This window comes from Mugil cephalus, chromosome 3, assembly GCF_022458985.1.
Source record: "Mugil cephalus isolate CIBA_MC_2020 chromosome 3, CIBA_Mcephalus_1.1, whole genome shotgun sequence".
NCBI lineage: Eukaryota > Metazoa > Chordata > Actinopteri > Mugiliformes > Mugilidae > Mugil > Mugil cephalus.
The window spans coordinates 16,478,172-16,600,067 of record NC_061772.1 but is presented as its reverse complement, the minus strand read 5'-3'; the positions used below and the strand labels follow the sequence as shown (position 1 = coordinate 16,600,067).

The window sequence follows — 121,896 nt, the reverse complement described above, 5'->3', positions numbered from 1 at the left end:
GAACGTCAGCGTATACTGTACATTACGGTTTTTGTTTTTTAATTCTCAGTGCTGATAATTGTTTTTTTTTCTGTTTGTTTTAGTTTGTTCTTTTAATGCTTACCAGCACCTCTGTGAAAGTTCATCTCAGTCCTCCAGGTGTTACACTGTCTCCCAAATATTGAATTTAAAACAAACTTCCAAGCAGCGTTTCAGCGTAGTGGATAAGTTGAACCCAAACATCTAAACATGTGGTACAAGAGGTATGACAGAACGCTGTGTTGCTTTTTGGAGCAGCTGTCCCCTGAAGAGCTCGTGTAAAGGCCTTGTGTTCCACGTTGACAGGAAGCCCCTCCGTGTAAATGTCTGCCATCAGAAAAATACAGCTAGCTCGGATAAACAACATTGCTTTGTGCTGACACATTTTGTCATTTTATGGAACTGAGGTTGTCAACATTGTGAGAGAAGTTGAGTCCCGAGGGACTGACAGAACTACATGAGAAGTGACAGCATGCAGACACGGTGACAGAGAGTGGGAACAATGCCTCATCACTGAAAACGCGTTTAGAAGCCCAGACAGTGCAGTATATCCTGAGGTCCACAAAGTAAAGACAGCTCAGCACGGGAATAACATGACGTCCATACGTCCTGGTGAGTAGAGTTAAAAGTCCATCACGGGGCCATGTAGCATATCATTTATTTAAGGCTTACAGCAATGAACATCAACATCTGCAACATCTTTTTGTTTTCTGAGCTATTGCCAAAAAACATAACAACACTGTCTCTAGCCGAGCGTCCTACTAATGATATTTCAAATAGTTGGTGTGTTCTGCATAACTTGGATGCAGGATTCATCTGGTCATACTGTTTAATTATAATAACTGACATACTGCAGAAACGAGGGAATGAATTGTGAGATGTTAATCTCATTTTCCTGATTATCAAAATGACTATTATTTAAGTTTGCAAAATGAACTCTTGGCTCACAGTTGAAAGTGATGTGGTAAATCAAAGCGGTGTTTTCTTCTGGACCAGCAACAGCATCTCAGGTAATGAAAATCAAAATGGTGAAGACATATTCAGAAGACCGTGAAGAAACTATACTTTGAAGGCAATATTCATAAAAAGTATATTTCATTCGGCCTCTAGTTCCTCTACTTCTGTTAGTCAGCATTTCCCAGGGTGCTGTTTGGCCCTGGGCTGCACGCCTGAACTCTCGGCTGTAACCGTTACACTTTTAATAGCGTAATTTTTTAACCATATTTCTTTCCAGAGTGGCGGATGTTAAACAAAGCCGAAACGAGTGGACCTGCTCACTAGGGCCGTGCAATATTATCTACATAATCTGTGTTTGGGTGAACGGCAAGCAATCTGACCTAAGTGCTGGTTTGGAAGGTGCAGTGTTGACGTGCTCGACCCTCTGATAGACGTCTGTGTGGTCTGGAGACATGGCTTCCAATTCGTTCCACTTCACAGGACCAGCTATTAGTTTCTCTTGGAATGAACCAAGTGTATTGTTTATTGTGCGCCTTGCACTGTAAAAGGTAATCATCTGAAACACTGATTCCACTTCCTAGTAAATCAACCAAATCAAATCATATTACAGTGAATCAGATTACGGTATCTCAATCACTGATGCTAATATTTTTGAATAAATATCGCAAATAAATTAACACTTTTATATTTCTTGCCAAATGTCCATGATAAAGTATTTTACGTTATTGTACTAGAGTAACATTTAGATATTTTTTCCAGTGTAAAGTACGTCCAGAGGCAAGTCATTGCACATTTTCATCCTGTAATATGCCAGCGACTGCTCTGTTCTCATCAGCGGGTCATCTGGAACAGTCATTCGTTAACAGCGCCTTAATTAGGGACTTGTTAGCCTGTGAAAGGTTTGGAAACACTGAGGTTAAGTCAAATTCCTGAGCAGCATCAACATCTATGCGCCAATGAAGAATGTCAGTGGGGCCAACGACCGGAGCAGCTCCCCTGCAGATAAATACCGTACAGTGTTATGGTGAGTTGATGAATATGCAGGTAGTGCAGACTATTTATGTATCGACATAGCGATAGATTTCACAGTGTTTGCTGTTTATGTTGCCCAGCATGTTTACGTGCAGCGGTCAGGAAGAGCTGCTGTGGCATAAACCACTTACTGTAACTATGCATAGCCCTGTTTTCTGCTGTGAAAATAAATAAAGGCTCAAACAAGAACAACTGAAAACAACACGCCAGGCCCGAGGTAAGAAATGTAAAAATGTCAGCTGCAGCGATTTCAACCTGGAGCAAAATACACACTACTACACTCTACAGCTGTGGGCTGCATATAAACCTTTGTGACAGTTCCCATAAATATAGCAGTCAGGACTGTTGGATATTCATTCTCATGCCGTTTTGTTTGTGTGACAGTTTAGGTGATAAAACAGATGTTTATATTTCTCGCAGTCTGACAAATATCGAGGAGGAAGAAGGAGTCCAGATCCGGCGGACACAGGTATCATCTTGAGTGATGGATTAAGTTCTGGGCCAGAAAACAATCTAATTGCCGTATTACTGGACTTTCAAAACTTTCCACGTCTGTGATTTGTTTTAAGAAACGTGTTTGTTGAGTGAATAGTAATTTCATGCTGCGTTGTTTCTGAGAACATCTCACATCAAGCAGTATATGAACCGCTGCAAATGTTCCTCCACCTGGGTAATAAATGAGAAAACAATACAGCTACTATATCAAGCTCAATGCGAAGACAAAGAGTGATTTTCACTGTACCAGAATGCTCACATGGTCCTTTTTCACAATCACTTATCATTTCATGTATAAAGGTAGCAACTTCATTGTATGTGGCCTAAATAAGGCAATGAGGGAAAAAGATATAGAACACCTATACTGTGCGTAATTGTGTGCAAAAAAAAACCTCAAACTGGGATTACTGAGTTCTTACTGAGTGCAGAGCGCTAATGTCATGTAAAGAGTCAAAGGTAACGAGAGCAGCTCTGAGATCTGGCTTCCACTAAGATGATAAATGAGATCGTTGCTCCAATGTGGAAATGTCACGCTGGGAGAGGCGAGAGGCTCTGGGGCTAAACATTTAACATACCCCAGCGCGCCACCACCGCTCACCGACTTGGAATAGGAGGAGACTCCCACCTCCATATTTACATGAGACATAAACCAAACCCACTCACGAAGTGCTAGTAGCGGCAGGGGGCGCAGCAGAGGGTGTTTTCCTTCTGCGGTGTAGTTTTCCAGCTTTCTGTCACCCCGTGCCTTCGCGCGTACCAGCAGATTCACCGGAGTCGCCAAGATGACCAGGGCGCGGAGATAATACAGCGCCAGGGTCTGATTTTTTCAACTCAGGGTGCGGATTAAGTAAAGTTCATGGCCCAAGTCCCTGGAGGGAAACCCTGCAGTTCTACCTGGATTAACGTTTCGAGCATGAGGATACCTGCGCTCGGGTAGGACACCGGTTAGAAAGTACTGCGAAGTAGCAAATACTTACTCGCATCCATAACCTGAAGGTACGTGATGATTTATGGAAGGTTCCTGGATGGTTTGACGTTTGATCTTCATAGAAAGTTTTTTGTTTGTCACCCCCTCTCTGCAATCAGTGACTTTTGTAGTTTTCTTAATTACTTTCAGACCTTATTGTTTGGTTTCATGGAATTTTGAACAGAAGAGGGACTTCTATGTTGAGAAGTGAAACTCCCAGACGTCAAACCTGCTGTCTAAAGGTCGAGCCGTTTTTCAGCATGTGGTTGTACCTCATTAAAAGCCAAGTCAGAGGTCAACTCACATGGCCAAGTGGCAGAGCTTGTTTTTAACAGAAAATAATTTACGATTTTTATATTTGTTGTTATTTGTGACACTGCAGGGCCAAACTGTCGGTAAAGTAGTATCATTTTCCTTTGGATACAGTGACACTAAAAAGTTGAGTTTGCTGTTTTCTGTGCTGGATAGTGATTAGATACCATACAACTACACAGAGAGCGATGTTAAAAAGGTCACCACATTCAGATTTATGCTATTGTAAACTTCTCTACTTACATTTAGGCGTCCAACACTAAGAAACCAGGGACTATGCAGGCAGCGTGTTACTGGATTGTCAGGTAATGTAATATTTTGTGAATGAATGTATTTTCAGGTTAAATGCAAATTAGTGTCCGTGTTCCAACTTTTGTGTCCCCGATTCTCTGAACTGAACATTTGTGTAATAGCTGAACAGCTACAATAAATTAAAATTTCTAAGTCAATTATTCCATTTAAGTTAAACCGTTAGTGTGACCAGTTTACACTTCTCTCTCTTGTCTGCAGAGTTCCTGTGCTGTTGTTGTTTTGGTTAGACCTCCTGGACAGCCAGCACACATTGGACCACAGGAAGGTGAGCATACAGTTGCATAGCAAATGGTGGTAGTAGAAGAAATGCATCTATGTTTTAACATGTGTGATCTGTTTGATATCCCCTGCTTCCATGGTGGTGGACCTCCATCCAATACTGCCAGGAAGTTTTCTGTTGCTTTATCTGTCAATCTAATTTTTTGGTTGGCACAAGGTGCATGCGTGATGCATGCAAGGACCTTGTGTCAACCATCTTCAAAGATGGCATGCATGATTGCGTCCTGCCTGCCTAAACAGCACACGTGATAGTCTGTGAACTTGTAGTGAGGGAAAGTGAAGACTTCTGTCAACTGCAGCAAAGCAGAGAGGGGCTGATGTCAGCTGTCAGCAAACCGCCTCTTGAACCCGGTTTCCACAGGAGCCACATGGAAGAAACTTGTGGTTGCACCAAGTGGATGGAGCAGACTGACAGACTGACAGTCCTGACAGTTAGTAGGGAGTCGTTGGAGGTTGTCTCCACGTGTTTCCAGTTGGAGTTCAGCTGCATGACCTGTTGCTGACCCGGAGATGACAGTGGCATTGAGTTAGAAAAGCTGAGGCAATAGAAGAGGCGGAGGGGAGGGCCAAGGTCTCTCTGAATAGCTGCACAGGCTGACTGACAGCACAAGAGCTCCCTGCCAACTCACCCTACTGCTTCTGTATTCTCTTTCCATCCGCTAAAAGTCAAAGGCATCTGAGCTTTTTACTACGGCCATGTGTTTGCCCAGAGAGGTTGCTGTGAATGGAGACAAAGTGCTCCTTAAAGAGCAGGATTTCCACGCGTCTCCACGGATAAAGCTGGCTTGGCACAGGGCTCCTTCTGGCAGGTTCCTCAAACAGAGAGTGTAGTGATCACGGCTAATACGTCTCTGGCACAGTTGTACAGCGGGATAGAGTCAACAGTGAGAAATGCAGGTAGCCAATAGCGGATAGGCCACTAACAGACACCCACTAATCAGGCAAATCAGAGCTTTATAGCCGTGAACAGAGGTCTGTTTCATGAACAGTGGTGGGGGGCGCAGGAGCAGGATAGTCATGGTGATGAGATGAGGTCACTGACTTGTGCTTTTATACAAGTCCATGATCTGCAGAGATTAAAGTGTTGTTGATGGAGGATTTCCATCAGTGCTTGGCCTTCACATCCTGTGGCACTATCTCTGGTTAATCTTGGCTGTTTTCTCCGTGTAGGTTCCTCAGAGGGCAGAGCCCCAACAGGAGTTCAGAGCAGAGCACGGAGAAATTCAGGGCTCCTGGGGCACTTGGGGCCCCTGGTCAACCTGCTCCCGGACATGTGGAAACGGGGTACAAGAACAGACCAGGCCCTGTCTGCCTGTGTACACTCCATCTCAGTACCCCTCCAGAGGAGCCGGTGTCCAGCCTCAGCAGCCAGGACATGTGATATCAGCCCTGCGGCCTACGGTTCCTCTGCACCGTGGCACCGCCAGACCCTCTAATTTCAGCGGCCGTGGGGAACCAAGGAGGGAGAAGGAGACCAGACCTGGTGGACACAGGTATCATCTTGCACAGAGTGATCGATTAAGTTCTGGGCCGCAAAACACTCTAATCGCTGTACTACTGGACTTTCAAAACTTTCCAAGACTGTGATTTGTTTTAGCACAGTGAAGGGTTTAGATAACAATGAGAAGAAAGAATGACACGGTTACAACAAGTCAATGAATGAATGGTTTGTATGAAAATGTGAATGAGTTTCTAAATTAGCCACTAAATTGGGTGATATGTTTTAGACTCTATGAGAATCTATGCAAAGGACTATTAAATACCAGAGTCAGACTACAGGGACTACAGACTCAACCGAATAACCATCCTGTCCAACAGATGTAGGTCGTCATAAATTAAAATAAGCTGGGACAATCAATTGCTTATCACATTCAGTGAAAGACAGCTGAGGCAGCATCTGGAAAACCTTCAGTCATTCTGACAAATATAAATTATTTATATAGTTTTACTATGAAATGTTCTGTGAGACTGATGAACAGGAACGCTAAGTGCTCTTTTGTGCACAACTGTAAACAACTGCAAACCCGTGAGATGTGTAAGCCATGAAAGGCAGTCCAAAATGATTTGTCTTATCCTGGTCTAAGCTGTTATGATGTCTGGTGGTAGACCAGTTTAAATATTTTTTTTTTCTTCATCTATATTTTGCGTGTATTCGCTGTTGACGCGATGATGTTTAGACCTTCAGTATTGCAGCAGTTGTCTTTGTTGAGATCTTCAAATCCTTAAAGAGCCCATACAACTGTGCTGCATGCTGAGCAGCCTGGTCCAAAAGTGACTCTTTGGAGCCATCACTGTGGGCCGTCTGACTGCCCTCCAGAGGAAGACTAGTCTTTTATCGTTTAAGTCAAAGGCTCGGCTTGTGCTTGGCAGCTTTGTGACCTCCTTCCTGTTGTGCTTGCCATTAAACCAATAGCACTGACAGCCGAGTAATGGGGGGCTGTTTGAGTTGGAATCTAAGGAGCCAAATAAAAACAAAAGCTCACAGGATTCAGCTACTGGGATCCTGGTGCTTCTCAAAAATAGTTGGATATATGACTAAAAGGGGCCATGAGAGTTTTCTCATTAAGAATGGCGTTTAGCTAAATGCAGGTGAATGGACACAGAAACTGATCCAAACATACAGACGACCTCAGTTGAACGAACCACGGCGGGTTTAGAAGGTATGGAGTTGGTAGGTGATTGGATTCACTTCAGTGACTGTTAGTAGGGGAATGTTTATCCAGAGATGGAAATGATAACTAGTATGTGCAAATTCTGATCTCCTCATCTTTGTATTTATCCTCAGGAGGGTCATTTTCCCAGGGAGATATGGCTACGGGAGAGCTCCTTACGTTGCTCCTCTGCAGACAGATACGAGCCAGGGCTCCGAGACACCTCACACCCACAGACAAAGACGCTCGGCAGCAGCTAAGTCCCACCAGCCCACTGCTAGAGGCCCCACTGGCCACAGGTCAAGCAACCTGGGCCGACCCAACAACCCCCACCTCTACAGTAGACCCCACGTGCACAACAGGGCGCCGAATCCCAGAAATAATCAGGTCTGGGCCCCGCTTTACCAGCCCAGCCCAGCCAACAAAGCCGAGGTCCAACAGGAGCAACAATCAAGCCGCCCAACATCCGGCCCTCAGCAGCACCAAGAGAGACCTTACAACCCCCTGCCTTCTTCCCTCTGCACAGGGGAACATGCTCACTACAGGATCTGCAACAGCAATGTATGCAAGGCTGCACTCCCTTCTTATCCTCAGTATGATTTGTTATTTATAGATAAATGTGAGCTGTGGCTCACCTGTCCGTGGGCGTCTCAGCTAATACAAATGTCCTGTAATAATTCCAAACCTTAATCCTCTTTGTATTCAGAGGGAAATATTTCATGCCAACTGTCCACCTTTCCTCGAGTGGAACAAAGACGCACATGGTCTGCAGCCACTTAAAAAGCACTGCATGTACCGAGAGGCTTGTTCGCATAGAGCACACACACAGCCCTGATCCTCATTCAAAAGTAACGATCTTGAACATCCACAGCGGGGTATAGTAAAGAAAAGCAATGAATATAAATATGATATGCCTCCCCACCCAAACTAGTCTGCAAATAAACATTATTAAAACCTAAAGCTATTTAATACTTACTTTAGATATTGTCTACCAGCAGAAACGTTGCTTTGTAGCTATCGTCAGACCCCAGCTTAAAGTGTGTGGATGAGCTTTAAATTCAAACAACGTCTGGTTCTGTATATTGTCTCTCTGGTATGCGATGACACAGATATTGAAGCAAAGTAAAGCAGACCAGAGGCTTGTTTGGACAAAGGATATACGGAGAGGCTTCGGGGGAGGTCGGGTTTCACTGGAGAGCCATCATAAATTGTGGAATCTCATTACTTTGGCCGAGGAGGGCCGAGCTACGAGTAAAAAGGACAGAAGCAGTGATTGCATTAAAAGGTCGACTGTAGCCATCAGTCGATGGGCATGGAGTACAACAGTGAAAGCCTGCTGTCATTGCAGAAGCATTTATGTAAAATAAATATACGTGTGTGTGTCTCTCCTATCCATCCTCAGGCCTGTCCTCCATCCAGCAGACACATCAGAGTCGTCCAGTGTTCCTCTTACAACAACCAGCCTTTCATGGGACGACTCTATGAGTGGGAACCGTTTAATGAGGGTAAGTTGTATGTACAGTATGCACATATGTGTGTATATAGATTTTTTTTCATTTCATTCAGATTAGATTAAAGCTTTTTGTGGGATTCAAATAAATTAAAGTCTATCTGCGTATAGCATGATTCCAATGAAAAGCATGCTAGCTTTATCAAATTAGCACAAAACACAGTTTAGCATTAATTCAGTCATAGACATACTATATATTTGCTACTGGAAACAATGAAATGTTGCCCTGATTATAACACTTCATTCTGACACTGATATGTCAAAGTCAGTATCGCAACGCTTAAAATTACTCTACATGACCTTAAGGTCACGTCCTCAGCTCCGTCTCCCATGATCTACGTGACCTAAGATGTGGTGTGAGGCATGGACTGCGGTATGTCACCTGCCTGTAGGCTACCTGATGAATGTTCATCCGTGACCTCGCTCACCTGCGGTATCCCGGCAACCGTCAAAACACATGATGAGCTGTCATTTATCTGAGAACACTAATGGGAGTAACAGGCTCTAAATTAATATCCCGTCAAACAGATTGCCTCTGTGCTGCGGCCTTGACAGACGGCTAATACAGATGTGAAGTTGAAATAACCCCAGGTAAACGTATGAGGTTGAGTCTGGATCATTTGACACCCATCTTGAACAGCGCTTAAACACTCTCTCTTACATCTGTTTAAGAAATGCCTGGCTTTTGGGCTCGTAGTCCATTTAATTGGTAAATCATGTGAACAAATTGGAAGGAAGGGATCCCTGTGCTCTGTGCTCTGCGCTCTGCTTACAGACTGCATCTTTTTTTTTCAGTATCAAAGAGTTTTTCAAGCGTTTTGAAGAAACAGATATACACATTTCTTGGTAACTTTTATTATAATTCCATCCAGTTTGAAAACAGCAGGTGAGGATCATCAAAAGCTGATTCAGGGCTTTGAAATGAACTAAAATTTACCAGAGGACACCTACGGTTTAAGACAGCAGACTTGCTCATTGATTGTATTAGTAATACGGCACAATAATAGTGTCGTCTTCTACTGCTGTTTCTAACTTTTGGGGCTCTGTGCTCCCTAAGTTGTACGCATTTGGCCACATTATGAAAGTGTGTACTCATTTTGTGCCAGGATTCAGTCAGATTACGTGACCTCCGTCCTCTGCCTGTCTTTTACTCACCTCTCTTGGCCTTTCACTCATTACTCCTCTCAGTTCCTGGGGACCAGCACTGTGAACTCAACTGCCGGGCCATAGGCTTCAGGTTCTACGTACGTCAGTCAGAGAAGGTGATCGATGGGACGCCGTGTGGGAAGAACGATACTTCTCTCTGCGTGGCAGGAAAGTGTACGGTAGGCCATAAAAACAGACTTCTATTTTATTTTTATTTTATTTTATTTTAATTGAGGAAAGAAAATTATCCATTGGTGGATTTGGTTTCAAAGGTGTAATCCTTCTCATAGATGTCATCACATGTTTCTACAGTGAGAACTTTTATCTATAGTGGAGTTGTTGTAGTGGAGTTTCTTTGACCCTTCTTTCCTCCTACAAAGATTGTGTATGTGTCAGTGTGCGTGCCTGAAAACGTTACACTATGGACTTCATTAAGCTTTATTTTTTCTCATGGTTGCATCCTTGAATGCCTCATAGTGGAGCAGTAATTTCCAGTGTATTCTCTGTTGTCATCGGACAATTTATTTGTGATATAAGCGACATTTTATGCACCTGAGGCTGAGGCTATTTTGTGATGTCTGTGAACAGCAGAGGGCAGCAGAGCACCAGAGTCCTGTGGCAAACTGAGGGTCTTACAATACCTCCAGGTTTTACACCCTTTGACCAAAGCAGTAGACTCTGTCGCTGCGTGAGCTGCCCCTGGTTGGCCATGACTTCAGTGCGCTTGACACACTTTAAGATTCTTTTGATCAGGGTTTAACTCAGAATTATGTTAGAGAAAAAGCTTATTTCCAGTTGGTCATACAGACCACAGCCCTGTTAACTTTGTGAGTTTCCCAGGCTCTGTAATCCAGCAACAATCTTTACAACATTAAGTTTTAATCAAGATCCCTCTGATCTCTGATTTTGGCCTTGATCACTCTTCCACTGTTAACACATGCGACACTGTGATCCTGCAAATGGGTCGGTGTGCGTTATCACCAGTATTGTAAACTAAATTGTGATTTATGAGTCTAAATCAAGTCAATCAACATTGGTTAAAAGGTATTAATCTGCATGTGCTAATAATTGATTTATTGATTTATTTATTTTTTTAAAGCACAGATTTTTCTTGCTCATTATTTGAAGATTCAAAATTCATGGGTTTCTCAGGAAAGGGGGATTTTTTTCTCATCTCTTTCCCCACTGAGATTTTCTCAGCTGGCCCAGCCATTTGAACAGGACATACGCTGCATGCTGCATACCAAGATATAATGTAAAAACATCTGGATAATTTAATTGAATCAGATCTATTCTCATGATTGGAATTAAACATTATTGTAGCAATTAATAAATGTTTGTACTGCAGGTTTTACTTTCCCCCCAGGGACTAAGTGGACCTTGCAGATATATACCATGACATGTGGAATATACATGATACTTAAAGCAAGAAATGTCATTGCACATATATTGATAAAAAAAAAAAAAAAAAGTGAGTGAGTGGTAGAGTGAGTATGCAGCGCAGCCATTCATCTGCAGCAACAGCGGCACCAAGGAGCAGGAAGCAGCTACAGGAAGAAATGAGGAGTTGGCAGCTCAAACAGATTGTTTGAAGTGCCAGTCATAATTGGTGCCTGTTTAGATCAGCTGAGAGTCAGCTGTTTTGGTGCACTCTGCTTGACCTTACGTGATACGTTATAGGCCCTGTCAAAACACACGCAGCAATATGTGACGGATCAACATTTTCGCTTTTGTCAGTGTAATGAAGTCGAGATTAAATTTGTAACCGCCAGATAATCGTGACTGAACGTCAGTCTGCCATGTTTGTTGTGATTAAAGTGTCTCAACAACAACAGGATGGATTAAATTTAAAGGACATATTCATAATGCACAGAGGGTGAATCTGCGAGGCTCATGTGTGTGTTTCAGAGACACTCATTGGGTAGATTGCTGTAACATCCTCCTTTGGCTTTTCTCTGTAACGCCAGCAGCATTGGTAAAAATACCAAATTTGCCAATGATTGAATTATACATGAATACATGCAACGCCGTCATCCTCCATGCATCCAGGTTTTTGTTTTAGTACTACTCAGTGATAGTTAGCCTGTTGGTGAGGTTGCTAAACGTAAATATGTAGCCGTTTTCATTAAATATGTTTGCATTTAGCTTAAAGCACTGCCACAAATGTCCGAGCTGCAATTGCTGTAAATGCAATCTATATTTTAGGGTATTTGTAGGATTATAAATTATAATACTGAAGCCATATTCACTCACAGAGTTTTTTGTATTTACAGGTTTGATCATATTTTCTACCCATTTTGAGTGGCATCATGTAATTTCATAATACAGTTAAACTGAAGGTAGCTCGTCAGTGGCTAACCAGTGGGCTGTAGTTTGAGAGGCTGCTGCAGGAGGCAGGTACCGCGATGAGCTGGTGTTCTGCTCTGATGTGCCCCTAAAGGCTGTCAGCTCTGCCCTGAAGTCAGCCAGCTGCTCTGAGTAGGAGGACGTAGTAGCCTACTTCAGCTGGTCTGGGTCTCAAATATGATAATATGTCATGTAATGATTCACCACTGTGTCTCTTTATAGGCATTTATTTTACAACAATGTTTCACATATGAATTTACATGCTGCTGTTTTCAGTTGCAAAAGTCCAATATAGACATTATATATTTTCAGCGGTGGCTTGTCATATATCATTCAAAGTCTATATTTTGCCTCAAACTATGTCTGTTGATTATGTTCCAGACCACAAACAGCAGTGAGGTCGGTACTAACGCGATGTAAAACTATAATGCAATGAGCTAAACTCTTCTATTAAAGTTCTATGAACTAAAACCGACCCACACCAGATGGATCAGCCGATACCTCACACACAGCTACCGAACAAACTGGTGCAGTGTCCCCAAGGCACTTCAAAGTGTTACTGATATAATCCTGGAACCGAACCAGGAACTCTGAGGCATTTGAATCAGAGCCAGATATACAATCATTTTTTTATTTTTTTTTTTCAACCAATTATTCCAGCGAAGGGAATCCAGCATGTGAGGGCCTGTCTTTACATAGCACAGAGCTGCTACTGTACGCCGTTTTTTCTAAAAGCCCAAAACACACGAACAACTTCGCTCGAGAATGTGCTATCTGTCCAACACTTCTTGGAAATAAAAATTCATGACGTAGTAAGCTAGTTATTTATTAATTACAAACATCTGTTTGATTTCTAAGGGAAATATTTGAGGCGTTCGTCATCTGAATAAGTGACACCGGCTGCTACACAATGATGGGCAACAAGTGATGGGAGAGCCATAAAAGTGATGACAACTCACAGCAGAAATATGCTACCACGAACTTTGCACTGGAAAAAAAACGGTCGATACCCTAGTCAGGACTAAGCGGTAGAAGATGAGATGGGACGGCACAGCGGCTCGGTGGTTAGCGCTGGTTCCTCCCAGGGAGAGGGTCTGGGTTTGAGACCAGCTCGGGTCTTTCTGGGTGGAATTTGTTCTCCTTGTGTCTCCGGCTTCCTCCTACCTCCAAAGACACACCTCTAATCGGTAACTCTAGGTGTGAGTGTGATCAGTTGTTTGTCATGAGATCAAACAGTTGATCACTATATTATTTATGCAGTTAATTAATTGATTTGGTGTTTAAATAAATTACAATTATTAAAAGGAAAAAAACAGCATGTTTACATTGGAACTGGAACCATGAATTGTTTAAAAATTACTTTCTATCAAAGCATCATATTTTATGACACTTCAATATCTTTAATCTGGAAAAAAAACATCTAAAAATATGTCATTTGTAATGTAACTAAGATCTACAAAATAACTGTAGTTCAGTAAAAGGTGCTACATTTTCCCCTGAATCACAGTGGACAAAAAGTATAAAGTGGCATGAAAAAAGTACTTCAAATTCATAGCGAAATAGATTATACATTATATGTACTTAATTTAATTGGCCCGGCCATAGGCAGAACTTGTAGTTTCTGCATAGTGTTGCACGTATACATTAATTTCCTCATACTGTGGAATTTTACAGTGCAGACATAGAGACTGTTGGGTTGTCATGTAGTTTTTATTTAACCACGCTCAGAGGCTATTTTCTGTCATGCTGACTCATTCTGTTGAAAAATGGCGCTTTGTTTTGGTGCCAGTGTGGGTGTGTGAGTGAGTGTGCGTCTGCACAGAAACTAAATCTTATGCAAATGGAGCATTTAATGCAGGGGCGTTGCTGTTTAGGAATATTATTTGACAGTGAACCAGCACGGCGCATAAGGCTAGATTCTGTTAAGTGCGCTGTTTGTGATGAGGTTTTTTGCATTAGTTACGGTCACGCACGACAGCAGCATTCTCACTCTTTGGTATTTGCATTGCGACTTATTTTACTTTCTCAGCACTGTTGTCTGGAGGTAATTTTAGGTGACGTTCACATTGATTCAGTCGTACTTCTCTACTGTGGCAGTGAACACATTAGTTGTTATTTAATCACAATGATTAAAACAGTAATGATCTAAACATTCAAACTGTGGTTTCGTGTTAGACGGAAACGTGTCTCAGTTATTCAGTCACTTTAATGTTCCGTGTTGAAACTGTTGATGTTGTGGGTTCGCTGCTGCTGCTGCTTATTACAGAGGATACGCTGCTTCCTAACACACGACCCTCCGTTTGTGTGGTCCTTGATATTTGCCCCAGACATCTTTCATCTTGCATGAATAATAGCCTACCTCCGTCCATTTGGCCTTTGGCATCTATTTCCAGTTCACATCTATGTTTTATTTCTGAATCTGACGCACTCTCTCTTTTTTTTTTTTGACACACTCTTCAATTGTCCTGTTAGAGAGACGCGTGTCGACATCGCGACGATACTTCAAAGTCAGTTAAGTCACTGTGTCAAGTTTTGTGTGCCTGAACAGATTTTTTGGGGTTTTATCTTCACTTCATGTAGCTGCCTTGACTGAAAATGTCTCTGCATTTTTCCACCTTCTGAACTTTACAAGAAATAACAGTGTAAAACAGTGCAGTGATGTATAGTTGCTAGCAGATTTAAGTGGGAGTAACAAAAGGCTGAGTTTTTAGAGATCAGAGGAACAAGGCATATTTTTTGTCTATGTCTGTTTTTATTTTGTCCTTTCACAATGCAATAATGTGCAAATGCTTTTTTATTCCTTAGTAGTGCGTACACCATAGGTCTTCTTTAAATACACATTAACATGAATCCAACATATTTTGGGATAAATGGAGGCAGAAGACTTTACCTTTCAGTCAGCAGTTCAGTCAGACCTGTCAATCTAAACAGTTGTGTCTCATCAGAGCCTGGACATGGTCCTTCTGAGGGTCCTGTCCTGTGGTGCCCCTCTTGTTAGTGGGCGTCTTCGGGTCCTATGGGATGAGGGGCTGGGCTTCTGTGGATCAGGCTTGTTCCAGTTCATCCCACATATACTTGATCAGTTTGGGATTTAGTGAATTTGGAGGTCAGGTCAACACCTTGTGCTGTTCTTCATGTTTTTTCAATTGTTCCTAAACTGTTTTTGTGTGTGTGTTTGCGTCAGGCTGCATCCTGCTGGGGATGGCTGCTGTCATCAAGGAGTGTCTTTGCTATGGGGTGGGGGTGTCTGGTCTGGTCTGGGCAGGTGGTACATGTCTATGTGACAACCACACGAATCCCAGGTCCAAAAGTTTCCCAGCAGAACATTGTTTTGTCACAAGGTTATTGATTTCTCCTGTCAGTGGTTTTAATGTTGCGGCTGATCAGGGTAGCACTGCGTTACATCAAGTATATTTGACATCCTGGTGCCTTTTGATCAGTTTTTTATTTTTTTTATAGGCTCACTGTTTGTGTTTTATAAGTGGGAACGTTTCTTATGACTCACGTGCATACACGTTAAAAAAAACAGCTCTGAGGCACAGAGGCTTGAATGTGGTTACTCATTTCAGATGAACAGCGAAAGAAAGATCCCTTTATGGTGGGAATTCCATTCAGCTGTGACTTCTCTCCTTTTATACCGAGGAAGTGCATTTGAGAAGGGTGTGTGTATTTTTAAAGGGCGAACACTGACCACACACTTCTCTGCTGGCCGCGGTGGGCCCAGCTGAGGGTAAAAACCTTATCTTGCCTGGGCTGTTACAGACCCATCGGTGGGTTTGCACTGCTACAACACAGTCGGGTTGGAGGCTGTGATGAAATAACAGGAAATCGAGTTATGAAGTTTAAATCTGCGTTGATCTATGAGGATGATAAACGTGCATATCAGGATTGATGCTCGCTGATAACTATTGCAACCTTTCCCTGTCATAATTCCTCATGGATATTGATTTATTTTTCTCCCCTAATGGCGATCGCAGATAGAATGAGGGTACGTCCGACTCAGCCGCAGCCTTCCTTTCCGACTGGCGTATTTCCCAGCACCCAGAGCTCAGGCCCAAACTCATCAAACAACAGCCTCGGCCACTCCTGACTTCTCTCCTCTGACAGCTGCATCTGTTTTATGCATTCCCTGCTGTGCTGGACAGGCAAACTTGTTAAAAGGGGGATGAGAGCTCTGATATACAGCCTGCCTGGCACAGGCCGGTGGAGATACCTCAGTCCCATTTCTGTCGTGACAAGCCCCAACTGCACACTCGGTGTTTCTCAGCGTTACCCAATGCAGATGGTTACGGGTTCATATCTGCAGAGCTTCAGTCAGATCAGATGGTAACAGATGCCGTATGATGTGTATTTTCTGAACTTGGGGCTGTCCTTTCAGCCGGGGACTCTGCTGTTTGTTCAGAAATATGAAGTCATATTGAGTTGTTAGCTCTTCTAGTGATATTTCAGGTGCACAGCTTCTGATGAGACTCTTGACTCTTGAAATTCATGTAGCTCCTCTGGTTGTGTTGTAAAAAGAACATAAACAATGAGGGAGGGAAATATCAGGCCTGATACGATATGTTTGTTTCATTTGTAAAAAAAAAAAAAAAACTCTGATTAGAACAATGCAAATGAGTTAATTATACAGAATAACTAATCAATTCATATAATGATAAAGGCAAGTACATGTAAAGCAAGCTGCTATTTTTAGTTTTCATGCAAATAAACTTTATTAGATTTTTTAAATAACAAAACACTGTATGTTGCTTGCATCATTGTCCTCGTGAGCATATTACAATAGCACAATGGCACTAGCATGTAATTCAAAATGCTGCTGTGTGTATGTGTAGTGTCACACAGCTACTATCATGACTGTATTTCAACTTAACCTTGACTGTAAAACACAGATTCGTATTTACTGAAACAAGTGCAAGCATTCCCTCTTATGTCCAAATAATAGACCGCACAACACAACATTTGGATTTGCACATAATGTAAACTAATAAAATCATAATTTACCAAATTAATAAACTTCTGTAGCGCTCAGTTAATAGCTGTAACAGGACCGCTGATTCTCTCAGAGTCAGCTACAGCGCGGCAGCCCTGGACCTGCTATGCTATAGATATACAGGCACTTGTCAGGGCACTTGACGCTGTCAAGGTTGATTGAATATGGGAATTCCAGTTGGAGGACAGCTAAGACAAATGGATTTGAAGACGTGAGGGAGATGGCAGATTGATGTCTTGGTTTGGCCTCAACTTCCTGGACCTAATGGGTCTTAGTGTCCCTCTGCTGACTGTCAATGGCCCACGTCGGTCGACGCTGTCTCCTTGTGACCTCCAGCTCCAGCTCCAGCTCCGGCTCCAGTTCCAGCTCCAGCAGGCTTGAGCGCTCCAGGTCTGGTGTTCAGACACTTGTTCTGCACCGTCACACCTCTGCTGGACTCCGCTACAGCTCATAAAGTCTCTCTTCAGGAGACAGGGGAGTGCTTAACCTTGTGCATGGGGCCTCCCTCAAGCTGTTAGAAAGCAAACTGTTTACATTTGGTGGGATCTGCATTTGGTCTGTTAATTATCTTTGAATACTTTTGTGGTATTTCCATGATGCATCATCTTAGTTTTGATTTCTTCTCGGTTAGTCCTTTTTGCAGTTGTACAAAACGATGGCGGCTAAACATTGTCTTAAGCTAATGGCGTAATGCAGTGTGTCATTATCTTTAACCATACACCTGTCAGTTCACCCTTGTGGTCCAGACTGGCCTAACTTCACAACTACGAGAGGAAGTGACACAGTAGAAAATCCCACTGGCTTTCGAAGTGTATTTTTCCTTTAGTGACACAATTTTTCTTTTTTAGCCAAATGTCCAAACACAATTATTTGATGAATTGTCATTTAATACACATTGGCCATTAACTTTGATGATCCCTTGTTGTTTTGTGCAACTATGAGGTTGACTCTTTTGATTCAGAGTGAAATGATCAGACAAGATCTTGGATTGTAATTAAATGTTGTGCAAACATTCATGCTCACTCAGGGTGACGTTAGTAACTCTAGTAGTAAGTTTTTGTGCAAATGAATGCATGTTAACACTTTAAACTTAACACCGTGCAGTTCTGCTGTTGCTGCGTTGTCTGGGTTCTTCTGGAACGGTACCACACGGGACTGCATGACCACAGGAAGAGCGTAAGTGTCTGCACGTCCATTTCCTGATCATATTCTGGCACCTCAGCTAAACAACAGCTGGACCGGCACATTGAAATTGTGGTGTCAGCAGAAATAAAGAAAGTGTTTGCACAAACAGATCCAACCACGTTTCCTCTTAAAATACCTCCCTCACCAGACTGTGAGCAGATGAAGGAACATTTCACCGCAAGAAATCCAAAAAAGAAAAAGTTGACTGTCATGTGGTCGGTATCTTTTACAGACCACCTAGACTCCGTTGGTGTTATTATCATATTGCACATATGTATTTGTAATTATAATCATTGCGTTTGACGGAACTGTAGGTCCCACATCTCTGATTCTGCGAAATTCCCCCATTGTCAGAGTTTGGCACGTTAGCCGTGCCCTGCCGCGATCATTATGCATCCCTTTCAGTGATCATCATGATATCATGATCGATTTAATACCGACCGAGTTGTGGACTGGGAAAGTTGTGTGGCCAAGCGGAACATTGGAGAGTATTCCCAGTTCCTCAACAGTTTTCCATAGTTTCGAAGAGTCTCCATGGAGACTGGTAGATAGGTGGATAGATGGCTGTTACGGTGGAGTGACGATACTAATAGGGGTACAGTCGGTGCATATAACATAAGGTGGTTGACACGGACCTGATTGAGATCCATAGCGGAGTGTGATTTGAGGGCAGAGAGCAGCGAGCCCCAGTCTGCCGGCGTCCCATTCAGATTTATGAGGGTGCACTGCACGGATAGAGGGCTGTATTTTTAGCACTTAGCGGTCACACAGGTCCCCCTCAGACAGACGGCTGTTGACAGTGATTGGCTGCTGTCTGGGTGGCTGTCAATTGAAGAGACAGTTGAGGACATTTTATGCCTCATCGGTTTGTTTGGAATGTCAGCGATCCGGAGCTCACAATGTGTGGTCGGCACTCGCAGGGCGTCTGGAATTTAGGGCCTCATTTGAGAATAAGATAAGAAGAAGATGCGAGTGTGTGTGAAGTTTCACCTACGGGTGTTTTTATTTGTGGGTGTTCAAGAATAGTTTTGGAAACTATATATATATATATGTGTGTGTGTGCGTTAGTATGTACAGTCTTGTCGTTCATTATAAATGTGCTCAGCTATTTTGCCGTGTGTGTGTGTGTGCAAATGTGTGACAAAGGAGGGTGTGTCAGCAGTTCCCTGCCACTCAGGGTCACCCCCCGTTGTAAATTAGACTCTTATCTGATGGTGTCTAACAGCTTTATTAACAGCAGGTGTATAAAGCCATTAAACACAAAAAAAAATAAAGTCTATTTATTCCTAATCTTGTCAGTCATTCACAGTTTTTCAGGCTTCACAAAAAGCCCCTTTGCTGAGAAAATGATATCTCAGCCCCGGTGGATTTGTAAATATTCATAAAACGGTAAAACAAAGTTGTACAAGTCTAAACATTTATAAAATGCCAATCAAAATGACACTTCTAATAAACATCCATTCAACTTTCACCCCACAGACTTTTACAGGGTGGGTTTTCTTTTTTCGGTGGCTGTGAGCAGAAATACAGATGTATAAGCTTTCTTCTGTCCCCACTGATATGTCTCAGGTTAGACGTGGAAATCGCTCATTCATTACAGAACTGCTCAGCCTGTGAAAACATTTGTATAATGTCTTCGGTGGCTACGGGGTGAATATTTTAAAGTCCCCGCGGAGTCTGAAAGATGTAGGCAGACGGGGTGTAATAAAGACTTAATCAAACTGAATTCGCTTCTGTTTTAACTTTTCTCATGTGTCCAAGGCAAATCCACCGACGTTGTTGAAGTGCAGTACTAAACATTGTGGTTAATCTCAGATTCTCATATAGCGGCTTCCTGATATTGTATATATATTTTGTATTTTTTTTATGCAATTTGGTTTTCCCATAGAGATACGGCACCATTAGAAATAAACCACCAGGAGACACATCTCAATTCAGGTCCTACCTCCGACCTTTTGTCCTGAGAGTAGATGAAGTATATGAAGCTACAGTGATTGGGTGAACAACACAGATGGACAGGCAGCTGCCGGAGTGATCGGTCCGGTGAAACCCGCCATGCTGTACCTGTGTACTTGGCTCGGGATGGCACATGGTAGGAGACAGTAGGAGAGTAGGAGATGCTGTTTTATGTCTTCCTCTGCAGAGTCTATCAATGACAGGTTATAGACAAATAGAAGCATCGGCTTCCCGCAGCCACACCTTTCCCCTCCCAACCCGAATCCCCTCTCGACCTGCTTTATTCATTAACCCGCCCTCCTCCACACAGCTCCTGCCTGCTACAGTCAAACACATTGCTTGAAGGGAACAATCATGGGACTTACATGTCTGGCCTTGCTGACTAATATGTATCCCAGATGCACAAAAAATCATGTGTTTCCTCTTCTTCCTACTTTCTGCCTTCACTTAACTCTTACCGATCAAGTTCACAGGACGGCAGGCTGCTTGGAAGAGGTGGGTTTTGAGATCTTTCTTACAGATTTTTGTATATGGCTGCTTAGATGTTAAAGCACCGCTTCTTTCATCCACTTTTCTTAACCTGTCAGTGTTAAAATATATGAGGCACGCTGTAATGTAGATGTCAGGAGGCGTTACAGCTGCCAGGTGGAGTGTTTCCCTCTGCCACGGGCTACACTTGTTAAAATGTTTGTGCTAATGGTTCTGCTAATGAGCTTTGGATTTAAACATCCAACACCGAACGGCGAGCGCCAAGAAAGGCCTGTGACATGACGGGGTAAGAACAGAAGCCGAGCGCCACTCATTTTGTACGAGCACGTGTCAGCCAGTCCCTGACAATGTACAGCAGTGTTGAGCCCACCTGCTGGAGAGCACGACTCTGGCGTGTGTGGGCCGGAGACTGGAGGAAATCAGGCGCCTGGAGCCAAGGTTGCTTTAGGACTGACCTCTTGAAGAGGGAGACAAAGACACCGGGGCGTACTGGAGAGTCTGTCTGGCCCCGCCCGACCTCTGGGTGCTATCCCTCCGTAATGAGATCTGTTCAGATCAGAGGCACATCAGGGGAGAAGGAGACGATGTTTGTATATTCGTCGTGACGGATGGGCTGCTGAAAAGGGCCCGGCTTCTCCTACACGTCTGCAGCTGTGTTCGAACTGGAGAAATTGCTGTCGCTTAGCTACACGCTGTTTATACTGTACACGCCGCTCCGTGGTGCCTCGGTGTGTGTGAGCGGGCTCGCTGACACTGACCCAGCCAAAGCCAAGCCAGTTGCAGGTGTGGAGATTTCCCCCTGCTCCTCCTCGCACTCAGTGCCTCTGCTTGATCTGTGAAACAGTTTTACAGGATATTAGGAAGAGGTGGAAGGGTGTGATTTATTATGAGCAGTGCCATCATCATTACCAAGCGGATATTTGGCAGTCGGTTCAGTTCACTTAAAACATGTGAATGCACACATAAATCTGAAGTCCCAGGCTCCACAGTTGCTAATATTTTCACTGGCAACATGTGAATTGTGAACTGGTGTTAAAAACTTACACCAGATAAAGGGAGTCAATTTATCTAACATGAGCCTTGTGGCTTTTCTGTATATCTATCCGTCCTTCTAATGAACTGTACAGCGTCCTATTTCCCTTTCATGTGTATACTGGAGGTAAATATGGTTTGTTTTATGTGTTATGATCTGTATCTGTATGATCGTCGATTTATTGCAAAATATGGAGTCAAATTAAAGTGAATTGGAAACTCTTGTAATCAAATCGTACTGGTGTTTGAATATTAATGAGTAATGCTAACCTGGAAGCTAGCCCGATGCCCCCCAGCCAACAAAATGTTTGTTCGGCTGTTCTGGAGTCACTGACTATGGTCCAGCGAACATCTTCCAGACCAATCAAATAATTTGGGCAGGATTTACGTGGTGATGGACAGAACCCACCCAGCTGAAAAGACATTCAAAAGACGTCACTCATGTGCGTCGAAACAACGTCTAAATTTGGTTGAAAAGTGAAAGATGTAAAGCCGTCACTTTCATGTCATTGAAAAGACGTCTTCAAAAAGTCACAACCCAATTTTTTGGACTAAATTTGGACAAAATCGGACAGGCTAAACACAACCCAATGTTCAGCGACTATTTCTGGGCTAAATCAAAGCTATGACAGATCGACAAGATTTAGCCCAAAATCCATTGTTGAAATGACATCTGGTGTTTGGTGGGAATAGTAACAGTGATGCAGTCGTACACATCATCTGAGCACCGTGGATGTTGAACAGAATTTGTTCACAGAAAAGTATCTCTTGATATTTCTTGTATAATATCTGTAGCTCTAGCTCCTCTAGAGTGTGCAGTAGACTGTCGTGGTCTCCGCGTGCCCCTTGAAAACAGAAAGGTTTTCAATTATCTTTTCCTTATTCCTGACGTGAACATTTAGAGCTATCTGTGCAGGAACAGGTCCAGATACCACGTCCCTGATGTGCTCTATTGCATTATGAGAAAACCAACTGTCAGATATGAGGATGAAGAGTGTACTCTTTGTGTCAGCATGTCCTGGTGAATTAGGATTTAATGTTGTGGAAACAATGGTGGTTCAAGAGGAAAGCCACATGATGAGCCCTTTGGCTGGAGCGTTATGCGGCTTGCCCCCTGAGAGGAAAAATTAATGTTATGTTTTTTTTTTTTTTGCCTTAGTTGTTCTTTGCAGACAGAGATTTCTCAAAAAAGTGTGTATTTTCACTTGGCTTCAGGAGCGATCATCGAGGTGATCGTTAGCTTAAACAAATCATTCTGTCATTCATATGTGTCGGCATCTCTAAAATATAGCAACCTCGCTCGCCGGTTAGTTCCATGCATTTTAAACCGTAGTGCTTTTCCTTTTACATTTGTTTCAGCTCCTCAAGAATTTCCTTTCTCCCCCCCCTTTTTTTTGTCTCATTGAAAACATTCTCCAAAACTTCCTCTCCGACGTCCAATTTACTGTCAGTAGTAGCTGCCACACTCTACTCCCTGCCTGCTTTCCCTCCCTCCTTTCTCCCCTCAATTCATTTTTTACCTCTCACTCTCCCTCCTCTAAAAAAAAAAAAAAAATCCCTCATCGCCCCACCGCCCCCCCAGCCTCCCCCAGCTGCACCTCCCCCAGCTCAGTTTACAAGGGGAGCTCATAGAGATCTGTGGAGTAGTGGAGAGGGTTCTTTTTTGGCATTCTCAGAGCAACAGAAGCGAGGACGAGGGCTGACGGTCACAGCCGCTGGACTCGTGTGGACGCCTGAGTGAAAAACATTTCCGTGCCCACATGAGAGAATGCTGGCAGGACCGGCTCTTCTGCTGCTCGCCTGCCTCCACATGCGTGTGCAGGGGAAGCCGCGGTCACAGGTAGGAGCAGCTTCACCTCCGCTGGGTCCTGGAGGAACCTGGGACACAGTGGGGATTCCCATTGATGCATTGAAGGCTCTGGCTGCAAGAGTTTGAAATGCTGCTTTCGGAAACCGGTGCTAGTTTCTGTCTTGGACTGACTTTACAGTGAGGTTTGGGAAGTTTTTTGATATGCTGCTGCATGCTTGTCACCATGAGAAATCGTATCTTATTTGTTGAACCTGATGGGTAAAGCTTGTCTGACTGAAACATTCACATCCATGGATGCAGATGCAAGTAAGATACGTAAGCCTGTGAGCAGGACTGGGCATCGCCTCTCCATAACTTGGACTCGTCGGTGCAGCCCTGCGATCATGTGGTCATTCTACTGAGTGGAAGTATTTACAGTATGGCTGTTTTCACTGTGGCTCTGCTCGCTCTCTGAGCTGTTTATTTTTCCACAGCACATTCGCTGGCTGCCAGTGGGATTAGATTTCTGTCCTAGTGGAAGACTCTGTGAGTCAAGTCCGTCCTGGGACTATAAAGACCCTGGAACTCTGTTGGGGAAGGACTGTAATCCTGAATTAGCCTGTCGCTGCTTGTAGGTCAGCTCAGTTAGTTTTAGATCAGCTGTGTTTATGAGGCTGCGGTGAGGCGCTTGAGGTTTTTAATGTTGTGAAGTGTCAAGGTCTTGATGAGGATGTCTGCGCTGGTTTTAAAACTTTAACCCACGTGGATACGTAAACACTGCCACCTGTCAGAACACAAAATGCAGGTTGGATATTAAAAGATCACACTGAATAAGAGTGTATCTTTGGGGAAATAAATGTGACCACGACCTAAGTCTAAAGACGGCTGGATAGGTCTGAGTGCATTACATCTGTTTTTATCTGCATTTTCACTTTTTTGATCCTCTGTAACTAAAGCAAAGTCAGGTACATGTTTTGTTATCTTTTCTGCTAAAAAAAAGTCCTTAACTTTGGGGGTCTTCAACGTTTTTCAGGCCAAGTACCCCCAAACTGATGGAGAGATTAAGTAGAGACCTAACGTGTTCCATATTAAACTCGGCCTAGTGCTATTTATAAATATACAGTATTATTATCACTTTGCATTTAATATTAAGCTATCCCTTATTCAGTCACTAAAATATGTTAATGTGCATTGAAAAAGAAATTAATTTGTGGGGGAAAATAAAAAAAAAAATACATAAAAATGTTTAATCAACCAAAGATTTTGTGACCCCCTTGCAGTGCCTCCGCGGCCCCAGTAGGGGTCACAGACCTATGCTTTACAGATACCTGTTAAGAAAAATATACAGTGTGATATCTGCTACCATGTTAGAGCAAAAAAATCTGTTATTTACAAGTAAAAATATGTATTTTAAGCAGATTTCATAAACATGTCATTCATTGTATTAAATGAGAGAGAGAGGCTGTGGAGTCCAGGGTTAACAGTATTCACAGCAACACTGTTCCCAGTAGAAATCAAACCTGTTGCCTCTCAGCGCTGAGACCCAGCAGACTCTGTCATTCTGTTCCCAAAACAGTCCATCCAAATCAGAGCGGTGATGTCAGGAGAAACCTTATGCGTTTTATTAGCCGTATATTCAGTGCGCTCAATGCTATTTCTGAGTGTTTTACAAGCACGGGAGCCTTCGCTGAAGACACTGTGCCCTTTGCCCCGAGCTGTGAGGGCACTTTGTGGTGTGGACGAGGCCTCTTTTTACTGTTGGGATCAAAGGTCTTGTCACTCTTGCCTACGTCTACGTCTTCACCACTTATAAAGCTGCAGATGCTTGTGTCCTATCGTCTAGATACACTCATTTAAGCTGAGCTGCGCCGCTAAAATAACATTTGGTAGCTGTCTTATTAGCCTGTTTGAAAAAAGCCCAAACACCGATATTGTTCAACCTCAACTGCCACCTCCTTTGTTGCTGTAAATAATCCCAGCTTGTCTGTGTTCCAGCTTTGGTTTGACACATGTTGCTATTGATTTCGAGAAATGCTGTGTTGTGGAGAGAGGAAAGCTGAGTGAATTCTATCCAAAACACCAGAGCTTGGGTTTGTATTTGTGGTTATAAAAGACGACTCTAGTCTTCTAGTGTTACGATTATACCGGAGCCAGAAGTGAAATCTGAGGGAAAGGAACAAATTGAATAAATCTGTGAGTTTGAACTGTTGACAAAGTCACATCTTCTACGCTTGTATGAATGTAACAATGTTTGATTCTTCTTGGAGCGTCCCGCTTTAAAGAGTTACATGTGCATCATTCTTTTCATATGATATTAGATGTGTGACGGTAAATTTCAAATATTCACTTAACCTCTTGTGAGGCTGACTGGTGCGTGTCGTCCTTACACCTAATAACGTGTCCCGGGAATGCCGCCATTGCCGCAATTTGATCATTTCTATATGTGGAAGACTTTATTTATTGAGTCAGTACAACGAGGTTACATGTTGCCTTATATGTTACTCTCTCAAACTCTGTTCACCCCACTCTCAAAAAAAAAACAAAAAAAAAGACAGAACTACTAAACTCTGACAGCATCCAGGAACAGCTGTCATGTGAAGGGAAAATAGCTTCACAGTTTATGAGGTATTAATGAGCGGAGCTTTGTTTAATGCAGCCCGTTGCTCTGTAAATGACTTCGTTAATGCCTCTTGGAAGTAGTGCCCTGTTGTTAAATAAGTAAGCCAAAGATTACAGCTTCCGATTAAGTCCATAAACTCATTGTTTAACCCGTTACATACTTTTTTTTTCACTCCGGTTTTGCTGGTTTGGTTTTTACAACGACTTAAAAAGATCCTCACGTCAGTTTGAGCTGTGACACGTGAAGCGATCGCTGTTCAGAAAAGGGGGCTGGGGAGGTGTCAGTGCCTTTCTTATACGTGACAACCCAAACCTCAGTCACATCAAATCCAAATCCAAACCTTTTTTTTTTTTTTATATAAGCTCAGACACTGTATGTAAAGTGTGTGTTTTGTACAGGGAGGACAGTAAACCAGGGGACAGGCAGCGTCTCAGTCTGCTCACTAAGACTGTCACATGTGAACTCGGTGGCAGAGCTCCCACAGATACAGATGTGTTTGAAGTGCTGACTGAAGTAAGAGCAGTGTCGCCTGGCCCCGCTCATTAAAACCAGTTACACAGTGTCTCAGCATGTGGGAGGCAGATGCTGGTAGCCGTGGCAACCACAACCTGCACTTATTACAGCGAGGCGAGGGGCTTTATTATGACATTATCTTATTTAAACCTAGTCTAAACCTACTCTTAAATCATTATTCAATCATGACCTTTTTTTTTTTTTTTTTTTGGTTTTCGTCTGTGTAGCATCTCAATAATGTCATTGCCAGATACAGCATCACGTCCTGAGGTTACTTCCACCGTAAATTCTTTGTCGTTGGGACGATGCTGCCTCTGCGTTCTCAGCCTGGAAGACAAGTTGGAGCTACATTGCATTTCCAGATGAGCTTTAGGGTCACAGCTGACCAAGTCATGATAACTTCAGTGGCATCTCCCTAAAGAACAGCCGTTCTACGTGTGAAGAACTGAAGAAATCCCCAGTTTGTGCACCAAACAGCCTCCTTTCTTTGCCCATAAATATATCTTGTGATACGCTACTTTTCACAGCAGATGACAATGCAGTATTTTTTACCACAAGAAGCTGTCTGGTCAGAAACACGCTGTCTGTTAACGTGAGATAAAACCCATCATTACTATAATGGAACATATTTGCTTACTGTATTTACAGGAGTGCCGTTGCTGTGGTAGAACTGATTATAATGCAACCGTGTTCTGGAGAAGGGGGAGGAGGAGGAGGAGGCAGCAGTCCGTGTCTCAGTTCTGTTTTTCCTTTTTTTTTCTTTTCGCGGTCAGTAGGAAAGCTGAGAGGGAAACGGCCAAGACTCAGGTTAGAAGGTTTCTGGTGGGAATCCAACGTGGATTTGTGTGGATTAAGACTTGGGGGGTGAGAGGGAGGCGCTCGGCCACTGCACCATCTCCAGACTAAGAAAACATCCTTTTATTCATAACCTTCTCCATTTCATTGTTTCTGCGCAGCGTTTGGCCCGGCAGCGTGTGGCCCTCTGAGTTATTCGGGGTGAGACAGTCGGGTCGGAGAGTTGTCATTTAAAACCCCGAACTACTGCAACTAGAGGAATATCCAAGCGACGCCTCAGTGCTTCGCAAGACTTGAAAGCTGGCTCGCTCCATCCTTTTTGTCCAATATCAATCTCCCATGGATCACCCAGTATCACATACTCCAGATGCATGTATGAATTCCTCTGATTACTTCTGCTTCTCTGTTGTCTTCTCTCTTTTTTTTCTTTTGTCTCTGCTCGGCAGGCCTCAAGCTGATAGCCCCCCCCCCATATGAGAAGTTTTTCCTTACCAGCGGTGCCTCGGTGCTTTGTGGTTTCAGACTTGGGGTTCTGGAGAAAGTGATTTCAATGTAAACAGTATGATTGAAGTTAGTATTTGATCATTAAAAACCTTGTATTTGTACGTTTTAATCGGTAGTTTCATCTGTCCAGTTAAACATCAGACGGTGAGGTGAATCCCAGAGGATGAGGGAGCTGTAGTGAATTTGGTGATGTTCGTGTTTCTGTCGTTGTGAGCCTTATCTGTATGTGGTCCGGAGCAGCTGCCCACATCTAGATGCTGCAGATGCTGTGGCTGTAGCGTGAACTGGTAATCTGGCTGTAAGCATCTGCTGCTGCAAATCAGTCCGACAGCTCGGGACCTGATCCGTCTGTCGGTGGCAGATTATTCTATTAAACGCTAGTGGACAGCGCACACGTGCAGAAACTGGTGCCTTTGCCTCCTAAACTGTCTTGATTTGCCGTTTTTAAATGCACCATGTGTCTCCTCCCATGACTCAGGTCTGAGTCTTTACTTAAGGCGCACTAATGAAACGTGAGCCCGACCAGATCTTATGAGTAAAACAGGGTGAATTATCATCTAACTAAAAGTATGATCTACATCACAGAACTAATTAAGTCAAGAAATCAAGTTCCTTGACTGAGACGAATGCCTGTGTGACAAAGAGCCGTGATCACTCAAAACCCAGTACCCCGCCTCGCACTCAGCAAACACACAAATAACGTCGCCTTGCAAATCCAGACAATAGATTGCGCTGCCCTAAAAGCAACAGCGACCGCACTTAGACAAATTCAAACAATCTTCAGCCTTGAGGAGTTGCAGCACAAACCACATCTCCAACATGATTTACTACAGTTGAGGGGAGTTAAAAGCATGTGGGCCGTGTCTGCCACTGCTGTTAATTTAGGCACGATGACCATTAACTTTTTGTTCATATTTGCGTTCCGAGCGCTGAGCTGCAAACCAAGGCCTCCTACGTGGATTAAAGCTTTATTATTGCAAGGCAACTGTAACATTAAACCAGAGCTGCTGGGGAGAAATGCATTCCCCTGGCAACTCTTTGTCTCGACGTCGCGCATGTTTAGCGCTAAGAAATGATGCACGTCAAATATTTGCCACTCTTTCCTTTTAATGCTTTAAACACTCCTTTGCTTCCTCTGGAAACGTTCAGCAATTGCAGTGAACAGACTGATGAACAGTCAGTGCAAATCATTATAACATGACTTATATTATTATGTTATTTTTGGTTGGATATACATATTTCTTATATGTTTATTGCGTTGAAAAGTTCACTCTACTAATCAATATTTTTCCAGTAGTTTCCACAGCGTGACTGCGCAGTTCCTTTTGGGTCCATCCACTACTTACTCTCTCAGCTTGTTTTCATTTCCTGGACCTAAACTTTACTGCTTTGGTTTACTGTCACATCTCATCAAACTTATTTCCAGGCAGCTGTTATTAACAAAAACATCTCTAGTAAATCCACCGTGCATTACCCGCCCCGTGCCAGATGATAGAAAAAGCAAAGTTGGCAGCCGTCTGGTGGACATAGTGGAGCGTCTAGCAGATAAAGAGACAAATGTTTCCATTAGCAGCTTGTTGGTTGAAACGAGACTCCAATTAAATGCTTTCGTGCCCCCCCCCCTGTGTTTGATGACCACGGAAACTTTATGGAGTGATAATAGCACCGCTTCACAGGACGCAAATACTGTTTTTAAATTCTGTTTTCATTTAAAACTGTAGCCAAATAAATAGCCTGGAAAGATGGAGCGGCCGTGCTGCTTCGAGGAAGTGAAGGAAAGCCGTGGGTTCACGAGGTTAAGCAAAGTAAGACTTGAAGTTCATTTGGTCTGTTTTTAAGGTCCACAGATTCACATGACCTTGCAAATTAGTTTTTAGAATTAATCTTAGCATCCAAGACGACATTAACATTTTGAGCTGCAGCCTACAGCGCACAGTTTACTCGCTAACAATGAGCAGCGGGGTTCCAGACTGTCATGGTCAAGATTAAACTAGTAAGAATTGGACGCGTTTCCATCGTTGAACTGAAGGACCCCGAGGACAAACTTCAGTTTAATGAGACTAAACCTCACCTCTCAAGTCGTCTGCATTTAATACCAAATGTGTTTTTGTGCGAGTAGAAGAAATCTCTACTGACAAGGGCCTTTGGCAAAACCGTTAAGAGTTAGATGAGTTCAACCAAGCTTCACTGAGTGAGGAAATACCATCAGGATTTACTTTAGGATGATGTTGTCTCTAGTGTTCGCGAGTTGACTGGGAGCCCGCTCCGCTGCCCCGACACATGCAACCATTTCCAGATGAAGGTGGGCTTCGGCGACATTTTAAAAATCCCGTTATAGCTCCGCCGAAGAAACGGGGTCGTTTCCCGTACCAGATGGCACGAGCCACCCACGGAGAGAAGGTGAAAAAAGTGTTGATGTGGTCTCCGAGTGGAGCCAAGTCTCCAGAGCTGCCTCCTTATTCATCAGCCGCGCTGAGATTGCTGCGGCGGGAAGAGCTAGAAAGGTTCTCTCTGAGTTGTAGCTGCGCTCATGTGTCCTGACACCAGCAACACCTCATTTTGACTGGCTCACAGTCGGGGTCACGTTTGTCAGAGACAGCCTGGAAGGAAGATACGACAATTTGCGGGATTAGGCAGAGACGGGCCTGCGATCTTAGTGCATTGTGCAGAATACGATTGCATGTCTGAGAAGCTTCTCCTCCTAGTTCGGTTAACTTTTTAATGCTTCCTGCCTTGCTGTCTTTTCCCAGAAAATCTGAAAATTCTGCATATTTTACGTCCACAGTGGAAAGATAATTCATTGAGAATTCAGATTTTGGGTCAATAAATGACACCGCCTGCTCTCCAAATCCTACATTAACATGTCCCGTTTCATTTTCCCACCCGAATGGCCACAGATGACCTCTCACCGTGTCAGCGTCTGTTTTACGAGAGGAATGTTTTATCCTTTTTCGGGCTTCCCACTTGCTATAATTCTGTTGTTTTAAGTCGAATTGATTTACGGTTAAAACGGAGATACGGAGGAGATACTCGTTCATTTGCAGTCGTGTCATCAGCCAGATCTACTTCGACTGCGTTTTTATTTGTTTTCCACGCAAGACGAGTTGTACTGTAGCCAGTTAAAATGTCCAGGGATGTGTTTTGCCGTGTGTTATGCATTCCTTTATATTCGCCGGTTCTGGAAAGCGAGATCACGAGACGCAGCAGTGCTCCTCTGAATGTTATTGTGTTGTGTTTAGGGATTTTGATCGGGGCTTCACCCCGCTCCATGCCGCACTGCAACATGACTCCGCGATGACCGCAGAAGAGTTTCATTTGTTTCAGCGCTGTTAGTTTGCTCCCCCCCCCTCCCGTCTCTTATTTCCTGTGTGGAAGAGGGCACTTCATGTTAGTTTTGGCCCTGGTGGTGTTTTGGCACAGAGCAGAGTAAACTCCTTCCTCACGAGTTCACCCCAACTGTCTTAGCGCACCCTCTTTTCCTTTCTCCCTGTTTTCATCCCCTTCCTATACCTTTCTCCGCCTGTTTATGCTCTTCTTGCTGCCTGCCCCTCCACTGGTCTGCGGCTGATTTATGGCTACTCTAGTTCTGCAAAATCCATACAGATGACCAGATTTTTTGTGACTTAGCACACGTTTCCTGTAAACTTGATCATGTCGTTTGTCTCGAGAGTTAAGTCTGGCACCTCGTGAGCGCGCCGTGAATCTTGGGATGCTTCGTTGAGTGAGTTATCTTTTTATATCCAGCACCAGCTCCAGAAAAATATGTTGTGCAACACATGATGAAAACGTCAGCGGCGATCAGCAGGTGAGAGCCGCAAACCAACCCGGAGGCTTGGAGATTGGCTGATGTCCAGTCGCCAGTGTAGGGTAGCTCTTCTCTGCCACCGGTTTTGGCTTCTGGGCCACCTGTTTGCACATGGAGCTGCTTTTACTGTGGGTTTGAGTGAATTTATGGACTGCTGATGTGAACTGTTCTATTTTTACTGTGTCCAGGTTGCCTGTAATTTATTACCGCCGATGCAACACAGAAAACTCACACCCTAGAGAAATGGCGAGGAAATCCTGGAATCGGTTCAAAGGCAGCCTCGTCAAAAAGATGCCTTCTGGAAAGTAACGAGAGCCCTGCGAATGACTATTTCTGCTCTTGTAATTCATGGTAGCAGGTGCAGCTTGGCTTAGGGGGTGGTACGGTGAGCTGGTGTGAGCAAAGGTGCCCCACAGCAAAAAAGGTTCAAACCTGACGGCCGGCTGGAGTCGAGACCCGAATATATGAATTAAATAAACTCGCCTTAGGTCTCTTGAAGTACAGCAACACACTCAAATCCGAAGCCCTCTATGTCTCTTTTTACGCGCGTAGAGCCACTCCACCCTTCACTCCTTCTTCATCGCTCTCCTCTCTGTCTCACAGAGTCCTGGCTGTGATGAGTATCTCGGGTCAGGAAAGGTGATGGACAAGTGCGGCGTGTGTGGAGGCGACAACACAACCTGCAGGCTGGTCTCGGGGGTCTTCAAACACAGCCTGTCCAAGATCGGCTACCACAAGATCGTGGAGATCCCGGAGGGAGCCACCAAGATCAACGTCACAGAGATGCTGAAGAGCAGAAATTACTTAGGTGTGTAAAAGTAAATAAATAAATAACACACTCGATAACACCCCGTGTGATTCACAATGGAGGGAAACCTTAGCTAAGTAGTGCAGTGATCCTCAGTGCTACTTAACCAAGACCGAGTTCCAGTGTTTATTCTTGCTACTGTTAACTAATAGTGCAACATGTAGCCTTAACATATTAACACCATATAACTTTAACACATGGGTAGGGCCATTACAGAGTTTCTTAGCAGTATGTACAACAATATTACTTGAGAACGTGGATGTTTATTTGTTGCTTAAGTTATACTTGAATATTTGCCAGATACTTAATGTAAATGCATATTTTGCAGTAATATTTCATTTCTTCTGTAATAGCTCATTTATCTCTGAGCATACAGAGTGCTGTAGTTTCCATCCTGCTTTCTTTAGTTTAAGCCTCCTCCAGAGCTCCGCTTTGATTCCAACGCAGAACAGAAACCGGAGTCTCCATCCATCACATGTCAGAGTTATGCTATAGATTAAATGTGTCACACCAGTGGAAAAAAAAAAAAAGGCGAAATCCCATGAGCGAACATAAAAGAAATAATTAAATGACGAATGTCATGTGACATCTGACAAATCTGCTAGATCCAGCTGTGCAGGCAGCAGCTGCCTGCAAAATGAATTACGTTTCTGTGATTAAAAAGCATCTCGACGACGGTGGTGGGGGGGGGGGGGGTGCTGTTCCATCAGGGTTTCTCCAGCCTGTGTCACCAGGCAGCGCTACGACGCAGCCAGTGGAGCTCTTCAGCCGAAACGCAGCGCACAGATAATTGGTGTCTTTATGGAGGTGCAGCGGTGGGACGCGGTGGAGGGTTGTTTTCAGGAGCCGCCGTTGGAATGTCAGACATTGTTTAATGAGAGCCGTTTCCCAACTCAGTGGTAGGTTCGGAGGAACAGGGGGAACGGCCCAGAACCATCCGACTCCACCCCACCCCCCCACAACGGGCGCTCCCTTTGAGAAAAGTGCATAAACAAGCTTTCATTAGGGGATCTCACCCTACAATACTCACCATCCTTTTCAATTAAGGTGAGGAATTCCACCGATCTGTTTAAAAAAAAAGAAGAAAAAAAAAGAACCAGGAACACACTCAGAGGATTGATTCAGTGACTGCTTCTCAAATCCCAGCTGCGCCCTGCCAAGTACGCTCTGCTCACTTTAATTTGAACGGACAGACTTGTGTACAGCCACACTTTTCGCTGCAACTTTCACTCTCTCAAAGAGAATCGGGAACTTTTTCGTGCCGTGAACCTCAAAGCGTCCCGGGGGATAAAACAAACAGGAGGTGTCTGTTGGAGGTGTAACAAAATTCCAGGCAGCAACAATTCAGAAATGTTTTCAAATGAGCACAAGTATAAGGGAGAAGGGCAGGAATCTAGCGGGAGTCGCAGACTGTGTCCTCAGCGCGTCCCTAATTTTCCCTCAATGGGCCTCTGTTCTACGCTGTGCATCTCTAATAGTGCTTTTAGTTGTCCAAACACTCTTTTACAAGCCTGTCTAATGTTACACCTCTAATGCTCTTCTAATGGCCTCTTGTATTTAATCCACCAAGTCAGTGGAAAACATCTTGGGAGATTTTGTTACGGGATTTACATGAAAGATTTGCCAGCACAAACAGATCGTCACGTTTGTAAAAGTCATTGTGCGTTTAATGTGCACGTGAGTGTGTTTATTTAGTTACCCATAAATGCTTTTATTTTGGTGAGTGCTTCGCAGCTGTTTTTTTTTTTTAAACTACAGATCTCATTAAGGTTTTAATACATGAACAGTAATTACGCGGAGGAGGCTGCTGCTTTGTTTCCCTTCTTGTCTGCGCTCAGGGCTGCGAGTGGTGATGGCGAGGTTGTTTTCTCTGCCTCTTGCAGCTCTGCGAAGCCGATCGGGGCGGTCCATCATTAATGGAAACTGGGCTATTGACCGACCGGGGAAGTACGAAGGTGGGGGGACCATGTTCACCTACCGCAGACCCAACGAAATCAGTAGCACAGCTGGGGAATCTTTTCTTGCTGAAGGGCCGACCAACGAAGCCCTCGACGTTTATGTGAGTAACGGAGATGCTTGTGGTAACGAGCCTCTTCTTTTGTTCGTTCCTAAAAGTTTGACCTTTCAAACCCCATATCACATTTTTTAAAGGGGAAAGGGAATAATTGTATTTTATTATTGCAGACTGAGTCTTCTCGTCTCCTTTCTCTCAGATGATCTTCCAGCAGCCAAATCCTGGTGTTCACTATGAATACATTCTCCCCTCTGAGAAACCGACTGGCCCTCAGCAACCAAACCACAGACCAGAGGGTAAACTGAACCCATTTTCTCCCTCCCCACGGTTTAATAACTCAGCTCTGTCTGATTGCTCAAACCTTTTCTAGAACTATTTTTTTTTTCTTCAGCAGCCAAAACAGTTCAGGGCCACAGATTTTAACAGCCACTGACAATAATAAGGAAAGCAACTAATGCAAAAGAATCCACGTTGACTTTTAGTGAAATGAAGCTCGGCGTGTTAGCACCAGCGAGAGCTCGTTTAGTTTGTGGTGGAAGTGGAAGTTCCTCAAAAATGTCCACTTCAGACTCGCTCTGCAAAACGTATCAGTCTTCACGGACCTGTTATTAAAGTGTTCCAGCCTTTTCACAGAAATAAACACGTTTACACCTGGGCCAAAAACTCGGTTTTTAGTTTTAAATAATGGCATGTGCATAATTAATCAATGCATAATCTCTGTTCCATTCACCCTCCACCTCTTTGCTCATTTTTATATTCACTCCAAGTTTCCCTACATGACATTCATTGAATCTAGTTTCACTCCATATTTCTCCCCTGCTCATCTACACCCCATCTGCAGTGGCTTTGTGCTTCCACAGGGGGGCGTGTGTCCCCCAGTTTCACAATACAGACAAATAAACAATGGAGCACACAATTGTCAGATGAATGAATACAGTAATAAAATTGAGCACTGGTTGCGGTCGTACATCCAACTGTTCAAACAATCATTTATTCATCTTCAGGCATCTAACTATCAGGGTATTTGTGTGCCTTAGGGAACGATGTGAACAGACAGGATGGATACGACCAGCACAGCAACACAGAGCAGGAAAACTTTAATTCAGCAGGAGGCGGAAGGTTTCCTCCTCGTCTCCCTGACAACCAGGTACCCAGACGTGAGAGAGAGTACAACTGGAAGCTGTCCGGTGCTACAGAGTGCAGCGCTTCATGTGGAAAAGGTTAGACAATACAGCGTCCATATTTGTTTTTGTTTGGTTGTAGCAAAAGTCATAATTAAAATTTCAGATAATTTTGTGAAACCTTTTAAAATATTTGCAGATTGTTTCAGGAGTTCGTTCCTGAAACTAATACCCGCCTGTCAGGTTTCAGATATCCCGTCTTTCACTGTGTCCACCGGCTGAACCACGTCCAGGTGTCAGACAGTCTGTGTGACAGCAGCAGTCGACCCACTCCACAGGAAGAGGCCTGCAACCTGCAGCCATGCCCGGCTTTGTGAGTCACACACAGCTTCAGTTCTCACACTTCTGATTAAAAGGCTTTCTATTCAAAATCCCCAAAAGCTGATTTAATATTATAAAGATTAGTATTATGCAATGATGACTGCATGTTTTGTCTTGAAAAAGGCAAATTTGATTCATTCAGTAAATCATTATCCAGCCATTGAAGCGGTCACTAAATGAACAATATTTTGAACTGATAGAGTTGATTATAACTTCTTCTGTCAAATAACACATACCCCCAACAATTTTGAAAGCAGCAGCAATTCAGTGTCTAAAAGAAACTGTGCATCTGCAGCATATCTAGCCACACGTTTTTTTGTTTATCACTGTCTCAACATGCCATTCTTGTGGGGGGCTACTATACAAAAGAACAAGTTCCAATAAAACCTACATCGATGCATGGAAACACTCCTAAACGCCGCGCTCTTGTTGTTTTCCCTCGAGCAGCTGGGACATCGGAGAGTGGTCAGAATGCAGCAAGACCTGCGGCCTGGGAAAGCAGCACCGGCAGGTCCTGTGTCGCCAGGTTTATGCCAACCGCACGCTCAACGTGCAAACGAGTCGCTGTCAGCACCTGGAGCGGCCAGAAACCACCAGTACCTGCCAGCTGAAGATCTGCAGCGAGTGGCAGATCCGCTCCGAGTGGACCGCAGTGAGTGGCAGCGCTCGGTCACAGTGTGCATCGTTTCACCAGATGGTGAACGGTGCTTTGTATGTGTTTACAGTGCGTCCCCGACGGTCGTATTGACACTGCGTTAATATTCTTTTTGTATTTAAATGTATTTACACTTGTTTTAGGTTGGTGAAAAAAAGAAAGGTCCATTTAGTTTTGCCACACGTTGAAGCGTTGCTGCATTAACCCTGCGTCTCCATAGTGCTCGGTGCCATGTGGGTTGGGTCAGAGGTCACGAGAGGTGCGCTGTGTCAGCAACGTGGGCGACTTTGTTCCCGATGAGGAGTGCAACATGAATCTGCGGCCCAACGATGTGGAGAACTGCGACATGGGAGCCTGTGCCAAGAGCTGGTTCTACACCGAGTGGGGCAACAAGGTAGGTGTCAGAGTCAGAGGGAGAGACAGTACCTTTCATTCATCTCTAATAACAGTGGTAGTATTGTATACAGTCTGCATTAAACATGTAGCTGGTAACCTGATGATATATAGGTCTTTTAAGGGGAGAAGCTAGAAAACAGTGAAGATCGGATAGAAGATTTAAAACCATTGCTGATAGAAAAGAGCAGAAAAAACTAAATTAGTAAAAAAAAAAAGTGCTGGAGTGTGGATTTGAAGGTTTAATTATCCAGATGTTTAATTGTTTTACTGTGACAACTCTACAGAATTAACAATACAACTTAGAGTGGAAGCAAGTGGCAGCAAAAGCACAACTGCTAATACTTAATAATGCAGTTTAAAATCAGGCTCAGATATGGATTGTTCAAAGTTCAGTCTTAAATGGAACTCTGCTGGTGAGAAGTAGTCAAATAAAAGCACCTATCCGTCGAACATCTTGAATGGTAACGTGTGTTTTCTCTCCCCAGTGCTCTGCTGAGTGCGGGATGGGCGTACGAACTCGGGGGGTTCTCTGTCTCACCAACCACATCAGCAGTCTCCCTCTGGAGGGATGTGGGAGCGAGCGGCCCGCCGACTCTCAGGTCTGCAACAACGGCCCCTGTGAGAATCGCATTGAGTGGTTCACGGGCCCTTGGAGCCAGGTATGAAGCCCACAAGGCTGGAGTGGTCTAACATGTGGGATTTTGAGTTTACATTAGAGTAAACGTGTTTTTTTGTTTTTGTTTTTTTGCCCCAGTGCTCTGCAGAGTGTGGCAGAGGCAGCCAGCAGAGGTCAGTGGTGTGTTTGATGAAGTCAGATGAAGGATTCGGTGTCGTGGCGCCGTACGAGTGCTCGTCCTTGGAGAGGCCTCTCGGCCAGCAGAGCTGCAACCTGAAGGCCTGTGGAGCAAAGTGGTACCACACCGACTGGAGTGCTGTGAGTTAAGACACGAAACCCTCTCCTCTGTCACAGTATAGACGACTGGAAAGCTCCCAGTGGCCAAAAAGGTGTTTTCTTAGTATCACAGTGTGTTCTGTAGGATGCTAATAAACACTGACTTAGGAGCTGGGTCTCATCAGGTAAACTAGACACGGACCAATCACAGTTAAGCTTCTTCATCCAGTAGTCCTTGGAGTTGTCATAACAGCATACAAGTTAAGTCTCTACTGTCTCAGAAAATTGAACTGTTATCTTAGTATCAACAAATACTAGGATAACATATATACATATTATTATACATATTATTGTGGGTTTATTTATTTTATTTTTTTTCTGTTTTTAGAGATTTAGCATTAGTGATGTCCAATTAATTTTGTTGCCAAATATATGGAAGAGTATTAAGGCCACCCATTAGAAAAAAAAAATTAGAGGAGGTAGATTTTTTTCAGAGAAAAATGTCGAAAGCAGAAAGTACACTTTTAAACCGGCAGTACCGTATGCATATGGTAGCGCCGTGTATATTTAATTTTTTCTCTTCTTTTTTCTCAAATTGCATGATTAAAAAAAAATCTACCTCCTCTAATTTTTTTTTCTCATGCGTGGCCCTTATAATGTTCCATAAAAAGACACCCAGTTCACGATGATGCATTCATTAGGTGTATTTTTCTAGTACCAGGTCAGACAGATGCTATGCTTCTGTTAGCATAGCATCACACAGGAGCTGCAGATTCTTCGGCTACAAATAGACCCGTGCTTTCATGCTGTTTAACTCTACTATCTAAACGCTGCAGCAGAACCCGAGACTCATCAGATGAGGAAACATTTTTCCAGTCTTCTATTGTCCAATTTGGTAGAGTCCTTGCAAATTGTGGCCTCAGTTTCCTGTTCTTAGATGAGACACAGGTGACACAAGTCACAGTAACAAGTGGTTACCTGAGCTCAAACCAGTCAAACTATTCTCTTCTGACTTCTACTCTCTGGATATTTTCTCTTTTTAAACCTCAGAGCCTCTTCTGTCTCGGTTTGTACTTGAACAGATCACCTCGATCTTGTCTACATGACTGAATGCACTGAATTGCTTCCATGCAGTTGGCTGATTTGATATTTGCATCAATGACATGTATAAACATACACAGTATTTTCTCTGGCACCGTTTTGTTGCATCGCTTCTCACTTGGTAAGAGGCTGACGGACAAATAGTTTTAAAAGCCTTCAGGCGTTCAGATCGTAGAGTTTCATTGAAGCATCTCTGGCCTCTTTCCAGTGTTCCAAAACATGCGAGGGAGGTTTCCGTGTGCGAGAAGTTCGCTGTCTGTCCGACGACATGTTGGCCAGCGAGGGCTGCGACGAGCAACTGAGACCAGCAGATAAGGAGAACTGCAGCCCAGAGCCCTGCATACCTCACATCGGTCAGTCAACCTCTATCATCTTGTTTGAAATCCCTCTGACCTGCGTGAATGGTTCTTGATGATTTTACCATCCTTAATGTCCTGTTTTTTTTACTCTGCAATGCTTTGGCTCCACTGGCGTGTGTCTCCACTTAGCTGTGCTGGTGTAATAATAAGTGTCGTACTGTATATGCTGGAACAACAACATAAAACCAACCTTTTCTTCTTCTTTAAGACGAGAACTGCAGAGACAAGTACTTCAACTGCAACGTGGTGGTCCAAGCTCGCCTCTGCGTGTACGATTACTACAAGACGACGTGCTGCGCCTCATGCTTACGGGTGGCTCACAAACATTCGATGCATCGCGGGCGAAGCTAGCACTTTCAGCTCCATGACGACTGTGGACGAATGGACTGGCTGGACCTCGCCTTGAATGGACACTTGTTTTCCAAGGAAGGAAATCGAAGAAGGAAACTACTTGTTTGTTCATTTGCTGTTGGCAGGAAAGACTCCAGTTACCGGACAAACAGAGCTCTGGTGTGGTGTGATTTCTTTTCTCCAACGGGAACAGTTTGCACCTGCTTTTTTACCTATAATGGCTCTTGTGGACTATTTATGAGGAGGAGAAAACCTGTAAACCATGTAATGTGGACTCTAAACAGAAGTGTGTGGTTCTTTACACTACAGATTTATGCCATGATACTCCGACTTCTTCATATCCACGGTCGACCAAAGATATGCAACAGTGATGGATTATTCCATATTACCCCAGAAAGCTAATGGTATCTCCTTTTGACGGCAACGATTCACAGAAAGTCACAGAATTTGGACTCTTTGTTTTAAATCATGTTTTCCTTCCTACGCAGCCATGAGGTGTAAAAGCAGCCTATATGTATGTATATATGTATGTATGACAGAGTGAATGATAAAGGTGGTTTTAGACAGTTCCCCAGCGCAACTGAAGAAAAAAGAAAAACTCCCACTTTATTTATTTCTGTGGCTCCCCACAGGGAGGACACTGGTTTATTGGCCACCAGTGGCCCCTTCACTGCGTCTAAGCCAATCACAGCCTCAGAGCTGGATGTAGGCGATCCACGGCCCGCGGGATGGTACAAGCAGATGGCCAGAAACCTGTAACGTGTTTTTTGAAAACAAACTGTACATATATATTTTATTTTATTTTTTTTCTGTGGAATATGATCATTCCACGATTGTACAATTCCCGATAATCAAAAACATGTTGAATTACTCATAAAATATTATTCATACTTTGATTGCTAAGATCAATAATTACAGTATTTCAAAACTTTTGATTCATGAACCGTTCTTTTCTGCCGTATAGCACAGTCGCCAGTTTCCATACAAAACTACACACAGTACCTCTTAAATGTTCAGCTCCTGTTGTAATATATCTTTTATCAGTTCCCTCCAAGCACTATAAACTTACCTCTGAGTTACCTCCGACCTTAAGTACTGTATATCAATGTTTAAGTTCTAAATGGCTCCATTATGCTATAAACTCAGCGACAAAGAACAGCTAGGGATGTGCCGCCATGGTGGCATTATTCTTATTTTTTACTCTAAAGTATCAGACTTCTTGAATATTTAATACATGATTTCAACTAATAAACATCTGTATTTGCTTCATCTTAGAATTCAACATGTTCCAACAATTGATTTTTGTGTTCTTGAGATTTTTTTTTTGCAATAAATAAAATTATTAATTGTTCACACTTTACAGAAGCTTGTTCTAGCCTGAGTCTGAAACTGATACAGATTTAGTTCATGTCATCCATCTAGAGGATGAAGAGGGTATTACACCAGATTCATAATATGCCATTTCTTGTGATAATTATATTAAATCCAAACATTCAATGAAAGTTTCATTTCAAGAAGGAACATTTAAATATGAGAGTATGTTTGAAAGTAAGTCGTCGGTGAAACACAGCGACAAATCCAGTCAACGGGAAACTGAAAGACAAGCATTTACACTTGTGTCGAATACAGATAATTTAGATGATGCACTCTTTTCTATTTCTGCTACAACACAATGCACCTTTAAAATAAAAGACCACTCCAAAGTTGTGGGAGTGTTGGTTTTTAGAAGATGGACTGGACAAAGTCAAATCACTCAAATCACTTGGACGGTCTTTGGGGAGTTATGCAGAGCAACAGATGACATTTCATTATGTGCCTTATTGTAAGTGAAACTCTCCATTAATATGGCTGATGTTTTCTGATCTGCCTGAGGCCTGGTACACAAAGTGTTTCCCATACCGTCTCTCTCAGCTGGTTCCAGAGGAGCTAATGTGGTTGAACTGCTTCCTGTCTCCATCTGTCAAAAGCAGGTAAATGTATAAAATCCTCCAGCACAGTGTGAAACTATCTGTGTTCAGAGTTCAAACAGCATTTCAGTTTCCCTTCTCTCCCGTCCTCATCCTGAACTTGTTACCCTGCTTGGCCTCGTCTTGTTTCCCTGTCATTCTTGCACTAACAGTCTCTGAATTATTGATGATGACACATTAATATTCCAGGAAAGTCTGCAGACTGTTTACAGCCCTATCTACTGACTACTGGTTTTGATGTGGGTTACACAATCGAAGTGTTCTGGGCAGTTCTCGCCTCACATCGAGCACATCAATGCTCAGCAGCTGTCCCCAGGCCGTGGGGCATGCCATGCAAGATGCCGGTCTTCACAAGCTCCTCCAGATGAACCCTGTCAGCCAGGCAGTGCACATTGGTCCACTTTACACTTTGAGCACAGACAGAGTTTGCATGGTGTCAGCTTTGAGTGTATCCGTTCTCCCTGCAGATTATGATCACAGGAGCAACATCATTGCGTAACGTATGCAGAATTCATATATAGACTAATAATAATTATCAGAGTATATGTAAAATTATATAATAATATTTTTTTATTGTTATAGTTACTGTTGTTGACAGTTGAGATAAGCGGATTAGATTATGTGGTTCTATAATCAAAGTAAGGTTGCAATAACAAGTTACAAGTCAAAAACTCATGATAAAAATCCCTTGTTACTAATCGACGACCTTGACTTGCTTATTGATATGTACACGACGTTGAATATACAGAGAGACCCTTAATACTTGTAGCTAAAAAATTGACTCATAGATTACAATCGAGACTTAAACAATATAGCTGTTTAATATTAACACCCAGTTTACACACTATTACTTAAATACATGTGGTCCCTGTGGGTCGTTGGTCTTGTAACAGGTCCACCAAAGGGGAGTGGAGGGCAGACGGGTGGTTGCAAAGGCACTCCAAGGACTTAGGGTGTGGAAGGGTAAGGTATGTCGCAGGCTGGTACCAATCTACCGGGACGTTTCAAACTGGCATAAGTACACACACGCGCCTACGAGTGTAATCACACGCATGTAAACACACACGCGCATACGCGTGTACACACACGCGCGCCCACGGGTGCAAACATACGCTCATTCAATCACTTCTAACCAAATGTTTACGAACCTGTCTAAACACCTGTCTTGGAATTCTGGGTAACTGCTTAAAAATACTGCGCTTGACTTTTTGTCTCTGTATAAAACATTCTACTAATTTTATAATTTTATTACACACTTTAATTACTTAAATGTGTAATATAAATCTATTAGATATTATTCAAAATGTCTATGTGGATTGAATTAATCCAGGTTATCACATTGAATAAAGTAGCTTCATGACGAAATAATGGAACTTTTTCCCAAAAGTTATTTTAACATACTATTTCCCAGCAGCAAATAGAGGAGATGTTCTTATTCCTGTTACCTATCCGGTACTGTTATTCCGACTTCTTGACAATACTAATCAACTATAGGCTATCCACCAGCGGCTCTGCACATAAATCTGGGATGAAGTTGAGAGCAAAGGTACGGTGGCCCTGAAGGTCAAAACAAAATGACATTACAGAAAACATAGTAACATTTCACAAAACTGGAAAATGAGAAAAAATAGTAACACTCAGTTACTTAGATAAGCCACTTTAGTCTGATTACAGTGTTTTGTGTAATGTCATTGTGTTTCTGTAATGTCGTGTTTTCTGAAATGTCGTTGTGTTTTGACCTTCAGGGCCACCGTATGAAGGTCTTCACATTAACCTGGACAGGTTGAAGAACGTTGACAAGGCCATTTACAAAGACATCCGGAAAACGTTTCACTGCTCCAAGGCAACTCTGTGGATCCGTATGGTTGCAGGGGATCCACAGATTGAAAACGTCATTGTGTCTTTGTTTAAAAAACAACTGAAGAAAAAGTCCCAGGAACCTGGTGCCATCAAAAAGTTCTTTGCGGCAATAGGCAGAATTTTCAAAAGCCCTACAGCCAGCCCCACAGTACTGGTGTTTTAAAGCTGAACATCTACATCATCATCGGTAAATAGTTTTTGTACATATTTACTGTTGTACATTATATTATGCAAAAACCTTTTTGGTGTTTCTGTTCTTTTACCTCTTATTTTCTGTATTTCATACTGCAACACCCTAATTTCCCCACAGGGGTAATTGAATCTTATCTTATCTTATCTTCCTAGACCGAGGCGAATCCACCACAGCGCTCAAGCGGGAGGTTACCCACTGACCCTCCCTTTCCCCTCCACTGATTGCTGCTAGTCAGAGAGCAGTGGAGGAGGGGGTCACCTAAATGTGGGGACACTTCCTGTTCCTGCCTGTTTGTGGGTTTAACTCAGCTGGAATCTGCTGGACAGAGACCAGTGGAGCAGGAGGACGCCTACAAACAGGTCAGGACTGAGCTCATATATTCATCTCGATGGACGACTGGTACCACCTGACATCTAGAGGGCCAGGGATCGATTCCCTGTTTTATCTGTTCTGCTGCTGCTTCTGAGGACTTCTCCTTCATCTGCTATCTGTTAGCAAAAAAAATAAATAAAAAATCTGTCTATCTAAAAGGGCCATATTATCAGCTGCACGGACATGGACAAATGTTCGGCTGCAGAACTATGCAGCTGACATGGCAACGACTCATACTTCTTTCCACAATGTGGACACGAGCACATGTTGTCTTGCTTTCGTAGCGCACATCACTGTGTCTACACTTCCACGTAGCCAATTCTCTAAGCCTCATTTCTTGGCTGGTAGCAAAACAACCAATCACATCAACTTGTGTTTTAGCACTGGTTCTGTCCAATTAGAAACAAGAAGTGTTGTTCCTACCCTGAAATGTTGTTGAGTTTTGTGAAATGTTGTTGTGTTTTGACCTTCAGGGCAACGGTACATTTCCCAGCAAAGGACATGTGTAATGCTGCTGTCTAGACGCTGCCACACGGCTGTCTAAACATCAGTCTAATTCCTACATAATAATAATCCATGAAGTAAAAACACCAGCTTAATAACTAGTAGGAGCAAAGGTCAGAGTGTAATTTTAATCAGCATCAGGACTCGGTGGCATTTAAAGTGTTTGTAGCATCAGGGAACCTAACACCTAGAATCATTGTTCATGCTTTGAATTTTCTAATTCTTTCCAGTCATTTTTAGTTATCTTGTATTTCATCCAGTTTACAGTTTAGCATTGCTACAGATGGTCTGTCTAACTGAAAAGGCTTTTACCATTTTGTGGGCTTCACTGGAAACCCTGTTAGTGTAGAGCAGGACTTCCAACTCCATATCAGTCTTGGTGAGACAACTTCAAACTAAAAGAGAGAGACAAGGAATGAGTAACAGTACAGAGTCGAAAGTCTTGTCAAAACTTTACTCCTTCGTCAAATATGTTCAAGTTGGACTTTGTTGCCAAGTTTCATTTCTTTGAGATGGCTGGACAACGGAATTTAAGACTTCTAAATGAATACATACAATAATTGAAACTAGGAAGAGGTAACCAATAGTAACTCTAACAAAGCTAGAAGCTACAGTGAGAAGAGCGAGCAGAGGGTTCAATCAAGTTCTTCTCTCCAGGAGGTGTGCCTGAAAAGCATTCCTCCTTATTTCAGAAAATGTCAATTCATCTAGAGGGTGCAAACTCTAATGCCAAGGACAACCAGGCAAGCACGAAGCCCATTACATCTGTGCAGGCTAACTTCTGGCTCTAACAAGGGAAAAAACAACCCTAAGAAAAGTCTCCCACGTTTCTGACTGCAGAAACACAATTGCCTGACTGAGCAGCTGCAATGGTAGAATGTGACTGAAGAAACTTCAAGGCAATGCAGTCTTTATTCTCATCTCAAGAGGACTTACCTCAACAATAATATACCGCAGGTTTTAATTACTCACCATTTCACAGTTGTTCACTTGGAAACTGAAAGAAGAAATGGTAAAAAGAAAATTCATACATCCGGTGCCACAGAAGAGCTCAGAAGTTTTTTGCATTTCTGCATAAAATTACTCAAAAAAAGTTTTTTTTACTGAAAGAGAACCTAATATAAAAAATGAAATCTTATATTTGTAATTCTAGAGGTGGACTTATGTTCATACCACACTGATATGTAATATTTATTCATTTTCAATTGCAAACAAATGTGCAAGTATAATATTTCAGTTTTATTTGTTTGTTGTGTTCTATTTGTCTACTTTCAGAAGTTGCATGAAAATCTGCTATGTTTCAAGTAATTGTTTTATGCAGAAATGTAAAATTCTTCTCAGGAATACTTTTACGTGGCACATTGCACATATTACATTTGAATGTTTTTTCAAATGAAGTTATGGTAAGAGTGAGTAAATAAAAATTGCAAATATACACACATAAGAAAATGAAAAGGTCAATTCCATTAATTGACCAAAGAAATATGAAAATGCTTGCTTAATTCGATTATATTTAATTATATTCAGTAGCATCAATGCATAAGAGTCTGTTGCATCCTTGGTTATAAGAGGAATAAAAACAACCTCCGCAAACAAAGTATAATTATGTTAATGCAAACGGATGCCAATTAAACATACCGACTGATTCCTTCAAAGGAGGCTTCACGGCAGATGCTCTCGCTATCTGTATTCTGTCCTCGCTGCAGAAAAGAAACAACACAAACACAAGTGATTACCTGACTACCGAGAGAATTCAAATGTTAATACAGTAAATTAAATGGATTACTGGTAGGAGTTCACATGCAATGTCACAATTAAATCTTAGCACTGGACCGACACAGAAATCACGTTTATAAAAGCTGACATTTATGAAGAGAAGATAGTCACCAGCAAACCGAAACGTTTAGAGATTTTATTTTCCACTCAGTGAAGAGAGTTGGCAGCTAATATGAAGAATTTGTCTGAAGCTGTTTCTCCATCAGCTGAAGAATTCTTCCTAAGATCAAAACTATACGCCACTAACTGGATTCTGGTAGGAGTGAGCGATGCGTACCAGGGTTAGGAGAACTGCTGGGTTCAGGTTGGACAGGACATTAACAATCTGCAGACAGAGAATAATGACAAGAGTCAGACACACAGTAGAAATGCAGAAACAACAAGCTCCAGGTCTTCTTCTTCTTCTTCTTCCAGGTTGCAGCGTAAAGGTCACTCTGGCAGGAACTGTCATGCCTCCGTGGCCTCTCCTGCACTCAGCAACACACTGAATGATAAAAACTCAAGAGACCTTATTACTCGTCTGCCAACAGTCTAAATGTCACATCACAGATCCCTGACTCGCAGGCAGTGTGGTGATATTTCAGCACTGCTATTAGCCTTAAATCAAGACTCAAAATTGGCTTGTCATTTCTCATGGTAATTACGTACACGATAAACAAAACTGTTTTCCTCACCAGCTCAGTGCCAGTGCAACAAACATTCACCTGCTCATAAATAAATACATAAAATAGAAACAATCATAATAAGCAGCTGATGGATTTTATAGGATATACAGGGGCTGAACCCGGAGGTGAGGCAGCAGATCTGCATGCTCTCAAACAAACCAGGTTAAATGAAGGCTAAAACAAAAGGTATCTTTATAGAAAGTGGTGAGGTGTGGGTTGGGGAAACCCCCTTTTTCTGAGTCTACAGAGGGAGTGGGGCCATTGTTAGGCTTTCTTGAAAAAGGCTGTGGTGTTGGTGGATGTGGTCAACTGTTATGTGAACGCCCATTCCACTTCCATCCTGTATGCAGACTTCTCATTGTCAGTGGTGAAACCCCCACCTCTGTAGTATCGTCAACAAATTTTATCATGTAGTTGGAATGGAGTCTGGCAGTACATGTTTGATCATGCTGAACAGTAAGGGCCTCAGGATGAGTCCTAAAGAGGTGCCTTGGCGCACGGTTTTGGTTTTTGTGTGTGTGCCAACCCTGGGTGTCAGTTCTGCTGAGGCCTACATCTAGTGACTTCAGCTGCTCTGTCAGCTGTTCTGCAGAACCAGGATGTTAAAACCTGGGCTGAAGTCGGTTTAGAACAACCTGGCAAACTGTAAGTGCCTTTTCCTTTCCAGATGTGACAGTGTGAGTTGGAGTTTGATGGAAATGGCCTCCTCTGTGGATTTGCTTGTTTGGTTTGGAAAAGATATCTTTTGGCTGCTTTGCACAGTTCATCTCATCTCATCTTCTACTACAGCTTCTCAGCTGTCATTGGGCGAGAGGCGGGGTACACCCTGGACAGGTCGCCAGTTCATCACATTGCTAACACAGAGACAAAACAGCAACCTGACTCAAACCTGGACCTTCTCACCATGAGGCATCGGTGCTAACCACCAAGCTGCTGTGCCGCCCCTTGCACAGTTCTTTATTGTTATCATTATTATTATTATTATTTGGCAGCTCAACTTTTCGTGGGTTGAGCTTTTTGGAACCGTTTTCCACTTGACAAATGGCCAGTGGTAGTGGCAGGTAGTCAATGAATGACTGACTGGTAGGTACCCATGCCTTGCAATATTGCCTCAAAACATACATAGAATACATGCAGTGTATCTGTTAGAGAGGGATTACTGTAGCATATCCATGGGAGGAGGGAGTTTTAGTCAGTAATGGTTTGAAAAATCCTTATTTAAAAGTGCATTGTACCAGTATTTAGACCTTCCAAAAAACACACACACATACAGTCATTAGGCATTTAAAGTGACGTATTAAGTCTCAGTATTGGAAAACACTGGCAAAACTTAAGTATCCCTCTCAAATTAGAATAACACAGTCCAGGGAAGCAATGAACAGGACTTAAATATATTTATTTGAACAGTTTACTCTGTCTGGTGTGTTAACTGGCAACAATATGGCAATCGGACAATCAATTACATCATTTGACAGTTTTGGATCTTTATTTGGAAAGGACAAATTATGTTAACTAGTTCAGCAGAATATTTCCTCTGTTCAGCACAGAGAGAAGACCAATAATCTTTTTAAATCTGCTTGGAGGTAATCTTCAGGATTTTATCAGTAGAGTTTAGCCTAAAGGGTTGAGTGAACAGCTCAGCCTCCTTTCAGAAACAGTTAAGATATAAGATATCTAGACAACCCTGTAACTATATAGATGTAAATCTAGGGTCTTTGGATGTGGCACGGCCGTGGCGACTTAGCGGGGAATTACCCCGGCCTGTGCCAAAGGTTAATACATAACCACAGTGAATTTTATGACTCACTGAATTCTCTATCATTCACTGTTGGCCGCTTTCAAAGGTCTAAACTACAGTTCAAACACACTACAGGAATAGTCCAGAATTCAGAAAAAAAACACTGAAAAGATGAAAGATGTGACAATGAGTTAATGCTTAGCAGCACACACACAAAAGTGGTGCATGTGTCTGTCTCAGGCTGCATCCTGCTGGGGACGGCTGCTACTCCATCCATTGCTATAGGGTGGGGCTGCCTGGTCTGGTCCAAGTGGGTGGTGCATGTCTAAGCAACATCCACACAAATAGTCTGTGAATGTTCTCAGTTATCCAGGTCATGGTAATCCAAAAGCCACACAAATAGACTACCAGGTCCAAAAATGTCCCGTCGGTGGTCATAATGTTGATTAGTTCATTGTATTTGAAACAGCAATTAAGGGTTTGCCCGAGCTGAAGAGGGGTTCAACCGTTGCCAACAGAGTTTGCCAACAGAGTCACTAATGTCACCAACGGTTCTTGAATTCACCGTCTCTGAGAGTCAGGAATGCTGAAGTAGAATCTGATGCTAGAAATCAAATGTAAACTGCATTTAGAGAAAGGATTAAAGTCAAGATCAAGTCAGCATTTGTGTAATTAATCTCTCTGCCAGAAGATGTGTTTTTCGGAGTAATTTTTTTTCTTCTCATACCCTATGATGCAAAGCCCCAATCTGATGAAAAAAATTAGTTCATAAAACAAAGCAGAAAATTATTCTGGAAAAAAAAAATTACTCAGAAAAACAAATCAAAGAACTATAAGAAAAACAAGAAAAAAACTACTCCGAAAAACAAACAAAACCAAATTACTCAAAAAAAAAAAAAAATCTGTTTTTAAGTAATTTAGTTTTTGGTTTGTTTTTCGGGCTAGTTATTTCTGTTTTTCTGAATAATAATTTCTTTGGTTTGTTTTTCGTAGTATATTTTTACCCCTTGATTTATCGAGATACTTCAAAGTCTCGCGAGAACCTCCAACTTGCAAGTGACTAAGGTGGTTCCCGCACAGACCGCGTCTTCAACTTTCTACCGTACCGGGTCAATAAAGGTGAGGCATCTAATGAGGTCCGCACAGCAGGGTGTGATATTCTTGCTATGTTTTACTTAATCCTTCTGTTGTAAGCCTGTTGCTAAATGTAGCAGTTAAGGAATAGACGAACATGTCTATGAGCTTGATTTGAGTTGTCAGGTAAGCTAACAGAAATAATTAGCCCGAAAAACAAACCAAAAAAATAATTTACTTTGAAAAAATAGGAAAAAAAACACTGACGGCACCTTCGATGAATGATTGACGAACAGACAACAGAGAATATTAATGTTTTTACAAAAACAGTAACACAGAAATAACAGCGGTGGCGGTAACGCATGGTTGCAGAATTGACGTCACCTGGTGTCCCTTGGCTTTGCACAAAATGAGATGCATGAAATGACTCTGCAGCTTGAGGGGGAAAATTACAGACGGTGATTTGTTAAGAAGTTCCATTAACTTAATTTGCTTGGTCTTTGACAGCACACATACATACTGTGCTGTATCTCAAACTATTGACAAGTGAGCAAAATAAATTATTGACTGCTCATAGGGTGCAAAAAGCTCTGACTTAAAGTGGAGCTATGTAACAAACAGCCGCCCCAATGTGTCACTGTGCAGGTGATAAATAACGCTCTCTGCTTCAAGCTCAAAGTTTGAAGGTTATGAACATGTCGTTCAGCTTCAAGTGATCATTTTTGGAATTCATGGCGGTATTTTCATGAAGGGCATGTTCACCTACACCACCGAGGACGGCGTCTCTTTGACTCAGAGGTGATTTGTCATAGCAAATTGAGTTTCAGCTGAGACTGCTGCCACTTCTTCAGTCCTCACAGCGCACCAGGAGAAAGATGTTCGTGAAGCAACTTCAGTTTCTGTTAAGGTATTTATCCGAGCCTTTAGTTAGGGTAGTGGGGTCAAGTGTTTGAACACATCCAGTCCAGTCCCAGAAATTCAAGACATGCATGCTTGTCTACGTTGCTTTTCTCAGATACCGTACCCCAACAATGCCCCTTTTTTTGTCAGTCTGTTCTTTAGTCAGTCTATTCTTTCTTAATACTGAATTATCTTGCAATAATTGTATTACAGAGCGCCACAGGAAGCTACTCCTGCCTGTGGCCATCAACCTGTACAACTCCTCCCTCTGAGTGTCAGACACTCATCAGTTGGTTGGATAAATTCCTTCTTGTGCAGTAACTCATGTTTTGCTGAGATGGCGCACTAACTCATTTTCACTTTCTTTTCATATACTTGTACATATTTCTTCATATATTTTTTGGACGCTGGACTCACCATGTGCAATAATTTCCCCCAGTGCAATACCCCATATTCAGTTTGATTGCCTACTTATTCTACATATAGTTATTGCCTACATTGCTCTTTCTTCTGAACACTGGTACACTTTGAGAAGGAGCAGCTGTAATGAAAAGTGATTTCCCCTTGGGATCAATAAAGTAATTCTGATTCTGATTAACCGTTTTATTTAGTTCCCAGCTACAAGCTTAGGCCAGTATTAACTGAATTAACCTTGTATATTGTCAGAAACAATTGAAACTTAATGGTAAAGTGTGCAAATACTTAGGTTTGCACGAGTGGCTGATGGGTGGAGCACACCTGGTGCATACACACCGGGGATTAAGTACACGAGAACAGCCCCAGTATTACAAGATAAGTTTAAAATTATGCCATTTACAAGCTTCCAAGCTTGTTTGCAAATTGCTGATCAATGATTTTGAGCTGTACCTTCCTCAATATCAGGGGAAGCTCTATGGCTGGGGCTTTTGATTATACAGATAGATTTCAAATAAAAAGCGTCTGCAGTAAAAAACAACAACAACAAAAAACAGATTGGGAGTGTGGGGACGATGAGTGATCAGGGGCTTATTTGATACCATTGTCAGCATTAGCTAGGATTATGGCTTAGGAGGCTACACCGTGAGTGCCTGAGTCACTGAAATCAATGTCAGTGTATAAAGATGATGACGATGCGCTATAACAATATGTTTGACATAATAATGGACTTATCCATGTAGATTTATCCATGAGCATGGACTTTTCAATTTAAAATTTCTTAGGATGCAAAAGTATTTTGTGTGCTAGTCATCATCACGTTATCACCTTGTACTGGCATTCTGCCTCGTGTCAGTTCTTTACATCCTCCTCTTCTACTCTCTGTGCTCACACAAGGTGTTAACTCAGCTGAATTAACAATGAATCTTTTCTCATTCACATATTTTTCCATTTTATTTCCGTTTATTGGCGTGGCTGCTGCGCTATTTCTATCAATTTGTCGAGATATGTTTATGATCACTTATGTGCAAAGATGCCCACATGCTGTTTTTTTTTCATCACCAGTGATGTTATGTATTTGCTTGGCTGTCGTGCCAGGCTAATGATTAGTGACTGGTGTGTGTCTACTTGCAGCGAGTTTTTGAGTAGACCTGCAAACAGCAGGTGTCCTTACATCCCTTAAATGTTTATTGTTAATGGTTTTTCTTGCTGTAGTTTCTTTTGATCTGCCTGTTTTTCTGTTATGCTTTATATTTATCTTATCCTTGTTGCCTCCATGCTATAATATCCATTATACAGTATTCATGCTAGTGACTTGTTTCTTTGCCCTTCATCTACACAATGTATGCTTATTAATGAGTATGTTTGTTGTTTCAGGGAGCTATGCAAATGTAAAATAATGCAATGCAATGCAAATTGTATCATTCTTACTTTCACTGACTTTGCAGCATTTCTGCTTATCCACCATGACATGATATCAATATTTATGTATATTTATTAGATTATATACTAGGTTTCATATGTGACCTAGTTTTACCAATGACTATGTTGACGTATGAAACAATATCCATATGCTTTATTTTTGCTTTGTGGTCCAGGGTATTGATCTGTATAGGATTTATGAATGAACTGGCTTTTAAATAAAGAAAGTACATTTGCTGCACACAGCTGCAGATCATATGTTTATTTCATTCAACAGAATTGTATTTGTCAATCAATGCTGACACACAAGAGCATATAAGAATAATAATTATCTTTGAAAAAAAATACAAAATTTATTTTCCTCAGAGGCATCAACATGTATTAAAGTACAGTTTCCCCAAATGCTGATCAACCATTATGATTAAGATGTATTAAATGTAGATGATAAGTTTAAGAAACGTTTTATGGATGAATACTGCTTAATAACAACGATAACTGTTTATCTGTTGTATAAATGAGGCAGGAAAGCGAGAGTCATTTCAACTTTACTGAAGAATACTGGTGATAATTCTTGACGCTGCAGCCTAAAAGCTCAGACTTCACCGACAGATGTCGCTCACAGCTTCTAACTGCTGACGACTGGGCTGAAGGTTTTCGCAGAGTCCGCCATGAAAGCCTCGATTTCCTCCACAGTGCGAGGGACGCAGGTCAGCAGCTCTATGCCATCCGCTGTCACTGCAATGTCATCTTCAATGCGAACCTGCACACAGTGTTCATGCTGTGGTCAGTGACACACTCACACTCAAATAGATGGAAGAATTGAAATGCTAATGAGCTGAATTATTAGTCGCTGAAACATATTGATCTGTTAGGCTGAAGTTTTAAGCTCATCATAATTTCTTATATATTTATTTTCCCATCTAATGAAGAATGAATGTATGTCATCTTCCTATCTTTATTTTTTTACTTAAAAAAAAAATAAATTGTGTGAGATCAGACCCAGTTAAGTGCAGTGGAGAAAAAAACATGAACATCATGACTGTTAATGACATTAACAGACCCCAGTAATTATGTTGGTGAGTTAACAGTAAACTCTACTAAACGCTACTTCAATATTTTTTTGTTCTTTTTAGGTTTTCTGTTCTGTCTGTTGGACTGTTTTTTGGAACAATATGGGTTCTATAATGACTTCACCTAAAAACCCCAAAAAAGGCATTTCCAAAAAATCATGACTTCTCTCATCTAAAATATACCAATATACGTATCAATGGAGTTCTATGAGATGGTTAAGATGAGACGTAGTTTAGAAGTCTTAGCTTATATACTGTAGTGCACATTTTCATGTTTAAAATGACTGTTTTATCTTTATAGCATTTACCTTTCAAGCTGTATACTTGACCTACTGTGAAGCACAAAATGATTAATGCTGTCACTATCTGTACCAAGTCAGTGTTGCACTGTAAACTCTCTAGTGAATTAAATTCTGTATAAGCTGGAGCATTAATATTTATAACCCAGTTAGTCCAGTCAAAGAGAATAAACGGAAGTAAAACAATCAAAGCACACTGACCCCTCCGAAGCCACGGAAGCGAGCCAGCACTGCGTTGTCGATGAAGCAGCTCTTGGTTGGGTCGGCCAGAGCCTGGTCCAGCAGGTGGTTGATGAAGTAGATGCCCGGCTCCACAGTGAGGACCATCCGCTCCTGCACCAGGCGGCCCATACGAAGACTCTTCAGTCCAGGCTCGTCGATGCGCTCCACCCCCTGAGCAACAGATGATAATAGTGTTGAGCTAATACTGTATTTCTGTGTAACCTGTAGTCCTTTGAGGTCTTTTGATGAAAAGGGCATTATAAATAAAAATGTATTATCACTTATTTCCTTTGACTGATTGCCTTTGACTAAACAGAACACCACATGCATAAACAGTTACATTTTACTTTATGTCATTGTTTCACGATTAAATATTTTAGTGAATGGGCTCTAGTCAGTAAAAAACCCCAGAGTTTAAAATATACTGTGACTGTTCATGTGAAATTATCAAGAAGACACTGAGGTAAAGAGTGATCAGGAACAAACGCTCTTCAGTCCATCTTTTGTAGGTTGTGCTTATTTAGTTTAATTACCATCAACATCTTGACTAATCACTGCATTGAACTGTGACATACTTCAATGTATGTTTCCTCGTGACAATATAGAGATCATATTGCGACACAGGTCAGCAGATTAACCGTCTTCTCCAATTACTTTTCAAAATTGCATAATGGCCCAAAATCCCCCACCACATCGTCTGTGTTCAGAGTTCAAAACACATTTCAACTTCTCAACAAAAGTCCTGAACTTGTTCCTGCTGTTGAGTCTTTTTTTGTCCCTATCTCATCCCTGCACCAACAGAGCCTGTTATATTGATGATGACGCATGAATATTGCACAAACACGAATGTCTGTTCGTCTTCTACTGTCTCCTATCTTAGAGCAGAAGTGTTCCTTTTTACCTCAGGGTACCCTCCCACATCGTGCACATCGATGCCAAGCAGGTGTCCCAGGCCGTGGGGCATGAAGACGGCGCCCATGTAGACCTTCATCATGTCCTCCACGCTGCCGCGCAGGATGCCGATCTTCACAAGCTCCTCCAGGTGAACCTTGTCAGCAAGGCGGTGCATGTCAGTCCACTTCACACCTAAAGCAGACAACTTGGTTAATGGAGGGTATTATTTGTTTTGGCATGATTCTAAAAGCAGGTTTTACTTACTTTACTTATTTTTTAATTTATAGAGATATTTTAAAGTACCTATGAACTGTCTTTCATTAGAATTACAGCCTCTGTGTTGTGTACCTTCATCAACCAGTAAAAGTTTACATATCTGTCTCTTCACACTCTTATAACTTTTATTAAGGTAATAAGTGAATTATTTCCATTACGAAACAGATCCTGAACCCTGTGCTGAACATTTCTTCCTAACAGTTTTTTTAGATTAGCAAAAACGTCCTTAGTTAAACTTGAAATGTGACGATAACCTGGTTTGATGGCAGCCATGACAGCGCGGGAGGCTTTTAGGACGGCCTCATAGATGGCCCTCTGGTCTGGAGTGAACTTGCCGTTGGCTGGGAAGGAGCAGGTGATGTCTGAGGAGTAGCAATAGTACTCTCCACCCATGTCAAACAGACTGCAGGGGAGAAAACAGCCAAACTGATTAGGTGAACTGTGCACGTACAGTTCCTTTTTTAAAGGGAAGGATTCAACCCCTAGGATGCATTTCCCTTTTAATTTTACTTCGGTTCTAGCTTGTACAGCTAAGACTCCCAAACGCTACTTACCACATGTCTCCATCCACAATTGTCTTGTCATTGGGAGCCCCAGCATGGCCGTAGTGCAGTACAGAAGAATTATGGCCCCTGGTGGTAATAACCAATAGATTAAAAAGACAAATAAGTGCACATGAGAAATTACTAAGCTACAAGGAGGGAATTACATTGAATCTACTTTTACGGCTCCAAAGGGGATCCAATCTTTTGTCTCAAGTTCTTAATTTCACTTTCACTGACCACTAATCACTATGGGGTACTCGACACACACAGGCTCTATCAGAAAAGGTCAGGGCATGATTATAATCAACATCTAAAGATTATTCATGCATAATGACGCAGTGGGTTGACTGTAGTGACTATAAAGGGGAGAATGTTAATGTGCTAACAGCGGGCATGGTTTAATTTAACGCACAGCCGAGCTACAGAGCGCTACTGTATCCTACGAATTTTGAGTTTGAATCCATGAAGGCGTTAGTACTGAGGAGTACCACAGAGTGTAGCTTTAGTTGTACTGTAGTTTTCCGGCTAACTGGAACATAGCATTTGATCCAGCAATATCTAAGATTTGCTCATTGATAACATCACTCAGGGCATATATATATGGCATATATCAGCACGGACAAGTGAGATATTTGGAAAGTAACCATGTGATGAGGTATGGAAAGTAAGTCAAGTACTTACGTTCCACAGATACAGGTGTACGAGGTGTGGCGCATCCCCCCTTTGGTGTAGCAGTAGTGCTGGAACAGACTGCGAGAGAAACACAAAGGGCTCAATTAAGAAAAATAAAAGAGCAATGTCAGCACAGCGGGCACCAGAGAAGACCTTAATTAAGGACCTTGCTGCCCTCTTCCTGACTTCATGTGTTCATAATTACTACTCCCTTAATGTCACACAGTCAAACACAAAGCTGTGCAGGACAGTGGGCTCTTGTTCCATCCAGCAAAGTCCTATGAACATGACGGACAGCTGCTCTGACACAGCGTTAGTGAAAGAGTCCAACTAAAATACAAATATGAACAAAATAGAAATGATTGTACGTGTTACGTTATTTTTGCGTAGCTCCAGGCTTTTTCAGCGTGACTTTAAAACTTACACTGAATTTGGATTAACACAATTGATTTGAGAGCCATACAAAGGTCCAATATCCAACAAAGTTCAATTTACATGTGCTTCGATTACATGGCACATTGCCATTTCTTGGCCCAGAGGAGCAATTGTAGTGCGTGTGTGGCGTGTGTTTGAAGATAATGTTCAGTATATTAATCTAGTGAGGGAGAAATTCCTTTAAACCAAATAAATTGATTTCTTCACGAATTTCAGGACAAAAAAGACGACTAGAACAAAGACATTTGGCCAAAAGGGGCAAAATGTGTTTCTGACAGAAAACGGAAACAACGTCATGATGTCAGACGCACAAAAACGAAACCTAAAGAAACTTAACTCACACACTTTGACTTGGATAAGAATAGTAGGTCAATCGAACAAAGTGTAATTTCAAGTTGATGTAATCCACAAAAGTAGACTGCCATGACTAAAGCAGCAATCTGAGACTCATGCAAAACATTACATTACTTCAACTACTACACAAATAAACTTTTTAGAGCGTACATGCATAATGAGTTAATTGCAGTAGCTTAAATAGGTCATTTAGATCAGAAAATGCAACTATTATTTCACCGTGTCAGACATGACCAAATTTAAAAGTGTGTACTTGAACGTTGTACAGGTAAAAAAAACCTAAATTTTATTTAGATGGCCTTGTCATAATCAGAGTCTGAAAACATAAATAAAACCTGTACTGTGTTACAAGCCTCGTGTATCTGCATAAACAGCATTAATCAGGGGGGAATGTACACTACACAGTATTGTCCTTTAGGAAATGGAAGATGGTTGTGAATGTGATTTTATAGAACCATCTAGTGGTGACACTGTGCATTCATCACCAGTCACTTCATTGGCTTTCCTGTTGACGTGTTGGTTACCATCAAACGTTTTGGAGGTTATGCCAGAAGAGTGCCTCATTTTCAATATATATTATAAACTTGATTATAAGCCCAAATCATCTAGCTTCCTGTTGTTTCAGTCTATATTTGGCAGACTTTTTTTAAAAGGCAGGCTATGAAGCACCCGGTGAACCTGACCGTCCCTAATCTATAAGTAGGTCTTTGAAGCTCATGCAGTTTAATACTACTTAAGGGAGAATCATTAGTCTCCGTTTACCTTTAATATCCTCTTTGAAAGCAAAGCTAAATGAAATAACGATGGCTTCACTTGGGCAAGAAACTCACACCAACAACTCAACACTTACCTCTCCATTTCATATTCTTTCTGTCCGGGCTTCACATGCTTCATGATCTACAAGAAAAAACAAAACAAAACAAAACAATAAATCATGAGCAAACTTAAAAAATTACTAATCTGTTTTTCAAATAAGTTACTTCCTCTCACATTTTATACAGTTGTCACATCATCTTCACATGGCAACACTGTGAGTTGTGTAAAAGATTACTGTGAACTGGGCGACAAACATATTTTACCGAAGACATTTTGGCTTTTAACAATAGGGAAAGTACCGGTGGAATAAATGATAGCACATTATCCGTTAAATGTTCCAGTAAGACTATAAAAGGAACTGGTGGCTCCTTTTCTGTAGCTGCCATGAAAACACCTGCGTGTCCCTTAGTGCTCCTCAACCCTTCAATATGTTACTCATGGTGACAAGGTGAAATCCTCTGCAGAAGTTATTATCACAAAATAGCATTTAAACTGTTCATAGCCTTAGTGAATCCTTTCACCTAGAATCATTAAGGTGGGGTTTTAACTTTAATAAAATTTTACATTTAAAGCATTGCCACAGATGGTCTGTCTAACTGAGAAGGACTTTTACCATTTTGTGGGCTTCACTGGAAACCCTGTTAGTGTAGCGCAGGACCTCCAACTCCATATCAGTCTTAGTGAGACGGCTGCAAACACAGGCAGAAAAGAGAAATGAGTAACACTATCCAGAGTTCATACAACTCTCGCATTAAATTAAAGACATATTATTATTTATTGAAATACTGACACTGGTGATTCATCTTTCTAGTGTACAACACTAACTAAATAACTGATGTAGAGACCATTATTAATTCTTACAATGTTAAATATAAATGAGATTTTTTTTTTTAATTAGTTGAAAGTCTTGTGGAAACTTTCCTCCTTCGTCAGAGCTGCTGAAAATGTTTCACACCAGAGGAAAAAAAAAACAGAGGTTGGATTTGGTTGCCTGCTGATTCATATCATTTATTTATTTGCTGATATGATATGGCCAGACACTGAAGAGAATTAAAGTCTTCTACATAAATAAATAAAATAAATGAAACCAGGAAGAGGTAACCAATAGTAACTCTAACAAAAGCTTTAAGAAAAAAAAATGAAAGGAGAGAAGCTGCAGTGAGAAGAGGGAGCAATCAAGTTCTTCTCTCCAGGAGGTGTGCCTGAAAAGCATTCCTCCTTATTTCAGAAAATGTCAATTCATCTAGAGGGTGCAAACTCTAATGCCAAGGACAACCAGGCAAGCACGAAGCCCATTACATCTGTGCAGGCTAACTTCTGGCTCTAACAAGGGAAAAAACAACCCTAAGAAAAGTCTCCCACGTTTCTGACTGCAGAAACACAATTGCCTGACTGGGCAGCTGCAATGGTAGAATGTGACTGAAGAAACTTCAAGGCAATGCAGTCTTTATTCTCATCTCAAGAGGACTTACCTCAACAATAATATACCGCAGGTTTTAATTACTTACCATTCCACAATGACTGGGTGTAAAAGAGTGTTGTTCACTTGGAAGCTGAAAGAAGAAATGGCAAAACGAAAATTCATACATTTGGTGCCACATAAGAGCACAGAAGTTTCTTGCGTTTCTGCATAAAATTACTGAAAAGTGTGTTTTACTGAAAGAGAACCTAATAAAACATGAAAATGAAATCTTATTATATTTGTAATCCTAGAGGTGGATTTATGTTTATACCACACTGATATGTAATATTCATTCATTTTCAATTGCAAACAAATGTGCAAGTATAATATTTCAGTTTTATTTGTTTGTTGGGTTCTATTTGTCTGCTTTCAGAAGTTGCATGAAGTTTTTAGTCATTCTTTATGCAGAAATGTAGAATTCTTTTGAGGAGTGCGAATTCTTTTAAGCAGCACATAGTATAAATGGCTATATTAAATTTAATAGTAAATACATATTTTTTTCGGTTATGGTAAGCGTGAGTAAATAAAAATTGCAAATATGTGCACATAAGATAATAAAAAAGGTCAATGCTATTAATTTTTTTTTTTAAAACAAGCACGACTGCTTGCTTAACTCAATTATATTTAATTATATTCAGTAGCATCAATGCATAAGAGTCTGTTGCATCCTTGGTTATAAGCGGAATAAAAACAACCTCCGCAAACAAAGTATAATTATGTTAATGCAAACGGATGCCAATTAAACATACCGACTGATTCCTTCAAAGGAGGCTTCACGGCAGATGCTCCCGCTATCTGTATTCTGTCCTCGCTGCAGAAAAGAAACAACACAAACACAAGTGATTACCTGACTACCGAGAGAATTCGAATGTTAATACAGTAAATTAAATGGATTACTGGTAGGAGTTCACAGGCAATGTCACAATTAAATCTTAGCACCGGACCGACACAGAAATCACGTTTATAAAAGCTGACATTTCTGAGGAGAAGATAGTCACCAGCTAAGCAAAACGTTTAGAGATTTTATTTTCCACTCAGTGAAGAGAGTTGGCAGCTAATATGAAGAACACGAAGTAGGATGATTTGGCTAAAGCTGTTTCTCCAGCGCCATCAGCTGAAGAATTCTTCCTAAGATCAGTCATGTGACAAAACTATACGCCACTAACTGGATTCTGGTAGGAATGAGCGATGCGTACCAGGGTTAGGAGAACTGCTGCTTTCAGGTTGGACAGGACATTAACAATCTGCAGACAGAGAATAATGACAAGAGTCAGACACACAGTAGAAAAGCAGAAACAACAAGCTCCAGGTTTCTTCTACTTCTTCTTCTTCTTCTTCCAGGCTGCAGTATAAAGGTCACTCTGGCAGGAACTGTCATGCCTCCGTGGCCTCTCCTGTACTCAGCAACACACTGAATGATAAAAACTCAAGAGACCTTATTACTCGTCTGCCAACAGTCTAAATGTCATATCACAGATCCCTGACTCACAGGCAGTGTGGTGATATTTCAGCACTGCTATTAGCCTTAAATCAACTAAAGTTCTTAAAACATTCAGTGCATTGTCTCTAAAAATCAGAGGTAGCACCTACAATCTCCATTGGATTTTTAGACCCTGGAATAACTACAGACTGAATAACTCTTCCAAAAGGTTATAATCCCATTGTGAGTACATCACTCCCCCATTAAACACCATCTTAAACAGTAACAGCTAAATGTGATTTTATGAGTGTTTCAGATGTTGGCAGTAGTTGTAAAATGCATGTGACTGTCAAGTAAAGCCAGAACTCTGAAGTTTGCAGAACAAAGAGAATTCGTCTGGCATTTTAAAAAAATAATGTGAGCATTAGTTTATTTAAGAGCACACTTGCAGGAGTACTAGGAGCGGAATAAAACATGAATTGACGATGACAGCATTAGAACCTTCTTAAAATAGCATCACAAATCCCCAACAATGTGACAACGGTGCAATTTAGTTAACAATAAATCCTGCAGTCAAACCCCAGTCAGATAACTTCCATGTAAAAATTCAACAGTTTATGGTTGAACTGTTGGCACATTAAGCAGCGTATAGTGCTGGAAAATGCACAAAAACACCTCCTGAGTCTTTGAAAAACAGTCTAAAATATTCACAACCTGCTTCCAAGAAATATTGTTGTTTTTGGGTTCTTCTGTAGGCAGCATTGCCGCCTGAATGCTGAACAGCAGCGATGGATTTCTTTAACTCACAACATGTCAGTGGTGCTTATTAGTATGCGGTAATACCATTCAGTGTTCCTAATTTTACGCTGTGGTGCTGAGCTGCTATTGCCTCATGGAAAAATAGCCTGATGATCTGCATCTTACCCCGTGACTAATTAGCAAATCTAACACCTCAAGCAGGTGCGGAGATGTAAAAATACATGAAATATCTTCAGCAGCGTGAGTCTACAATATGACAAAGTGTAAATCTGGAAATGAATGTAAAATTATATGTGATCTTTTCAGAGCCAAACTTGGCTGTGAAAGCCCTTATATTTTAGTCTGAATGCACTATTTGGATTTTTCCAACATGCGCGCCTCCAAAATAGCTCTGGAGCCGTCAACCCATCAATGCAGCTCCCCTGAGAACCTGCTGTCAACACCGATACACCTAACCGCCTTCTCCCATCTCTCAAAGCAGACAATTATGAACAACATGCACTGGGCCGTTAAAAATGAAGCAAATGAAGAAGGGGGTCACAAATTTAAAATTCAAATCAAAATGAAAGTCCAGTGGAATTTGGGGCGACTGAGCTTCGTACACTGTTGAACTGATCTACCGTGTTAATTATTGGCATGATTCTCCTCCACCTTTGTGTGAGCTCAAAATAGTGGTCCAATGGATATAAATCCCCGAAACATCATTCAGGTTTAACGAAAAGGGTTTCTGCATGTCACAGAGCAGAGAATATGCCAGAAATATATATATATATAAAAAAAAGGAGCCTCATCCCAACTTTATTGAACACACTTAATTCTTTCAACAGAAAAACATGACCAAGACAGACCCACGGTGTAAAGGGTGAGAGAAAACATGCAAAGAAATAATCCCCCCTTATTTGGATCAAGGTATTTCATGGCTCATAGTAGCTAATATTTTGTTACTGAACAATTATCAAAAGTTTACACTGAACTTCTCAGTACGATTGAATATTCCTGTGAGGTCTGAATAGGCCAGTCTGTTCTGATGGGTGGTTCCATGATGCTGTTATTTATTCTGACTATTAACTTTGTAAATGTAGCCAGTGATACGGAGAACCTCCAGCAAGTTTTACATCTTCTAGCACTTTTGTGCCGATTCTCTACTGTAGGCGTGCGTATTTCTGTCTTTTCTCTAAACCACTTGAATGATGTTTTTAGTAAAAAGACGTTGGCTTGACAAACAGTCACACCTTGTACTGTAGCAGGTTCAGTAAAGAGGGTTTCAGATACCAATCTTCACCAAGAATTGCAAAGTAAACCAACAGTCTACGGAGGCACCAATGTCCTATTATGTAACGCCATGGCTCTGCTACTTCATATCTATGTTCAATAAATGCACAATAAAAGGTCGTAAAGACCAACACAGACAGACAGACTTACGTCGCAGGTGTATTGCACCTCATCAACAGCATATTTCTCCTTAAAGTGCTCTTTAGGATATATCCTGTCAACAGAAACAAAACCGATAAAAGACAGATAAAAAGATTTTAAAAGATAAAAAACATCCACATACAGTCATTAGGAATGTTTAAAAGGCGCCTCTCTAAAAGCATGACAGATGGATTGTGTTAGAGTTTGTGAAAACACTAGCAGAGCTATTCATAAACAAAGGCAGCAGGACTTGTTGAGTATTTCTTAAAAACGTTACACCAGTAGCTTCAGAAGTAGCTTCTCCTGTTCCTGACCCCGCCTTCAAATGTTCCAAAAAAAAAAAAAAATCTGCACGAGTCATTGAGAACTGGAGAAGTGAGAGTAAAGTGCTGACCAAATACATCCTGAGTTAACTTTTTTCTTTCTTTCTTTTTTTTTATGAATCTCAGATGACAAAAGACACTTTGAGGTTTATAGATAAGGGAAGAGCAAACATGTGACACAGTCATGAGTCGACAGGTTGTTCAGAAATATTTCGGTCCTAAGGTTTCACTGATTATTTGACACACATGCATTTACTTAAATCAATGAACTGTTATCACAAATGAAATTAATACAGTCCAATAAAAGCAATGAGTGTACGCTTTGTTTGACCAATTTACTCCGTCTGATGTGTGAACTGGCAACAATGGCTTTTGTATCGGAGTAGCCAAGCATGTCGCTGCAGCATGGTTTGGGTGATGGCCAAAATATTAGGTCTTAAATGGCTCTTGGCTGAATTGACAATAAATGGAATACAAACAGGATCTAAAGGTTAAGGATATGACTGCCAGCTCTTTTTTGAAGTTACAGCTCACAGCTGTGGACTGATGATTGTTGGCGGCGTACGCAGCTCTTTGAGGATTAGTGTGACTCACTCTCCCATCCAAGTAGCATAGCTTTCAGGCAATTTAGGAACAAAAAGGATGGATTTCCCAGACTCCACCTCAATGGCTCCATAGCAGTCAGCCTCAGTCACTCCAAAAGCCCAGTGGAAGAAAGACTCCTGCAGAATCATAAGAGAAACACAAGAAATTAGAAATGTAAGAGGTTTCTTGCATTGGGTCAAGAAGAAACAGGAACCCAGAGCAAAACATCAAAACAACACCTTCAATGTGGTGACTGATTTTTTTTCAAAACCGATTACACAGGATGGTCACAGGTTTTTTATGTTTTGTTTCGTTGTTTTTTTTTTTTGTTTGTTTGTTTTGAGTGCACATGTGCGAACTTGCTTGCTGCCTGTTACGATCGCTTAATTCTGATTCTGAAACAACAACAACAACAAAAAAAAAAAATGATCATAGATTGACCATGACGTGAAGATTTTGTGCACCTGGACCAAATGTCCTTTGCCCATTTCTCCTGAGAGTGAGTTCACAGCCAGTCATAGACTATAAATAAACATAGACAGGAACTCCTCCTGAAAAGTGAAGCCAAAGCGAGTAGAGCTCCCCCTGGTGACTGGCTGCAGTATAGGTCATAAGTTCTCCCTCCTCCATGTTACTGGATGGGACTGGGCCAAATTAAAACACTAAAATACAAGTCAAATATTTCTTAAGGGATAGTTTCTGTCATGTTAGGTAGTTAATATAATACTGATGCATACTCAAGCTTAATTTTTTTATGATAAATTACCTTATTTAGTTATTTGGCACAAAAGAAGCTCTCTGTAAAGCCGACTTGTAGGACCGTGAGAATAGGAAAAAAAAACACAGTGTATAATCCAACATTGGGGATCACAGATGGATAAATAAATGCAAAACTACAGAGGACCTACCTGCCTGAAGAGGACGTCCGTGTCTGTGCAGTACCTCTGCTTCTGCTCTCCTCCCTGCAGCACCACAACTGATTTCGGCAGCAAACCGTCTGACGCTTTTAGTCCCTTGCACAGTCGTCTGCGGTTCTCAGCAAAAAGGGCAGCAGAAACCCTGAGGGTCTCATTACCCAGCCAGTAGACAGGTCTGAAAGGACGAGGAGACTGAATATTTGGTGGCTCAAGGTGGAGCAGCTGCTGAAGAGGACGACACTTAAGTGGAAGACTTTGGGTCAACATTAGAACTGGCCCATTATAAGGAGCAACGTGACCACAGCCATTCAGCCATTCAGTTATTCTGTGATATCCTAGAGCTAAAAAATATACCTAGCTTCTATGCTGTAGTGTACTGGGGAGACAGCGCTGAGGGGAAGGACACCTCGTGGCTGGACAAAGCCATACAGAAGGTGGGGTCTGTGGTGGGGGCAGAGCTGGAGTCCATGACATTGTGGCAGATGCTAGGACCTTGAACAAACCATGGGCCATCATAAGCAATATCTACCAACCTCTACATGACATCATAGTCAGGCAGAGACACTTGCAGAGTGACAGGCTGCTGTCTCTGTCCTGCTTCGTGGACAGGTTGAGGAGGTCGTTTGCTCCTCAGGTCATAAGACTCTCCCTGTGAGGAACCAACTGGACATATATTATATTCTATGTGATGAAGCAACTGGACACTGAATTTCCTACAGGATAAATAAAGTATCTATCTATCTATCTATCTATCTATCTATCTATTGCTACAGATGTTGTGGGTTCAGCTCATGGCAGACTTTGAAAAGGACAGCAAATTATGTTGCAGAATATTTCCCAGACATAAGACCGATCATGTTTTTAAATCTACCTGGAGGTAATCCTCAGCATTTTATCAGTAGATTTTAGCCTAAAGGGCAGAGTGAACCACAGCTCAGCCTCCCTGCAGAATCAGTTACGACATAAGATATGGACAGACAGACAACCTTGTAACTGATATAGATATAAATCTAGGGTCTTTGGCCGTAGCTTTGGAGATATAAAAAAAAGTGCAACGTATCAAATTCAACCCAACTTGTACTAAAGGTTAATCCATAACCTCAGTGAATTTTGTAGCTCAAGGAATTCTTTATCATTCACTGTTGGCTGCATCCAAAGGTCTACCAAAGGTGAATCTGTGAGGATATATCCACTCCTCGTGGCATCAATGATGCAGTCATTGAGAGAGGTTGACCCCCAGACTCTAGGGACTAGGGGTGATAAACTGAACACACTCCAGGAATAGTCCAGGAATAAAAAATAAAATACCACATGAAAGATGCAACTGTGACACCGAGTTAATGCTTAAACAATGTTAATTACATAGACAAAGACTGCAATGAAACAGTGGATTACATAACACTGACACGTGTACGTGTCATCTTTCATGCTGACTGGATATTTTTTTGCTTAGAACAACAGATTCTTCTCCTGCTATCTGATTATCTCAACCGGTCTGTATGAGGTGTGTGTGATATAATATGCTTCACATTATTACTGTTCCAGCTGTAAAAGCTGTAAAAAAATATATATATATATAAATAAATAAATAAATAACACAAAGATGTCAGTGCAGTTTTTGCCAAGTCACTCAAAGAAAAGAATCCCTCAAAATGTTTGTGCGAGCATGTCTGCTCAATAAAAGTTTTACTCTATTATTAGGTCTTGAAAAGTGAAAGTAATATTTGTATCGCCTTCAGGTGAACCCGTTGCGAAACTGTGCTTTTTAGTTTTTTTATAGAAGCATGTAATAACTTATGCACTGTGTCTCTAGTTTACAAAGTTCCTAACATCCAGAAGAAACTAATCAATCAGGCTGATTGACAGTTTATTAAAGCAGGATGTGCGGTAACCGTTCGCAAAGCTAAGCTAAGCTAAGTCTGTGAAATGCACGAGTTACACGATTCTCTCAACACTCTGACCTAAAATAAACACACACATGTATATTTTTTCTTAGTTAAAGCCCAGTGATAAAGCATGAAACCCGACTCACTGTTTTGCTGCAGCCATGTTGATGCCACGGTACCGAGTGTCACGTGCTGACGGGAGTCACGTGAGTTTTGTCTGTGCTGCTTTCAAGTGTATTGGAAATATCAGCATCATATAAAGACGCATTCAGAGACTCCGCTCATTAGGTTATTTTAAGTAATGGTGTTTGCCTCTACTCACTACAGACTTCCTGGAGAAAAGGAGAAAACAAACAAAGAAAAACAAAAAATAAATAGGACTCCTGTGCAGTAACTAGATACCATTTGCACTATTGTTTAATTGTTCACTGTTTCAAATTGCACCAATTTATTTTTAATTTCCGTGCTTCGATGCACTTTTATTGTATACATTGTCATTTATTGTGTATAGCTAGGAAAGTTTTTACTCGTCATGCTGCTGCAGTTTCAATCTTTTACTGCTTCCGACCCAAAGAGCTGCCAAATTGTATTTCGTTGTTTTTCACCAGGCAATGACAATACAAACTTCTTATTCTTAAAAATATCAGGAAATAATGACAATAATAGTGAAAACACTGGTGGTTCACAGTGGCTGCTCTGATGCATATATAATTTTTTCAAATAATGTGTATGCCATGTTTGTACATACCTGCAGTATTTGTACTTTTCATATATTTACTGTTAGAAATGCAGTTTCAGTCCTCTGTATGTCTTATGCATATAGCAGCATTGACAAAGACAAATGATCTGTCTGTCAGTGTCACAAATCTGGTGGTTGGCTCATTTCGCATTCAAGAAATAAAATGCAAATGATGAAGTGCGGAATCCCCTGTTATTACAATATATATATATATAAACTATAATGAAGAATGTCAAGAGCCACATATATATATATATAGACTTTATTAATAGTTTTTTAACACAATATTAGATTTTTTATTACATCATTAGGAAACGTGCTCAGAGTTTGAACTCCTTATTGTATAACAGTGGCTCTAACAATCACTCTTGTGTTCTTTTCTTTTTCTATATAGCTTTATATGGGTTATTATCACAGTTTTAAATACAGTCTCCATGCAGACACCGTCCAGCGCTCAGATCCATTTGTTGCTTCTGCAGCCACACATTAGAGACGCTTAATTAAAAAGAGGAATAATACAATTAAGACATACGACCTTGCAGAGCTACACTGACACTCTGCTTCTGGTTCTTCTTCTTCTTTCATTAACGTGCCATGTGCTGTGGAAGTGAACTCATCCTCTGTCACAAATGTAAATGAGTTCACCTAAGATAACGAGAATCTCCTGGGAAACACAAATGTGTCTTTCACATGGATACACAAAAGGAAGCTGTCATTCAGTTGTTTGTTCATAAATACTTTTCTGGTGCTTAGCCGAGAAAGGTGGCATCATACGAGCAGTGTAATATTTCACATATAATTGTTTACACGTTAGAACTTGACTAAGACGTATGTCAGTTTTAATCCACTCCTGCCCAGACGTCAGGAAATGACATGAGGCAGCAGGAAACTCCAAGATGATCACTTTCAGATGAAGGCAAATGTCAGGTTTGTTGTGTAAATTTTAATATCAGTGCACGGGATGAGGAAGTTGACTTACTACACATGAGCATCCTTATATCAAACACTTCTGAAAACAAGGAGAGATGTGACACTCTCATATCCACATATGCAAAGGTACAGTACTCCACCTTTTGATTTGATTCTGGAGTGACGCATTTAAAGGAAAAACAGCAGGGGGAGTTGCAACTCTCTTTTAACACAATGCAGAGTTGAGACATAATTCATTATTACGAGTGACCGCAGATACATGATCCAGATGACTCCGAACAGTGTTTCACGATAGACAGCATCCAGACCAGGGTGACGGACTGTCAAGACGGTTGTCCCAGTCAGCATGAAACATGAGCAGTTTTCTCTATGATGAAAGGCGGATGTCTGATGGTACATCAGGGTTATACGGTAACAAGTCATTGTGTCTCTTTTTGTCTCTGAATGTTTTAATAGTTTATTAAATACTTCCATGTAGATGGCGGGTTTTAACCTGTGTGGAGCTGGATGCAGGATTTAGTGTCAACCGCTGGAACTATTTGGAAATGCAATTTCTTCGTGCCCGAACTCATTTGAAAGAGTGCACAGATTGTGTCGACTCTGAAAAACGAACACGGAACACTTATTTAGATTTCTGGATATTATTAATAAGACTCGTAACCTTACCACTACCCTTTCTGCCAGTGCGGTCTCTCAACTAAATGAGGCCGTAGCTCTCAATAAGTTGAGCCTAATTCGGACTAGAGGCTGTTTTACTCAGCACTCATTTTATTTATGTGCATACATTTGGCACTTTCAAAAGGCCAAAGTATAATCCAATTATAGTCGTACTTGGTTTTCTTCAGAAATACAGGAAACTTACAGAAACAGGAAGATTAGTTCATAGACCAGTCATTTTTTTCCTGTCACACCACAAGAAGACTGTCCCCCCGTTACACACTCATAATTTTCTTCCCCTAAGTGGCCCCCTGGCAGAGTGTTTCTGCTGGTAGTACAAAGGAAGACTCTGGGACACCAGGCGTCAAGCCACCACTGTCACTGTAGACTGAGTGCCAATTCCCCTGCATCCTAAATTTTATCTGTAGTGCCAGCTGTAAGTTGTGCTGATACACTTCAGCCCCTCTGCTTTGAACTCAAAACCTTACTCCTCGCGGGCTTTGGACATTTGTAATGGAGGGGAAGATGTCTTCAAAGACACTAGGACTTTCAGGGCAAAATAAATAAATACAAGGGTAGCCCATCAAGGAAGTAGGACAGCTCATAAAGCACAGACTGTCACAAGAACATCTGCTGAAAGATGTGAAAAAGAGTTATTTTGTGAAGGTTCCCAACTAAAAAGGGTTTGAATAGACGGAACCCAAAGTTTTGTCAGGCCACTTTTAATCAATTTTGACACCTTGCAACTAATAGAATCCACTAAACCAATTAATCCAAGCAGACCAAACTCCTTTTATAGACACTTTTCAAGTTAATGGATGTTCAGAGTTTCATATTCCAGAGTTCTTCAAGTTTCCATCACTTATAAAAATGCTTCAGTCAATTAGGCAGATAGCAGAGTTGGGCGACAAGCTCTATTGACTAGATTATTTACTCACTTCAGATGACCAGGAGAGGGTTTAATTAAAAACACACGCTGCCTGCAGGCAGGTGGATTCTGCTGAGTCGCTTCTTGCTCGAATACTTGAACCAAGTCTCAAAACAGCACGTGCGGGTCATATCATGAACTTCTGCCACAAGGCATCACAGCAACACCACGGCGTATTTGATGTTGTTAAATGAGATTATCATGTCAATGGGATCATAACTTCCAATAGCACAGAAAGACAGATCACCACTTTTATGAACTTTATCTTTTTTGTTGAATTGCAAAAAAAGAAAACAAATACTGCAAATTAAGTTTCAAACTTTCTTTACATCATAATGCATCCCCCAGCCTCTCATAGACAAGAGCTGGACAAGGGAAATTAGTTTATAAACGGTGTCTCCCTCCCTTCTTAAACATCCATCAGCTGAGTAAGAGCTCTTCAGGACAGCGATACTGGGATTTATACAAAGCAAAAGCCAAAATAAGTACTTACCTAAACTGAGGTTGGATTGCCAGTCTTTGTACAATGAATAAATACTAGGGCTGTCAAAAGTAATGCAGTAACACAGTTTAATCATTGATGCAATTTAATCCATCTGCAGCGAAGAATGACTCTCAATGTCTCTGGCAAAGCATTTCAGGCAGTTTGTCCAAGTAGAGTAAGCGTTGTGCATGTGCAGATGAGCAGCTGATGCAGTAGTGACAGGTAGCACAACCAGCCGATAAAGATGGAAGACACTTTCCCATGGAGAGGGCACGAATCAATATAAGAAACACCAAGATGGAACGGTGAACCAACATACAGTATTTTGCACACTCTGTAGGAAGGAGTTTTCTTTTCACCGAAGCACTTTCAGCCTAAAATACCAGCTAGCACTTCAGCTAACGCGTTGCCCAGCTTGAGACAAACCAAGACCAACCCAGACAAAGACAAGGTGGCGACGCTGGCTTGCGAATATCCGGCCACGACCACCGTTCCATGTGAGAGACTCTTCTCTTAGTAGCTGCTGACTGAGGAGTAACAGGGCCACATTCACGTGGATAAATGTTACTTTAAAAAATCGTGTTTCATTTTGGATGAATAAACAGACTCATGCAAAATGAAATGTGATCAATTAAAAATGAATCGCGTTTCATTTCATGTTTAATCGTGATTAATCGAAATGAATGCACAGCAGCCCTGTGATTATTCTGATTAAAAATAATCGTTTAATCGTTTGACAGCACTAATAAATACGTAAGACTTATTGAACAGAATAGAAGTAAATGACCCAAGTCTCTTTCTTATTTTAGACTTCGTCTATCCATTGTGCAACCAATTTGCCTGAAGCAAACTTCATTTATCCTTTCATAAATTTAGTCATACTCCCAATCTCTCAGATTTAGTTAGTGCATGACCATCAGCCAGTTGGAAATATAAATTGCAAAGCAGAGGGCAAATTGTTTCCATGCTGCTGGATAACAGAGTAAAGATTTCGGAGAGCTCAGGTGTGAAAGTGAGCAGGAAAATGAATGTGAATGAGGGAGCTGCCAAGGAGGAAACAAATAAACAAAAGTTTACTTTAAAGCTAAATTAAAATAGCCTGTGGGCAGAGCTATGTCACTCCGCTGTTGAATAAATATAATAACAGTTTTGGTTGATTAAATGAACTGGAACAAGATTAAATATATATATCACTGTCTATAGGAGGAAACTTTGGAAACAGAATCAAATTGTTATTTGACTTGTATTTGGCATATTTAGAAACAGGTTAGGATTTGTGTTTTGCTTCCTTGCTCACAATATAATATAATTAATATAACATGTCCTCTAATCATTGCAATAATGCATAATTGCATTGTAGATCATTTTAAGTCATTATCAAACTGAATTGAATTGAATTGAATTGAATTGAATTGAATTGAATTGAATTGAATTGAATAGAATAGAAGAGAAGAGAAGAGAAGAGAAGAGAAGAGAAGAGAAGAGAAGAGAAGAGAATAGAATAGAATAGAATAGAATAGAATAGAAGAGAAGATTGAGTCGGCCTATCACACAAGTGACAGATGATGGATCCTGGACTGCATGTTGTAAAACACTGGACTTTAATGTGCTCCTATTTATGGACCTGTTTAAAAGCAGAAATTATCCTGATGTGACTCTTCCTGTGAAGCAGGACTTACACTGACTGAACAGGCGCTGATTTGATACGAACATTGCATTTTTAGATAATGCATAGAAATCTACCTGCATGCAAAAAAACCTCAAAACTAATTATTGTCTGAGCAATCGTCTAAGTTAATAGAAGAGTGAAAATTGTAGCTAAGGCTCCCTCAGTAGGGGGTCCATCTGAGGTAGAGCAGCTCTGATTAGTAGCTCCTGAGGCAGATGCGTAGTAGGCTAATTACTGCTACACCTCCACGACGGCAGGAAATAAAACCCAAGTTGTTTTGACAAAACCGGACATATGAAAACAGCATGAGCAAAATTACACTTTACCTCATGGAGAAGAGATGCAGCTTTGTGGTACTTTGTGGAATTCTCACAGTAATTTCACGGTTACAGTCTTGTGGATAATATTTGTATTTTGTGTTTCACCTTGAGGACCACTCTGTACTTAGGAGCATCTCGAAAATATGTTGGTGTCAGTGGTTTATTTTCTGTTTCATTATCCCTGGCATCCTGCTGTAGTCTGTGGTCGGGCCCTTTTGGTTTTGTAGAACATAGTCTTGAAAAAAAAAATACAACATTGGACTGTTAAGTTCAGCTTTTTAAATTTAAAGATTTATAAGCGGATGATCTACTCATGAGTCAAGTTTAGCTACAATTTCAGCTAAAGGTCCAAACAGTGGATTGAACATTGGAATCCGGTGGTTTTAAAGCGTACTGTATGTGGATATTTTAGCTGCTTCTTTCACGTGGTTGCCGGCTGTCTGTATGATGCGAAAGATTATTTGTTGCTGCTTGTGTGACAGTTCCAATCAATCTTGTTTTGGCAGGTGGAATTGATTTATTAAGACAACATGAATACGCTACCACAAGGTCAGTGTGTTTTTCACCACAATGCACCTGCACACGCTGTCCCATTCCGATGCATTATTTAATTAAATTGTGTCGATGTTTTACGATTGGTTTGGCAGCTGGAAGACATGCACACAGGCTAAAATACCAACAAAAAAAAAAACAATGGGTAACGTTACATATTGTTTTCTGAAATGTTAATTTAATCACTACAAAACTCTTCAGTTTGGTAAAAACCTGTGTACTCTCATCTTTGCTTTACAATAAAGCTTCTTTACTTCAAAGCAGGACTGTCACTTTTCCAACCCCGATGGAGCAATGTTGGTGGCACAAGTATAATGTGCAAATTTTTTCCATCTGCTGAGATGCCAGAACAAGAGATGAATGGTCCCGTGGAGTTGGCTCTCCTTGTTTTCATCTTGTTAATATGCCTCCGAGAGTCGTGCTGTAGTCAGGAGACTCACTAGAGGAGATTCTCCGGAGAGCTGAACAGGAGAAACATGGTTATAGAAGCCACTGGAGACCTTCAGAGTGGTGTAAATAACCCTGTATGTAGCAGACAACAAGTTGTGCTGAGGTGCTTTCTTTTATTATTAGCTGGCGCTACGTGTCGAGAAATTAGCAAAGCATGTTCAAACCAACATTAGGATTCATGAGGAAAGAAACTGTTCTCTCTCTGGCCATCTTTGAATCCTGTCTTGGCATAAATAGTATTTAGGATAATCTCCTAAATCCAGTTTTACAACAACCACTCTTAACTAAAGCTTGACCTTAACTTGTTCTCAATAGGTTTTTGGACGTCTTCAAGAAACCTGAATAAAAGAAAAGAGCTATTTCTTCTCATTTCTAAACAGAACCTCTCACTGAACTCTGAATCAGCACAATGTGTCCACTGACAGTGGAAACAACATGGACCATGTCCTAAATTATGTCTGATCCTCCTCTCGGCATAAGCTTACCCGATTATTCCCTTTGTAACGTCTGTTCAAACAGACCTACGCTCACATAGGGACTTGTCATCACTGCAATACATAAATTAACATGATGACCTTTATTTCTAATTCCTGCATTATTTATTCTTGTGAAATGTATAACATCAGGGTATAGTCTTACTACTTTTGACCACTTTGGGTAACATAGTACTGCGTATGTTTTAAGTCTGCTGTTACGACTGAAGTCGTATTATTTGTCTGGCAGGAGTGTGTGCTCTCTGTTTTTTTCCGCTATCACTGTATGTAAATCGGTGTAGGCCGTATCTGACGTGGGATTGGTTGGGGTTTCCCAAATAACCCAGATAACCATCAGAGAGGGACCTATTTAACCATCCAAGATGGCAGCCGTCTGGGAGCTCCTCATCATCTCCCATTGGTCACCACCTTGGTAAACTGTAAAACTTTTGGTAAAACTTTTGGATTTGATTCATGTTTCAAGATCCGTAGGAGTGAACTGCCATTTTTGTTAAGCCCTTTTTGTCCTGTTTTTTTGATTCGTTGAGGTAGGAAAAAGCTTGTCTTTTATTTTTTTCCTCTGGTAGTTTAGACTTTGGTTGTTTTTCACTGTTTTATTTGTTCTTTTGGCCCGGGGTCACACCGAAGTTGTGTTGTGGTTTGTGTATTACTTTACTTGCCAAATAACCCCCGTTTTTTTTGTTCGCCTTTGACACCTTCTGTACTTGTGGCTACTTGGGACTTGGGGAAGATGGGGCCTTTTTTTATGCTACGACTGGGCGTAACACTGTACATTAGAAAGATGCCTTCTCTGATTTGAATATCTGAGAGATGACTTGGGGAATGTGTTAAATTCAGCACACATTTCGTAATGGTCTCTCAAGGAAATGATTGGCAGCAGCATTTATATTTACCAATCCAGCTTCCTAAGAAACGAGGTCAATGTTAGAGGATTGGAGTGTTCCAAACTTCACTCTTTAATAGAGACCCCAATGTAGAAAGTAGTTTACCCTCAGTCTGGAGGTCGTGGTGATGGATGGGAGCGTACTGCATGGCCCTATATTCAATGCAGGCGGGTCCCTTGCGTGTACCAGCAATGGCCACCATGTACAAGGAAACTACAGAAACAGTAGCAAAATTATGGCAATGGAGATGAAATATTTTCTGTCGCTGATGAAAAAGGGGGTTCTGCAGAAGTGTTTTTGTCTGGTGGCTGGGTTGCATTAATGGATGAACCCGGTTTGTATCCTTTCCAGCACTCAGTTTTGTCACATCTGCCCTGTGCCGTCGCACTGGTGGCCACAAGGAGGCCATCAAGTCATTCAGGAAGGTAGTCAAGTTTTCCACAACGGCGTGCACCTGTATCAGTGCAACAGCAAAATAGGTTAGGGTTTATAAACTTCACCACCCAGTGAAAATTGTCTTCTGTGACACCCAACATACTGCATATATATTCTAACATTTCAGAATCAGAAAAGACTTTATTGCCAAGTACATTTGCAGATACAAGGAATTTGCTTTGGTGTGTGCTGCATAAATCATGCTAAGCGAGGCATCCCTCTGTCAGTACCACTGGAATACAAAACCTCTAATTTGTCCTCAGTGTTAACTGTAGCTGATCTTTTACAGCCCCACTTACAGTTAATAAATCAAAAAGTGGAACCCGACGACCATACTTGAACACAATCTTGTACTCATGAGCGCTGTCAAAACCGGGCAGGAGACAATATAGGAACACAGTAGGTAGTCCTCAGGGATTTCGATGGGAAATTGCAAAATTCCAGCGAAAAGCTTTTAGTTTAATAGTAGGATTATTTGAGCTGAATGTAAAATAGCGGAAATCGAATACAGAATGCATTATGAGACATTTGTTGCCGGCTGAGCAGGGAATAAGTAGAGCAAGATGATGTTCATCTACTTTATATCCTCTGCATCTAAATTCACACCATAGGAGCTTCAGGGTTAATTCCAGCTGTGACCTTCACACATGTGAACACTGTGTCAGACCAAAAATAATTAGCTCAAACAGCAAAACTATTCCCCTGCAGGTTGCAAGCACTGGCATGCGTTATACCGTTCTGTTAATTATTTAAGTAAGGCGCTGACTGCTGTTGCACGCCGCAATGCCAAGATGCCAGCAGATGTTAATGAGAAGCTAACAATGAGGTCACATGTGTGCATGATCAGTGAAGTGGGGTGAAACCTGGGGTTAACAAATAACGGAAGGCTAAAAAGTAAGTGGAACTTGTTGATGTTATTTACCTTTTCAAATGTAGTTTTAAAAACACCAGTAGTGAAAGGATGACAGATGGGAGGAAAGGGGGGGGATCAGGTTAGGGCAGGCAGAGCCAAATCCAGATCAAAGGCCGCTCTCTCAGCAGGTTAAATAACACTCACATTCATAACCCAGGACAGCTGTTCATGATCGAAGCGGATTAGGGACAACATACACATTTCATCAGGATTTATCTTCATCAAAATTTAAAACTGGATTGCTCCAAAGCCGCTCGCTTGAGCAGCTAAATAATTTCAATTATTATGCAACGCTTTTCCAGCGGAGGTCAGTTGTGACCGCATCCTGGTCATTCAGCAGATCAGTCATTATTACCCTTAGATGTCCTTCAGGTTTAACAGTGCAGGGGTAGAAAGAGTGGAGACCATCTGTTTCCATTTCAAAATGACACAACCGCTTCTCTTGGACATACAGTCAATCAAAATCAACACAGAAGGACTTAGAGGTAAGCTGCAGAGAGAAAAAAAAAAACAAAAAAAAAACATGACCCTGAGTCTGGAGAGTATAAAGAGCCTTTCAATGTTTGCAGCTGTCTGGATTTTTCGTGAGGGACATTTGATTAGATTGACAAAGACAACCAGGGAAATGAAGGGAAGCTTTATTCGATTCAGGCTCAGTCCTTCAATTGAACACTAGTGAATGCTTTAACTCGAAATATGTACTGTATAATTTTTTTACTCCCGCGTGTGAATCGCAAGGTAAAATTACTGATCAGCTAATAAGTTCACAAACACAAACATACTCATCCTATGTCTCTGTCCTCTCTCTTTCCATCTGTCACATTGTTCTCGTAATTCCTGTTACACCTCCGGTTCGACGATCTTCCAAGTGCCGTGGTTGATGTGTGTTGTCTGACTCCAAACAAAAACCAGCATTAATCAACTGTTCTGATATTTAAATTGTTACACACTCAGACCGAACCCTAGCAACCATTATGACTTTTGTGTGTCAGAAACAAAAGCATACGTGACATCATTATAGACCCACAAACCTCACATGGCAGAGGTCTAGGTGTACGTAACTATGACAACAGAGACCATTACTAAGAATTGTGCCTCTTGAAAAAGTCAAAATGTGTTTCTCTTAAACATTAAATTAAAGTTCATTTTATTCATTTAATTTTTTTTTTTTAAAAGACCAAACCACCATCCTTTTCTATTCTTACTCAAGTCACAGGAGGATTTATAAAGAAACTGGAGGCCATCCAGGACTTTAATCCACATTTCTCCTCTACATAACATGAATGCAATTTTGTAAGAGATTTAGAAAGTCGCATTAACACAAGCGATGTTTGTTAATCTAGCATCCTACTGGGTTTGGCCGAGAACATTTCTGAGGGCATGTAAGATCTGGGTTGCGATACACTGCAGCGAAAGTTACATTAATTTGAATGGATTATTAAACACGGTGTCAAAACTTAAATGAAAACTGAAAAAAACCAACAGGGAACGACTCTCTGTTCACTGAGCGGGATGTAATTTGCGGACTAACAAAGAAAGGGAGAGACGGATAAATGCTACAAATGAATTGTAACAGTCTCAGACAATATAGCTCCATCCACAGTTTGATGACTTACAAGTTAATTAAACGTAGCTTGAGTGATATTGTAAATGTGGCATCACTGCAAAACATACGCATTCTGCATTTAGAATATGATATTACAGAATGACTGGCTATCAATCTGTCAGTTCAGTCTGTTGATACGATTTTTTTTTATTTTATTCATGCACCACATTCCACATCAAAATAAGGCTAAATTCTCAAAATGTAAAAACTGTACGCTGTAATTTCTTCTATCACAGTGGAAAGTGCAAGGTCATAAATACTCATTAGGTGAAGATAGCAAGAGTTGGGGGGAAAACTGGCAGATTAATGAGAATAAAGGAGGCTGCGTGTGTGCCATTGTAATGAGTTGATAATACGCCTAACCCTGCAGAACAAGCACTGCAAGCGCTGATGGAAACTGCGGAACATAAATGTTATTTACACTTTAGAGGGGATTTGAGGATAGAAGTTAATTGTGGATATACTGGGCTTTATATTCACACGGCGATGTCCCAGGTCCTCAGTGGTGTGCCGTGACAACTAGTTATTCATTTAGCGGTGACACTCCATCATCACAAAATAATGGCCTCGGCTGCCAGATATAATTTGGGATTAAAATATGAGTACTTTTGACAGAAAAGTTTCATCTCTTTTTCTATCTGCACCACGAAGCATCCAGAGAAAATATATTTTTAGCTGTGCAAGCAGAGCAACATTTAGAACAGCTGGTTAAACAAATAAGTAATCCGATGATGCAACCCTCCTGGAGTACTTGGCAGATCAATAAGTAATAAAGAAAGTCTTTGTTACTTTTGGACATTACACGGGATTTTTGGAGTATAAACCACAGATTAAACATCAAACATGCTCTTACTTTGACAGCGTTTTATAAAAATACTGAAAACTGTGTTTAACAACTTGGATTTGTCCTTCTTCATTTTCCACATTCACCTGTCATGCCAAACGGAACATGATGTTCCGTAGACATTCAGCAGACAGGATAAGCTAACAGTGAGCAGCAGAATACAAAGTACATTTCTTTCTCAGCCTCATACAAATTAGACACTTTCTGTCCATCGCTGGGACTGAATGGAGGTGTTCAGTTTGTATAGTCAAGCACAGGATGTCGGCACTTCATTGAGCATCGTACTGGCCTCTGTTCTCTGGTCAGCTTAAAAGAAACGTGGGTTCAGAATATTGATATAGGGCATGGTGTTTAACAGGGGGTCTGTGACCCCTAGGGAGTCCACAGAGGTACTGCGGGGGGTCGCAAAATATTTGGTTGATTAGACATTTTTTATGTTTTTTTCTTTCTTTTTTTATAATTATCCCCCACAAATTACAGAGCCCATTCAGTTCCCAGTTGAAATCCCATGTATGTATGCACTAGAGTGAGTTTAACATAGAATACATACACACATATAGCAGGGGGTCCCTATGTTATCTCTCCATCAAGTAGGAAGTCCATGACCTGAAAAACAATTAAAAACCCTGATATAGGGTGTATAAGTAGCCACCAGTTGGTTAGGTTAGCTTAGTATATAAGACTGGAAGACAGAGGGAAAATTATTTCCTTATTATGAAGTGGCTGTGATTAGCTGAGCCAAGCTAGGAGATGCAATAAGTTGTAGAGAGTTAGATAAGATATGCTTTTGTTCATACCACAAAATTAAGACAGTGTGTTCATTAAACTGCGCATGTTGAAGTCAGGTTCCACCGAGATTTGAACTCGGATCACTGGATTCAAAGTCCAGAGTGCTGACCATTACACCATGGAACCACTGACATATACATCTGAATCAATTTAATTTAACAATAATAATAATAATAATAATATTTAACAACATCTGGAATAAAGTGACTTAAACTGATCAGCATTATTCAGCTCTGTACAGCAGAAAAAAAAAAATTCACGTACCGTAATGTTCAAATCACAAACACTATGATTACATATGTAAATAGGAACAATAGTGACACATTTTCCAAAACAGGCAACTATAACTTTAGGGCTGTTATATTTCTTTCATTGATAGCATGTGTTACGTCGATCCCTGCTTGTAGCCAGTCGCATGCTGAAATAAGACTGAGAAGTCTGGGTTACGGTGTCCAGAATGACTGGTGGACAAATAGTGTTGCCACTGTCCAGTTGTCAGGCAGGACAATGTCATCCTCTTAACCAAAAACACCTGAATAAAGTGCTCCTCATGTCTGCATTTTCAATCTAAAATTCTGTTTAGTATAAAGATAAATCTTTGGGATCTACTTTGAGCTGGAATAGGAACAAAGAACCAAGAACGATAGATCATAGCTTCATTCTTAGAACTTGAATGCTGGATGTAGTGTAAGTCCACGTTTGAAGATGTGGGATCTTTTTTTCAACAGAGTGCTTAGAAAACCCCAAGTGACCTTTCTTGGGAGACAGAGTAAATCTGTGAGACCAGCGGGAAAGACATGAAACGATGCTGAAAACCATGAAACAGAGAAATAATAATAATAATAATCTGTCATTTTTCTTTTTTATTCTGTTCTCGTTCATTTGAGGTTAGGACATCTGCAGTCGTCTTTTTAATTTGTCGGAAGAGAGATATCTGATCTCTTAAATCCTTTCCCCAACACACTTGGAACTCAGCATGTGTACAAGTGTGCCATATATACCCTATGGAAAGAGCTTATATAACGATTTCAAAAGGGAATTATGAAACAGCTCGAAACTGAGGACACCTCAAAGTAAAAAAGAAAGTATCTTATCAGTGGGATGAAGTCAAAGGAATGTTCTGTAGTTAATATAAAATGAATGTGGGGGTGGAAACCCTTCAGCGATGCAACCAAGTACATTATCTACTTCATTAGTCCTCACAGAGCAGCACACAACTACATGCACACTATGATCAACATTGTGTTTAGCCAGCACTTACCTGCCTTACAAACAGACACTAATAGGTTTCAGACTCACATATGTCATTGAAATGTATTCTTTTCCCCAGGAATACAATATTTTTTTTTGGGCTCACAGTTGTCAAAGACAGTTGAAAATCACTTTGAGACACAGCCGCCTCCTCTAAACCTTTTTGGGTTGATCATAAAGCTTCTCCAGAGTTTGTTTCTGGAAGGCAACGCACTTTAAAGCAGACGATAAGAAGTGATCCTGGTAGTTACGAACTGGGAATCAGCAGGCGGAGGAAATTCACACAGCAGTATCTTATCTCGCCTCCCACTCGCATCATTATTGGGCTCTATTGCTGATGATACTCTTTGCCCAGAAGTGCAATGCTACACTGATCAGCCGTTTGCATGCCCTTGCTGGCTGGATACATATATATTAGGTACCCTGGCATGCCACAAATCAAAAGAAAGCCATGACTTGTTATCTCGTCGCAGCTTTTCCCATGCCTTTTCTGGGAAGCCGTATCTCTAGCTTTGAAGTCGGGGGGCCACTGGCGATGTCTCAAGCGCTGCTGCCATCAAGTGAGCGCCTCTTCATTAAATCCTTGAGCTGCCTCTAATTACGGGCCGTATCAGGAGGCCCATGGTGGCGGGTGCTGGGGCGGAGAACAATGCACATGACACAAATGCCAAAACTCTCAGGGGAGACCGGGGACCCAAGTCTCAGCTGACAAGGGAGGCTGCCCATATCTCACCGGTCACGCAGTTTCAAGACAGAACTTCAAAACTGCACAGTCATAATAATCATTAACTATCTTAACTGAGAATTCGTGCGAGAAACAGGAACAGGAATGGGTTTAAAATAAGACTCAGGCAATCTGATATTCAGGTGCGCTCACATGTGCGCTTCAATTGATGCGGCACAGGTTTCCTTTTTCTCAGTTGAAGTCTGCCTGCGCCGATGCTCCTCTGTAAGTTAGCAGATCTGCAGCAAGGGATTGTGGGGTGGATGTCATCCGTGTCTTTCATCCTGAAACTCTCAGTTCCCTTGTCACCTACGCGCCTGCTCTATTTATAACTTGTAACCATAACAACCTGTCTTTTCTCTTTGCCAAACGAAAAGATTTCCTGTCACTCGGTGTCTTTGTGCCTCAGATACAAAGAATGTCATGGTATACAAAAACTTTCATCACCGCTGTCGAAGCCAGAGGTACCCTTAATGGTGATAACTGCAGCTATGAGCTAAGGATTGACACCATTATCTTATGGACAACAAAAAAAAAGTGTGCATTTGAGGGTTTGATTAAAGAACTGTCACTTCTGTGTCTTTTAACTTCTCCCCGTACGATTAGACACAGTTAAACAGGTTGCGTTGATTCTGAAGTCACTCGGGGCTGTAGTGGATGCAGCTGGGCAGGCAGTCACACAGAAACAGAAAACGCTGGGAGTTCACCCTCCCAGGGTAACAGGCGTTTAGCTGACGAGGGCTGAAGCCATTGTCTGACATCTCGCTGCTCCCACCATCCTAGATCCTTTAGTGAAAACTAATTGCTCCCGGAGGGACCAATCCCGTCACACCTAAGTGAACCTGACCCAAGTGCATTGTGTGGTAGAAGTGAGATTCTCTCCATTGTCTTAAGTTGCATCCTCACAGGCGTCCTCGTCACGTATTTGACATCAAACAACAACACAGGCTTTTTGGGGAGGGCGTGGGCTGGGGAGGGAGGGAGGGAGGCAGGGAGGGAGGGAGGTTTTAATCCCCGCACTGAGAGAGGAAACCAAAACAGTTTATTCGAATCTGCACTGATGGAAAATAAATAAACAACGCGAAATTGTCTTGTGGTATAACAGAGGGGGGGATTAAAAACGATTATTGAAATCTTATTATTTCTGAAAGTGCTCTGACCTTGTTTGTAATGTAATTTGGAGAGCCTTGAAAGATTATGATGAGATGAGTCACTTTATAGTTCTCAAATTAAGGAGCAGAGTGGTCTGCAGGGGGACGAATGTTTTCCTAAAAATAACAGTTCAATGCCAGAACAAGGTTAAACAGTGAAAGGCCCCAGTCTGTCATTCAGAAATAATTAGACACTGAACTAAAATCAACTAAGTTTATTTGTTTTAGATGATGCAGTGGTGCAGTGTCTCCAAAACAAAGCTTTTTGTTTGTATTGTTTGTATACATGATGGATGCACAGATCTGTCTCACCAGAAAGAAACCTTCACCTGCATTGACCCAGTGAAGCGCTCCAGGTATTGGACACAGTCCAACTGATTCACTTTTTATATTCAGTATGCATGAAGCCTATTCTTGATCCAGTCCAAAAGGAGGTTTAAAAAAAAGGCAACTGGACTTGTAGTTGAGCTTTAAATAGAAAACGGAAACTTGTTTGACTTGTTTCTGTAAGAACTAGGAACTGATGCCACATATTCCAAATAATGGCTGGATACTTACCTGTTGTCAAAGGGGGGGTAAGCCACTTTCCCTATGAATGCTGCTATTGTCAGTGAGAGGCTACAGTCTCAAGCTGTGAATGGGGTTGAAACTTCTTGGGGACAGAAGTCAAGGCTGTATTGTAAATACTCCTCTCTCAAACCATCTGTCTTCTCTGGCTATCTTCAAAAGAGCGTCCTTTGTCCTGCAGGTCAGGGTGGACCGTTGAGTCGTTCCCTGATGAGGTGGCTCTCCTGTTTTGGGTCATGCGTTTGTGGATGGATTGTCTGGTTTCCCCAGTGAACAAGCCTGTGCATTCCTCACTGCACTGAACGCCATACACCACATTACTTGCGTTTTGTCTTTGGGGTACACCAGTTTTTGTTTAGTTTCTCTGACACACCAGCTACGTAGGAGGTGACGATGTTCTTCCTCTTATTGTACTCCTCCCTGTCATCACTGTCCTTTTTAGTTTATCTTCTTGAGCCTTTGACACAAGCCCAATTCTCAGTCCAAGAGTGTAAAATACACTCTGTGTAGATGTCATGACTATATAATTAGAGCTTCTGTGCTATTCTAAGCTTAACCCTGTGGTGCATTTTATCCCCAAATGTTTCCCTAAACCTAACTAAGTAACATGATAGCTAGTGATAATGCAGGCTGACATCTATCTATCTATCTATCTATCTATCTATCTATCTATCTATCTATCTATCTATCTATCTATCTATCTATCTATCTATCTATCTATCTATCTATCTTATTTATTCATAAGGAATACTTCCTGTTTACAGGGATTTTCTTCCATGAAACTGTCCTCCACTGAAACAAACCATGTTAGCAAAAAAAGATGATTGTTGTTTTTTTTTTTTTTTTTTTTTTACAACTTTAAAACACCGCCTTATCCTAATGTAAAACTTTTATCTGATCCTGGACGGAGGGAAGCCCGGCCGGCACGTCGCTCAATTGCCTTTCTCTTTACATTTGCAGTGTGAACACAACCACACATTAAATGAAGAAATCACGAGCCGCAGGGGGAACAGGGAAAAGGTCTGACAGGATGTTCATCCCGTTGCCATCCTTGAGAATAATAGCTCTAATAGATTAACTGCATTGTTCCTTACCTCAGGTGTGCACGCACAGTGAGCTAGTTCAGTCACACCATCACCTCCGCCAAAATGTGACGATGTTACTATTCCCCTGCTGCTTTAACGGATAAAGAAAACACACGAAAACAAAACCTGCTTCTCCGTTCTCCGTCTTTGACATGCTGGATATCTAAGAGCTGTTTGGAGAACATGGTGGCAGCTGAATTGTTACACTCGTAGGTTATAAAAAAAGACAGGTGATGTCAGAACATACATGTTTTATAGCATGCTGATGAGAGGCCAGCTGATTTACAATTTAATTAAGCTTTTCAAGAACATAAAATACGTATTGATGCGGTTCAGGGAGGAGTGTAGCTGCTTTCTCCTCTTATCTGAGAGCTCTTTTTTTTGTTTGTTTGCTGCAGGTAAATAATTGCCGCTTTGGATTGTATGAGCCTAAAATGGAGCAGTTCCCAAAAATCTCCCCTTTCCTTTTCATTACATTTGATTCCTCTCAATGCTCTAAGAACTGCAACAGCAATAAGCACGGGAGGCTACACAAACAGGATTACTTAGTGTGGGCATGCTGAAAATCAATTCAATACCGTTTCAGTGGTAGAAGCCAGTAAACGTGATTTATTTTCTCTGAGAGCCATGCACACCAAACATACAAGAAAATAGCTAGCAATTGTCAAACTGAAATGTCTTTCCATATAGCACATGGTAGTCTGTCAGACTATCAACTTGTAACACATGTGACCACAATTTGGCATGCTGTGTGTTCCTTTTAAAAAGGCGATGCAGTGCAAACATAACCAACACAACTATTATTTCAAATAAGTAGGATGTCTTCCGCTCCTTCCGCTTTATCCTACATAACAGTCAGACGGACAATGTTCTCCTCATGCCCTTGTCCCACTTGGAATACACTAAGAAAAGACAATTACACAGTTTTGCAAGCAACCACTTATACTGTTTTACTTATAAGGACGTGAACATTTACCAGTGCTGGTAATTGGTATCATTTGAATATAACATTCTGCCTATGAATTCTTGCATGTCAACTCTGTTTACACCGCGTGGGAAGAGCTCATATTCCTGCTATTAGAAACTCAAATAAGACAACTGGGATATAGCAATATTAGTTGGGTTACTGAGGCATGTTCCATCTTATGCCAGGGGATAGACAAACAGGGGAAGTGCAGTTTCCATGGTGATACCCTGACGGAACCAAAGCTATTCATTGATTTTGCATCTTTGTTGTAACAAAGCAACAAAGTGGCGCGGTGCGGTGGAGGGTTCTTTTTGCCGTGTTTACACGTGGGCCTAAAGTAGGGGTTGAGGTGTTGTGGAGATAAAGGAATGATGAAACTGTTCATTCTGTGACACTGAACTGTTGAGTTGCCCGGTCTCTGCTCCTGTTTCAGTACAGACGCGTTCAAATAAAACTCATGTGCATACACACGTCCAAACTTATGAAAAACACACCAAAAAGCAGCAATACTAAATTGTAGATGGAATGGATTATAATGAATACGTCTGCAAGGATGTGATCCTTATGCAATTACTGAATGGATTCAAATATGTGTAAGTAATAAAAGCATGTATTACATTTTTTCCCCATATCACCATATATGTTGCAGGCATAATTGATTATCAGTGTACTTAAACAATGATGTCCTATGATACATTATACAGTCGCTTACAAAATTGTTTACCAATAATAACTCAGGCAATATAACCTACTGCAAACTTACTCAAATCTCAGTAATAAAACATGACCGACCTCTGGTAAGGACAAGAAGCTAATGGATCCTCACAACAAAATTAAACTCATTTGCACAGCAAAGTATTAATTAAGTTCAGAAAGTTTAAAGACATCTAATTAGCACATGAAACAAAATCAAATGAATTTAACACAGACTATAAAAACCCCTCCAGGTAGATCTTGAAAAAGTTTGTTATCAGCGCAGGCTGGCGGCTAAGAGCAAGAGCATTAATGCATTCATCGCATCCAGCGAAAACCAACACAAATTTAAACGGAAGCACCTCGCTTTGCATTTGCGACATCAAAATGTGAAGGCACAGACAAACTAGCATGTTGAGAGCATGAAGTCATTAAAACGTGATGCAGGGGGAATAAAAGCCACAAGCCACTGATGTGTTACTGCAGCCACAACAACATATTCCAGCTGCTTTTGATGAGATATTACAAAGTCATGCTATGATTGGAAAAGAAATTCCTGGAGCATAGTCTGGGGCTCCAGCCCCTGAGCTGCCCAGCTCGTTATCCCTACATGAGCACGGCAATGGAGACAAACAGGGAGGAAGGAGGGCACTGAAGGGCTGTGGTGAGGGAATGATGATGAAGACATTTGTTGCTCAGTGTGTGATGTGTATCACAGAATCCAATCCACCACAACAGGTACGATGCAGCTTGAAGAGGAAACAGAAACTGTGGATCTTGAGCAAAGCTGACATGCAGAGACTTGTCGTCTTACCCTCTTAGATAATAACCATCAGCTGAGTACCCAGTGTGATGCAGCAGCAGCAGCAGCTATAACAAAGAAGCTACAAAAAACAAAAAAACAAAACAAAGCAAAACTCCAGGCTCAGTGCGAATATTTGTTTAATATTTGTCATTTTTCTTTGTATTTTTCTAATTTTACTTAATTTACTGCTAATGCAGGTGCTCACATTAAATTGACGCCTCGACCGCTGCTACACCTAGATGACCCACATGTAGACTTGATAGACTTGGATTTAGAAATGGAGAGTTATTTTGTTGTCAACCAATTCATCTCCATGCCGCTCAGATGTTGTGGATGACTACGTCGCTGTTAGTCTTCTTTCTGTCACAGAATAAAGGACCCCAAATTATTTGATTGGCAGATCTTTGCTGGAGCGTAATCAGTTTGGGTAAACACGGGCTGGCTTCCAGGCTAGATTAGGTTTAGCTTTAAATGGGCTCTGTCAGACAGCTCCTGCAATGTGAAATGTTCCCCCAAAGACTCAAAACTTGGATGCCGTTTTCACAAATAAACTGTTTTATTCTCTAATGAAAAATGGGAAACAGCTGCGGCGTCATTCTGAATTATATTTCCGTGCAACAAACTACTGGGCATTGAAATTTCTGCTGGGCAATAATTCTTCCTTATTGTGCAAGAGTACTTTTCAAACCAAGACATTTGAATATAAATTGATTCAAAATACCAAGAAAGGCTGTTTGCTCTTTGTTTAGTGAACCTCTCTAAACAGAACTTTTGCCCCAGCCCCAAGAGGAATTAAAATCAATTTTTGTTTCTTTCTTTGTCAGGAAATATAACCTACTGGGAAACTGGCTTTATTTAAACCATGTGCCGGTTGCAAAACCAGACTTGCAAACACCAAAAAAAAGGAAAAAAAAGAAGAAACTGTATTTGCTAAATGGCGGTTAACCACACACAAAACAAGGACTTCTTCAATGCTGAACTCGAGGCAAGGGCATCCACCACCATCAGGCAACCACCATCTTTCCCAGTCATCTTCTGAACAGAGCATGAATGAATAATTACTTTCAGAGTAATTACATTTTCCAGCATTGTTGACGGTGGAGACCCTGACTGTGATCACTCAATGCAACAAAACTCATTAATGAAATCACCAAGTGCTTTCTAATCTTAGCATATTGAATCCCCATGGATAATAAATAACCTACCCTTTTCCTTTCCCCTATCGGCAGAATAGAATCACGCAACGTCTTGTACAGCTCAGTGGGTGCGCTACCAGATTTATTGTTTTGATTTCCACTGAGCCCACTTGTACTTGAAATGCATGCAGTCAAACAGATGGAACTCACTTTTTAAAACTGAGTGTGCTCTTTACCGCATGCATGCATGCAATGGTTATTCATTAATTTGATCTTTTCAGCGATGCCAGGCATGTCTGAATACCAGAAATACTGCAAACATATCCGCCAGAATCACAGATTAGCCTGCGATACAGAGCAGCATCCCATCCACACAAGCTGAGATCCTGTGGAGTCGCTCTGTTCGCTTCATCTGTACGTCTCTGCGTGAGGACGCTGTCTGCTGTTTACTTTAATCACATTTCACTTTGTGAGGAAGTTTCACATTTTCAAAAAGTTGCTCCTCGCTGCAGCGGAGGCAGTGCTGGCATTAATCCGTTTGTAGCTGAAACAAATGTTCCTTTTTCATCCTTTTTGCCATTTGCAGAGTTGAAGGCAGGTCAGGAAGCAGGTGAAATGTGACCTAAGCAGCGCGTGGTTTGTCAGGACGCTCTGAGTGTGTTGGGTCACTGGCTTTGTCTTCGTGTCATGTACTATCCTTCACAGTGGGCACATGGCTGCCTCGCATGACCTTTTTACAGAGCCCTGCAGTGCCTCTGTGTCCGAGGTACTTCTGATACACCTACACAATAGCTACCATATCCCTTCTGCTTACTAATTAGCACATCGTCATGAAATCTGGTACAATATCTCGGTGCTCGAATGGAGCTGTTGAGAGATCAAGAAATGGCAATATGCCCTGTCTTTTATAATCAAAAGCCCTCAGGTCAAATGTTGAATCCTCACAGGATAATGACTACAATAAGAAAAACCGGCGGGATTCCTCATCCAATTCCATTTGATCATGCTCTACTACGCAAACTGGACAAGCTGAGCAGATATTAGAGTGTCCGACAACAGCATCAGGGGAGATCAGTCAGACCATGAGATGAGAGATGCAGCACTGATATCTGTGGTCACTAGCTGCAGCAGATGGCTCCAGATACAACACTGTTACAGATAGACTAAAACAATTATCCCGCTGTCCCTGTAGCGTTTTGTTTGGAATCATCTTTTCAAAGGAGACAAAATCCAGCACGAAATCTTATCTCGGCTTGGTTTGAAGAGCGAAAGAAATTCTGAGAAGCTGTGGGGGAGATAGTGTTGCTGTCTTATCTGTGTCAGGATAAATATACTACAGAACAAATGCTGACATTGATCAGCAACACAACGTTCGTTTGACGGGAAAAAAGGCTAGTGCAGGCTTGGCGAGACTGCATTCATCACCGCATAACGGCTGTTTTCAACCAACACTCTTCCACACTCTTATGTTTAAGACGTCTAATTATTGTGCGTAAAAGTTATTCACAGAAGCCATGCACATGCATATCGGACAAAAGGGAAATGACTAAAATGAATTTATTCCGAGTATTCGTACTGTCCGACTGCTCTCAAGTGAATGGACACACAGCACAATTCCTCTCTGAAATGTCTACAAAAGCCTTTTTCTTCATATTTCAGCTGGGTCTAAATAAAGGAGAGGAGTTTTAACGGCCACTCGAGATTTCTGCTGTGTCAGTGACCCATGTTGTTGTTCTGCTCAGGTGTTCTTTGGAAAAGTTCCTTAGCAACACCAACTAAATGTACAAAATGGAAAATGCAACTTGTTGCTTGCCGGCTCTGGTCCAGCCATGGCAGACAAGGCCAACGCTACTGTTGGAGAACAAAAGAAAACAAATGGGAAGTGCTGAGCCGGTCTGATTGGCATGTGCACACTGTTGTCCAGGGAACTGTCAGCAGTGATAGATTTTGCTGTCTGAACCAAGCTGAGATCAGAGGACTTTCCAAAGACAATTGCAGTGGAAACACGTTCTGCCTTAATTGTACTGACAGGTGGCTACAATAAAGGACCGCACTTTGAAGTTCAACCTTTTGGGAAATACACTTAGACGTAACGATCGATACCAGTCTCCTACGTCTATTCACCGTGACACTGAGGCTAGCCGTTAGCTTAGCTTAGCATAAGGACTAGAAAGAAATGGGAACTGCTCCAGAAGCGGCACGGAGCTCATAATAAGAATGAAAAATCTTGTTGCTTGGCAACCACTTTTGTATGCACGGAAATAATTAAATAACCTGTTAATTAGGGAGCTTTGGAAATGTTGGTCAGCGAATTTTGCACAATATGTAAATGGTATGGTTCCTCACCCTAGTCCACTGAAAGTCTTTGTGTCCTTTTTTTTTTCTTTTTCCAAAGAACACCATGAAATCCCAAGAATGTCCTCTGTTAGAGAGTGTAGAGTAGCCTTTCTCTGCAATGCATTTTGGACGTCAGCATTCTCTGGCCAAGCCACAGCTCATCTCATGTCTCACCAGACAACAAAGAGCAACTTTAAAGCCACATAGAAAAAAAAAAGCTTCTCAACTCTGTAACTGTTGACTCTGCATTTCATCCAGTTTGCTTTGCATACGAATATCCTTGCTTTTAATTGTTCAAATTTACTTGGTGCTGGCATGTGGTGTGTGTGTGTGTGTGTGTGTGTGTGTGTGTGATCTACAGTTGTGTGTAACTTTGTGTTTTGCCTGAAGGGACTGCAGATAAAAAATAACACATGGTATGTGTGATATTATATATGATAATATGAATAAATCCACTTTTAGCAATAGAGCATATATTCAATGGCACGACACACAACTATTAAGTAAACCATCAGCATAAAAGCACAGCTACTGCCCTGAACATATAATAGCTAAGGTTTTCTTTTAAATGAATTTCAGAGATTTGTCCTGACCTTAACGATTGAAACGCTGCAAGTTTGTTTGTCAGGCTTTGTGGAGCAGACTATTTCATCGTAATAATTTTGAATGCAGTTGTCCTTAAGTGGCACAAACTAGGCCAAACACTGCAGCGATTGTAAACGGTCTGGGCTTCCCACGCAGCCAGAGCACCCTGATAGCTGAATGAAAAGTGATCAGTCTTAGGAGAAAGAAGAAACTTTATGTTTTAAAAATTGAGCCAGGGCATGGAAAGAGGACATCGCATTATGGCTCAGGGAGACGGGGAGGGACGTGATCAGCTGCCTAAAAGAGGCTCAGGTGCTGGAAACCGAAATTTAATGACGTCCCAAGAGAAGACAAAGCCAAAGCATGCTGACCCTGTCAAGTCAAAGCCAAGGATAGTTACCTTGCCAGGGCACAGGACATGTAAATGGGCTTGTCGCCCTTCCGACTTTGACATTTCAACGAACCAAAATAATCTGCCTCATTAAAGTGTTCGGGACTTGCTAAGTTCATGAGAGTGTGTGTGACAGCTGCACACTTTTGTTATGTGTAAAAAAAAAAAAAAAAAAAAAGAAAAGAAAAAAAAAGGCTGCCTCAAATTTTGGGTCAAAAAGAGTTGAGTAAGAGTTTTGCCTCCCGGGTGAAATAAAGACTAGCAAAAGAAAATCAGACATAATGGTGACATGCAACAGTGTTTCTGTCATTGAGCTGTAGAAGCTTTTTCTGCAGTGACAGATGGTGCAGTCAGCTTGAAAACAACGGTGAAGGACACCCAGCCAAGATGTCATCGAGTGTCCCCGCCTCCATCTATATTGACTTAGTGTGAGTGCAAGTGAGGCGACCTCACATTGGACTTCTCTCATAATGCACTACATCAACTTTACACAGTGTGTGTCTCTATTCCCCAGACCGAACCCTGCACAGCACCCCCTCATCAAGCGGGTCCAAGGGTCAAATGACTGTGCTGTCCGCCTCTTGTCAGATTTACAACATACTAGAGGCCTTGAGACACATTCTTACATTTTCCCAGCACAGAATATTACTGCGTCGAGTCTCTCCCGGGAGATGCAACTCCATCATACCCTGTGGCCTTGAGGATGCTTGTTGCTTCACTGTGCCACTTGAACTCAGCAAAAATTATGATGACCCCAGATTATGTACAACCCATCCAAACGGCAGCTCCGGCTATTGAGGAAAATATATGCAATACGGTATTCATGAATACACTTCAAGATTAGTACTGAAGGTGAAATTTAATTTTAACACACTGGTAAATGATTTTCAGAATCACTGCTTAAGCTGTATTGATGTCATCTGACAAAAGGTTAAGGTTTAAGCTTCGTACAAGTGAAGGCATCAGTAAGCCCAAACCAAAGTGTTTGTCTCATGGCTGAATATTATCTGACCCCGTATCACCCCCCCACACGTCTCTGTCAGTGTTTCCAAAACAGCACATAAATTCACACTGCTGTTGCTTCCTACTAAATCACTCCTGTCTCATGGAGACCCAAATAGCATCTCTCCTCGGCTTATTATTTATTAGAATTCTAATTAAAGTTAAAAACAGATACATGCAGCAGGATTTGTTTTTTCGAGGCGTCTTTGTTTTCACTTCTCTTTATGTGTCTCAACACTTTGCTGGCAGCACATTTTTTTTTTTTTTTTGTTATCGTATCACCATGTGGTGTGTCTCATACACACTACAAATAAGCTCTGGTTCTTATAAACATATTGTTAGCCTAATAGCATAATTGCCAAAGTAATATTTAAACATTTTGGGAAACAAGAAAAAACATTTCTTTTTAGCAAGCACATTGGTATTTTTATTTATATTGTAACAGTAAGACAAAAATTACTTAGGTATTAATGCTATTAGGCTAATGATATTGATTTGGGCATTTGAACACGGATATCTATCAGGATTGCCTCGATTTTGGACCCAGCCTCAAGCGACTATTTGAGGAAGAGCAGTTTTTGGCACCACGCTGGCTCATCAGCCCTGGAGATTGACACTTAATGGAGACTCACTGTATTTTAATGATGTAAACAAGGCACTTGATTATAATAAATAAAAGCAAAATATCTGTAATGTCTAAATGTCCGTTTTAACATTTCCAACAACCTCAATAAGATTCCACCTAAGAAAAAAATCTTGCATTAACCATTCAAGAGGACTGGCCTTGCATTTTTAGACACCAGTGTTATTTTTATTTCATATTAACTGACAGGTAAGCGCATTAAATCAGAGTACAGCTATATAGTTGAAGGTAACCTGAATGACAAGTTATTGCTATGAAGAATGTTACAGTTTATATCTTTATGTGCAACTATGGCTGATGTCGACAGGTTAGCAGTTATCCATAATATACATTTGTGTTGATCTCTAGCTGCTTGTTTGTACTAGGATTTACTAATGCGGACATCTGACATTACATTTTTACTTGTAACAATGAAAATTCAAAATTACATTATGGATATCTGAAATTAAAAATACGATCGTGACGATTGAAATGTAGAAATCTGAGCTGAGAGTTATTTGTATTAATACCTCCTAGGAAAATCCTTAAGATTCATTCTTGATATTAGAAATGAATGCCCAATACACAAGAAAGATTAAGTTGAAGCCATTTGTCCTAGGATGAATGCCTTTGTGTGTCTATTTAATGAGGAAAATTATTTTACGGACATCAGCAATACATTTTCCCCGCAGCTATTAAAAGTAAAAACATCTTGCCATATGGACATGTGTGTGAACAAAGCTTTTTCCAACAGGCTTAGTATTCGGTCATGGCCTCCAGAACAGAACATATGTTTTCTGATCAGACACATCTGTTAACAGGGTGATGTGTTTCGTTCATCAGTTTTGATATAATGGTGTTATTTTGCATAAGGAAATAATTAAGGCATAAAGGCTGATGGACCTTTGCCAACACAATATCTCAGTTGTTTTAATGGACTATCAGTAGGCAGAGAACTCTGTGGTGACATCCTGCTCTGATGCACTGGTCACGATGTATTTAACCTGGACCAAGAGAGAAACAAATGTTGAGGGCATAGAAGACGAGCAACAGTTAGCAATGTAACGAACAATCTTTGAATTCACACACATCAGTATGATTATTGTAATTACTTTCTCTGCCAGAAGGGGGAGACAACAATTCTTTGGTGTAGCTTTAAAATATCCAGGTGTTTACGAAGCAACATACAATAAGATGTTCATCAAATCAACTTCTGAATGACAGTAACAATAATTTCATACATTCTCACAGATTTTAAACAAAAGCACGCTTCACCCAGACCTCCGGTGTCACGATGACACATTTGTGTCATTGTAAATCCCTAAAGGAATATTTTGCTCAGATAAATGTGAATAGGCCTGTTCATGTGCACTCGCCTTGACCCCAGACACTCTTAAAGAAAGCAGAGTCATTTTTTTTCACATGTGGAATCTATTGGTTTTTATGCTATTGCCTCCCCCAGAGTCATGCAATTCTTAGAGTTTCCCTGCAGCGATAGAAAAGAAAGCCACAGCTGGTGAAAGGAGTGCAGATATTAGTCTTCATCACACCAGGAAGACAATGACACTTATGAAGACCTATGTCATTTAATATACATCACCAGCATAAAATGGGAGCCGAGCGCACAAGCTAGTGCCTCAGACAGCTCAAGGCGGGGCTAATCTCAAGGCGAAAAGAGGAAGAGGTCTTTTCTTTCAAGGCCACCCTTTTCAAAGAAGTGGTCTTTATTCTCCACCAAAATGCAGAGATTTATGAAAGAAACACAATCCTTTTCATATTTTTTTGGCGACCTTCAATACACTGTACGTCACAAAAAACACAAAGATATGAATGATGAAAGAAGATTCACTATTGAAATCAAGTTTTTACCTATATTATATATATGAATGATCAGAATTCAGTGGAGTAGTTCGGATTAGATTTCTTTCCCTGCCACAACCCACTTTGTAATCAGCAAAGAAAGAAAGAAAGAAAAAAAAATCTCTGAGGCCTTTCATTAATCAATTAAAGAGCGACAAGCAATTATTCCTCACGGTTAAAGTGCATGCCATCAATCTGGACTGTCCAATTTGCCTACGTTCAGTTTTTAAATGCACATTTTTCTTGACCTCTTACGCATGAGTTCTCATCGAAACTTTTCAAAAGGAAACTTCGAAAACTGACCTCACAGAGCAGCTAAAGGTTTCAAAGTTCACCCCGTATCTCATTATACAATAGCACTGAGAACTGTTCTGGAGTTGGCTGAGAGGATGATAGTAAGTCCCTATGTGGCGATCGCTGTGTGTCAGCTATGATGTGGGTTTTGATTTATAATTAAGCTTTTCACCCACTGATAGCACTAGCGCTGGATGAATCTATTTTACACGATCTGGCTGCACCAGGATATAATTATATTCACTGCAGTGACTGAATGCATATTTTTGCATTACTTTGTGATGGTGGGCTATCTCTGCTTAAAAGAAATAAAGGAAGACGTTTGTATAGCATCAAGTAAATTAAGCTTCTCGGGTATTAATCTGATTAGTTAAATAGCAGACAGGGTTGTTAATCGGTTTTGGCTGCTTTGGTTTTAATTAAACTAACAATAGGTGCACTAGAGCGACGACAGTGAGAGGTGCCCCGAAACAGGAATGCCTTTACAGGTGATGGCCACTGATGCTTTTACCCACCGAGTTACTCCAGTAGAGCTGGACAAGCCTGTAGAAGTTCTTCAACCGGTCTCTGCTCCTTTGTTCAAGGAGGAACAGGATGACAACACGGTCAGATCACTGCAAAATGACCTCCAGCAGGACAGTGGTGTGACTGTCTCTGAGCTAACAATCAGAAAAGGACATGAGGGTGGCCTGAGGCTCCAACGTCCTGTAGTGGGCCCTGTGCTCACTCTGCCTGGCACCATGTAGCTTGATTAGCATTCGCCAAAGAACACCAGAGTTGGCAGGTTCACCAGTGGCGCCCTGAGCTTTTCGCAGATGAGAGCAGGTTTGCCCTGAGCGCATGTGACAGACGAGAAATGGTCTGGAGAAGTCACGGAGGACTTGATGTTACATTATGCCGCCTGTAACATCATTGAGCTTGACCGGTGGTGGTGAGTCAGTGATGGTCTGGGGAGGTACATCCATGGAGGGATGCACAGACATCAACAGGCTAGACAGCAGTGCCCTGATTGCCATTAGGTATCTGAATGCAGTCCATGGACCCACTGTCAGACTCTACCCTGGTGCAGTGGATGCAGACAGTTCCTGGAAGATGAAGGAACTGACACCATTGATGGGTCCCCCATGCTCGCCTGACCTAAATCCAACAGATCACCTCTGTGACATTATGTCACAGAGGTGATCTGTCCATACAAACTACTCAGGAACATTTTGAATTACTGGAAAAAAAAAACAAAAATGAACTAGTCTGACACATCATCTTTTCACTATAGTTTTCGGGATGTCTTTGAATTTAGCCGTCTTTAGGTTGATAATTTTCATTTCCATTAAACAATGAGCGTTTTCTATATCAGCACCACTACCAGTCAATTCAATGAGAAAGTGTGTCCAAACTTTTGATATTTTATAGTTTTTGATGTGTTTTGAAAGTGTTCCCCTAATGTTTTTGAGCAGTGTACATCCGTGACGGGCATGAGGAGCACGCTACTGCTATTGGTTGTGGTCAAATAATAAGGCACCCAGTCCAGTGTCATGCCCCAGTGATTTAAGAGGCAACTACGATGAAACATAATAGAATTCTTAAAATTCAAAGAAAGTGTACTCAAGTGCGTCTTTTCTTATCTTCTTTGAAATAGGATACACTGGGTGATTCTTTACGAAAGACGTGAGAAAATGTCACGGCGTAGTTCCTTGCAGCCTTTGCATTACAAATACAATCAACTTGACCAACAAGGGACACGGATCATTGTGTTCTGTTTTCCATAGTATGTTCCAATTTGCTCGTATGATGATGCATTTTAGACAACTGAAAACCATCTGCCAATTGGAAACCATTGGCTTATTAGAAATGTTCCGTTGCAGCACCTGCTTTTACGAAGTTGTTGCATCAAGTCATCACTAATGTGAGTTTAGAAAAAGCCCCGAACAAATAGAGTTTTGGTCATGTGCTCATTCTGAATATCATTCTTTTTACTTCTACTGTCACAGATCCCGTTCTCTCTTCATTCTTCAGATGTTAATGTCACGAATAAACTATTTTTACTTGTTTGTTTATGTTTATATTGCCTCTAGGAAACAACAATTCATCTTCTTCACTCTTCTTCTTTGTCGAGAACATCTGTTGTTGCACATTTACATCTTTGTCTTTTCTATGGAGATCACGGGAAAACTGGGGGGAAAAACATGGGATCATTATTTTTCTGCCTGTTCTGAAAAACATGGATTTGAATTTAATGACGTCTTAGTGTTGACTTATCTAAGATTGCGCTAACCATTGACATTTGAGAAATCATAAGTACATGAGACGACCAACTTCAACTGAGGAAGTCCACATCGCACAAAACAAAATTCTGCTCAACTCAAACAAATTAAATGAGTGAAAAATGGCAAAATTTAAGAAAGAAATTCAGACATGAAGGTGGACGGAGTTACTAACACTGCATCGCACAAACTATTGTATATACTATAACTGTTACAGGCAGCCTGGGGAAAAACAAAAACATGATGATGCCCACACTTCCCTGCTCCCAAAAAAAGAATGAGCGCTCCAATGTTCATCATGGATACATGGCATTAAATGTACCCAGTGAGTATTTGCCCAGGGAGCTGTATTTGACAAAGGCCAAGAAGATACAGCTGGCCTTAATCTCAGCTGTTGCAAAGAAGCTCCATGGAGTGAGAATACAAATTTGATTTCTTCTTATCACATAAACTCACATAACATTTCCTTGATAAGTACACGTCGACAAATACAGCCCCCAAGTCAAACGCGCTGCTTCGTGCACGCAGTTCAAATAAGACATTTAATGGTTGACATGTTTGTTTGTATTGCTGCAGGCTTGACCAGGGATCTACTTCTTGCATTTGCAGCACCTATCTCTAACGAACTGCGAATCACAGCGCCGCAGAGGATACCAGCCTCCCGTCTCCGAAACGCTCAGATCATGGGTTTTTCGAAAAATGTGATGAGTTTGAATAAGGAGCGCTCCTCCCCCGTGGCCGGTCTGTCCGGCCTCGCAAGGTTTTACAGTTTAGTGGGCCTGACTAGAAATCCTGTTAGCGCAGGACCTCCAGCTCCTTATCAGTCTTAATCAGCTGCTGCAAGAACAGACAGCAACAAGGAAGTGCGAGATTCGCTCTCTCTGATCATTACATCAGCTACATACCCGGCTACAGTGGCTGAATATTTATATCTGCTTTACCATGTGCGAATTCAGCCAAGGAGCGCCGCAGCAGAGCTTTAAATTTCAGTTAAATTTATCATCAAACACTAATGTCACAGGTGCTGGTGACGGATAAAGACGGGGAAGTCTTTAATTCTCATGAACAAATAAAATTAATGATGACCAGTGTTTTTAGTGTCACTAAAATGTACACAATAGGTGATTGATTATTTCCTTGCAATATATTAATGGATAATAATGATGCTACATATAACAGGAGCATTTCCATACGTAAGGATAAGTGGGCTTTATTGTAGGCTGTCATGATATAGAGAATGTTAAAGGATTTATATCCAATGGAAAATTCTCCTCCATTTTCCATTCCAATTTATTTCCCCCCTTTTTTTATTTCTAGCAAATTAGGTGTTATTCCAGGCTGATACAGATCTTCGTGTGTGTGTGTGTTGTGTTTCCATGATAATAACTTCTCCAGCTCGTATTGCATTCTTACTTTCTGCCAGGCAGCCTTTGAGTCCTTCAAACTGTCAGGGAAATCAGTTGTTATCTTGTTAGCGAGATGTTCCATCTAACAATCTATCTTTAGTCACCCTCTTATGATTCTTGCCTGGTGATTCTTCATCGCTGACACCGCCTCCGATGACTCACTGAGCAACAGACACCAGAGATTATTAATGTTTTTACAAAAATAGTTACACAGAAATAACAGCGGTGGCAGTAACCCATAGTTACAGGGATGACGTCACTCCGTGTCAGTGATCTCTCCGGCACCTCATTCCAGAGTCCTAATTAATCTGCGGCTATAAATTGTCGTGTGAAGGACGTGTTCACTAAAGTGATCCTCATATAGAAAAACAGTAACACGTTTTTCAATTCATTTTGCTGCCGTCCAGCTCGGAAATTTTGAGTGAGCATTTTGTCCCTTCAGCGAGAGATGTGCCTGACTGGCGTCCCAGTTCATTTGCAAACGTTACATCACCAGAACGGTTTGGTCCTTGAACTCTCGCACATAACCTTTGGTAATAAGTGAGGGGAGAAAAGGGATAGAAAGTTTGCAGAGGAGAGGAGCGCTGCCATAATGAACCGGCTTCCTGCAGGGTAATAAAGGTCTGTGTCTAATGCCAAGGGCAGCCAGGCAAACACGAAGACCATTACAGCTGATCGTGCTGGCTTACAGCTCTGTCTGGGAGGCCAAAAACAGCTCAGAGAAAGACCACCCACTCCCACCCGCTTCTGACTGCAGACACAATTATCTTGCAAAGTTGCAGCCAATATTTCCGTGTGGTGCCAGAGGTGAAGACATGTTGGAAATGTCTTCAAAAAAAAAAAAAAAAAAAGAATTGGCAAAAGAACAGGCAGGGAGTGTGCTCCCAGGAGCATTTCTTCAGGACAGCAGCACGGAGAAGAAAGTCAGAGTAGGGCAGACAGGCCACAAAGAGATGGTGGACTTTTGCTAAAAGCAGTAGGTCATGTACTTTCTCAGGTTGCTGTTTGCAGTGTTGAATAAAAGCACTGACAAACGTTAAACCTGCTACAGCATCTAATGTAATTTCAACCGATAGCATTCAGTGAAAATAAATCCCCAAGGCCAGGCATTTCCTGAGCTGACGAAACCCAAAACATGTGAAGCACTCCAACTTCTAATTACTGGAACTTTTTTTTTTTTTTTTTTTGAGCTGTTCAGCGGAAGGAGATGCAATGAAGCCACACTCAGATTTTTCAGCACGGAGCAAAATAATGTGCCCAAAATGAGATGCAGGGAGTCATTTCAAATGGCACTGAGGCTTGAAGAGGAAAATTGAAGACGGTGATTTGTTAAGATGTTCCATTAACTCATTTGCATTTAATTTGCTTGGACTTTGACAGCACACACACGTACTGTAGCTACTGTATCTCTAACTATTTGCAAGTGAGTGAAAAAATGATCGTTTGCCAAGTACAAAGCACGCCTGTAGAGGAGGTAAATTCCTGACCTTTCCTGAGTTCACAACAGTCCGGCTGCACCATTCTTCCCAAACCACTATAATAACGTTAAATATTTCAAAAATGGTCCTGCTATGTGGTAGTTATAATAAATTTAGACTATTTCACAACATCCACTGATGCCTCTGTCATTTGCACTGTGCTACGTTGCACCCTGACGTGTCCTTCTACTCTCACATTATCATTTCATGTCAGTCACTATATTCATAATACACAATAATACACTCAACAAATGCACGGTCAAACTATGGAGCAGACGAGTACTGAATCTCTAGAAATGAAAACTGCAGTTTATACAAGAGTCAGACCTGACTCAGGCTTTATTTAAAGCCTATTTACAGCCCCAGGCTACAGGTGACTGCATTTTTTTTTAACTCACTTTCAGGTCACTAGACCTTATTCACTTAATCTCTATGACTAGACTTTCTTACTCTTTTAAACGCTTTTAGAGAAGAAGTCGTTTTGAGTGTGAGGGCTGCTCGCAGGGGTTTTGATTCAAGCCTTCACCTCTTTAAACAAGCTAAATTCAGCTTCACTGGTGCTTTTCTGTCCATTTCGGTCTATATTTTATTTAATGCTTTTAGGCTTCAGCGAGACTGAACATAATTAAAGCCTCATCTCTCACCACTGAAGAGCCTATTCCAGAGGCTCAATGCCACAATGTCAGTGTCACCAGAAGCCAAAAACTCAACAGACAGAAAATCATCTCTTTCTCTTCTAATACTGTTTGTGACACCAAACTGCTATATGTAGTCGAGAGAATCTCTCAGAATGAAACAAATCACCCTTTGTAATTTTGTTTTGTAGAAAAAAGAAAGAAAAAAAGTGTCGCATTCAGGAAGAGACAAAATTTATGTCTTTCTTCACACATCATCGGATTTTGTGATATTTTCCTAGATTTGGTTTCCAAGCAGCTGATTTCCAAACTTAATATTGATGACGCCAAATAAGATATTTGGCAAGCAACCGCCCACTGCAACATCATCCCAGGGAACATTAGGGAAGAAGGAATGTCCTGTTTTTGCATGAGTTCACTTAAGGACAGCCAAGGGTTCGATAGAAAAGCACAGATCAGAATGTTTATCATCTTTATGTTAATTCTTTAGGTCAGATAATTTATCTCTTGATGCCTCTACTTATTAGAAACAAAAGTAATGTGATATTTAATACCTCCTCTGTTTTTGGAACTTATTTTTCTTCTAAATTCATTTAATACTACCTGAAGTGTTTGCCCACTCACACTGGACTACAAGTCTCTGTGTTTGGAGGAAACAAAGAGAAAGAGAGAGGGCTCTTTGATTCTGTGTAATAAAATCAGTGGCTTGAGAACATGAAATTCTTTCCAAAGGAGTTTGAACATCAAAGCTGGCACACAATTAGGCGTCCCGCCAAATAGCATCTATTTATCCATTGCTGTGTTGACGGCATTAGCTGACGTTTCAAGGTTTTTTTGGGATTTTAGCAAACAAGGCGTTGGATTTTTAGTCACAGGTCAAAGGACACAGAGGGTTGCATCTCAACAGGCCAACACAACTTTACGCGATGTGTCCGTGAAATCGTGACGCAGATTTGACAAGCGTAAAACATATTAAATTAATAATTAACCAAGCGCTGAACAGTCACACAAATATCCAGCCATCCAGGACATACTGTATTGTAGTGTCATTGTATAACCACGTGGATTGTTATGAATTACGTAAGAATTACATGTCAGTATCCACACAGAACAGCGCACAAAGCAGATCAGATGAAAACACAGTACGTCTAGGTCTTAATGTACTGTCCTGTGCTGTTTCCAAATCAGGGCAGTGTAAGACCATTGGCAGCAGACTAGTCTTGTGTCACCTTGAATGCCAAACTGTGTTTCCCCAGAACAAGAGAGAAGAAGAAGTGATTTGAAATGGATATGCTAACATGCTCACTGTAACAAGCATAACCTATATACTACTATATCTGGCTTCATTCAGATTCACATTCAGATTCAGAAAACTTTTATTTGTCATGAGCAGCATGATGTGTAAGTACAAGACACAAAAGAATAGAACAATACAGAGTATATACGAGAAAGACGCAGGTTTGCAAAGATGGTGCCCAGATATCTGAACTCCACTGGCTTCCTGTGAATGATCGTGGTGACTGTTGTAGCCAGATCCTTCTGCTCCATGGAGAAGGTCACCACCATCCCTTTGCTTTGGCTGACATTCAGTTCCAGGTGTGAGCTGTCGCATCCCTCTACGATATCCCAAAGAGCTGGTCCGTGGTGCTGTGAGGGGCCCGACAGCGGAGACAGGAGAACTGTGTCGTCAGTGTTTTTGACCAGGTGACAGCTGGGCTGTGTGGATCTGCAGTCATTGGCATACAAGATGAAGATCAGGGGTGATAGCATGCAGCCCAGAGTGGAGCCATTCGAGATGAGGCCACTTTGTGCTATCTACTGATGGAAGTCACACAAGACAGAAAATGATCGCTTGGCACCGTTTATGTCTAGTGCGAAGAATACATACGTTTGGTGTTTATAATCATGGAAGGATGCACACCGTTGGTGAAATGAAAAGATGAGTTGTTTTTAAGGACATGCGCAATTAGTGTAACTTGCAATCGAGTTGGAGTTTTGCATATTTGAAACTGACCCCGAGAACAGCAGAGATGAAAAAGACAGTTGAGTCTACATGAGAAATAAGTGACAATACCCTCAGCGGCTGGGAAATGTTTCTTGATCACTGTCTACTTACACTAATGACCTCCCTGTGGCGTTCAGATGTTATGCACAGGCATTTTGTCTGTGACACGCAAGTCAAGAGAAGTTAAATGCTGACTCATGATTGTGCTTTGTTAAACAAATTATGTAAATTCACTCTCTCAAATGTATGACTCCTGTGAGGCTCATTCAAATAGAGTCATCAGATTTGACAAAATCATTAGAATCCATTGCTTGTGCGAAATCTACTCCTGCTGGTTAGTCTATCTATCTATCTATCTATCTATCTATCTATCTATCTATCTATCTATCTATCTATCTATCTATCTATCTATCTATAGATCTATCGATAGATCTATCTATAGATCCATCCATCCATCCATCCATCCATCCATCCCATATCCATATCTATAGGACATGCTTTAATGTGTCTTACAGGCATTCGGGGAGAAGCTAATCTGATGGAAAGACTAAGCTGTGATTTCTGGCACAGCGCAGGACCGTGTCTCACATGAGCAGTGATGCGGTTTTATGGCTCCCTTGGCATAGAGCGGAACATTTAAAAGGCATGGCTCAAATGAGCTTAGCACACTTTATTACCCATCTGCAAACAGCTTAAGTGTCAAACAGCACATCCTCCTTGTGTTGGTAATGTTCACAAGCATTCTGAAAGATGAGGGCAATTAGTCCTGAGAAGCACACAAAGGTGGTACATAACCAAACAACGCAGAGCTTCTCTTCAAAATAAATGCTAAGACAATACTTTCTGGGCCTAAAAAAAAACACAAGGCTGAATGTGTTTGTGTACACAGTACCAGAACTGAGATAATGAGACTTAAATTATATCTGTAGGGTGGATGGAATTTACTAAAGGAAATGCAAGACTAATATCATACTGCAATCTCTTTTGTTTCCACGTGAAGTAGGACCATTTTTAATATACGTGGCTTTGTGAAAGCAAAAATAATCAGCAGGACATACTGCATGTCACTGCCACTTCCTCTTCCTGTATGTGTAAGATACAAATACAGTGTTGAGACATCTTACGATGCTCATCTCATCACTTGCTAGAGCTCCATCACTGTAAAATAAACTGCGGCCAGCGTAAGTATAAGATAGTGTAAAGGTCAGATGGAAGTGCTTTTGTTAAGGAAAGCTAAGTGGTACAAATGTGAATGAAAGTTTGAAAGATGCTGTGGGAAATAGAAACAGACAGTTATGGCAGGTTTGTTATAGAACATGTACCATGGGTGTCCTGCTGTCAATCAGCCACTCTGCTGTGGTGCAGTGCTGCAGTTTGAGCGATTAAAGGATGTTTCAAGCAGCCTGGAGGCAATAAAGATACTAAAGCAGTCACAGCGAAGGGACTGTTAGTGCAGTTTCTGTTCGTAGCCATCAGCATTACCCCTGTTTTATTTCTTTTCCGTGTCTGAAATGCCAGTCCAGTTACCTGAGAACAGCCGCCCTAACGTGTCACTGTGCAGGCGATAAATAATGCTCTCGGCTCAGGTTCAAAGTTTGAAGGTTACGAACATGTCGGTTGGCTTCGAGTGATAATTTTTGAAATTCACGGCGGCATTTTCATGAAGGGCATGTTCACCTACAGCATCGAGGACGGCGTCTCTTTGACTCAAAGGTGATTTGTCATAGCAAATTGAGTTTCAGCCGAGACTGCTGCCACTTCTTCAGTCCTCACAGCACACCAGGAGAAAGATGTTCGTGAAGCGTTTTCGGTTTTGGTCAGCTTATTTGTTCGAGTCTTCAGTTAGTATTGTAAAGTGAACACACGCAGGCCGGTCCCAGTGCCTCCTTCCCCACGCCCCAAGCACTGAACCTTCACAGGGTTTAATTAACATCACATGCACGCTCAGCAAAAATGTGAGAACACACAATGTGGCACAATAGAGGTGTGAGGGATATAAATGCTTTATGAGAGATGGAATGGCGCTTTGTGTCACATGTTACGTGGTTAGAAATGAAAATGAAGCTCATATTTGCATCTCTCAGTGTCATGTCTTATGTAAATTTAAGGAAACTGTCATGCAGCTCACAGGTTCACCTACAAGCATCTGGACGTCCAAACTAATAGTTTTGTGGGTTCTATTTTTTCTGTTATGAATATACAGTATATACATTAGCTATAACCATATTCCAGACCCTATGTATTTTTTTTTTTTTTTTTTGCATTTAAACAACAGGCAGCGTTATTCAGTTTGTTGTGCTCATCACAGTGAACACCATGTGTACATCTACTGTAACGTGAACAAACTGGTGTCTCGTGGCAACGGTGAACTGTGACCCTTCATAATATCACCCACAAAACTGGGAAAAACTGAAAAATTAAACCAATTCTTAAGATATCAGTCGCACCAGTCAATGCATTGCACATCACCAGCAACCCTTTATTCTTTCTTCCTGTTGAATTATCTTGCAACAATATTTGAACTGTTCGATTCCAAATGGAAAGCAGGCATAGTGTATTCAGTAAATGCAAACACCTTTGTATATTTTGCAGAACAACGATCCCTGATTAAATGTACATACCTCTTATAGCAACATAGGCAAATCTTTACATTTGTCAGTGCAGCAATTTATAGGTCTGATTCTTATTGGCTGAGGGCGAAGCTCCCGGGAGCTTTAAGTGGGTCAATGACATGGAAAAAAGGACCTTCAATAGGCTTACTCAGCATCCAAGGACAGATCAGTGGTCCTCCATGTCAGAGATATTGGACTGGACATTTATTTATCAGCACACTTAAAACACACCAGGGCTGTGTAAGAATGCGAAAACAGCCCCAGTACAGCTGATGTTTGAGGACAATGACTGTCATTTAATTCTGCTTAAATGACCCAGCGTGATCCAAGCGTAGGCCATCATCTCATTATGATCACACTCATCCTGAGTCTAAAATGTGCTACTGCGCTAAAATATCTCTCTTTGGTCTGCTGGTTTACACAAGTGAAATAGTCTGAATTACACATTTATTTGATATAACATAATCTAGCAAAGTGGTGAACCATCAACTGAGCTTCTTATTTCTACAACTTCAGATTTCGTCTAAAGGCTTTCATGGCAGCACATGTAATGCTTTCTATTTTGGTGCAGATATGAAATCGGATGAGTTTTTTTTTTTAATGGATGAAAAACATCTGAGGAGCTGATTACCAGTTAAGTGGAAAATGATCATCATTAGAAGCAATCAAGATTGGCTTATTTGCAAATTGCTGATAAGTTAAGAAGCTATAATTATAGCACTGGGCACAGGGGCTTTTCTGGCGCTATTACGTGCAATTGAAGAGGATGATTCGAACAAGGTTTAATGGTGGAACTGTCAAGTGTCCTGCTTCCTTTTTTTCACTTTTTTCTTATATTTTTTTCAATTGACAAAAAAAAAACTGTATTATAAGATCTATTCATAACATTTTTATGTCAGTTATTAATGTCACCACAATTAAAATGACACGTAATCATTTCCTTTGCACTTTATTTTCACCTCATGCTGCATATTGGCTCGGCAGTAAATACTGTTGACAGGCATCATACTGACAAAATCACTGAACACAATATTTATCCCCTTGAGTTTTTTCATCAAACTGACAGACTCTGAAACAATATATGACAGGTTGCTCCCCAAACCAGCATCAACTGAAAGCTATGATATAAAAAAGTGTCCCTGTGAAACGCATTTACAGTTGACTTCAGTTGGTGCTTGAACCCCACGGGTCGTAGGTCGGAGTGTATCGCTGAATCTTGTCAGACACGATTAGGTGTCTGTGTTTACGTTTATCGTGATTTCCCTTGATTTTTCTCCAAACTCGGGCCCTAGAGGATCGCGTGGATGTGCTCTCTGATCCTGAAAGAAAGACAGGTGATTTTGCCCTCAATATTTTAAAGCATTTCTTTCGTTTTAACATTCGACTCTTGCACCCCATCTGAACAACATATTGTTAACCAGCAGATCTTTTGAACCCCGTCCAATTATTTTGTTGTTTTTCTTTCACATTAAATCTAGGTCAAACTTTTTTTTTCTATTTGTATGTTTGTGCTGTAAGAAAAGCATGTGAGAAACGAGGCCCATTTACTGAATATGGTGTTATCATGCCTATACTCATGAGCAACCTACCTTACCCCATGTTCACTCACAGGCAGCTATAAGAGCGAACCTCAGAGGAAAGAAAATTGTCATGGTTTTACGTTAAAAGAATGAGTAGTGAATGAGAGACAACTAATGCTACTGGGGACAAGCTACTATGTATGCACCCACTTCCCAGTGCATTCTAATACATCAGTCCTGCACTAAATCTATGAAGGAAGTTAAAGGATTGTTATATTATCACCTGAGCATAGCACAGCCTCCTATTGGACAACTGCTTTCAGTGAACCCAGTTTATATACGCCCTACTTTGGCTTCTTTCTCTGCTTCCTCTGCTAGCATTTCAGCACCCCACCTTCTCTCCAGTTCCTCCGCTGTGCTAGTCCATCCAGTACCATGTTGATTCCAGTGTTTGCTTTAGTCAGATGTAAGTATGTTTTTATGATAGATATATTGTTATCTAGTTTCTCCTGCTGTTCTCTCTGTTCTCAGTTCTACCCGGCTGGCCTCAGGCAGATGGGTCCCTCCATATGAGCTGGGTTCTGCTCAAGGTTTCTTCCTGTGAAAAGAGAGTTTTTCTTTGCCACTGTCGCCTTCCAAGCTTGTTCTGGAGCTTTCAGGACAGTTTTTGTAAACCATCTCAGAAACAATTTGTGTTATTTGAACTATATAAATATAAATGCCAGAATCTCTGCTTCTCTGGTCCTGTCAGGTTGTTTTCTGCCGCTGCGGGCTGTGCTGAAGGGCCGTAAGTTGTGCTCTTCCTGCCTCGTGCGTCTAAAGCAAACATGTGAAGAGCAGGGTCCCCAAAGGTTCTGTCGGTTTGCTTCTGTGGACGCTGCTGTAGCCTTTCATGATGGCTGCGGGATCATGTGCTCTTCCTGCCTCAGGTCTCTAGCGCAAGCACGTGGAGAACAGGGTCCCCGAACAGAACTTTGCTCTCGCCCCCCCTGCTATCGGCCTTCACGAGCCATCACGTAGGGTGGGAAGGTGTGATCTTCCTGGATTTCCATGCAAGCACGGGAAGAGCAAGGGGTCCCAGAACAGAACCACACCACCAAAGATTACCTGTGCAAATAAATATAGTTTAATTTTCTCAAAGTGTTCCTTACTGAAATTTATATGTGTGGCTGCAAAAGCAGGTTGGAGGCACCTGCCTTGGGTAAAGGTCAGAAATGTTTGGCATTATTCTTTTGCTGATTGGATTAGGCATTGCCCTGGTTTATCGAGGAAATCAAAGAACGGAGACACCTGTCCCCACAAAGCTGCCCGGGATGATTGAAGCGGTGGGCAGAGCTGTTGGCACTCAGACTGTGGAGACCAGAATGGACAAACGGAGTAGTCGTTCAAAAGAATGCGTTTAATCGCCCCAAGACCAAATAATTCCAATCTTATCTGTTTTTGGCGCCCTAACAGCACTGGCCTCGGCCAAGGCCGCTGCTGAAACAAACAGCTCCCCGGAAGATCACTTCAGTGAGACGCTCTCGCATTCCTGCCCCCACTCCCACGGACACCTGCTGATAGTTGACTCTGTTTGGGACCCGATCAAGGTTGTCTCCGGAGTTTTTTCATGTTCCCACACTGTACTCCTCACAGGAGCATAGTACAGGGGTTGTTTTTTTCTCCTCCCCTCTCCTCATGTCACTCGGCATCTCCCATTTCCACCCCTGTTTTCCTGTCCTATCTACCCCCTATTTTGACAAAGTGTATGTATGTTTTTGTATATGTATGGACGGGTTGATGGCTAATTTCGCTGGTACTTGTACTAGTGGCAGTAAAGGGTTTTTTGATTGACTGATTATTTTTTTTGATACAAAGCAGCTCCTCTCCTCACCAAATATGAATAATGATGAGGTAATTATTAATCGGATATTTCCCCCCCACCCTCTGCAATGTTTCCTCAAATCCAACTCTGTTTCCATATTCACAGCAGGGCTTTTTCTCCTCATACTGCACCGCTTACATAGCAAGATCAAAAGCTGTGGAGGGGAGATATCAAACCATGCCTGGATCTGTGTGGTGAGTGGAGTGCTCACCCTTGGGGCAGAGCAGACAACACCTCTACTTTCATCGCCAGCTCAGGGCTCCCTTGGAGCATAGGATGTCGAACAATGCTTTTAAGATACCAAGTGGTCCTCCTTCTTCTTTAGTGGAGCCACAAGAGTATATGTGTCACATTGCAACTGAATACTTTAATAGCAGCGCTCTCTTCTTAACAAACCAGACAAGTCCCTTCCTAACGCGCTGCCCTGTAAGATACAGCAGGCTGTTTTAAAATGTTTCCAGCCTCCTGCGGCAGTGAGTCACAAAACCCTGTTGCACTGTTGCTGAATTATTGACAAACTAATACGGTTTATTCAGACTAGGGTTGGTGGAGCGGAACGACATTGTTGTAGGCAATCTGATGTAAAATCATACTCATGCCACATAACAACAACATGCCACAGCCGAGGTTTACCGATTCATTTTGCGGTGCACATCAGTGTGATATCTTTGTGTCTTCCAATGTCTTATAAACACTTGTGCGCAAGGTGTCATTTGATTCAGGTGAAATAAACAAGTACAAACCACTATTCTGCATCTGGCTTCCTCGCCCCAGTTACAGGGGGCCCGTGCACCATATGCATGTGAAATGTTGAAAAATCCTTACAAATAATGCAAACAGTTTTGTGCTGTCATACAAACATGAACACACAAGGTTGTTGTTGCTAAGCGACAATAGGTCAGAGGAGCTGAACATCCAACAGCAGCCTGGACAACAACGAAACAGCCTAATGTTATGCAAGAGGAGTATTGTTGACCTGGAACGAGCATAAAGGGAAATTATAATAGAGATATTTCTTGAACCAAACTTTTACATGTCTGCAAAATGTACAGTTAAATCTGTGCGGTGTTGCAGCTCACATCTCTTCAGGGTTCAAATCCGGTTCCCAGGTAATTACAGAAGTAATACAATTTTTTAAAACCCTCCCACATTGGATTTGGATTTGGTATAAACAGCCACCATGGGAGCACTCTCGCCTACATCTAGCGACTTAATGAATTAATTTGTCACTTATTCACCCAGCACCAAGGGAGCAGATGTAGACAGCAGCTGTACAAAAATATATATTTTGTGAGAAAACTATTCAAATCTTGTGAAAGAAGAAGCAGTCTGTATTTGTTATATTACAAAAAAAAGTTGTGTATTAAGAATTAACTGTAATTTTATTGTGCTTTAAATTGCTGCCGTCTCTCTCCCAGGCATCACTGTGTCACTTTGTCCAGAGTTGCATCTTAAGAGACACTGGCTGAGTGTCAAAGCATGCATATTTAATCTTAATGCGCCATATGCTGAGGAGAGACAGCTAACATCAAGCTCATTAACATGCAGGTCTGCAGGGATTCAGACTGTTTTCATGGACATATCATCCTGAGGGCTTTGTTCTCTCATAGTGAAAGAATGAAGGCTGCATAAATAAATGCATTTATCATTGTCTCCCTTAAATGTAACAAAAAGAAAAAAAAATGTACATAACTGGATTTTTTTTTCTTTCATTTGAATGCGTTTTGAAAGATAAAGCTAAAAAAAAAAAAAAAAATCAATTGAAGACATTTCTCTTTGCATGCTGATAATTAGGTCAGGTCATTTTGATCAGTAGCTGCACAGCAAACGAAACAATAGGCGGTGTGGTGAAACATGGCCAGAAACAAAAGCCTCAACTCATTTGTGCTACACCTGACAGTGTTTTTCTTTGTTAAGTTATGCCCTGCTCACATGTTGCAGGACCTGTCAACACGAGCAAACACAACCTCCTCTAATGAGCAGGCCGCGGAGAGGCAGTGGTAGGGCCTTCTTACAGAGTGGATTAGTGAATGTGGTGGTTAGGTTGTCTCCCGAGGGTGCTTACATCTACACTATCAGAGTCACAGTGACTTCGTTGTCAAGGTCAAGCAAATGAGTCAGGTGGGATGGCTCACTGCGGGGAGAACGAACGCAACTGTCCTCTATCCGTCACGACATGATACAGCTTGACTGTGGTGACTTAATGCCACTGAGCCATTGTGGCTCAGCGGTCAGCGCTGCCTTGTCACGGCAAGAAGGACACGGATTTTATTTAGCTTCTTTGACGAGTTACAGTCTCACATTGCTGGCACCGGCTTCACCCAGGTGCTCTGGGCTGCAAATAGAACGGGTTACTCAGATAAAGACAAGAAAGTAAGACAGCTGAAGGACGGACAGGGTGGTCGAGCTTAAACCACGGACAGCTCTGGTTCCATGGGTAATTTTACTGCGAATTTAAATTGCCACGGATAGAAATTACAAGATGCCATGACATACTTTCTTTGATTTTGTGAGCTTTTCTCCCAGCATGTCATTGGGCTAGATGCCTCACAAGCTGTTTGCAGGCAATTAAGAATATAACAGCTAATACTTTACTGTGGCTCCCATTACAGCTATATCAGCTGAGGCATCTAGGGAAAATAAGATGCTTACTGTGTGAGAAATGGTGTGTCCCAGTAGGCAAGCTTCCATAACCACCACAATAGTCAGAAGGATAAGCCAGTACCGCTCTAATTAGTCCAATAGAGAAACTTTTAAGGGCTGCATCTGAGCCAGGAGCTGAATAAATACATATAAAAAGCATGGGGATATTCCCTCCATTGTGATCAGCATTAAGCCGAAGCACTCGTCTACAGGAGCTCTACAGAGTGTGAGAGCCTTTTTCTGATAAGCTGGATACAGCTCTTCAATTTGCTGATTAAAGTCATATCAGGCATTGCTCCTGACAGCTGAGCTCCCATGAAAAGATACAAGTCTGAAGTCTGTGAAATCAGTTTCAAAACACCACCATTTTCCCTCAACCTCAAAGAGGATGAATGCTACACACATGGATCAAAAAAAAAAAAAAAAAAGGGATTCCATATCCTCGCTGAAAATGTTTTCATTTAAAAATGAGACCGCTCCTTTCCGGTGTGATGAAGATGGGGCTCCTTGAATGATTTACACTCCTTTGCTTCATGCTCTCAGACTGCCTAAAGAGGTGGAGGCTGCTCCATCACTCTAAAAGCCCAGCAGAAGACCCTCATAAACGTGTAGCAGGCATTACTCAATTTCCTGTTTCTCAGCATGCAGATGCCTTTCCTGCTCCATTCCAACAGACACCAAAGGTTATCTTATATCCGTCCTGGAAAGTGGATTAGATTCACATGCTCATCACAATGGACCACGGCAACACAGTTTTAAAATGCATATTACCCCAATCCCTGGATAGCTTTAGGGTACTCTGACCACACTTGGTTTATCTCATTCTAAACTACATACAGAAACTGAAAACTGCAAAGCAAATGGTCAAAGTAGCTACAAAAGCACAAGTAAGAGAAATTATGAGACTTTTTTGACTACACAGATTTGGGTAGTTTTGAACCTGCAGTTGGCAACTGGCATATCAGTCACTCGAGCTCCTTTACTGCCACTGATAAATCCCTCATCCTCCCGCCCAGAATTGAAGCTGCACTCAGCATACAGTGTGTGAAGGACAGGGGCCGGCTCTTCAAAAGACAGAAAAGCAGGAAAGCGCCAGGCCCGAAGGCCTGAGATCCTCCTGGAGATAAACCCCTTCTGCTTCAATCGCTTCAGCGAAATCCCCCATCACAGGACTGATTCATAACAAACCTGTTGCTCTGCCATTTCAGTCCTCTGGACGCTTGCAGGACCCCCTACACTCTTCATAAACATGTTAGTCCCATGTTGAGTGAATCACCCAGTCCACTTTACCATTCAGGCACACACGGCATATAAGGATCCTATTTGTGAACTTCAGCTGTCTGTATTGCCGTCATCTGCCAGTTGGTGGCTAGCTTCCTGACAGCCAGGAAACAGGAGGTGAGACTAGGATGAATCTGGCATGCTGACAGTCAACTCTGATACCCCCCTGGGGATCGCTCCTCTCCCAGGTGACACATCAGTCATTTGAATCATGCACGATTGTGACAAATCTGCATATCGGCATATCCAACAGCCCTGTGCCAAATGTGCACATCCATCATGGAGTGGTTTGCATTAGCCAAAAGAGGAGATATAGCAACAGTCAGTGCGTTTACATGCAGAGCTTAATCGAGCTATGCTCAAAATTCGACTTTCTCACTACAGTCCTTGTCCCAGTTTACATGCAGCGCAAGAAAATCGAATAACTGTTCTCCTCCTCCACACTAGGTGGCGATACGTGTCTTTTCAGCAGGATAATACCACATTAATACGGCCCGATTTCCGGCTGCCCTGTTACGTGATATAATAAACAAGTGTCGTTCATGCGGCAGACCGGCATTTCAAACAACAACCAGACGGACCTGGTGCAGGTAAGATCCGCGCTATCCCTCAGACGGCTCCGTTTCTCTTCTTCTTCTTCTGCGATCGGCTTTCTTGGACGTGTTTGTTCCGGGGTCACACGCCAGCGCGGCGTTTGTGGAGCATGCAGACACGCATTATCCGATTGAAAACTCCGATTCAGTCGCATTATCTGGGCGTCTCAATCGGATAATGAGAATCTTTAATTAGAGAACTTTAATCGGAGTAACGTGTTTACATGCACTTAAGTTCTCCTGTTATAGTCCGATCAAGGCAATAATTCGTTTTTTTTTTCACGTGCATGTAAACGCACTGAGTAAAAACAGCAGAACAAAATCAGTGATACTAATGAAACAGCTAATAAAAACAAGCGTCCTGCCCATCTCCAAACAGTGACGCCCCCGCTACTAGGATTGCCCAAAATAACCGAAAAAGCCTGAACCTGAATGTTGAAAGTGTTTGAACTCATTACTTCACACACCACTGTCAGACAACGAACGCTCAAGAAGCTCAAAAGGAAAGATCTGCCAGCTTTCCAACCTTAAAACAACTGGACAGCATCATCGGCATTTGAATTACTAAAGAGTAAGTTTTGTCTGATTTGTGGTTGCTGTGCTGTGCCTGGGAGTCCTCATTTTGCCCTAATCAATTGTTTCTCAGATAAGAACTCGACAAAGATTCCCTGGAGCAGATTCTATTCACGAGTATTACAGCAATGCTTCTGGATATAGTCCTATAGAACTAGACGACACACATATTCATCGACTTTACGCTGGTTGTATATTTTGACAACATTCAACGGGAAAACAATACAGTTTCTTCAGACAATTAAATCAGACAGCGTCTTTTGACACGGGGGCCTACGTTGCTCGTCCTGCTGCTACTAGGAATTACCGAAAAATCAAACACCCATTTACTTACACTTGTGCTGCATGATAAACCTTCACCGAAGGAAAGGAAAAAACATACCACCAGGGATCCATGAGAGGGTAATGTATGTGGGACAGACCCAACAATAGGAAGCTCGGTGAAAGCTTAAGTAGCTACAGTAAACAAGAGCATGCAATAATAAACAGGAAAAACCGAAGTGGTAAAAAGACTCTCATACCTGCAACAGTTATGGAAATCAGCTAAACCAGGAAAAAATGATGCACTCAATATCAGAGTTCTGTAATCAGCCTCCTGACTGTTGAATGTCAATGCATGTTGATACAGTGTTGACTGAAGTAATTAGGAAAGCAGAAAAACAACCTGTGCAGCTAATACAGAAGTACTATTCAATACCTACAAAGGTAGCAGAAGGTATTTCAGATACAAATCACTTTTCTACAGTGCAGACCATAAGTATTTGATGGCATACTCTCTACTGCTGCTGTTGGCTAGGCTAATTAGCTGGTGTCTTCTTGTTGGGTGGTGGCTGGTAGCTGACGACTAGCCTTCTGGTCGATTTTTCAGTTGGACTGGGCTTCTAAATGTGTTTTGCCTCGGATCTTGGCATGAGGGATTGTAACATCTCATCCTGTGTAATAATGAATCTATATAGATGGCAAAGGATATGAAAACCCTGGAGGGCAATTATTACATCATGCAAATTATTTCCTGTTCATTCACAAGGCTGGTGTTTAGTTTAGTTTGTTTGCCATCTGCTAGATGACGCTTGACATTCTTACTTTGACTGTTAAAACTGTTATTTTAGTCAAATAAGCCTTAAGTCTTTGACATCTCTTTTTTTCTTCTGAATGTGTAACTTCATCACCTCTTACCTCCTTATTTGAGTGACAGCTCACATCAGTGTTATGAAAACACTCAACTAAGCTCAGTGGCAAAGTTTGACAAAGTGTGGGATTGTGCAATAAGGCACAATTGGTCTGTGCTTTTGGGTAATGATTACAAAAGTCAATATGATTATGTTACAAATATTTTCTGTCCATCTACTCTTGCATGATCAGTTTTCTGCATGGTCACTGTCACTGCATCCTGGGCTTAGTGCAAACCAAAATGGAAAGTTTCTAAGGACTGCAAACAGCTAGAGCCTTTTAGCCAAGAATGAGAATAAAGGCTGCTTGAGCAATCTTCAGAGGACATGTGATACCTGAAAGGCCTGAAAGGGATCAAAGTAAGTAGAAGTTGTATGACACAGTTGACATGCTGCACATGTCTTTCACAATTTTTGTGGTTTACTTTGCAGAAAGGCAACAGACTAAAGTAACAAATGGCTGCAAATGGGTTCACATAAATATCCTAATGAAAAGCTGTGCAGAGCATCTAAGTGAGGAATAAAACCAGGAAAAAAAGTAATATGTTAAATTTTCAGCAAGGCCATTATAAGCAAGTTTTACAGAAACTCATTTGTAGACTAAATTCATCTCTGCCTCTAGAGGCTGATAGATAGGATTGCTGCTCACTGGTGTTTTCCTGTGCCAAAACTAAGACGACACAGTGATGGACAACTGGCTGAGGACAGCTGCTGCTCTGTCTCTCAGGACGTTAGCTAATAGAATGGGGGCAAGTGAACTGGCGCACAGGGCACAGAAATGAAAAGGACACCAAAAAAGATTTTTATCTCTCATAAGCAGGCAAACAAAACATTATGTTTATTTATAGCTTTCTCTCTATCTGGTAATGTTTCAGGGAGATTAACTACCACTATCTCTTTTTGGTTTTATCAGCCACTAACAGGCCAGACATTCCTAAATGCCTTTATTTGCCAACAACAATAATAAGATGCAGGTCCGCTCTCAACCCTGCTGAGCTTGACTCATTCAGTGCAATATAAAGACAGACGACCCCTTTTGGTGTGCTCCATCACCATCCTGGTAGTGCCTGACCTCGGCTAACCAGTCTCTCAGAGTGGTGCCGCCGTAAATATTGCATGTTTGAAAACCGTGAGTTAAGTACACTTGCCCTGAAAGCGAAAATTAGCTATAGTTGAATGACAGACTGAAAACAGCCAGGCTCAAGGGGTCATTTGAGAAAATGCAAGTTTTGTGTTGCCACTGTATCTCAGTCACTGGAGCTGCTTCTTGGTTTGGACTCACTTCCAATAGTCACTATAGTCACGTTTATTAAAGTCGATGGTTATGAGGCAAAGGCCGAGTTGATGCCGACTAGTCGCCAATAACGTCATGAATAAAAACGGACCAAAATGCTTTGCAACAACAACATCTATATTCTTGACCTGAGCACAAATTGTTGTGTCTCACACAAAGGAAGCTACGGAGGCTTAGTGAAGCTTGAGAACAGGCTACTACACTGGGCCACTATAGCCCACGCCAACACCGTAAACACTGTCAGTCTGACACTTCTAATATGAGACTCTTACTCTGCAAAACTCTTAACTCTCCCACAAATTCCATCTCTCACACAATGCATTCACTGACAAAAAAAAAATACTACAATAAATACATGCTCTAAAACCACAGCAACAATGTCAACTATTACAACCCAACAGAACTGAAAATAAATGCTAAACCAGTCTGTTACTCAGAAAACAGACAGCTAAACACAGTCTATATAAATCTTCACCCTCAACAGCATTTAACAATTCTCGGCTCATAAGATGTCTTAGTGCAGTCAGATTATTGGTGTATTTCAGGACTGAGTTACACATTTTGGTAGATAGGCATTCTCAGAGGCATCCGTGCTATTATTGGCACGTGATCGGTGACTAGTCCACATGACCACAGCAGAGTGGTTGACTATTTGACTAGTCAGTATAATCCCTAATAGTCACTCCACCCTGTCCCCCAAGACATAAGCCACTCACCATGGGTGGTCAATAACATGATAAAATACTGTCCATTATGGAATAATCCACGTTAGCCTGCTGAAGAGATTTAAGAGAGGACTCTGAGTGATGTCCCCAGACAGGGAAGTTCCACAACTGAAGGACCTGAACAACAAAGACCTTTGTCACCTTTAGTGACCACACAAGTTTTTGGAACCATAAGTAGGGCCCTGCCAGATGATCTAAATTAATTGTAGTTGTATGCAGTAGTTTTTGGATTCAAGGCTGAAGGAAAAGGTGTAAAAAACTTAAAATCAACTCAGAGGTAACCAGTGAAGGGCAGCAAGTATTGGTGTAACATGATTGCTTCTCCCAGTGTGTGTCAAAAGCCTGGCAGCAGCGTTTTCATAATAGCTGTTGAAAGCTGAGACAAAGGCAACTGGGAGTACATCCATATTTCACCTGCTGATACCAGAATAAAGCTCCTCACAATGGTCTCGAGGAGATAAATGTTGACAGAAACTAAACCAAAAAACCTCAAGGATGGGGCTTATCGTTTATTTTCCAACGTGGTCTCAAGAAGGGAGTTTCTACCAGCTATCAGCCCGCTGCCATTCTCCTCTTGTCTCTCTGTTGTCTGCCTTCTGACAGAATACCCACCTTATTGACATTTGGCAGCCTCTCAGCAGAACAAATGACAACCTGTGACCTCAACAATAGGATGTTACAAAGTAAGGGTGACTTTTTGTGCTAACTGAGGAAAACACTGACAGGTGTCTGCTGCAGAGTGCAATCGCACAATCTTATATTATTCCCATGATGTCGTGTGGCTGACCCACGCAGAAACCCTTAGCAACAGAGGTTGTTAAATAGGGATGACTGATATTTGCATCCCAGTCGGGCTGTTGTTAACAGTGAGGTCTGCTCTGTTCCTTAAGAATTCAAATATTCCATTAAGTGTTTTGCATCTACACAAACACAGCATTAGATTCTAAATGAGCCATTATAGGCACAGAGACAGTGATATGTCATAGCATGCTGCTATACCGTGCTGCAATCGTTATAACAAATAGGGTACCAAGTAAACAGCAGATGTCTGTGAGTTAAAAGTTCAAGCCCTGCCTGGACCACTTGCCAGTGATCAAGAAGTGTGAGACTCCACTGTGACTTTGCCAAACGTGGCCAACCTGTATTCCAAACAAATCTAAACAAAGCCCTGTTTAAAGCACATGCTCAAAAAGCAGGTAACGTAATTGCTAAATTCACACTCCAGCTGTGACCATATTCTTAGCTGTAATTAACATTGAATCCATTAACTTCACAGGTGACTGTCGCTTGGTGAATCTTATAGATGCCGCAGTGAGCACTTTGTTTAATCTACCGTGCTCCCACACTCCCATGAGGACTTGCAGTCGAGATTGTGACAGCAGGCAGGCGCTTCGCTGGGTGTGGCTGGCTGCAGCACATCATGCATGCAAAAGGAACATCTCTGCTCATATCTTCCACTTGCAGGAGCTACACCTTCGCCACAGAGAGCAGTTATGTTCCTAGGTTTCTGTTACGACTGCAGCCGCGGTTGTTTAACATGACATCAGCGCAACGGACCACATACCAGTGACAAAGAAACGAAACCTACATTGCAGTAAAGAGGATAAATACTGGCTCGTCAGTGACCCCAAAAACACTTGGAAGAGTCAGGGCCACAACTTTCCAGGCTGGATGTGTCATTGTGGTTCCATGGGGAGAGCTGAAAGGATAGAATGGTTTCATCTGGGTCAGGTCGGTCATGCAGTTTGAGCCCCAGAGTACATTAGAAAGAGCTGAAATAACGCTCTTAGACAGGGCCAAGGAGCTGACTCGAGTGCCATGGCCGGTCTGTAGTGCTTTTAAAATACCCTGTGGATCCTTTGCGTTTGTTAAGATATTTGGGCTTTGCACCAGAAGCCCTCCACCGCCTGCTGTGACATAGGGAAAATGCCCTTGATGGGCTGAAAAAACAAAACCTTTAAGTGCTACAGGTAAAGCCAGTGGGAAACCTTGTAGGTTTCTTCTCTTTCTGGAACCCATTTTACAGGGCGAAAAGCCAGCAGGAAGGTGAAGTTGGTGATAGGGATAAAGCAGAATGCAAAGCCGACACTACGTTATTTTTAGTAAAGAAAAACTGTACACTCATACCACTTAAAAAATTTAACAACCATTCAAAGACATTTCCATTATTTTTAGAATGTTCTAATTTGTAGCGCGATACCAGTCGTCTTTTTTGTTTGGTAGCTTTACTCACTGTTCCTGCAACCTATGGTTCATTCTCTCAACCAGCATCATGAGGTTGTTGCTTGGAGCTTTTCCAGTAGCCTTGGACGAGTTCCCGCATATGCTGAGTACTAGTTGGCTGCTTTTCCATCACTCCACAGTCGAGCTCAAACCATCTCAGTTGGACGTAGCCTGGGTTCGGAGTCATCTGATGCGATGCTCCATCACTCTCCTTCTCGATCAGATGACCTGTACGGAGCCTGGAGGTGTGATTTAGCTCAACGTCCAGAGGAAAAACCAAGCCCAAATGAGATGGGATGTCGTGCCACTTTGGAATGATGGTGTGTTGATGAACTGTAATGTTGTTTCTCTTAATTTAGTGACTGCAGCAGAGCTACCTGGGTACAACATAACTCAAGGTTTCAAACATTACTAGAGATTTTACCAATTCACTTTTGACCTGTTAACTGAAAATTTAAACAGTGGGACCTGCAGCTGCTAAAGATACTGACCAATTCCAAAGACAGGCTACTATAAAAATCTATTTTTTTTCCCCAACATATGTGCTTTTTAATTGTTTTGAAGACTCTAGTATTGTGTTTCAAAAACATTTTAACTGGTACTCTATGCCAGCGGTTTTCAAAGTGTGAGGCCTGCCTCCCCTGGGGGGCGCCAGAGGACTTCAGGGGAGGCGTGGCGTGAGAAAAAAAAAATCGAAAAAAAAGTGTACACATCCGGTTAGCTAAGTACAGTGCAAGCGAAGGGCAAAATGGATCGATTTTTTTTTTCGCTACATCAAGTGAAAGGGAGTGAAGACACAGAGTCTGGGGCGAACAGAAAATGGAGAAGGTATGACCCTGATTATTTAAAGTTTGGATTTTCATTTCATGTATTGGTCCTGACTTTCTGAATGTGGTCCTCGTCCCATTTTACATGCAACCATATACGACATACTAGGTAGCGATATGTCTTTTCAGCAGGTTAATAAGGCTCCCTTTCCAGTTGACCTTTACGTCATATAATAAAAAACGTGAGTCGTTCATGCGGCAGACCGGCATTTCAAACAACAGCAAGATGGATAATAGTACAGCTTTTTTTTTTTAAATCTCGTACATGATGTTTGCAGTACATATGGCGCAGATAAGATGCATGCTATCCTTCAGGTGGTTCTTCTACCAGCTCAGTTTACCTTCTTCTTCTGCGACCGGCTTTCAAACACCAGCACAGCGGTTGTGGGGAATGCGCACACGCATTGTAGAGTTAAACTCCGATTAAGGCGTATACATGCCAGGGACGATCAATTTTCAGCACATGATCTGTGCATGTCCAGTTAGAGTCGGATTAAGGCAACAACTATTATTATTATTTATTTATTCTTTTTTACGTACATGTAAATATACTTAGTGTTATTTGCAAAGAGTTGCTAGCTAGTTAACGACAGTATGTGACCATGTAATATTTAAAGCGCCAGAGTTTAAAGACCAAGTGTGCATAGCACATACAAAGCATCAACAGTAGCAGTAATAATAATGGGAGGCTCACTATCCCACTCTTTGAAAACCCCTGCTCTATGCTATTTATTTATTTTTTTATAACGTACACTACTCGCTATCTTACCAGCTAAAGTTATAAATATACTGTCAGAAGCAGAACTATCTTTTTTTTTTTTTTTTTTTCAAATCCCAGGTGCCTGTGTTGCAGTGATCAGAGAGAACATGTTTTAAGGTAATATGCAGAGATGTCATTCTCGTCTGACAGACGGCTGCTGCAGTGCGGTATGAAAGTGCTCCCCACGGCTGTGAGCATGGGTTGCTCCATTGAGGCTTCCATCTTAGAATTCACCAGAGATAGTCTAGGTCTGCTGGCACTTATGCCGGATCCTCACTGCCTTAGATATTTATACTCAATATCCTGCTGAAATATGACACGATTCTCCCAATCTATTGCTCAATTTTTCAGTATATGAACCTGCTTTCGTGGAAACATTATTATTTGTGTTCAGCCCAAGCTACATTTATGGCTTCATAGAAAAAAATAAAAAAATAAATCTTCCACTGACAATGTCTGATGTGTTGTCGCTGTCATAGAAGAATGTTGTCACTCACCCAAACCAAAATTTAGCATGAAGAGAGCAGTATATGCCGTTTGTCTGTCTTTCAGATCTCCCAGCAACACAGAAACGAGCATCGTACTGAAAACTGACTTGATGTCCTTTGAAGCGAGATTGAGAGGATGCGATTCACAATCTCTTTTGTTTACTGTTGGACAACTGAAACAATGGCGCGGCAGATAAGATACTTGAGTGTAAAAATGTGAAAACACGCCACATGCTCACACAAACACACGCCCACGGTCTTTAACATCCACAATGGAAGCTGTGTGTTTGGAGCAATAACATCAATCATTACCGTTAATGAAGGTGGAAGCAGTGACGTGCACCACTCCCTCAAATAAAGG

The 121,896-nt window shown here is 41.5% G+C and overlaps 2 protein-coding genes and 1 non-coding gene across 3 annotated transcripts; 1 reads left to right on the top strand and 2 right to left on the bottom strand.

The window, feature by feature from the left end:
- The first annotated feature begins 3,209 nt into the window (after positions 1-3,209).
- On the top strand, positions 3,210-41,063 carry LOC125004934 (thrombospondin type-1 domain-containing protein 4-like). The gene is made up of 18 exons (XM_047579777.1): positions 3,210-3,498; positions 4,031-4,086; positions 4,292-4,358; positions 5,543-5,865; positions 7,158-7,584; positions 8,426-8,528; positions 9,722-9,858; positions 32,307-32,511; positions 34,395-34,570; positions 34,725-34,821; positions 35,563-35,745; positions 35,890-36,019; positions 36,475-36,679; positions 36,903-37,076; positions 37,564-37,737; positions 37,833-38,012; positions 39,280-39,424; positions 39,639-41,063. The coding sequence occupies exons 2-18, from the start codon at positions 4,058-4,060 to the stop codon at positions 39,779-39,781; spliced, it is 2,898 nt and encodes a 965-aa protein (XP_047435733.1). The 5' UTR covers positions 3,210-3,498; positions 4,031-4,057; the 3' UTR covers positions 39,782-41,063.
- An 11,850-nt stretch (positions 41,064-52,913) lies between these two features.
- Positions 52,914-67,232, bottom strand: pepd (peptidase D). Its single transcript, XM_047581348.1, has 15 exons — positions 67,161-67,232; positions 65,120-65,303; positions 64,221-64,348; positions 63,313-63,376; positions 60,908-60,955; positions 60,461-60,522; positions 59,758-59,802; positions 58,863-58,938; positions 58,284-58,330; positions 56,654-56,722; positions 55,982-56,059; positions 55,682-55,830; positions 55,159-55,343; positions 54,237-54,428; positions 52,914-53,426 (listed from the first exon to the last, which is right to left on the bottom strand). Exons 1-15 carry the CDS (start codon positions 67,175-67,177, stop codon positions 53,292-53,294), a joined length of 1,479 nt encoding a protein of 492 aa, XP_047437304.1. The 5' UTR covers positions 67,178-67,232; the 3' UTR covers positions 52,914-53,291.
- A 12,530-nt stretch (positions 67,233-79,762) lies between these two features.
- On the bottom strand, positions 79,763-79,834 carry trnaq-uug. Its single transcript has one exon. It is a non-coding gene; the product is annotated as a tRNA-Gln (tRNA).
- Between the last annotated feature and the right edge of the window lie 42,062 nt (positions 79,835-121,896).

Bases quoted from the DNA above. Each gene is read 5' to 3' on its own strand.
- LOC125004934 (XM_047579777.1), top strand. From the start codon at position 4,058: ATGCAGGCAGCGTGTTACTGGATTGTCAG. The intron at 8,529-9,721 runs GTAAGTTGTATG...TACTCCTCTCAG, and splicing joins GTGGGAACCGTTTAATGAGG to TTCCTGGGGACCAGCACTGT. The intron at 32,512-34,394 runs GTGTGTAAAAGT...TGCCTCTTGCAG, and splicing joins GAAGAGCAGAAATTACTTAG to CTCTGCGAAGCCGATCGGGG.
- pepd (XM_047581348.1), bottom strand. The intron at 55,831-55,981 runs GTAAGTAGCGTT...TCTCCCCTGCAG, and splicing joins ATTGTGGATGGAGACATGTG to TCTGTTTGACATGGGTGGAG. The intron at 53,427-54,236 runs GTCAGTGTGCTT...CACTGTGTGCAG, and splicing joins GCTTCCGTGGCTTCGGAGGG to GTTCGCATTGAAGATGACAT.